The 144,179-nt window shown below is 42.8% G+C and overlaps 1 protein-coding gene across 2 annotated transcripts; it reads right to left on the bottom strand.

The window, feature by feature from the left end:
* Nucleotides 1-44,064: 44,064 nt before the first annotated feature.
* On the bottom strand, nt 44,065-90,950 carry LOC148505529 (NXPE family member 1-like). 2 transcript variants are annotated; one of them, XM_088448087.1, is made up of 7 exons: nt 90,922-90,950; nt 90,058-90,095; nt 74,216-74,321; nt 58,009-58,733; nt 57,842-57,900; nt 47,972-48,190; nt 44,065-46,044 (listed from the first exon to the last, which is right to left on the bottom strand). In XM_088448087.1, exons 3-7 carry the CDS (start codon nt 74,297-74,299, stop codon nt 45,500-45,502), a joined length of 1,632 nt encoding a protein of 543 aa, XP_088304213.1. In that variant the 5' UTR covers nt 74,300-74,321; nt 90,058-90,095; nt 90,922-90,950; the 3' UTR covers nt 44,065-45,499. The 2 variants fall into 2 exon arrangements, with proteins under 2 accessions (XP_088304213.1, XP_088304212.1); XM_088448086.1 differs by lacking the exon at nt 90,058-90,095 and having other exon boundaries at nt 90,922-90,945.
* Between the last annotated feature and the right edge of the window lie 53,229 nt (nt 90,951-144,179).

Here is a 144,179-nt window from a genome sequence, read left to right as displayed (position 1 = left end):
CCAGAAACAGGAAGAAATCAGTGAAATAATTTCACAAATGAATAAAATAAGCTTCTGAAAACTTGTATCAACTTGTGATTTAATGTGAGTGAAGTAACTTATTTTTTGAGCACTGGAACCTTTTTATGTAGAAAAAAAAAGACGCTGAAGTAAAATAACAATTCATGTATATACAGGCATAGAGAAAATAGATTTAAATTAAAGGGAGGACTGCAAGGGACAGGATAAGTAAAAATACACAAAAGTAAGGATACATACATACATATACAATATATTTATCTCTTTCTCTACAGTATGTGCTAAATATCTATATCTGTCTATAATATATATATATATATATATGTTTATATATATATATATATATATATATATATAAAATGTATATGCACACAAAATAAAGGGGGGTTTTAGACTTTGCAATCAAATTTGGTTGGCAAGATTAGGTGCACTGCGGCTGTGCATGACTTGACAGTACAGGATGGGAATGCTGGGCACACTTTCAACACCAAATACATACTGTACTAACCACAATAACACACTTTTGTGTATCTGATTCTGTAAAATCATTCTGCAATATCAAAGTTACAATAAACATGAGTTTTTTCAATTACTGTACATTTTACTGAAAGCGTGAATGCCCACCTATAGCGCCAAGGTGACCTCATTAGGATGGATCTATAATAGCAATTCATTCCTATAACACAGGCACATACCTCTCTCTGATGCATCTACATACAGGTTACAGATAATTATGGTACAGTAGGACTTGGCTGAAAGTCACACTCATTGAAAAAAAAAACAAACCTATGAATAACTGAGTGGAGTGTGGGGCCAATGAGAAGGCAGTCACAGAACTCAGAGGGCGATGTATCAAAGCTTGGAGATGGACGGAGATAAAATACCAACCAATCAGCTTCTAACTGTCATTTTTCAAACAAAGGCTGTAAAATGGCATTTATGAGCTGATTTGTACTTTATCTCTCTCCAAGGTGTGATACATATGAGCCGTATTCAATTAGAGCGGACCCGCAATACTTTTTCGCCTCCCCGGACTTTCCGTCTGCTTCGCCTGTTTTTCAGGCGGAAAAGCATCGCTCGCGTGCCCCACTTTACCCCGTATTCAATTTGAAATTAGGTGAAAACGGGACCCGGCGAAACTTGAACAGGCGTAAAGTATTGTCAGATTTGGGGAAATCAGCCTGACACCCCCCAAATGATGCTCTGACATGGGGGTTAGCTATGATACCCCCCGGTTTGGCTTTTTAAAACAGGCTCAATAGCTGCTAAATAGCGTTTTTTAATAAGTGGTGCAGAATAGTATTCAGGAGGTTTTTTTTGTTGAAAATAACTTATCCCAGCAAATTTGGGGTACTTGAAAATGGGGGTCAGCATATTTAAAAGTTGCTAAATTGAAGTTGAAAAAATTGTGAAAAATCCACCTGCCGCAAGCACCTGCAATCAAAAATACACTTGGGGCATATTTGGGGACCCCCCCCAGAGTCAAGTTAGCTAGTTTTTAACTTTGTACCCCAACATTTTTTTATTATGCCCTATTTTCAAAGTAATTTTTTGGAGTGTTCTTAAGTGTGTTTTTTTTTTTTTTTGACACAGTTTACTTTTGGAGGACTGTCTGAAGGCTGCATGGGGGTTCCTGCAATGTTGCACCCCAAAACCCCAAAACTTTTACCGCCTCCTATTCATAGGCGAAACTTTTTCGCCTATTACAGTACATTGCATTGACTTATTATAATGTAGGTTTGAACCAATAAAGCATAATATGCTGGTGAATAAAGTCTCTAATAAGATTTAGTAGAGAAATAGTAGGGAAATCTTTCATGCAAATCTTTAAATAGCAACTGCAACACAGCTTTTAGCAGACATTTGATGCATGGGTTAGTTTGAAGGTCCCAGCCTATACCCCCCTTCACACAGAAAAGCAAATTCCCGGGTCAAGCATTTGGACTTGATCATTTGCGGATCAACCTGGGTATTTCTTCTGTGGGAAAGGGTCAACCCGGGTCGCAATTCCCTGGACTTTGACCCTGGTAAAAAAAAAACCAGGCTAAAAGTCCCTTGAATTTCGACCTGAGTTGAAGCTTTTACACAGCAGAAGAAACTGTGTTGCTTCGCAAATTACCGGGCCCAAATGCCTGACACAGGAATTTCTCTGTGAATGGGTTATAACTAGTGGATTTTCAGTTGCTACTGCAAGTTAGTAGCCAGCCACAGGGAATTCCTCTGCTGCCTTCATGCAAGACTTGATTAATGAGCTATTCAGCACAAGTCATGAATCATGATACAATGTAGCAGCTCAAAACTCCAACATGTTAGTTTGTAACAGATAGATGGCTGAGTGATTTGTACCTTGTATGCTTCACATATAGGGGTCAATCCTATTCCGTGCGAAGGGTGCGATGTGCCGTTGCAACAGCGTTAACATGCCGGCAACAGACCGGCACATCGCACCCTTCGCAGCCTGACTCGGCCTAATTTGCCAAACTTTGCTCACTGCCCTCCTATTCATAGGCGAAACTGTAATAGGCGAAACTTTTGCCAAACTTTGCTCAATGCCCTATGGGGCTGCAAGCAAAATTTGGCGAACAAGGGCTGCCATAAAGTGCGGCCACTGCCGCGATGACTCGCACTTGGGATAGGATTGACCCCATAGTGCAGATTCCCCAATTAGAATGTCCAGATATATACAGGCTGGAATGCCAAATGTAATTAGGATTTCAGCGATATCTTCAGCATTACCTTTCTGTGCTGTTACTTCTATTATCTGCAGCTCATTAATTCACTGTCCACGCATCCTGCAGTGTAGCCTGGACCAAAGAATCAGCGGCGCTTGTAGAATCTCCGCACAGTGCCTCTGTTTAATATAGTGATAAAGGCTGTCAGCGGGTGTCGGTGATAGCACAGCAGCAGCATTGAATGCCCACAGTTCCTAATGTACTTGCCCACACTGTGGACCTCATTCAGAGTCGGTCGAAGCGGCCGCATGGTCGAACGCCACCGATGTTCGCTATACTGGGCATGCGTAAAGTTCGCAATGCGCGTGCGCAAACTAGCTGCTACGATCAGAAATTTCTCTCTCCTTGAGCACAGCCAGGTCGGTAGTTTGAGTGACAGATTGAGGCGTTTGTGGGTGGTAACAGGGGAAGGTGCTTGAAAACGGGGGAGTGGAGATCAAGACGCAGGCGTGCCTAATTATGCGAACGGCATTTTATGGGTGTGCATACGGTTTATGGGAGTGCATAATTAACAAAGTAGCGCCATGGCACATGTGACATGGGAGGTTTTTACACTGACATGATCGTAGAGCTTAAGAGAGGGTATGGTCAACCTTAAGCCCTACGACCAGTTCCGATGGTTCTCGATGGTCTCGATTAATCCTTATATGCCCAGAGATGACGTGTAATGCGTACGAGAAGGGGGCGTATTTTTTTGTATTCCGGCCGCTTCCTCCCCTTGGTCGGCCAGCTACCGATCCGAACTTAGGGACGCAACTTGCGAGGGAATCATTTACATATCTGGCCCCTTTACCCGTACGACCGTGCGGCCGCTTCGACCGACTCTGAATGAGGTCCTGTGTGTGGGTTTATCAGAGGATGAATCATGGAATTAGGGCCCTGATTCAGAGTCGGACGCTCTGACAGAGCGCTCGCTCTGAATCAGGGCCGTCCCTCTGAATTTTAGAGCGTCCAAAAAGATGGTTGTGATGGTCAAGACCATCGCAACCATCGGGCTTGCGACGAGACCCTTGTGGTAGGGTCTCGTTGCCGCAAGCCCTGGAGTGCTTTCGGCTCTATCAGAGCCGAGAGCACTCCCACTGACATCACTTGTGATGTCAGTGGGGCCGGCCCCAGATGGTAGGCGTTCCCATGGAAACGCCTCCGTCTGGCCAGCCATGCTCCTGGCACGCCCACCAAAGGGGGCGTGCTGTCACTCACCATCGACAGCACGCCCCCTTTGTAGCGAGACCCATAGCGACGGCTTGCCCGTCGCTATCCGGGTCTCGCGCATGCGCACAAAGGTGCCACCTCCGTTGTGCGCATGCGCACTGGCCTAACATCGACCCGCTTGCAAGCGCTCGGCACTCGCGAGCGGGTCTGAATTAGGCCCAAGGTTCAGAATGAATGGTGAGTATCTGGAGAATTAACTATGGCTACTGATGAAAAGAGATACTGAAGGTACAACCGGAATGGCACTGGACTACACCGAATGCTGTGACACCGGAATGGAACTGGAAGGAATACTAAATACTAAATTGCTGGAATGGAACCATATAGCTGGTTTACAGGGATGGATCTGGATAACTGGATCACCAGGATGGAACTGGATAGTTGGATTACCGGGATGTAACCGAATAACTGGATCACCACCGAATAGGCGTTTGAACACTTTGTCACCACAATGTTGCCGGATACTGGAGCCAGGGGTGCAGTGAGATGAAAATCTGCACAGGAGTCGCAGAGTAGGATAGAATATCTCTCTAATGCTTCTACAGCTGGGCTGAAGACAACATTGCACTGGCAAGTACTGTGAGCCTGGAGAATCCTTAGATACCCCATGGGAGAGCAGAGATTGGCTGCAGGAATCATGTGATAGTGGGCAAGAACTCCACTGGCAGTTGGACAGTCAGCTAATCGGGAGAAGATTCACGTGGGACACCAGAGTCAGATGCACAGGTTGGCTACTAGACATCCCCGCAGTGACAGTATACAGGCACCCATGGGTGGGAGCAACAGGACCCGCCACAGCAGCAGAAGAGAAGTGGACCCCCCGGAGACTCCTGAGCCGCCATGACAGCACTTGGAGAGATAAGTGACAGGGTCTTATTCTGAGGTCTGCCACTTGATTTGTGACAAAGGGGCACTGCTTGTGGTGGACACAGATTACTGGCCTCTTGCATGAACAGTCACGGGAAGCTTCAGCTCCTGCAGCCTGACCAAAGGAGCGTCATCAGTTGCAACTATGGGATCACAAATGCAGCAGGTAGGTGTCTGACACCTCCTTCTGCATTTGCACCGGAGATGGATAGATTTGTACAGCCGCTTGTGTGCGGTTGTGCAAATCCGTCCATCTCTTAATCAAGCCCAATGTTTGGGCGAAATCCCCAGCACACATTATTTTTAATTGGTGGTGGTTGAAGAAGAGAACACTACTTTTAATGACAAAGGACTGATTTAGACTCCAATTTGTTTATGATAACATGATTACACTATTTGTTATTAGTGTTTTCTCTCTTTTTTTATGTCCTGAAATTAGTTTGGATTTATCTCATTGGTTATCCAAAACACGTGAGAGCCGAATAGCCAATAAGATGCCATTTTTCACATCCGAATGTAACAAAGTAGAACTGAAATCGCTCATCTCTACCTGAAATCTTAATCAGCTGTGAATAGATACTACACACATACTGCAAGGAAAGGATCTTTCGCTTTATATATAGAAGCAACATATTTACCTATTTTTATATACTTTAGTTTTCTTGTGATGGAGCAGAGTTGTGGCTCTTTTTTGGTGTAAACAGGCTGCTTTGTTGCGCACTGTGTAATACTTAACTTTTAAGCTGCATACACACACAATGATTTAGTAAATGAACGATTTTCGTTCATTTTTTCAAGGGAAAAATTAACGAAAATCGTTTACTAAAATTGTTCATTTACTAAATGTAATGAACGATTTTCTTGAACTACAAACGATTTTTGCATATTCCCTTACTGAAAATTGTTGAGTTGGTCAGTCTGACTAAACTACAAACTACAAACGTGAACGCGCATAAACGATAATCGTTCGTCGTTTTAACTCAGACAGTGAACGATTTTTTCAACAATTGAATGATAAACGATATAGTTATCGATAATCGTTCAAAAAATCGTTGTGAGTGTATGCACCTTTAGTTTCAATAGCATCTCTAATACACTGTGATTGACTTTCTGCTGCATCTGCAATGCGACTAAGAGACAAAATTTAAAGTACGGTACGGTACTCCTCTTGGGGCATCTTAGTCGCATCGGCTGTCTAGCGCCATATGTCGTACAGACAACCAGTAAGTGAGGACACATCTGTAAAATCAGAGTTATCAAAGGACTAAAAACATTATTACCAGGGGCGCCAAGGTGAGGAGGGAAGGTAATAAATATCCAGGCCCGGGTTTGTTGGATGGGCCAGGCCCGGGTTAGCTGCTAAGGGGGACCTTGTACCCTTTGCAGCACTGATGAGGGGGTACAAATGTCCCCCTGTGCATCTGCTGGAAAACAATTTTTACATTTTGGAGGGGGTGTGGCCTCATCTCCTCTGCTTAGGCTGGGCCCATGGCGTTCTCCTGGGCCCTGACTATTACCACATTGTGGCTTGCTTTGTTTCACCCTATACACCAAAGCGATAGTAAACTAAAAAAGTCTTCATATTTTGAGTAGAGATGAGCGGGTCTGGTTCTCAAATATCCAGACCCGCCCAAACTTCACGATCCAGGCCGGGATCCGGATCCGGCTCGGGTTTTCCTGCCTGACTTGGATCCCAAAACGAGGCAAAACGTCATCATGCTGCTGTTGGATTCTCACGAGTTTTGGATTGTATATAAGTCTCTCCACGCTGTGATCGGCGCCATTTGCTTGCTGAGTCATGGGGTGTCAGGCTGTTCTCCACTTTACTTCATCCAAGGGGGGCTGTGTTGTCCAATACAGGGGTATGCTGTGCTGGGCTGTGTTGTCCAATCCAGGCAGGGTGTGCTGTGCTCTGTCCAGTGGGCTGTGTTATTTATCATTCATTGCTAATCCAGGGGTGTTCTGTGCTGTTAATCAAGGAGTGTGCTGTCCAGGGTTGTGCTGTACATCCAGTGTGCTGTCCATCCATGGGCTAACAAAAAAAAAGTAAATAAAAGTATAAAAAAAGGGAAAAAAAATAAGTTAAAAAAGTTACAAATATATGCTATACTACACAGAGTGACACAGTTTATCCAAAGCACTGTGACGCTGCTGGCCATATTGTGAGTAACGCTGTAGGTTCATCATACTGCAGTGTATAATTCTTAAAGTATTGTGAGTAATGCTGTGGGTCAGTAAAACCGCAGTGTAATATTATTCATACAAGTATTGTGACACTGTTGATCAGTAATACCGTACAAGTATTGTGACACTGTAAGTGGTAGCGCAATGTAATATTAATAAAAAATATTGTGACACTGTAAGTGGTAGCACAGTGTATTATTCATAAACATATTGTGACACTGTAAGTGGTAGTGCAGTGTAATATTCATAAAAAATATTGTGACACTGTGTGGTAGTGCAGTGTATTCATAAAAAATATTGTGACACTGTAAGTGGAAACACAATGTATTATATATAAAAAATATTGTGACATTGTAAGGGATAGCGCAGTGTATTCATAAAAAATATTGTGACAATATAAGAGATAGTGCATTCGATTATTCATAAAAATATTGTGACACTGTAAGTGGAACCGCAGTGTATTATTCATAAACATATTGTGACACTGTAAGTGGTAGTGCAGTGTAATATTCATAAAAAATATTGTGACACTGTGTGGTAGCGCAGTGTATTCCTAAAAAATATTGTGACACTGTAAATGGCAGCACAGTGTATTATTCATAAAAAATATTGTGACACTGAAAGTGGTAGCACAGTGTATTCGTATAAAATATTGTGACACTGTAAGTGGTAGTGCTGTGTATTATTCATGAAAACTATTGCGACACTGTAAGTGGTATCATGGTGTATTCATAAAAAATATTGTGACACTGTAAGTGGTAGCGTGGTGCATTCATAAAAAATATTATGACACTGTAAGTGGTAGCGCAGTGTATTCATTAGACATACTGTGACACTAAGTGGTAGCACAGTATATTCATAAAAAATATTGTGACATTGTAAGTGGTAGCGCAGTGTATTATTCAAAAAAAATATTGTGAAACTGTAAGTGGTAACAGTGTAATATTCATAAAAATATTGTGACACTGTAAGTGGTAGCGCAGTGTAGTCATAAAAAATATTGTGACACTGTAAGTGAAAACACAGTGTATTATTCATAAAAATTATTGTGACACTGTAAGAGGTAGAGCAGTGTATTCATAAAAACTATTGTGAGACTGTAAATGGTAGTGCAGAGTATACATAAAAAATATTGTGACACTGTAAGTGGCAGTACAGTGTATTATTCATAAAAATATTGTGACACTGTAAGTGGTAGTGCAGTGTATTATTGATACAAAATATTGTGACACTGTAGGTCATTGATATCGCAGTGTAATATTTGAAATTGGTACAAATTGACATGTGTGCTGTACTCCACTTCATTCATGTTTGTTGATATGGAGAACAATCAGTTGAGAGGACAGCAGGAACCACATACTAGTGCTGGAGCTGCTGCCAGTGCCACCAGTCATGACGATACTAGTCCGTCTACGTCATCTACTAAAGTTGATGCCTAAGGGCATACAGAGATTAAGTCAGGGCATCTAAAGTCATTCAGAAGCAATCTTTTACAGTGGGGAAGATATAATATTGGGAATGTGCCTTTCACCACACAGAGTGGCAAGGAAAGGCTAAGGCCTTGGCCTTTATATATGACTGGTGGTTCTGCCTATTATGATGATGTAAGCCCTTCTCCCTGTAGATGTTTAAGAAAAAATTAAAATCGTTAAGGCACAGGTACCAACTGTGTGCTCAGAAATGTTTGAAATCTCTGAGGAGAATCTAAATGTGTCAGCGGGTGCCATGTGTGAGCCTGAACTTTCCAAAACTGTACTCAAAAAGGAGAATCTTTCCATCACTAGTGCATCCTCTGCAAATGTGGGGATGAGCAGCACAAGTCAACATGCTGACATAAAAAACAAGGATGCTTCTGTGGAAGTACATCAGGATGAGGAGGATATTTATGTAGCTGATGCTAATTAGGATATTGGTGATAAGGATGTTGTTGATGAGGATGTTGTTTGTGTAAATCAAGCCCCAGTGGAAACAGTTATTGCCCATGATAAGAAAAAACCCTTTGCCATGTTAGGGCATAAAACAAAAAAATCTGCTTCTTAAGTGTGGAATCATTTCAAAGCAAATCTGGGCAACAATTGTCAAGCCATCTGTACCCATTGTCATGCCAGAGTAAGTAAAGGTAGGGACATGACCATCTAGTAACCTCATCCCTATTATGTCATCTACAGTGCATCCATCCAAAGTGTTTGCAAAATTCAGAAACTTTGGCTAAAAAAGTAACAACAAGCAGTCCAGCATCAGCTAGCTCCTTTCTCTCTGCTAGATCCAAGCACCTGGCATCTTCACCATCAACACTTTCATCAACAATATCCTCAATCATGATCGGAACTAGTCCTGCTTTCCATTTGATAAGGTTAACTCAGTCCTCCCCTGTCCTGGATTCCTTAAAAGAATCCTTGAGTGCTACGCCTGCTGCTGCTGGGAGTGGATCTTCATCCCAGAAGGGGATCATGAAGACTACTAGTAGTAGTTAAAAAAAATTATTGACTGTTAAACAATCCTTTACAAGGGGGAGCAAGTATGACAGCAGTCACCCAGTTGCACAGCAGATCACTGACTCCATAACATCTATGCTGGTTTTAGATGGGTGTCTAATATCTGCCATTGGTGCAGTGGGTTTTAGACAATTAATTAAGGTCCTGTGTCCCGGCTACCAAATCCCATCTAGGTTGCACTTCACTAATATAGCAATATGCAGTCTGTACAGGGATGTTAAAAAACTTAGAGTTTTCCAAAATGCCGTTGTACCCACTGTCCACTTAACCACAGATATGTGGACAAGTGAAACAGGCCAAATAGAAGATTATATGACTACAACAGTGCAGCATCTAAGAAACAGCAGCTCATTCAAATGCAGGCTACTCTGTGTATCACCAGTTTCACTAAGAGCCATACCGCTGCCAACCTCTTAGAAAAACTCAGGGAAGTCATTGTAAAATGTCTTACCCCAATTGGACTCTCCTCTGGATTTGTGATTTCTGACAATGCCACCAATATTGTGAGAACATTACAGCAGGGTGAATTCCAACATGTTCCATGTTTTGCTGATACAATCAACTTGGTGGTGCAATTTTTTTAAAAAAATGACAGGGCAGTGCAGGAAATGCTTTCTGTGGCCCGCAAAATTTCTGGGCATTTTCGCCATTCAGCAGGTGCATGTAGAAGATAGCAGCACCTGCAAGAAAGTTTGAATTTGCCCTGTCACCAGCTGAAGCAAGAGGTAGTTACAAGGTGGAACTTCACCCTTTATATGTTTCAATGGATGGAGGAACAGCAAAAAGCCATCCAAAGCTACACAATGAGCTATGATATAGAAAGAGGAGAGGGAATGTACCTTACTCAAGTTCAGTCAAAAATACTTTCTGTGTTGTGAAAAGTGCTGAAACCCTTTAAAGTAGTCACCTGTGAAGTGATTTCAGACAGCTTGAGTCAAGTAATTCCCTTGATTAGACTGTTGTAAAAGCAGCTTGAGAAACTGAAGGAGGAGCTGAAGTGAAGCTATTCCGCTAAGTATTCCAGACTTGCAGATCAAGTTCTTTATTCGCTTTGCCTGGATTCAAGCGTTGTCAGGCTCTTACAATCAAATCAATACATTTTGGCGACCATGTGTTACCGCAGTCGGCCTATGGTACACAGATTAACCAATGCTGTGTTGAACAATGCAGCTTGGTTAAGTAATGCACAGGAGGCATGTTGCCTCCTGTGCACTAACATATCTACAAAGGATCGCAATTGCAAAGCTGTCTGAGTGCAGACGGAGATCCTGGCCTCTTTCCTCCCCCCCCAGCGGTGGCGACCCGCCTCCATTTTGGAAACAGAGGCCATCGCCACACCCTCCCCGCTCACAAACACCAGCAGACTGTCAATCACTGACTGTCTGCTGGCAGTCTTTGTGCGGCAGAACGGGTCTGGTGCCTGCGCAGATTCCCGAACATCACTGCTGAATTAGGCCCTGAGAACAGCCAATCAGGGGCTTCACCCATGGTGACCAAGCGGGATGAACAAAGCACCATTGTGGCTATTTGGTCCTTATAGTGTGATGAGAAAGGTACCTTAAAGACAAGCTGCTTCACACACACTGCGGTTAACGAGTGCCGCAACCAGAAGTTACTCTGTGGATGAACTATCATGGGACAAATACTCTTCATTATATTCTGGAGCAGTAGGTAGACATATTTTCCATTTAACACGAATACAGTACCTAGCACTTCTCTAAGCTAATTTATGTCCATTTTCAAAAGCCAATAGAGAAATACAAGATGTCTCAAGCCGTGCAGTGTAATCTTTAAGACACTTCAGCCCACATTTCAATATCGTAATTGAGCTATACAAAAACTCTGGGCCTGATTCAACACGCATCGCTATTGCGATCACAGCTCCGTAATCGCATGGAGATCTGCTGTGAAAATATGCTAATGAATGCAATCGCAAAGCAGTCGCATAGCCAGCATAGAGACGCCCACTATCGCTATGTCACATCCGTAATACCTGGCACTCCGTTTTCTGTGTATATTACTTTAAAATCTCAGCTTGATGGCACCTTTCATTACTATTAGGGCGTGCAGTCTAGAGCCCCTCCCTATATCTATATTTTGTGTATTTATACACACATCTAAAGCCTGAGATTGCTCAAGTCTAGATTTACACCCCTCTCCCCAACTCTACATATATGTTTTTAAGCAGGGAACTAGCATTTGACTGCACCAGGTAACAGGCATAATCCAAAGTAAGTCCTATTTATATTGTTATAATGTCAGTTTATTTGGGGTGAGCGTTTGGGCGTGGGGCCCCCTGAGCTGTTCTAGCTGGACCTCTTCAGGGCATCACCACTTAATACACATATAGTCACTTTGTATATCACTTTTCATGTTTGTTTATGATTCAATTATTTTTCACACATATTTTACCTTTATTACTATGTTATCACTTATTAGCTACTTTTACACACCTGCTACTTTATAACACTTCACTGTCACTCTCTTTTTCATGTGATGCACTGGGGAGGTCTTTGGCTGGGCAGTCTTTCGAGGTGCCCTGCGTCCCAGATGTGAACCCCAGAGTGTTAGGGACCTGCTCAATGAGGTGACCTTGACGATGGTGGGCAGGCCTGTACCATTGGCCACTGATATGTAAACTACCTCTGAAATTATATTTAATTACAAAATACAAAAATACATTTAAATGTGAACAGTAATGATCGCATAGTGCATCTGCAAATCTGTTTTCTGTGTATATTACTTTAAAATCTCAGCATGATGGCACCTTTCATTATTATTAGGGTGTGCAGTCTAGAGCCCCTCCCTATACCTGATAAACCATTGCCCACAATTTTGCAGCCCCAACACATACACACAGACCCATAGGAGGGGAGTGTGAGCGGTGCCATCGCCATGGATGCAGGGCCCTGGGGTGCAGTACCTTCACTGCCCCATGATCCCTGCACCTAAAACGTCACACTGCAGCCAGTAGTACAGCTTCAATGCTGCCTGGAGCTCCAAACCAGTCAACTGTGTTGAACTAATTAATTGATGAGAAAGGTGTTTACAACACAGGTGATTGCAATCATACATTAGGAGGGAAGTCCATGAGCAGAGCATTTGGCACCTGGTTTGATGGTCTGAAGATGGCATGTCTGAGAAGACTAATCAACATGTGCCATATATTTGACTGACACTGAGTGTCAAGGATTTTGTCATATCTCTCAGCACTACTCACAAAACACCCATGTGTCCCTAAAAAATGTTTACTAACACATCTATTCCAGGGTATAAAAATAAAGCTTCTGGTCCTACTTAACTTAATTACAATTATAACTGTTATTAATACTGTGCAATATTAGTAACTCTGCTATCCCTGTATTTAATGAATAACCTTTAAACCCTGTCATACATTGTTTACCATATATGATTGTTTAAATAACTGTACATCTAGTGTGATACAGTGGCGGATCTAGACTCTTCTTTTAGGGGGAGTCCCCTTTCCAGTCCGACTCCCCCCCCTCCACTTAATACCTTGCCAGAGATGGACCTGTAACTGTGAGTTTCTGCACTCAGCATATGCACACACAGATAGCCAGATGCGTGCTTTTTTTTTTTAATTGCGCGCCGAGTGGTTTTTATTCTCGCACCTCCAGAGCAAGCGTGTTTTTTCATATAATCATTAATTTTAGGAAAAATCAGTAGGACTTGCCCTGGCACCCCGGCGGCACCCCCTTCCCCACTTAGAACTAATTAAGAAATTGAAAGTCTCCAATTAGCTTAATTAGTCCTTAAGTACTCACCATCTGCAGCACTGTCTTTATAAGTGTGTATGAGTGACTGTGTGTGTGTGTGTGAGACCCCCGGTGTATGTGTGGCCCCCCCGGAATGGGCGCTGGGAGAACTACATCTGCCAGTGGCTCTTGCCTCTCCCACCATCCCCTGGAGCCACCCAGGAGCCGCCGGGACTCCCAGCAGCCCCCTCTCCAGTAAGAAGAGAGAGAGGAAGCCACCAGGAGCCGTGGAGACCACCGGAGACCCCCGGCCAGGTAGGTGAAGATTTAAAAAATTTTTTTTTACGTGGTGAGGGGTTTTTACTGCTGAAAGCCCAGTGACCGCTATTTTTTTAATTGAATACTGTGGGTATCGGGAGTGCGCATATCCGTGGTATTCCTAAATTGGGCGCAAGGGGTGCAAGGTTTTTTCCACACTAAACCTTGTGCCCGATTGTATATGCCCCTAAGTGTGCCTCTCAGTCCCCTCATGTGCGTTTCTATGTCCCCCATGTGTGTCTCTGCCCCACTACAGTATGTGTGCCTCTCTGTTGCTCAAGTGTGCCTCTCTGTGCCCAATGTGTGCCTCTCTGTCCCTTATTTGTGCTCTGTGTCTCCGTATATGTGCCTCTCTGTCCCCATAATTGTGACTTTATCCCACCATGTGTGCCTCTCTGTCCCCATAATTGTGCCTTTATCCCCCCATGTGTGCCTCTCTGTCCCCATAATTGTGACTTTATCCCACCATGTGTGCCTCTCTGTCCCCATAATTGTGCCTTTATCCCCCCATGTGTGCCTCTCTGTCCCCATAATTGTGCCTTTATCCCCCCATGTGTGTCTCTCTGTTTCCTCATGTGTGTCTCTCTGCCCTCCTTTCTCTCTCTGCCCCCCCTTGATGTGTATGTATCCTATTTTCCCCTCATCCCATTTGTTCCCACTACTTCTTTTCCCTTTTCCATTGAGCATCACAACTTCTCCCAGTGACTTTCCCTTTATCTCCTCTTCACTCCTTTCTTTCCTCCTCTTCTGCTCGATGTGATGGGCAAAACCAGTGCTGGTGACAGCCAATGAGAAGAAATGTAGACAAACAGATACGCAACAGTGTTCAACACCCAATAACTGAACATAAAGGGCAGTTAAGCACAATTTTCTGATTCTTTTAATGAGAATGTTTTTGGGTGGCGGAGCTTCAGTTACATGCAGATTTTGGTTGGGGCACATAGTAAGATATAATAGAAGGAAAACATTATGCAAGATACATTTTCCTAATGGATGACTCACATCGCCGCTATGGGATCCCCCCTGGCCCTGGGGTGCCACAAAGACAATTCCTGAGGATCTAAGGGCACCGTAAAGCGAGAAGGTTTGAGAGTCACTACATTGAACATACATTTTTCAGTTATCTAAAATACTAAAATACTGTTTATAATTGAATACTATGAGTCACATTTTTACAATTTTATAAGGATACGAGATATATAAGAAGGTGTGGTGAGCTGAAATGACTCACTTATGTAGTATATAAAAAGACAGATTAATAAATGTTTTATTAGTACAGTTGTAAAAGCTTCATGCTCTGTATGCCATAGTAAGCCATATACCACCTGAGCAAACTAGACTGCAATCAAATCATAATTATAATAGAGAAATGAGGGTTTAACTGAGGCTGATGTGAAAATAACAAATAACTTGGGAGGATGCCGTGAAGGTCAAATTATCATTTAAAGAGCTCTACAAGACATGTCAGCAGTGATTCATATGATTTCACAATGATATATAAGTGGCATTGTATCTCACTTTAGAGGACATAAGAAGACAGCTATTGTTGTTCTGTAATTGGCGGTGGGTAATGTGTGCACTTAAGGTACTACACTCCCCAACTGTCTGCAACTGAAAAGTAATTTTCTAGTACACATTGTTTTTCACTATAGACCATTTTCCAGGGCTGCAACTAGGGTGTCGCATTCCCCGGGTGCTGGATTTGAGGGGGCATAACAGTTACCAGCTCCAGAGTAGTGCAGAACTACTGTAGCAGCGTTGCAGCCGGTGCATTGTACCAGGGCATGCCGCAATGAAGGGGCCCACAGCCAGCAGCAATAACAGCAGGCAAGCAAGGTACTATAATGAGTCAGACTGACTCATGCCTTGCTACTCTAGGGGACGTAATATTAAGGACATGATTATGTGCACTGACATCACCGATATTTGTACCGAACAAAATACTACATCTAGTTTTTTGTCCCTAAAACCAGGTTGCTTTAATTGTTTGAACTGCCTGAAATGTCACTACATGAATACGGGCAGTACTTTTTGGCACCCACTTAGTGGTAATCCCCTTACTATTATTAAATACAGGCTACGTGTCTCACTAAATTTGTAATATACCTCAAAACTTGACTTAGTTATGTGGGTAAGACTCAGAGAACCAACAGAGAATGGATAGCCACTCACCGTTCTGCCATCAAAGCAGCCCTAGAGAGTGGTCACAGTGACCAGCCGGTTGCTAGGCATTTTCTAAAAATGGGACATGGTCTTTCTACTTTACGTTTTATTCTAATAGATCATATACCAGATTCTATACAGAAGGGTGAAAGGTCTGGTAAGCTCCTACGCTGTGAGTCTGGATGGATACACAGACTGGGAACCCTTTCCCCAAGGGGTTTAAATGAGAGCTTGGGACTTCATTGCTTTGTATAATGACTATTATGAATACCTATTGATCTATATACCTAAATGTCACTATTTAGCGTTGTAAATCGCACAAGAAATAATTGCTTTCCAGACTTTGAGTGTGGTTCCAAAGCACAAAAAGTTATTATTCACATAAAAAGCATTTAGTTACACGCTGTGATCTAAATACAATTAGCGCAAAAGGTTATACATAAACAAGGTACAGTCGATACATACGCAAGCGCACCGGTCCCAGTTACAGTCATCAATCCTGAGGTCTGCGGTCATCCATGAGAATGGCTACTAACTGGGATCGGGACACAGGCTATATACCCTAACAGATCATGATAACAACAATGTAGACAGACAAACATAATTCCATTGGTTCTTGCTCTTGGTCTTTGTAGTACGCTGTAGTTCATAGGACAGTTAACTAGGGGTATATCCCAATTCTCCAGATTACATTGTCTTTCTTTAATTGATTTAAACTAGATAGAGACACTACAATACAGTGTATACATTGTAACCAATAATTCCTATATTTGATAACCATAGAATGCAAGATGCGACTCCCTCACTGATAGATTCAGATATCTGGAAATAAACAGTGTGTCAGTTTAGTACCAAACATGCCATGTCTATCATATTGCATACCATTAATATCAAATACATACATTTTACATCATAATTAATAACTTTAATATAAACCATAATGTGCAGTAACCTTTTATGAGTGTGTGTATATTTATGGTTATATGCGTTGTGTGTCTACATGCAGTGTAAAAAGGTGTGCTGTGTGCAGGGTTTGTGTTACAGCACAAAACATGCACTGTGTGTGTTTCTATTTATAATTGCAACTGTATATATATGTGTGCACACATTGTGGATACCCATGTGATCGTTTAAGTGTATATATACATATATATATATATATATATATATATATATCCCAATATATTATATATATATATACACACACATACATAACGGCAAACAGTAATATTACTTCTGTCTGAACTAAAATAATGACAGACAATGGAGTTTATCCTGTTCACAGGTTGAGCAAGCTTTGGCAAGGAGACTGATAACTTTAACAAAAGGCTTTCCTATGTTTATTCAGAATACAATTGTCAGTCCCTCTTAACCACATCAGCATGGGACACAAGGCCTACAATTTCTAAGATAGATAAAACATCTGACAATTGTTTTCAGATCACATTCAGAACACTCTCTTTGAGCATATCAGTGTCTGTGTTATACTTCAATTGCCACAGACATATTGTTTCTATATGCGAAGTAAACACTCACAGTATTTTTGTGTATTCCAATTACTAGTCCCAGACAAGTCCACAAGACTTGTTTGTCAGCACTAAATATATATAGTCTTTAAATATATTTGTATTCATGATTATGTAAAGACTTTAACAGTGTGCAGTAACACGGCAGATGTACACAATGCTAAAATAGCGCCATGCACAATAATATCATACTGACTACACCAGATGGCGTCGTACAAATATTATTTTTACAATTTAGGTCTCAGCCAACCATCCGGCTTCGACACTATTCTCATCGATTATGATATTATTCTATATTGACTGTTATCTCCTTATTGATTAATAACATATTTGGTCTATCATGTATATTTTGTGGTGTCTGCATACTGTTGTAATGTGTTATGACGTTGTATGTTTATTTATTTCTTGTTTTGTTTTTGTTGCCTTGACAGCATGACTCCCGTACATGACGTCACTTTTCAGCGCCTGACAGGATGTCCGCTGCTCTAGACACACACGGTGATGGTGGTGGTTATTTAAGGTCAATATAGTTTTGTATGTCTTTGTTATCCTGGTGATGAAACGAATAAAGCCTCGAAACGTTGATGTCCTTTAATCAGCTGTGTACTGGTATTTATTGAGCTGAGTTCCGCCGTCTGTTTACCTCATATATATATATACAATCACAGAGGGAAATATGAGAATAGTAAAAAAAACAATGTTTAATAAAATCTGCTCACATACCTCAAAGTTAGAAGTTTCACATGTGATCTGGTAGATCTGTAAACTTAGCCGGACATCTTCCGTACTCAGCGACCAGCCGCACACCGCACTGCCTCTGGACGTAAACAGATGACTGTTCCACAGTCTCACAATTCCTGGCCACGCCCAACTAGTTTCATCAGAGACTTCATCAAGGGGTTTCTGGCTAAGTTTACAGACCTACCAGATCACACGTGAAACTTCTAAGTTTGATATACTGTATGTAAGCAGATTTTATTAAACATTGTGTTTTTTACTATTCTCATGTTTGCGCTTTCCCTCTGTGATTGCATTCTAGTCTGTGTATACCTTCCTCAAGCATAAGGAGGACTGGGATTAAGCAGCAATACAACTTACCAGAAAAGGAAAAAAGTCTGGATTTTACAGGACACCATTGCGCAGAGTGTGGACATTTGTACTGATATACAGTCAGGTCCATAAATATTGGGACATTGACAGAATTTTCATATTTTGGCCTCTATTCACCACAACAATGATTTTGAAATGAAACAAACAAGATGTGCTTTAACTGCAGACTTTCAGATTTAATTTGAGTGTAATTACATCCAAATTGGGTGAACGGTGTAGGAATTACAACAGTTTCAATATGTGCCTCCCACTTTTTAAGGGGCCAAAAGTAATGGGACTATCAACTCAAAAGCTATTTCATGGACAGGTGTGGGCTATTCCCTCGTTATTTCATTATCAATTAAGCAGGTAAAAGGTCTGGAGTTGATTCTAGGTGTGACATTTGCATTTGGAATCAGTTGCTGTCAACTCTCAATATGAGATCCAAAGAGCTGTCACTATCAGTGAAGCAAGCCATCATTAGGCTGAAAAATCAAAACAAACCCATCAGAGAGATAGCAAAAACATTAGGTGTGGCCAAATCAACTGTTTGGAACATTCTTAAAAAGAAAGAACGCACCGGAGAGCTCAGCAACACCAAAAGACCCGGAAGACCATGGAAAGCAACTGTGGTGGATGACAAAAGAATTATTTCCCTGGTGAAGAAAAACCCCTTCACAACAGTTGGCCAAATCAAGAACACTCTCCAGGAGGAAGATGTATATGTGTTAAAGTCAACAATCAAGAGAAGACTTCACAAGACTGAATATAGAGGGTTCACCACAAGATGTAAACCATTGGTGAGCCACAAAAACAGGAAGACCAGATTAGAGTTTGCCAAACAACATCTAAAAAAGCCATTACAGTTCTGGAACAACATCCTATGGACAGATGAGACAAAGATCAACTTGTACCAGAGTGATGGGAAGACAAGAGAAGGAAAGGAACTGCTCATGATCCAAAACATACCACCTCATCAGTGAAGCATGGTGGTGGTAGTGTCATGGCGTGGGCATGTATGGCTGCCAATGGAACTGGTTCCCTTGTATTTATTGCTGATGTGACTGCTGACAAAAGCAGCAGAATGAATTCTGAAGTGTTTCGGGCAATATTATATGCTCATATTCAGTCAAATGCTTCAGAACTCATTGGACGGCGCTTCACAGTGCAGTTGGACAATGACCAGAAGCATACTGCAAAAGCAACCATAGAGTTTCTTAAGGCTAAAAAGTGGAATGTAATGCAATGGCCAAGTCAATCCCCTGACCTGAATCCGATTGAGCATGCATTTCACTTGATGAAGACAAAACTGAAGGGAAAATGCCCCAAGAACAAGCAGGAACTGAAGACATTTGCAGTAGAGGCCTGGCAGAGCATCACCAGGGATGAAACCCAGCGTCTGGTGATGTCTATGCATTCCAGACTTCAGGCTGTAATTGCCTGCAAAGGATTTACAACAAAGTATTAAAAAGTGAAAGTTAGATTTAGGATTGTTTAGTTTGTCCCATTACTTTTGGCCCCTTAAAAAGTGGGAGGCACATATAGAAACCATTGTAATTCCTACACCGTTCACCTGATTTGGATATAATTACCCTCAAATTAAATCTGAAAGTCTGCAGTTAAATCACATCTTGTTTGTTTCATTTCAAAATCATTGTTGTGGTGAATAGAGGCCAAAATATGAAAATTCTGTCAATGTCCCAATATTTATGGACCTGACTGTACATATATATATATATATATATATATATATAGATATAGCGCCTATGCTAATATTATCATGCATTGCTATAAGCATGAATATATTATTGGGAGATTTGCTGAGTACATTATGTATTTTAAAAGATATATTGATGACATCTTTGTTATCTAGAAAGGTTGTGCCAAGTACTTTTATAATATGGTTGGATTTTTGAAAGGTTTGGATCACACAATTTGCTTCACAGCCTCTATAGACAGTGAACCGATTAACTTTTTAGATGTCACAATTTTTTTAAAAAAGCCTATGGTCTGCCGCTGAAACTGCAAGTCTCGTTGCACACAGTAAGTACTCAGGCTGCATATGCCATCTCAGTGGTTAATTTATGCACGCCCATGCAAGAGCATTCAAATGGACAGGCACACTTGCATTTCTCTGACCACTCCCATCACCACCTACAAACGCTCGCAGCCTGTCACTCACTCTGCGATTAAATTTATTCTGCTTGAGTGACCACAAAGTGACCGCAATGCTAACTCATGAATGCGCACTTCACTGCATATGCATGCACAGTACGCACCATCGATCGATCTGCGTACGCTGTTGCAATAGCGATCAATGCTGAATCAGGCCCTCTGTCTTTAAAGTGTTTTTTTTCACCTGGACTATGAACTCTACTTAGGCTTTAGAGACTTTTTTTGTCGATATGAAATGTTTAGGCTTGTATGTGAGAATATATTTCATGTTGTGCTTTGTTATGTTATGCCATGCATGTTTTAATGTAGATTTTATATTAAAAACATTTTTCACATATTACTGTGGAGCTGCAAGTGTTGTTGAACACACAGCCAACTGTTGTTTCAATTTCTATTTTATAATGGTTTTTAAATATATGTGATGTATTTTGAAACTTTTTTCTACACTTTTGTGGACATGAAATCCAAAATCTGCCGAGCAGGCTGACCATATGCACACAACTACTATATCTGGCTTGACAAATTGGTGAATTAATACTTACCGCTCCTGGCAAGCAATAGACAACTATTTTTAATTGCAGTGACTTTTTCTTATAGTGAGATACCTTAAAATATCAGACGACTACATAACATGTTTACTTTGTATAGCAGTACAAGCTTCCTATGTGGATGGACATCGCTGCCCTGAACCACTCTCGAGATGATCCAGGAAAAGCAGACTGTCCAGACTTCAAGCTGAAAGGTAGGTGAGTCAATAATACTTTATTTTTATAAGTATCCTTGGCTCTCCAGTGTAACTACAAAGCACTGCAAATCATACTTGCCTACCTTTGAAAACTAGTTTCACAGAGATTCTCGTTGGTAGTAGAATACTCCACATGCTGTTGGGTGTCATGCTCCACCCAAAGGGCGTGTCTAACTACACATATGGGCGTATATGTGCTTAAATGCTTCTTGCGAGATATTTCTATATAACATTAGTAGCAATATATTTTGGGAAATTTTGCAAGTATTGATACTACCATTGCTGCCTGCAATACTCGATTTCTTGTTTTCAACTATTTGCTGTTATATTTTTTTCTTCTCGCACAGCACAATATACATGATAAATGTGATGCCCATGCAACTACTTTTGAACCTATATTTTGCCTATATACCTTTGGTTTACCACATACGATAAGAAATGACAGACTTATTTTAATGATCATCTCTCAAACAAATGTTTAAACTGTTTGTTTTATTGTCCTTTTTGTGTGTTTGACTAAAGTTTACTAATAAAACATTCTCACCACCAGCCACATCTTACACACTATAGCAACAGCAGCAGACGCTGAGAAAAGAAGACACTGATCTCAGGGCTCAGGCAAGCTGTGTTCTTTCTTGCTGGGGGTTTAACAGGGACTTGCTGAGAGTCGAAAACAGAGGCTGATGAGCCCGGACATCAGTCATAGTGACTACAACAAATCACTGCTCTTGCCCAGAAATTCCTTGGTGGTCCCCTGGCTGCAAAGAATCTAGGTGATTTGATTTAGAAAGTAGGGGAGAGGGAGATTCAAGCTTGACCATCCCATAGGATCTGGGTGGGTAGGCAACTATGAGCAGAAGACAAGATCAAATTGTAGTTTCATAAAGCTAGAAACACATAGGTTACACTGGTATACAGCCAACCACATAATATACATGCAACTATCATCATAGAGATTTGGCCACTTCTCTTGCACTATGGGCTAGTGCTGTTGACTCAAAAATGTGCCAGCCAGCCCCTGGTCATATTCATAGGGCCTGATATAACATTGCCCACAATTTTGCAGCCCCAACACATTCATGCAGAGGGGTGTATGAGTGGTGCCATCACCATGGATGCAGGGCCCTGGGGTGCAGTACCTTCACTGCCCCAGGACCCCTGCACCTGAAACGTCACACTGCAGCCAGTAGTACAGCTTCAGTGCTGCCTAGAGTTCCAAAGCAGTCAACTGTATTGAACTAATTAATTGATGAGAAAGGTGTTTCAACACAGGTGATTGCAATCATACATTAGGAGAGAAGTTCATGAGCAGAGCATTTTGTACTTGGTGGAAGGGGGTCATGTTGGATGGTCTGAAGATGGCATGTCTGAGAAGACTAATCAACATGTGCCATATATTTGACTGACACTGAGTGTCAAGGATTTTGTCATATCTCTCAGCACTACTCACAAAACACCCATGTGTCCCTAAATTTTTTTTACTAACACATCTATTCCAGGGTATAAAAATGAAGCTTCTGGTCCTACTTAACTTAATTACACATGTGCCTCTCTGTACCCTCATGTGTGTCTCTCTTTCCATCCATATGTGCCTCTCTGCCCCTCTATATGTGCCTCTCTTCCCGTCATATGTGCCTCTCTGTCCCCTTCTTTGTGCTTCTCTGTCTCCGCTTGTGTGCCTCTGTCCCACTAAGAGTGCCTCTCTGTCCCCCTTGTGTGCCTCTCTGTCCCCCCATGTGTGCCTCTCTGTTCCCTTCTGTGTGCTTTTCTGTCTTCCCTTGTGAGCCTCTGTCCCACTAAGTGTGCCTCTCTGTCCCCTCATGTGCATTTCTATGTCCCCCATGTGTGTCCAGGGGGGCTCCGCACTGCACACACTGCACCCATATTATTTTAGACTTACCCTTCCGTGGTCCCACGTCGGGTGTCTGCGCTTCTCAGAACACCGGAGAATGGCAGCCGCAGTCATTTTTCCGGTGTTCTGCGCATGTGCAGTAGACTCCGGGCACTAGAGTGTGTCCGGAGTCTACTGAGCATGCACAGAACTCCAGAAAAATGTCCACCACGGCCATTTTCCGGCGTTCCACCCATGCGCAGTAGACTCCGGGCACACTCTAGTGCCCGGAGTCTACTAAGGCACCGGTGGCTGGCTAGCCGTGTCAGTCGGCTGCCGGCCACTGGGGAGAGAGGAGGGGGCCCCGCACAGGGAGTGCACACGGGCCCCCTCCTCTCTTAAGATGCCCCTGCCCACTATAGTATGTGTGCCTCTCTGTTGCTCAAGTGTGCCTCTCTGTGCCCAATGTGTGCCTCTCTGTCCCTTATTTGTGCTGTGTCTCCCTATGTGTGGCTCTTTGTCCCCCTAATTGTGCCTTTATCCCCCCATGTGTGCCTCTCTGTTTCCACATGTGTGTCTCTCTACCCTCCTTTCTGTCTCTCTGCCCCCCCTTGATGTGTATGTATTATATTTTCCCCTCATCCCATGTGTTCCCCCTACTTCTTCTCCCATTTCCATTGAGCATCACAACTTCTCCCAGTCACCTTCCCTTTTTCTCCTCTTCTGTGATAGGCAAAACCAGTGCTGGTGACAGCCAATGAGAAGAAATGGAGACAAACAGATTGTTCAACAGCCCATCACTGAACCTAAAGTGCAGTTAAGCACAATTTTCAATTACGTGCAGATTTTGATTGGGGCACATAGTAAGATATAATAGCAGGAAAACATCATGCAAGAGACATTTTCCTAATGGATGACTCACATCGCCGCTATGGGTTCCCCCTGGCCCTGGGGTGCCACAAAGACAATTCCTGAGGGTCTAAGGGCACCGTAAAGTGAGAAGGTTTGAGAGTCACTACATTAGAAACACATTTTTCAGTTATCTAAAATACTAAAATACTTTTTTTTAATTATTACTATGAGCCACATTTTTACAATTTTATAAGGATACGAGATATATAAGAAGGTGTGGTGAGCTGAAATGACTCACTTATGTAGTATATAAAAAGACAGATTAATAAATGTTTTATTAGTACAGTTGTAAAAGCTTCACACTCTGTATGTCATAGTAAGCCATATACCACCTGAGCAAACTAGACTGCAATCAAATCATAATTATAATAGAGAAATGAGGGTTTAACTGAGGCTGATGTGAAAATAACAAATAACTTGGGAGGATGTCATGAAGGTCAAATTATTATTTAAAGAGCTCTATAAGACATGTCAGCAGTGATTCATATGATTTCACAATGATATATAAGTGGCATTGTATCTCACTTTAGAGGACATAAGAAGACACCCATTGCTGTTCTGTAATTGGTGATGGGTAATGTGTGTACTTAAGGTACTACACTCCCCAACTGTCTGCAATTGAAAAGTAATTTTCTAGTACACATTGTTTTTCAGTATAGACCATTTTACTGCAACTTGGTGGCGCGTGCCCGGGCGCTAGATTTGAGGGGGCGTCACAGTGGCCAGTTCCAGGGTAGTGCAGAACTAGCAGCGTTGCAGCCAGTGCATTGTACCAGGGAATGCCACAATGAAGGGGCCCACAGCCAGCAGCAATAACAGCAAGCAAGCCAGGTACTATAATGAGTCAGACTGACTCATTATAGTACGCTGGTGGCTGCTGCGGGAGAAGATAGGAGGTGGTCTGACCAGAGGAGAGGATGAGGTCCCTGCACTTCCCTCCCATCATCACACTGGTGGCGCCACTTCTCTGAGCTGGTAGGACACCTCACTTCCTGCTTCTGCCACAGCGCCATCGGAAATCTGAGTCCTCAGCATGAAAACCATGGTAACAAGTGGAGAAGAGTCTCCCTGGCCCCTGCACCCTGCCCAGTCCTGCACAACGCAGCCTAGCCCGGCCTCGCATCTGCAAATAGTAAATTAAATCTTTGTGTGTGTGTGTATAGCATAGGCTATATATATATATATATATATATATATATTATATATATATATATATATATATATATATATATATATATAATATTATCATGCATTGCCATGTGCATGAATATATCTTTGGGAGATTTGCTGAGCACATTTTGTATTTTAAAAGATATGATGATGAAATCTTTGTTATCTGGAAAGGTAGTTTTGAGTCCTTTCATAATATGGGTGTTTTTTGAAAGGTTGGAATAACCCAATTCACTTCACAGCCTCTATAGACAGTGAACCGATTAACTTTTTAGATATCAAAATTTTGAAGAAAAAAGCTTATGGTCTAGACTACACTTTGTACAGGAAGTCGACAGACAGGAACACTTTACTTTGGGCTACTATTAATCATCATGATTCTCAAAAATCCAGTTTGTCCATTTCCCAATTTTTGAGAGTTCTGAGGAACAACTCTGACCCAGTAACCGCAGAAATTTAATTGAAGGAGTGCCAGCTTTGAGGAACGTGGGTATAAACTTTCTACAAAAGAAAAGTGCCTCATCAGATGCAGGAATATTGTGTGTCACGCATAGAATGGCACCCAGAAGACAGTAGATTCTAATTAGCCCTGTGATATCAACTTGAAAACTTCACAAAAGGCCATGAAGAATTATTGGCTGATTGTCACATCAAACACAGCCTTTAAGAAGCTACAGAAAAAAACACCCCTTCTGAGTTGTGAGATGCGGACCCAATTTGAAGGACTTCTTTTTGTGGGCTGATATGTATCAGGTACTCCTTCAACACAATGGCTCTCCCAACAGCATGGATGCTTTAAGTGTTTGGAATGTTTGGAATGTATTGCCTGTAGGTCTCTGATTATGGGTAAATATTTTTGGCACCAACTGAGTGGAAAAAAGATCTACCCCACATAAAACAGTCTGTAAGGATAGACAAGATAGTAGATAATAAAAAAAGATCTTCCTTCGCCACCATTTGACATGTCAATTGGATCATATTATCTACTATCTTGTTTATCCTTACAGACTGTTTTATGTGGGGAAGACTGAGGGCTTTCAGAGACTGTATGTCACAGCACCAATTTTCAATTTATTTGGCATATTCTACTGGATATTCGTATAAACCAGTGGCCCTACACTTTTTGAGAGAAAAATATCAAATCTCAACCCTTCGCTATATGCTAATCAATTTGATCCCCCCACTACCAAGAGGCAGTGATTGTGACCTGATTTTGCTTCAACATGAGGCAAAATTGATCCACCATCTAGAGACTTTAGCCCCAAAGGGTCTGAATGAAGTAAATCCCTTGAATATCTTTATCTGAATATTATGCTTCTCTGGGTATTCCTTTTTGGTGATACTTATTTTTTTATAGTGGACATGGCAAATTATTTAATTTACTTTCCAGTTAACAAGTAGGGGCATAGGAAATATTTTGTCCCTTTGTCCTGATTTTCTGACAATGACTGATGATCATTTTGTTTTGCTTTGTCACTTTAAATGTCTGTTTTTAGATGTTTTTAATATTCTGGTGTTTCTTCTTCAGGGTCCATAGGGGATCCACAGAGATACCATGGGGTGTGTGTGGTTGGAGAGGTTGGGCATGAAACAGTTAAGCTTTAGCTCCCAGGATGCATTGGTCCTCCTCCACATATACATCCCCAGCCACAGGCAGATAGTTTTACATTTGGTGCGACAGGATACGGTTGCACCTTTTTAACAAGCTTTTATTTTACTTCAGAGCAAGTAGCACTTGGCGTCCTAATGGACACGTGTTGTTGCTCCATCGACCTCCACCAGCGCCGTAACTGGTGCCAGCGAGGCTTATCTAGCCACTCTACATGGGACCCAGGACTGCATCCGGGCAGTGGAGACCCAGGTAAGGTTATTCCACGCTTGCGGGGAATCACGCGTTGGCAGTACTTACCTCCGGCGGTAGAGACTTGCCGGAGGGCACCGCAGTGGGGCCGACTGGTTCGTCCGCTCCATCACTAGACCACTGGGGCAAGTTAGATCTGGTGCCGGGGAATGTGGTGGCAGCCATTTTTCAAGTGGCCAGTGCACCCGGGGGTTAATGTAGCACAGGGGAGGTAGGCTCTGCCCAGCAGTCCCTCCCCTAGCCCAGATGGTGATCCCTTAAGACTTTCCTGCATCTGAGATCCTCCTCCTCCTCCTCTTCCCCTCCTCCCTATATGAGATGCTCAGTAAACATTATTCAGTGCTCTGCTGAAGCTGCTGGTCTCAGGAGGATTGGGTACAGTCTCCCTGTATACCTCTCCCCAGGGGCCAGGTTATACAGTGCTGAAATCATACCAACCTTGTTTGAAACCAGTGCTTGTGTAGTTGATTCAGAGCCTATTTAAAAATATTTTATATGCATTGTATGTGACTTGTGCTAGCTCTGCTGTTGTGATACACTGTAACTTTCTGACTGTCAGTTATTTTTTTATCACTGCTATTCAAAAGTACTTCACATTTACTTGTACTTGTACATTGCATTGTTAGCTTTACACTTATTGTGTGCTATTTACTACCTATGTCATCTAGAGTGAAGAGTAAACAGGAGGCTGATGCCCCTGTGCTGATTACATGCAAATCCTGTTTTACAGGCTTGTCATTTCAGGATTCCATACAGGATGGTTTGTGTGCTAATTGTTATAAATGTACTCACCAGTCCACATTACCAGCTTCTGTGCAGGAGCCACCTTGGGTGTCCTCCTGATCCCAGGTTATGATGCAGCTAGTATATAATTTATCTCATTTATCAACTCCCATGCCTACTCTGTCGGTACCCCCTTTGCATCCTCAGATGTTTATGCCCACTCAGCTCAGAATATGGCTCAAACGTCTGCCACCTCAGCACAGATGAGAGGCGGACACACCAGTAGTCACCAAAACACATAGGCAAACTGTATCATCCTCTCAGTCTACCCAGCTTTTGGATTCTGATGCGTCATCTGAGGAGGCAGATGATGCACAAGGTTCTCTCTCTGCGTTGCACTCGGGTGTGGAGCACCGTTAATCAACAATGGATGTTAATGTTTTAGTGAGAGCAGTTAAATTAGTCCTGAATATAGAGTATGATGAATCGGCCCCTAAACCTAAACCCTGGTGTTTAAATGTCAGAAGGTGGATAAGGCTGAATTCGCTCATTCAGAACAGCTCACTTATGGAGAATCCTGGGGTACTCCTGGCAAACGGTTCCAGGTCCCTAAAAGACTAGTGTCTTTTTACTCTCTCCCTGCTGGTGAATGTACTAAGTGGGAAGTCCCTTCTGCGGTTGATTTGCATGTGGCACATTTAGTCAGAAGCTCTACGCTGCCTTTACCATCTACATCCTCCCTTAAGGATGCCACAGATAGAAAACTAGAAGCTTGTTTCAAGTCAGTCTACTTGCATTTGCTATCAGACTCTACCAGGGAACAACTGGCATTCATCTCACATATTCAGTAGGCAACCTCTTATTTGGAAGAAGCTGCATTGGATACTTGACTCTTTGCCTTTAAGGCATCTTTAACTTCAGTAGTCGCCCGCCGGGTACTCTGGCTATGGTCCTGGAAGGCGGACATGGGTTCCAAGAGAGCACTCGAATCCTTACCCTTCACTGGAGACAGGCTGTTTGGCGCAAGATTGTGGCTACCACAGCAGCCTCAAAATCTGCCTTTCTGCCATCAGCAGCTGCCCCTAAGCCTAGGCTGTCCTCTTATCAGTGCTTTCACCCCCAGGGTAAGGCTAGAGGGCAGTCTTTTCCCAGGCAGTCTAGTTCGCTCAGGACCACAAAGCCATGAGTCAAGCAATTCTGGTTGGTTAGACACTTGTCTCCAAGCCTGATGACAAACCTTCTGCCTGATGGGGTGGGCCTCCTTCTGGGGGATCCCAGGGTGGGAGGCCAACTTCTTCAGTTTTCTGACTCTTGGCATCAAACAACAACAGATGCCTGGGTCCGAGAAGTGGTCTCTCAGGGGTATGCCTTCACCTTTTTGAGGCATCTTTTCCAGCAATTTAACAGGTCTCCCATCAGACCCTATCAAGGCCCTGGCCCTATATATATATATATTAGAGATGCGTGCTGTACCCTATCCTGATCGCTGTTAAGGTTCCCGGCCTTGCTGAAGACTCTTTATGAGTACACACTGGAGGTTGGGAAGTTTAGGTAAGGCAAAACCAGTCTTTAAAAGGGCTTCCAAATTGCTTTATTTCCTTTCTGGTAGTGAAAAAGACTCTGTGACATGCCTATTTGTACGGTGTCATGAAAATAATCTTCCACCATTCTTTGGATGGTGAACCTATCATATGGAGTCACGGTAGAGGTGTCACTAAGTTTAGGCAATTTTTTTAGATTGGACCAGATGTCACAATGTTGTGTTGACTCCTCTGCATATCCACTGGGTCTTTTGTGAAAGCTGAGTTTTTTCCTAGCAGCTACTGGAAAAACTGAAGGAGGAGATATTGTTGTGTGATATACCACTTGAGCTGATAACTTTCTCACCAGGAGCTCTTTGCATCTCTTAATATCTGGGTCATTTGGAAAGAAACACATGATGTATGACTTAAATCTAGGATCAAGCACAGTCGCCAAAATGTCAAAATGTAGTGATCTGATTTCAAGATATTGGCAACCCTTGGATCCTGATGAAGCAAACAAAGGAATTGATCTACAAGTCTGACATAGTGGAATTGCTTTGTTTAATCTCCTACTTCAGTTTCTCAAGCTGATTTTCCAAAAGCCTAATTAGGGGAATCACCTGACTCAAGCTAGCAGTGTCTGAACTCAGGGATTGAGCACCTTGCACAAGATGGAAAGCATTCTCCACTGCTCTGGATTAAGGAACACTCCCCCTCCTCTCCCAATATCATAGCTTGTTGTATATCTGTGGATGGCATTTTGCTGTTCATCCATCCGCTGAAGCATATAAAGGTGGAATTCTACCTGGTTACCACCACTTGCTTATTTGGTGGCAGGGCATATTCAACTATTCTTGCAGCTGAATGCTGTAGCCAAATGGCAAAAATGTCTTAGTTTTTTGAAGAGGTTGTCAGCATTATGCCTCTTAGTTAAGTTGGTGATACACAGAGTAGCCTGCCCCTGTATGAGATGGTGTTGTTTGTTAGATACTGCTGCTGCTGGCAAAGATGAATCATGCACCCAGTGGGCTGTCACAGTCAAGTAATCTTTATTTTGCCCACTACCGCATTTTGTAGGCCAATAATTAGTTTTTTTTACATCTGGTACAGCCGAGGAATGGCTTTTTGGGTAAAATGGAACTGAGATGCAGTTTGGTTCCGATGACACAGGACCTCAATTAACCCTGTGAAACCCACTGCATTAATGGCAGATATTGGATGCAGGTCTAATACTAGCATAGCTGTGATGGCATCGGTGATCCGTTGTGCGACTGGGTAAGAGATGTTTCCCCTAGCAAAGGATTGTTTCTCAGTCAGTTTTTTTTTAAATAGTAATGTTCTTGGTCCTCTTCTGAGATGAAGATCCATCCCCAGCAGCAGCAGGCATAGCACTGAAGGAATCCTGGTTAGGGGAGGAATCACCTGGCCTTATCAAATTGGATGCAGGTCTACCTCTGATCATTGCTGTGGATATTGAGGATGAAGGTGTTGTCAGTAGAGATTGTAGGTGCTGTGATCTAATTGAACTTGAGAGAAGGGAGCTAGCTCATGCTGGACTGCTTGTTGTTATTTTTTTAGCACCAGTTTCTGATGTTGTCAAAAACTTTTCATGAGCTTGCTGCAAATGACCTAACAGGGAGGAGGTTCCTAGATGGTTAACATCCCTACCTCTACTTACCGTGAATTTACAAACACTACAGATGGCTTTCAAATTGTTGTCAGGATTTGGGTAAAAATAGTTCCACACATAAGAGGTGCATTTGTTGGTCCTACGCCCAGGCATGACAATGGCATTCCTCTTATCATGGCCAAGAGCTGCTTGCACTGGTACCTTTCTTACACAAACAACATCCTCATCCTCAACATCCTCATTAGTGCTGGCATCAGCTACACAAATATCCCCCTCTTTCACTTCCTCTGTGGCACCCTCAATTTCTATGTCATCAGCTATATTTGTGCTGCACATCCCCATATTTGCAGAGGGAACAGAAATGGGGAGAGGAGGATTCTCTGTGAGTACAACAGTTTCAGATAGGTCAGGCTCACACATAGCACTCGTGGACATACTTGGACTCTCCTCAGTGATTTGTGACATTTCTGTTTCTGAATGCACAGTTTGTTCTACTGCCCTAGTGGTTTTCAGTTTTTGTTATACCTCTTCTACACTATGAGTGAAAAGGTATTGTACAGTATCATCATAAGAGGCAGAGGAAGATGCATCACTGACACTTGCAGAACCACCACTCCTAAATAAAGGACAAGGCCTCAGTCTTTCCTTGCCACTGCGTGTGGTGAATTGCATTTTGGTAATTTTATGTTTTTCTGCACCACACTTTCCCTTCATTAGATGTTTTTTTCTTTAGCACTGCATATTGTTTTCTTGATTTTAGATGCCATGACTTAGACCATCTATGCCCTTGAGCATCGACTTAAGTAGATGACATTGAAGAACTAGCTTTGTTCACATCATTGGAGAAACAGAGATTGAAGGGTGGCGCTGCTTGCTATGTCACAGAATAACAGTAATAAGGAGGGTGGATACTTATCCGTAAAAGTAGAACTATTAGTGTCCCTCTTAAGATGATAATTTTCTTTTTTTCTTTTTACCAAAGGCTCCGTAGACACATAGAAAAAAGGGATGTATATGGTGTCAGTGTGATGATATATAAAATGATGGAACACATCAAACTCGCTGGAGAACAATCGTAAAAAGATAGACTGAGGCATACCCCAACTCACTGATTCAGAGGTGGGTGTACTCCTATATCGTTATCTTTATCATCCAATGATAGTGCACATATCCCAAAGCTTCTAGTTATAAACATCCCATAATGGTGTCTTCCATTCCAGGTTATTTAGCATATGGGTATCTTTACCATCCAATAATGGTGCACATGTCCCTTGTGTTACCACTTAACAAGAGATTACGTGAATATAAAGAACAGGCATACCCCAACTCACTGAGTAAGAGATGGGTATATTCTTATAATGGTATCTTTAAATCCAAAGTTCATAGAACCAAATCTGGACACACAGCTAAACTTCCACAAATATGACAAGACAAGATGTGTAGAGGTATCTTTAACCCAAAAATAGAATTTGAGAGCAGAAGGCGTACCGGTACTCACAAAGCTTCTAGTGGTAAACAACCTATAAAGGTATCTTTCATTTCAGGTAATTTAACAGTCTCCCTTGCGTAGGATATATACCATTCCTCCCGCAATCCAAGGATAACGAGTGGTTGTATGAAAATAAATGTAGTTTTAATATAGACAAACGATTACATGAATCCAAATAGGTAAAAAAACATTGTCAAGAGGGATCAGCTGCGTGGTGACAAACTGAAGCAATCTGGGTGCGGAGATAATAGGGTCCGGATCCCGATTATGCAAAAGACTGGATCATAAATATGCAGTTCTCCAACACCTACCTCAAGTGTGTGTACCCACCGCAGCAGTCCCCGTGAGAAGGTCACCTTCCAGCCAACGCGTTTTGAGAATAACTTCTCTTTATCAAGGCATGAAGGTGAGTGTTCAGTCCTCTGTTTATATACATATCCCCATGTGATTTCAAAAATGGCGTCTCTTCTCCTTCCGGTCCGCGCTGTGTATCCCCGTTTGTTTTCCGCTAAGGAAACAACAACAGCCAACCGCTCTTCAATGTCTCCATATCTCTGTCCGCTGATGTGAATACCGAGCCTTCCCATCTGTGCAGTGAGAGGATTCATATCAGGTAACTTCTCAAAAAAAATATACAGGAAGTCGTCATTATATCCCATAGGATTCTCGGGGATGTAGTTTTTCTTAAATAAACGGAGTTTCTTATAACTTGATATCTTTCACAGGCAATGTAAATAGCCTCGATGATTCTATTAAATAAAGTGTAGTGTCAATATGGGTGACAATAAAATATTATAAAACATTAATAAAAATCCATGTCATAATATTGAAGCGTCTGAAATCTTAAATCAACATATATTTAAAATGTGAAGGAATTCAATCTACAGAAGTGATGCAAAATATATTAAGAGACCAATTTTTATAACGATTGTTCTCCAGCGAGTTTGATGTGTTCCATCATTTTATATATCATCACACTGACACCATATACATCCCTTTTTTCTATGTGTCTACGGAGCCTTTGGTAAAAAGAAAAAAAGAAAATTATCATCTTAAGAGGGACACTAATAGTTCTACTTTTACGGATAAGTATCCACCCTCCTTATTACTGTTATTCTGTGACATAGCAAGCAGCGCCATCCTTCAACATTTGCCTAGATCTTTTAGGGAAGATTTTTTTGAAGGGGCTGCAGCTTACTTAGAAGCGCCAACAGTTTATCTGACCATTTGATTTGTTTTGTTCACATCATGACTGGTGGCAGCAGCTGCAGTGACATTATTTGGTTGCGCTTCTCTAAAATTAATGTTATCCATTTTTCAATTTGCAGATCACTGCATGGCTTATATATGCATGTGAACAAAGAGCACTAGGGTAAAGTGCATCAACAGACAAACAATAGAATTTAATTTATTCATTTTTACTATTTTGATGTTGCAGCTCAATTCAAACTGCATGGAGTCACAGCCACTTGTGAGTCTGGACACAGCACAGCACAGCCTATATGCAGCAGAGTACAGCACAGCATACAGCAGCATGCACCCCCTATACACACTGACTAATAGCAGCACAGCCTTGTTACTGAGTCTGGACACAGCACAGCCTATACAGCAGAGTATAGCGCAGCATACAGCAGTGTGCCTGACAAGAAAATGGTGTCCCGTCCATGACGCCTTATATAGAGTCCAAAACACATGAGAATCTGACACCGTGAGGATGACATTTTGTCTTGAAGTAGAATCTGTCAGGCAGGAACACCCAAGCCGCGGCTCTGATTTATTTGGATACCGGAAGTTCGGGTGTGTCTGGATTCCAAGCAATCTGAACCGCTGAACTCTAATATATGTATATACTACTACCAGGGGTCCCTATTCAGAAGCAGGTTGCAGACCTCGCCAGACAGTGGTGAAGTTGGCTCCAGCCAGAAGACCACACTACCGCTCAGATTGTAGAGAAGGTGGTTGTTGACCAGTGTATAAGAACTCTAGGGAGGAATATGCAGCGCTTGGTCATACACGCTGATCCTCAGAATTTAGAGGAATTAATTACAGTATTGTAGAGGTATGAGACCGCAGGATATATGACAAAAATTAAAAAAAAGACACCAGGGAATGGGCGACCCGTGAAGATGGCACCTCATTTGCTTGTGACCCCGACTGTCACCCCTCCTCAAGGAAACACCACTGGAGATGCCAGGGTCATTTGCTATGAGTGCAGAGAGCCAGGTCATATAAGGCCAATGTAAAGTCTTCAGGGCCCTACCTCGGAAAAGGGAGAAGAGTGGAAAAGAACAGCCAGTCCTCTTTGGAGAGGGAACCTCTGTGCAATTATTGTCTGAGAAAAGATATCCGCAACACTTTGCCCGGTTACGGCCAGACAAACATATTGACAGAAATGTCATACCCAATACAGATGTTGCCATAGATGTGCTGGAAACCACCACCCCTCAGGTTCCGAGGGTCTGCTCTAGCTCACCTGGTCCTACAGAAGTTCTGATGGCAGACACCTTGTCAGCAAAACAGCAACAAGGTACAGAAGCCTTAGTTCGCTATAATCAGGGTGTGTTTTCTTCCCCGCCTTGGTGGAACATGACATAAATACAGGTGGAGGAGTGGGCGTAAAGCAGTGACCTGCCCCTCGCTCCATCTCCTCAGCTAGCACAGTTTTTTTTAAATAAACTCTTTTTTTTAAAAAACTTCCCCAAAATGGTCATTCATTTTTTATTATCACATTATCAAATTAATAGCTATTTAAATTATTTAAAGCTATTTAAAAACAACTTACATTTTTGTTAAAAAATTTATATTGAATCAGGTTTAAATAGCTCTTACTTCAATAATTTGATAATAAAAAAAATCAACAATTTTGGGGACTTTTTAAAAAAAATATTAGCCAGTTAAGTGGTTAAAATTGATAAAACAACTAAAATCATGTGAATTGGACCTGTTTTTGATTCTATAGTAATATTAACATTAACAGCATAAATTTCCAGTCATTTCCTGTCAATTTTGACCACTTCTCAGCACCTGAAATCATGAGGGAGAGACTTAAAGTCCAAAATTTGCAAGATCTAGTTTTTAGATCAGAATTCTGAACTTGGCGAGGAGCCCCAAGTCGAGACTTGATCCTACTTGGAACCTTTAAAGTGATCTGGTACAAAGGTGTCAGCGGGTCTAGTAACACCCATTGTGCGCCTCATATCCCCCCACACCCAAAAACACATACGGGGTATTGGATCATGATAAATCCCGCTTGCATCATTCCGGGGGCATACCCAGCATCTCCGGAGATGCTGGGCTTCCCCTGGAGACTAGTGCCTGCACCATCTGCTCCTCCTCTGTCACAGGAGCTGAGTGCTGCAGGATAATGTCACACAGCAGCACCCGGCTCTTGTCACTGTGGAGGAGCCGGCATTTTGGTGTCACCCCCTCCATGGGTGACACAAAGTCTGGAATCCCTGCACCCCCATAATCAAACCGCTCAGCTCTTAGTGCACGCTAGGCAGACCTTTGACCCGACCCGTGGAGTCTGTTCTGGGCCTTACACTGGATGGATTTGGATGAAAATATCAGAGTGGTAAAACTGGATCACAGAAGACAAACTAGGGGGTTGAGGTACCGGTCGGACCACAGAGGGGTGGCAATTGGTCTGTTATGCCTAACTTAATAACTTGATTTAAACCCGAGCAATGCCGGGTACTTCAGCTAGTAGTATATACTTCTGGATTACACCTGGAGAGAACAGTAGAATAAGTACATACCAGCTTTACTTTAGGAGAGAACAGTAGTATATGTGCCTGGTTTACTCAAGGAGAGAGCAGTAGTACTGTATATGTGACTGGTTTACTCCAGGAGATAACAGAAACAGTAGTGGATTACTGCTAGGCAACCCAGGCGGCTGCTTAGGGCCCAGCGGGTCCCAGGGGTCCCACCGGCAGTGCCGAATCATGAAGGGCATTTCTAATTTCCAGCAAACCACAGGAGTCCCGGGCACTGGTAGAATGGGATGGGGCCCGCACCTGCTCCTACAACTGCTGCATTGGCCACATTGTGGGGTTCTGCTACCGCCTGCCGGCACTCACTACTTGGTTGAGTGGACCTGCTCCAAGCTGAGAAACCTCCCCTCCCTTCCCGATGGACCAATTCCCCTCTTCGGTCTGATTGTAATGGGCGCGGAGCCAATTCAACAAGCCCCATCCCCCACACACCCGCAAATCGCGTCATTCTGAAGGGGCAGGGCCTAATAATGCAAGGTGCCCACCACCCATTAGCAACCAGCTGGTGCTTCATAAGTGTAAGTAGTAAGTATTTTTGTGTTTGTATATGTCTGTATGTGTTAGTTTGTATAAATGGGTATGTATGTGTTAGTGTGTATATATGTATGTATATATATATATATATATATATATATATATATATATATATATATTAGGGATGTGCAGGCTCGGATAGGTTCGAGTTTGCACGTGGAGTTCGGATTTTTCCCTCCAAAAAAACGGAACTCAGAAAGAGGCAAAACGTCATCTTACATGGACGAACATCATCATTCCTGGACTTTTGTCCAGGAATGATGATGTTCGTCCATGTAAGATGACGTTTTGCCTCTTTCTGAGTTCCGTTTTTTTGGAGGGAAAAATCCGAACTCCACGTGCAAACTCGAACCTATCCGAGCCTGCACATCCCTAATATATATATATATATATGTCTGTATGTGTTAGTGTGTATACATGTGTATGTACATATCTGTATGTGTTAGTGTGTATGTATGTGTTAGTGTGTATATATATACTTATGTATATGTCTGTTTTAGTATGTACACATGCGTATGTATATGTCTGTATGTGTTAGTGTGTACACATGCGTATGTATATGTCTGTATGTGTTAGTGTATATACATGGGTATTAGGGGTGTGCACCGGCCACTTTTCGTGTTTTGTGTTTTGGTTTTGGATCTGGATCTTTCTTCGTGTTTTGGATCTGGATTGGTTTTGCCAAAACCACCCTTCCGTGTTTTGGGTTCTGGGTTTTGTGTTTTGGATCTATATTTTTTTTTAAAAAAAGCATAAAAACAGCTTAAATCAAAGAATTTGTGGGTTTTTATTCTCCTATTCAATTATTAACCTCAATAACCTTCATTTCCAGTCTATTCTGAACACCTCACACCTCACAATATTGTTTTTATGGCCAAAAGGTTGCACCGAGGTAGCTGGATGACTATGCTAAGTGACACGAGTGGGCGGCACAAACACGTGGCCCATCTAGGAGTGACACTGCAGTGGCAGACAGGATGGCAGTTTGAAAAACTAGGCCCCAAACAGTACATACTGCAAAGAAAAAAAAGAGGTGCAAGATGGAATTGTCCTTGGGCCCTCCCACCCACCCTTATGGTTGTATAAATAGGACATGCACACTTTAACAAACCAATCATTTCAGCGCCAGGGTCTGCCACATGACTGTGGCTGAAATGATTGGTTCGTTTGGGCCCCCACAAAACAAGCTGGCAATTAATGTGTCCCTGCACAAACTGGCTCTACGGAGGCAAGATGTCGTCCTCATCCTCCTCATCCACCGATTCCTTGGATAAAACAGGAGAAAGGGATTTAGGTGTCCCTGGACTGCTTACGGTCTTAGCCAAAGTTTCTGAACTTGACAGTAACTTTTTATGAACGCGCTGCAGGTGCCGTATAAGGGAGGATGTTCCTAGGTGGTTAACGTGCCTACCCCTACTTATTTCACCTTTACATATGGTACACATGGCAAGACAGTTGTTGTCCGGATTTGGATTGAAATATTGCCAGACCAAAGAGGTGGAATGTTTGGTCTTCTGCCCAGGCATGACCGTGATGGGTTTTTTCATCCCACGGACAACAACTGTCTCCCCCGGAGCCTGATTTAAACAAACCACATCACCATCAGAATCCTCCTCGCCAACTTCCTCCTCAGCGCCAGCTACACCAGTATCCTCATCCTGTTGTACTTCAACAGTGACATCTTCAATTTGCATATCAGCAAGTGGACTGTGGGTGCTCCTTTCAGCACTTGCAGGGGGCGTGCAAATGGTGGAAAGAGCCACCTCTTCCCGTCCAGTGCTGGGAAGGTCAGGCATCGCAACCGCCACCACACTTGGACTCTCCTTGGGGATTTGTGATATCTTCTTAGAACGCACAGTTCTTCGCTGTGCTTTTGCCAGCTTAACTCATTTGATTTTTTTTTAGTGGGAGGAGGGCTTCCATTGTCATGTGAAGCTGAACCACTTGTCATGGACATAGGGAAAGACCTTAGCCGTTCCTTGCCACTCCGTGTCATAAATGGCATATTGGCAAGTTTACGTTTCTCTTCAGATGATTTAAATGTTTTTTCAAGGTCATTTTCCTGAACTTTGTCATTTGGGATTGTATATGCCCTCTACTATGACATTGGGCATCGGCCTTGGCAGACGACGTTGATGGCATGTTATCGTCTATGTCATGACTAGTGGCAGCAGCTTCAGCACTAGGAGGAAGTGGTTCTTGATCTTTCCCTATTTTATTTTTATCGGAGACAGTTTGGTCCTCCATTTATGTTATATTGATTTGATATATACTTGCGGCTAAGGCGCACACAAACAGAAAATATTTTTTTATTTTGCTGGAGAGTAGTGCACTTTGTGGGTTACAACACCCTTTAAAAAATGAGCCAGCCGGCCCTTTACTTATGGGACACAGGCGCACGCTTGGCGCTGCTCCTTTGTTGATGCACGTGCAGCTACAGCCCACACAATTCACAAACACAGAAAATATTTTTTTATTTTGTTTGGAGTGCCCTTTATGGGTTACAGCACCCTATAGCGGTCAATCCAGCTGGCCCTTTATGTATGGGACACAGGCACACGCTTGGCACTACTTTGTTGATGCACGTGCGGCTACTGCGCACACAATTCACAAACACAAAAAATATATATTTTTTTATTTTGTTTGGAGTGCCCTTTGGGGGTTACAGCACCCTTTAACGGACAAGCCAGCCGGCCTTTTACTTATGGGACACAGGCGCACGCTTGGCGCTGCTCCTTTGTTGATGCACGTGCAGCCACAGTGCAAACAATTCACAAACACAGACAAAATATATATTTTTTTGCACTTGGGGGGAGCACCCCTGATGGACAGAGCACCCCCTGGATAACACTACAGCACCCCTTTAGGACTGGGACACTGCACAGGACTTTGGAGTGGACACAGCCCCTATGGACAACTGACTGCACAACACAGTCCAGCCAGCCCCTATGGACTTTGAAGTAGTGGACACAGCCCCTATTAACAACAGCAGCACAGCACAGCACAACACTACACTGCACTACACTACACTACACAGCCCAGCCAGCCCTAACTCCCACCCTCCCTCTTCACTGTCCACAGCCGAGTGAGAAAATGGTGCCGACGCGGGTACCTTATATAGGTTCCAAAAGCCGCGAGACCCGGAAGGCGGGATGATGATGTTTTGCCTCGATTTCAGATTCGAGTCAGGCGGGAAAAGTCGAGCCTGACGCGGATCGGCCTCGGATCGGGGGGGCTCGGATTTCAGAAATCCGAACCCGCTCACCCCTAATGTGTATGTATATATCTGTATGTGTTAGTGTGTATATATATATATATATATATGTGTTAGTGTGTATATATGCGTATGTATATGTCTATGTTTTAGTGTGTATATACTATATATGCATATGTATATGTCTGTATGTGTTAGTGTATATACATGTGTATGTATATATATGTATGTGTCAGTGTGTATATATGCATATATACTGTATATGTCTGTACTGCATGTGTTATTGTGTAAATATGTGTATGTATGTATGTATGTGATAGAGTGTATATATGTGTATGTATGTTTGTGTGTATATATGTGTATGTATGCCGGAACCCCGGCATCGGAATCCAGAATGCCGACACAACACCGGCACGGAAAATTCCAACATGACTCGGGATGCCAACATCAGGATCCTGGCAGATGGCATCCCAATCATAAGGATACCGTAGAATGGTGAGTATCAGCCACAGGGGGGACAATTTAGGTTCAGGCACCCTGGGGGTGTTAAGGTTTGGCCACAGGAGGAGGGAGGTTAGGATTAGGCTCCTGGCAGGTGGAGTTAGGTTCAGGCACCACCAGGGTGGTTTAGGGTTAAGCACTAAGGGGGGGGTTAGGCACTAAGTGGGGAGGGTTAGGTTTAGGCACTTACCGGGGGGTTAGAGTGTGGGGTAGGAAGGGTTAGTATTAGGGTAAAGGAAAGGAGGGTTAGTGGGTAAATAGGACAGGGGAACAGTACTCACTGTTCCCCTGTTGGGATTTGAACCTTCGGGATGCCGCTGTCAGTGTACTGACAGACGACATCCCGTCCATCGGTATTTAATACCGATTCCATGTTTTAGTGTGTATGTACATATGTTAGTGTGGATATATGTGTATTTATGTGTTAGTGTGTATATACACTATGTGTTATATATAATATATACATGTTTGTTATATACTGTATATATTATATATGTGTATGTGTGTGTTTAACAAAACACACGCACACATATAAATATATTTTATTAGAGCCCCCCTTCCCCTCAGAAAATCCTGCATTTGCCCCTGCTCTTGTTTAATATTTTTTTCCTTTGAAGTTTGCTCCACAGTACAAAAGAAACAAATTTGCCGTTCACAAATTTGCAAGGAACCTGCATATTGAAAAAATTTACGCCAAGATCAAGTAACAAGAATACCAGCGGCACAGGATTATCGTTTCAAACATACCCTCCACGTTTAACCCCACCTACTGTAAAGGTCCCCATATTGATACTTTCCAGAAGGTGGTCGAAAAGGACATTTCCAAACTACTGGAAAAACCAAGAATCAAACGCAATTTATCAGATGCAGAAGAAAGGGCTAAAAAAAGAACTGAAAGATGACATTTCAATTTTCATCAAACTGGCTGACAAAGCCAAAGGAGTAGTCATAATGAATAAAGATAAGAGTAAACAAGAAGCTGAACACTTACTATCAGATACTGAATTCTATGAACTACTACAAAGCAATCTGACCTCTAAGTTCTCCAAAGAACTGGAAGAAATCTACTTAAATAATTTACTTTGGGCATAATCAATAAAAATTAGTATGATTATATTGTATATTTGAAAGAAACCCCAAAATGTAAACACTCTACATCCTTCCAAAAATTCACAAAGACCTTCACAACCCCCTGGATGCTCAATAATATCTGGTCTCCATTCTATAACAGCAAATCTGTCAAAATATATTGACTTCTTCTTACAGACATATTATCTAAACAAAAGAGTTATCTGAAAGATACTATAAGCATCCTAACAAATTCTGGAAAGTTTCATTTGGAAGGAAAGCTATACTCTCTGCACAAGCAATGCCAAGTCATTATATACATTTATAGCACACGATATAGGTTGTGAATATACCAGACATTACCTTTCGACAATGACAGACATCAGGAACCAACAAATACATTTCATTATGACAACCATTAAATTCATACTTAAACATAATTATTTTAGGTATGAAGGAAGATTCTACTTCCAAAGATGCGAGACAGCGATGGGAACATAAATCGTGCCTAAATATGCTAACTTGTTTGTTTCAAAGTGGGAAGATGATTGTATCTAACAATGTATACAAAGACAATATCATCTGAGTTTGAACCTAAAAAAAACAGTGACCACTGTGCTTGTCTGGGGTTCAGTCTCCTGGCCCAGTGCAGATATGCAGGTTTTGTGGTCTGTATTTACTGTCACCAGGTGTAGCAGATGTATCTACTCCTTGAGTGCCAGTTTCATGGCTAGGTGTTCTACCACAGCGCAAATGGAGGATGCATCCACTTCCAGTATGAAGGTTCAAGAAGTGTCTGGCTGTTTGAGGATAGTGGCCAATGTGAAGGCCTTTTTCAGAGTATTAAAGGCCTGTAAGGCTTCTGGCAGTCATTGTTTGTGGTTACACCCTTTCCTGATGAGGGCCATTATCAGGGCTTCCATCATGGAGTAGTATTCAAAATGAACTGTAGGTAGTAGTTTGAAAAACCCAGGAATTGTTCCACGGCTTTGGCCACTCTGTGATAGCCTGGAGTTTTGCCGGATTGCGAAAGGTAGCGAGGTCTGCTGGAACTGACTCATGTCAAATTTGTAGTATAAGAGGTTCGTAGTCATTTCAGCACCTTTGTAACCAGTTGGTGGTGGGTCATGAGGCAAGACAAAAATATTAAAATGTCATCTAGGTAAACTATGACACACAAGTACAGGCGATCTCGGAATATATTATTCATAAATCCCTGGAAGGCTGCAAGGGTGTTGCAGAGCCCAAAGGTCCTCAACAAGTATTTGAAGTAGTCTATACTAGAACAGAATGCTCTATCCTTCTTCACTACATAGAAGAACCCTGCTCCGTTGTCCTGGATGTAGTCTGCATCGCCTTGATCTCTAGCAATGAGAGTGGGAAAACCCAACCCCACATGGTGGGGACCTTCTAGACACCAGGTAAATCCCACATCCGAGAATTCAGTGGTCTACCTCCAAACACACACACACGTCTCCTGGTCAGCATGGGAAGCATTTGGGAAAACAGTCCCTCTGTACTAAGACCCAATTGACGCAAGGGGTTGTAAGTGCAAACTTTGTCTCAGTCGGCCTGGAAAATAGTAAAAAGTGTGTTTCCATCTAATTCTAAGGAGTATATAACCCTGATTGTGAGATGGGCGGAACTCTGAGCAAGTGGCAAGTTTCTGGTACACAGCGCATGTGCAAATATGAATTTACACATCTTTGCAAATGTCCGTCCTATTCTGAGTTGGATGGAACTTGTATCTGTCTTTCTGTGAAATAGGGTGTTTTGGGGTGGCAACTGGGTGGCGGTAATGCAACCGCACGGAACTGCTATGTTTTGTGACAGTGTCATGGGAGTATATCCTAAGCTTTGTATGATTGTGAGTAATCTGTACGGGGAAGGGAAGACAGTTTTTGATGGATCTCCTGCCCCTAGCATGGCGCTGGTGCAATTGCAGATACTAATGATGATGGCTGCAGCAACTGGTGCAAAATCAGTGGGTGGCATGGGTTTCCGCTTGCAGACACATGAATGCGCTGTATCGAATCTTGCATTAGCATAAGGTAGTAAATCAATCTTCTGTGGCTGCCCGCAACTAGAGCTACTTTGCCTGCAACTCAGAATTCGTTTCAAAGGGTTTTGTACATAATAATTAGACATGTGCGCTGAATCCCATATTTTGATTTTAGATCTGGGTTTTCTTTATTTTAAATTGATAAAAAGTTTTTAAAAACGGCTAAAATCATATTATTTTTGCAATCCAAAACATGAAATTTGGCTCAGGATTCCGAACTGCGAGAAGATCAGAACCACACCTCGGATTTATCCGGCTCTCCATAGGAGAACAGAACCGCGGGCTCGGATCTGTCCAGCTTCACGAAATTGGGGTGGATTCAGATTTCTGTCGGACCGAACAGCACATCTCTAATAATAATAAGATGCAAATAATCTCAAATCTACATTACGTAAAGTGATAGGGTGATAACTGGAGCACAAATTGGTATATTTGCCTTCTTTGCGATTTACAACAATTTTAGAAAATAGGTTTAATAAAAAATGTTCTCCCATCAAGATACAGATTATTTATTATTTATTTATTACAGTTATTTATATAGTGAACACATATTTGGCAGTGCTTTACACAGAAAATGAGGGCATTCACATCAGTCCCTGCCCCAGCAGAGCTTACAATCTATATTCACTACCACATGTACACTCACAAACACACTAGGGATAATTTTTTGCTGGGAGCCAATTACCCTACCAGTATATTTTTGGATTGTAGGAGGAAACCGGAACACCAAGAGGACACCCACACAAGCATGGGGAGAATTATAAACTCCAGAAGGTTTAGATCATGGTGGGAATTGAATCTATGACCTCCGTCACCACCGGTGCTGTCCAGATATGGTCATTTATAGTGTTTGCTTGGTGATGCTTACACATTAGCATATGGCAAGACAATATTCTACTGGATGCATATTTCCAAATATTTTAATTGACCTAGCAGAGAAATGTAACATTTGTTATTAATAAAATATGCAATCAGACATTTCCATGTACAGTACCTCCATACACTTTTATACATTAATTTATTTAATCTATACAGTAGCATAACCCATTTTACAAATTGACTTATTCTTCAGTGCATGTAAACATAGTGGATGCCAATATACATTTAGAAACATCTAAGAGCACATTTAGAAGCCTCTAATAGGAGAGTATCAACACTGTTTATTATATCTGACCTAAAAGTTCAATGTGGGACAGGGGAATGTGGGTTCAAAAGGGGGATGATCACATAGTGGAATAGGGTTGGACGATACCACCACGTAGATATCCATCAGCTGAGTTTCTTATCCATTCTGTTTACTTTCCATGCTGATTAAATAAAAATGTTTATCACATGCATTGAGCAAATAGTGACCACACCCTCAGTGTGTAGCCATCCTTAAGCTGGGTACACACTATGTAATCTGTGTACAGAGTGATGGCACGGCGCGATGGCATGATACATCGTGCCATCTGTACACACGTCATGATGTGGTGTATGATGGCGCATGTGTGGTTCCATGCTGCATTTGCATATTCCCATTGCTTGAACGACCCACGGGCAAGCGCAATCATCTGTACACACTATGTGGTCCACAGGATATATCGTTCCAATCCGTGTCGGAATGATATATCATGCGAGGGATCAAGCACTGGGCTATTGTTGTGTAGACTTATAAGAAGACTATTTTTGGAGATATGGTCATTATCAGTATTGATTTGTTCCTGACCTCATAAAAAAAATAAAGAAAAATAAATAAAAGAGAAAACTAGGATATTCTCTTGAACACACTGAGAGGACAAGCTATCAAGTAGCTTTATACTCTAGAAAATGAACCATTTATTAATTAAAATCGATAAAAACAAGCACCAACATTGTTCTCCTGGAGAAATATTTTTTACATCAGAGCTGCAGTTTTTGCAATGTTCCTCATACCTGAGAGAATCTCAGGGATGGTTCAGTTGCTCTCAGTCTTGACAAACCTGTTCATTAACAAGCAAATGTAAATGTCAGACTCATAATACTTGCAAACGTGGCCCCTGGAGGATGTACAGTCGCTGTGGCTGATGCCACTGTCATGTCCCAAGCATCCACAAAGCCAACGTTGATCCCCTGGAAAACTTCTCTGAACACCAGATACTGAGAATAACCATGGAAGTCACCAATTCTTTCAACAGGGGCACTGGTTTCTCTGGTGTTTTCGGTTTTGATGATGACCTTGGTGTTGGGGCTCCTGAGTAGCAATCGTTCTATAGCGCTACGGATGTTGAGAGCCCGTTTAATGTAAAGTGTAAGGGGAAACTGTCTAAAGTGTTGCCCCATTGTAATAGCGATGATAGTGTCCTTTCCACCACCATAATGGTCAATTTGACGACTTGTATACATGTCCTCCATGAAGTAATAGAACCAGAAACTCTCTAATGGGAACCCATGTCTTTTGTACGAGATATACATATCTTTATTCATGTTCATAGCCTCAAGTGTCTTCTCCCAACTAAGCCATCCACCCTCATGGTGACGGAAATAGTTTGCTACTGTTGGAGACATTTAAAAAAAAAAAAAAAAGACATGCACTCAGTCCAAGCAGTATCAGAAATATCTTATCTGTAACCTCCTTTAGTTTAGACAGATCACTAAGCTAGACAGACTACACATTTATTTATGCCCAATATTAGGCATGCCATAAACAGTGCCAAGATAGACAAAATAAATGCAGATATGAAAATAAAGGGTAGGGAGGGCCCTGTTCTTGAGAGAGTTAACAAACTTATGCGAAAAGGGCACAGGTGAGGTAAAAGGAAGAGGGCACATTGGGGTGGGTAATATAAGAGGCAGTAGGGTAAGCTCTAATAATGAGTTTCTCAGGGAGTGTTTTAAGATGCAAAGGCTGTGGGAACGGATTTTTTAACAGCAAGGGAGGAGTCTTGCAAGAGGGAGTGAGAGGTGGTTACAAGAGGTAAAGTGCAGATCAGAGGGAGATCCTGGCAGATGAGAGGGACAGTATTTTGTTATGAGACTATTGGGCCCATTTATTAAGGATCGCATTTTGCAATGCGATCAGGGCATGCAGTACCGCCCATGATCGCATTGCAAAATGCGATCATACCGGCCGAATGTATGACCCGGCACATGCAGGAAGACGGGCTCCGAAAAGAGCCCGTCCCTGCGATGTGGCCGGAGCGCATAGGACACAGGACACAGCGGCTAACGCTATCTTCAGATAGCGTTAGCTGCTGGGGTCAATATCGGGAATGCTTCGCATTCCCGATATTGATACATTTGGCAGCATCACATCCCCCATAGAAACCTATGGGGGAGGCGGCTGCCGGCGGCAATGGAGGGATCGCAGCAGGTATCGGAGATACCTGCTGCGGTCCCTCCTTCATACATATGGGGGATACTTAGTATTTGAGGTAAACCCCCGAAAACAGGTGTTTTCGGGGAGTTTACCTCAAATGCAGTTTGATAAATGGGCCCCTTAAGATGTAAGAAAATGTGTTGCTGTTAAGGGTTTTGTAGCTGTAGGTGAGTCATTCAGATTAGATTCCAAAGACACATGGAGCCGGTGTTGTGATTGGCTGAGTGGTGCGGTAGATGTGTAGAGGGGAGAGAGGACGGTCAGTCTTGCTGAGGCACTTAGAATGAATTGAAGCAGGGATAGCTGGGTGGAGAGAATGCCAAATAGCAGGAAGATGCAGTAGTCAAGGCAGGAGGAAGTTAAAGAATAGATAAAAGGTCTGATAGTCTCTTTGAAAAGAAAAGGGCACATTATAGAAATGTTTGAATTGTAGAGGCAACAGGACTGGGAGAGAGACTGGATGCGAAGAATAAAAAGAGCCAACTGTGACACAAAAGCAATGGACTTGGAGGACTTGGAAGGATAAGAAAAATGAAATGGAGCGGTTATCAATCCAAACTCAACTGAATTTTCAGTTTTATAACAGATTAGCTTTTAATACAATTTACATTCTATATCAATGTTTCCCAAACTCATTCCTCAAGGAGCACTAACAGTGCATGGTTTCCATTTTTCCTGATTGAAGCTAATTATCTCACGTGTGATTCTGTGAGGAGACCTAGAAAACATGCACTGTTAGTGCTTCCTGAGGAATAAGTTTGGGAAACACTGGTCTATAGCACATGTAATACTGCTATCTGAAAGTGAGTTTGCACTGCTCATACTAATCAGACATGCCTCAGACATTATTGTTTAATTTGCACGAGACTATCAAAACTAATTACTGATTGGTTGCTATGGTTCGCTGCTAACTGTAATGTTAGTAAATAAGCCCTTCTATTTTCAATTATGAGCCATTTTAAGTACTGAGGAGGGACTCCATGCAAAGCCCACCATTTAGTTATGCATTATAGTTCATTATGGTTCTCCTATCCTCACATCTTTATCTCAAATATATTTGGTTCTCAGCTGTTACCAAAAAAGTGACATGGTGTAAAACTTACTTTTGATGCCCTCAGTGAAGTGCATGATAAACTGACGTAATGTTGAGTCTCCGATGAGATAGAGTTTCTTCCCCTGTAGACACTTAGTGAAGTCTTCCCCGGTTGTATACGTCGTCATGTTGCAGTAAACAGGGTTCCAGATATTATTGAGATAGTATCCGCTTGGAAAGGGAGAGCCCATTCCTGTCTGACATTTTTGGTTTTGGATTAATGGAAATTCTAAAGAAGGGACAACACCAGATATGGAATTAAAAAATATCCAAACCATATCAATTAAAAAACAAACAAAGTAAAGCAAGTGCATATTACAATATATAGGGCGTACCTCAAGACTGCTTAAGGAAATGTGGTCAGTGCACTTAAGAAATATTACGATGTGGTTCGAAAAACACTCTTAATATTTTAAGGACCACCATTCAAGTTAAAAAAAAAGGCATTAAGAAAATTATGGGAATTAGATTAGTTGGAAACCTTAAGGGAAAAAAAAGTATAGACAGTAGTCTAGCACAGACAGAAATGAAAACCATATGTGAACTGGAAACCCTACAAATGAAAGGTATGAATAGTGATTTCGATTTAAAATGGTTTCCATAAGGAATTATTTTAAGGGTGCATTGTTTACACAGATATCCTCTTGTCCTCTTTTTAACTTTTAGATCTTAATATTTATAAATTTATCTAAATTTTAAAGATTAAAGGGGGGTATCCACTAGACGATAAAGTTGAACGATTGAACGATAATGATAAAATCGTTCGATAATCGTTCGATAATCGTTTGAACATCGTTTGAACATCGTTTGCAAATCGTGCAGTAATTGTTTCTAACGATGTACTATGCGCGCTCCCGCTGGTCGTTTGATCGTCTCCTCCATCGACTGAACATGCAGGTCAATTTCACTTGATTGCTTACAAATCGTTTACACATCATTTACACATAGTTCACGCTGAACGATCAAACGATGAACCACTATCTGCCCACTATAGCTGAAAGCTCTCAATCACAGATTAAAACAACATAGTTTATTGTTAGATCTTTTGCAAATCGTTTGCAAATCTTTTGCAAATCTTTTGCAAATTGTTCAGAGTGGAAGATCATATTTCAAGGGAAACTTCAAGGGAAAATCGTTAAGAGGTTGGACAGGGATAAAATCGTCTAGTGGATGCCCCCCATTAGTAAAGTATTACATATATGAAATGACCTTCTGAGGTTTATTATTAATTGAATGGGACATTATATGAGGGGATGTAGTCATAATCCCGACTGTCGGATGCCGGCAATCAGAATGCCGGTGCCGGAATCCCGACACCAGTCAGACTGCTGACGCCGGCATCCCGATGGTAAGTACTGCAGGTAGAAGGATGGTTAGGGTTAGGGATAGGCACTAGGGGGAGAGTTAGGCTTAGGCTCTAGGAAGGGAGGTTTAGGGTGGGGAGAGAGGTTAGCTTTAGTCACTAGGGGTGGAGGCTTAGGTGAAGGTTTAGGCAGCGGGGAGGGAGGGGTAGGGGAGGGTTAGGATACTTACCGGGATACAAGTTAGGGGGTTAAATTGAGCCACAAGTCATTTAGCCTAGTACACCTTGAAAAAGGCTCCAAGGAGCAGAAACACATTGTTGAAGTGAGGGAGGAGGACAGCTAATCCAGACCTAGACACTCTTGGTGGATTTCCATTCCCGGGAGGTACCTGGTTTATGTCCTAAGCTTGTATTGGTGTGCATTATACACTTTTAGATCTGGTACGCTGCCTGACTTCTGGATTTTTAATCATAGTTGGTTTATGAATAAACAGTGTTTCATTATTGAAAACTCCTGTCTCCCTTTATATCTATATCTATATATATCTATATATCTATATATATATATCTATATATATATCTATATATATATATATATATATATATATATATAGTCCAAATAGGTCCACACTCTCGTCTTCAATAATAAATTGCTGGGGTGACACACCCACATGGGATCACAATAATCCTCTTCATGCAAAAGTAGAAAAAAAGAGGGGGGTAGCACTCACCAGTCTTCTTAAAAACATTTCTTTATTACATCTCAGTAAAATTTTTTACAGCATTTCAAAATCCGACGTTTCGGTCCTGTGCATGGACCTTGACATGTTTTGAAGAAGACTGGTGAGTGCTACCCGCCCCTTTTTTTCTCCTTTTTTTTTCTACATATATATATATATATATATATATATATATATATATATTGGGGGTGAGCGGGTTCGGATTTCTGAAATCCGAACCCCCCCGAACCCCCCTATCTGAGGCCGATCCGAGTCAGGCTCGACTTTTCCCACCTGACTCGGATCTGAAATCGAGGCAAAACATCATCATCCCGCCTTCCGGGTCTCACGGGTTTTGGATTCTATATAAGGTACCCGCATCTGCGCCATTTTCTCACTCGGCTGTGGACAGTGAAGAGGCAGGGTGGGAGTTAGGGCTGGCTGTGTAGTGTAGTGTAGTGCAGTGTAGTGTTGTGCTGTGCTGTGCTGCTGTTGTCCATAGGGGCTGTGTCCACTCCTCCAAAGTCCATAGGGGCTGGCTGTGCTGTGCTGCTGTTGTCCATAGGGGCTGTGTCCACTCCTCCAAAGTCCATAGGGGCTGGCTGGACTGTGTTGTGCAGTCAGTTGTCCATAGGGGCTGTGTCCACTCCAAAGTCCTGTGTAGTGTCCCAGTCCTAAAGGGGTGCTGTAGGGTGCTCTGTCCATCAGGGGTGCTCCCCCCAAGTGCAAAAAAAATAAATATTTTTTCTGTGTTTGATAATTGTGTGCGCAGTAGCCGCACGTGCATCAACAAAGTAGCGCCAAGCGTGCGCCTGTGTCCCATAAGTAAAAGGCCGGCTGGCTTGTCCGTTAAAGGGTGCTGTAACCCCCAAAGTACACTCCAAACAAAATAAAAAAATATTTTCTGTGTTTGTGAATTGTATGCACTGTGGCTGCACGTGCATCAACAAAGGCGCAGCGCCAAGCGTGCGCCTGTATCCCATAAGTAAAGAGCCGGCTGGCTCATTTCTTAAAGGGTGGTGTAACCCACAATGTGCACTAGTCTCCAACAAAAATAAAAAATAATTTTCTGTGTTTGTGTGCGCCTTAGCCGCACGTATATATCAATATAACATAAATGGAGGACCAAACTTTCTCGGATAAAAATAAAATAGGGAAAGATCAAGAACCACTTCCTCCTAGTGCTGAAGCTGCTGCCACTAGTCATGACATAGACGATAACATGCCATCAACGTCGTCTGCCAAGGCCGATGCCCAATGTCATAGTAGAGGGCACATACAATCCCAAATGACAAAGTTCAGGAAAATGACCTTGAAAAAAACATTTAAATCATCTGAAGAGAAACGTAAACTTGCCAATATGCCATTTACGACACGGAGTGGCAAGGAAAGGCTAAGGTCTTTCCCTATGTTCATGACTAGTGGTTCAGCTTCACATGATGAAGGAAGCCCTCCTCCCACTAAAAAAATCAAACGAGTTAAGCTGGCAAAAGCACAGCGAAGAACTGTGCGTTCTAAGAAGATATCACAAATCCACAAGGAGAGTCCAAGTGTGGTGGCGGTTGCGATGCCTGACCTTCCCAGCACTGGAAGGGAAGAGGTGGCTCTTTCCACCATTTGCACGCCCCCTGCAAGTGCTGAAAGGAGCACCCACAGTCCACTTGCTGATATGCAAATTGAAGATGTCACTGTTGAAGTACAACAGGATGAGGATACTGGTGTAGCTGGCGCTGAGGAGGAAGTTGGCGAGGAGGATTCTGATGGTGATGTGGTTTGTTTAAATCAGGCTCCGGGGGAGACAGTTGTTGTCCGTGGGATGAAAAAGCCCATCACGGTCATGCCTGGGCAGAAGACCAAACATTCCACCTCTTTGGTCTGGCAATATTTCTATCCAAATCCGGACAACAACTGTCTTGCCATATGTACCATATGTAAAGGTGAAATAAGTAGGGGTAGGGACGTTAACCACCTAGGAACATCCTCCCTTATACGTCACCTGCAGCGCGTTCATAAAAAGTTACTGTCAAGTTCAGAAACTTTGGCTAAGACCGTAAGCAGTCCAGGGACACCTAAATCCCTTTTTCCTGTTTTATCCAAGGAATCGGTGGATGAGGAGGATGAGGACGACATCTTGCCTCCGTAGAGCCAGTTTGTGCAGGGACACATTAATTGCCAGCTTGTTTTGTGGGGGCCCAAACGAACCAATCATTTCAGCCACAGTCATGTGGCAGACCCTGGCGCTGAAATGATTGGTTTGTTAAAGTATGCATGTCCTATTTATACAACATAAGGGTGGGTGGGAGGGCCCAAGGACAATTCCATCCTGCACCTCTTTTTTTTCTTTGCAGTATGTACTGTTTGGGGCCTAGTTTTTCAAACTGCCATCCTGTCTGCCACTGCAGTGTCACTCCTAGATGGACCACGTGTTTGTGCCGCCCACTCGTGTCGCTTAGCATAGTCATCCAGCTACCTCGGTGCAACCTTTTGGACATAAAAACACTATTGTGAGGTGTTCAGAATAGACTGGAAATGAGTGGAAATTATTGTTATTGAAGTTAATAATAGCATAGGAGCAGAAAAACCCACAAATTCTGTGATTTTAGCTGTTTTTATGCTTTTTTTAAAAAAAAAATACAGATCCAAAACACAAAACCCAGAACCCAAAACACGGAAGGGTGGTTTTGGCAAAACCAATCCAGATCCAAAACACGAAGAAAGATCCAGATCCAAAACCAAAACACGAAAAGTGGCCGGTGCACACCCCTAATATATATATATCCGGTTGGATGAGTAATCACTACAGGGGAGACTGAGAGGCTCAGAAGTACACAATACTGAAATGGAACTACAGTATGAGACAAAATGTGTGAAGATATGTGAGAGTTTTACAATATCTTTAGGAGACTGAAGGTGCCTACACACTTGGCGATATTTTTTTACGCGATCTGGACGATTCCGAGGCATTGGAACGACAGATCATGTAAAAAATGGCCAAATCGTGAGTCCCCACTCACGATCACAATTCGATGCGCTTCCCCGCTGGTCGCACATCGCATCTTCAGATCTGCCATGCTGTAGGGCAGATTTGCCAATCTGGGACACAATGCACTGGATGCACGATAGATCTTAAGTCAGATTGGACATTTTTTACTCCAAATCGTGTGTAGGACTGCTGGGCGGCTGCCGGGGGAGAGTTCAAGGGAAAACGTACATCGTGAGCACATCGCCAAGTGTGTAGGCACCTTGAGATCTGAGTTTTCCTAAAAAAGAAATCAAGTCCCAGATTTAATGGTACTGTATTCATTGTGTTGGAGAAGAAACGTATATATTATTTTCTAGATAGAACATCTTGTATCCAGTTCCCTGTTTATCCCAATAGAGGTTGCACTGAACCAAACTTTCTTATATATAAAGTATTAGATTGTCACTAATGGGAAATAGTAAAAGTCTGAGCAGAGTTTGTAAGTGCGACCTCTGTTTTATGAATGACTGTTTCATTTTAAAACTAGAAGATGCACAATTTTAACTATGTAATCTGGGGAAAAATACAGTGGAGTTGATATATTAAAGAGCATGGATGGTGTAATGGCTATCATTGCTGCCTCACAACACTGAGGTCTTGAGTTCAATTCCCACCACAACACCAATTGTGTAGAGTTTGTATATTATCACTGTGCTTGCGTGGGTTTCCTCTGGGTACTCCGGTTTCCTCTCACACTCCAATATACTGATAGGTTAATTGGCTCCCAACGAAATATTAACCCTAATGTGTTAATAGGGTTACATAGATTGTAAGCTCAACTGGGGCAGGGACTGAAATATTTTCTGTAAAGGCTATATAAATAACAGGTACTTCTCTCTCTGTTGGAGCACCTTGGGCATCAGTCCTTGATCCACTACTTTTTATGCTGCACCTGCTTTGTAAATTGATATACCAATATGGGCTCCAGATCACTGGTGCGCAGAAGGTACCCAGATTTATCTCCCTAAGGGCTCTATTTACTACAATCTACATATTGAATGCAGATTGTAGTGTGATATTAACAACTGAATTCGCACTGAATTCACAGGGATTTACTACAAATGCCTTGCAGGGACAGAGCTTGCGAGAAAGCTCTATCCCTGCGAATCCCATCCGAACACTAGTCACGGTATTTTCGGAAAAAATACCGTGACAAAGTGCCCGCGCATGCACCAACCGGCCACCGCTGTTACCCCCCCTGGCACTAAGCCCCCTGCGACCCCCCCCTCCCTTAATTATACTTACCTGCATGATCCGGGCCTCTGGTGATGTCCTCCATGCCTCCGGTCAGGTGATCTCCAATACTGCACTGGGACCCGGTCACCTGATGACCGGGCCGCAGTGCAGTATGGGAGACCAGCTGACCAGAGGGAGGACATCACCCGGAGCCCCGATCACTGGTCCATGGAGTCAGGTAAGTAAATTTTTTTTTTTAACTTATTTATTTTTTTATTTTTGCAGTGATCAGCTTGCGGTCTGTTTAGACCACACAGCTGATTACTGGGTCCGACTCCCGGCTCTGCTCTCCCCGTTAGAGCAGAGTAGGAGTCCGGTAACTGGGGGAGACCCTGGATAATGTCATAATGTCACCTCCAGGTGGCGTTATTATCACAGAGCCTCCCCAGGTATTTTTTTCACAATTTATTTTTATTAACTACCAGACAGATCACATTTCCCATTACAATTATGGGAAATGCGATCTGCTTACTAAAAATAATTGATACTTAGGGGTTGGAGTAGAATTTTACGAATTCTACTCAAATTGCCCTGTAATAACTATAGGTGATACTAAAATAATGTGAAAAGGGTGTGAAAACCCATTTAGTCAAAATAATGTTAATAAATAGAGCCCTTACCCTGAACTCACTTCTTATGCCAACTTCACAAACAATCTTACTGGCATCTACTCACTGATGTCTCAAAGACATATATAACATTAAGCAGAGAAGATAATGAAACAGATTATTTTAGCCTGATCTTCTAACCCTTAACTCAGTGGTTCCCAAACTTGGTCCTCAATGTACCTTAACAGTCCAGGTTTTAAGGATATCCATGCTGAAACACAGGTAATTTAATTAGTATCTCAGTCAGTTTGATTATAACATCTGTGCACATGCATGGATATTCTTAACACATGGGGGAGATGTAGTAAGTGCTGGAAAATGATAAATTGGAAAGTGATAATTTACCAGCCGTTCTTGTTGGCTTGTTGTCTCAACCTGAGGAAGGTCTCACAGCAGACTGAAACATCACTGTATGGAATGATGTGAATAAACCTTTCTTTCTTCTATCAAAAGTCCTAGTGAGTGCACTCTTTTTTAATATAATTTCTTTATATTTGTGGAGCCCCCGTGGGGCGAACACTGAGGAGCACCCAAGCCGCTGCACTTATTATGTGCAAGTGCTGACTCTCCTAAGCAGACTATATTTATATATATGCAATGAAAAAGGTGAGAACAAGCGCCATATTGTGTAGTATAATTAGTAAATCTACAGCAGTGGTAGTCCGTTCAGAAAGTGCTTATCTGTAATCAGCAGAAACGTCCAGAGTGTGGATGTCACACCTGTCTCCAACGCGTTACGTCACTTATGCTAGCGTGTGTCTTCATGGTGTATGTTAATTAATGTTTTAATACTATTACACTATGAGTGCATACATTTCCTTTATATGCATGGGATCATTGGATGAACGGACTACCACACACCCAGAAGGGAAGTGGAGGCAAGGGATATTTTTTGGTTATCGTTCTTCCAAGATCTTTGGACAAAGTAAAATCATTACGTCCATGATTTTATATTTTATGTGGTATGCATACTAATTACTCTTCATCTGAATTTAATTCTATTTTATTTAAATAATACACTATGATGCACTTGTTTTTCACCTTTTATCTTACACAATCTTTTTGGGACTCTACAACAACGGTCTCACTGGAGAAACATAAAGCTGTCAACGTGAATAAAGGAGTGTGTAGAGACACTTTATTGGACATTAAGCATTGTAACTGGTGTAGCGCTGTGATTAGTATAAATTTCTTGGAGATATATATATATATATATATATATATACTGTATATATACACATATATATTTATTTTTTTACTTTCATAATTGCTGTGAATTGAAAACATATGTGATCTGGTGAATTTGTACCATTGTTTTAAAACAGCTCTCATAAAGCTAGAATTATGACACCCAAAACGTCTGCTGTTTTCTTCTAGAGCAGGGGTCAGGCAACTTTTTTTTACCTTTTACCCCAAAATATATTTAGATACGCCGTTACCCCCTTGGTTTGAAAGGAAGGAATTCATATAGTAGTGCCCCCATATAATGCCCCTGCAATAGTGCCCCCATATAATGCACCTGTAGTAGTGCCCCCATATAATGCCCCTGTAGTAGTGCCCCCATATAATGCCCCTTTAGTAGTGCCCCATAGTTATGCCCCTGTAGTAGTGCCCCATATAATGCCCCTGTAGTAGTGCCCCATATAGTGCCCCTGTGGTAGTGCCCCCATATATTGCCCCTGTAGTAGTGCCCCCATATAATGCCCCTGTAGTAGTGCCCCCATATAATGCCCCTGTAGTGCCGCTTGTACAAAAAAAAAAAAACTTACCTTAATCCCCGCTCCTGCATCCGCTGCCATCCTTTCCGTCAGGCTACCACCCACCCTTATGTTGTATAAACAGGACATGCACACTTTAACAAAGTGCTTTTTTTTGGAGCACTTTGGGGGTTACACCACCCTTGAATAGACGAGCCAGGCGGCCCTTGACTTATGACACAGGCACACGCTTGGCGCTACTTTGTTGATGTACGTGCGGCTACAGGGCACACAAGTGACAAACACAGAAAAAAAATTGTTTTTTTTTCCGGCACTTTGGGGGTTACACCACCCTTCACTAGATGAGCCAGCCGGCCCTTAACTTATGACACAGGCACACGCTTGGATACTACTTTGTTGATGCATGTGCGGCTACAGCGCACACAAGTCCCAAACACAGATTTTTTTTTTCAGGCACTTTGGGGGATACACTACCCTTTGATAAGCCAGGCGGCCCTTTACTTATGACACAGGCGATCGCTTCTTTGGTGATGCACATGCGGCTAATGCGCACACAAACAGAAAAAAAAATTATTTAATTTTACACTTGGGGGGAGCACCCCTGATGGACAGAGCACCCCCTGGACAACACTACAGCACCCCTTTAGGACTATAGCCTTTATGGGACACTGCACAACACAGCCCAGCCAGCCCCTATGGACTTTGGAGTGGACACAGCCCCTATGGACAATAGCAGCACCAGCACAGCAAACTCCCACCCTCCCTCTTCACTGTCCACAGCTGGAGTGAAAAATGGCGCCGATCCTGGGATCTTTTATAGAATCCAAAATCCGCGAGAATACGACAGCGTGATGATGACATTTTGCCTCAATTTCAGATCCGAGCCAGGCGGGAAAACTCGAACCTGACTCGGATCCGCCTCGGATCGGGGGGGCTCGGGGGTGTTCGGATATCAGAAATCCAAACCCGCTCATCCCTAAATAAAACGTAATAACTTGAAGATACACCCCTGCATCGATTGGGATGAAACCAAAGTGAGGTGGTCCCGTTGGATTCTGGTCAGGTTTTAGGGGGGTTAGGGTCCCGGAGGGACCTCACGTTGGTGTATGCTGGGCAGCATAGCCTGTTCTGAGCCTTCTACTGGGTGGATTTGGATGAAAACTTCCCAGAGTGGTAACATTAGATCCCAGAATCCCTAGAGAGTTGAGATTCACCATCTAATCTATCTCATATCTATCTATAACACAATAAGATAGCACATATGCTCAACTTACTTCCACAATTTGTAACCATTATCTCCACATTTTGGGCAATCTCCACACCAACATTTGACCTTAAAGAAAGGGTAAGAAGCCTGTTATAATTATGTGACAAACAAAATAAGCCAGAACCAAGACATAGTTCTAAACAATATTTCCTTAAATGTTTTCTTTACTTTTACCCTTGGAATAGTTGCCTTTCTCCAGGAGTAAGAAATGATGCGTGGAGATCCACCGCTCTCATGTCTTTTAAACAGTCGCATGGGAGGTTGGGAGGTTTGATACAGTAGAAGACCTCTTCATAAACTTCATCTTTGTACTCACAGACCTCCTCCTTTGTTTTCAGCTGAAAGCTACAGGTAGTGATGACTTCCTTACCAAGGCTTACATATTTCCCCTGGAAACCAATAACACCCAAGCTAGAATGTCTCGATCTCCAGAGAGCTGCGATTCCTTCGCTGGGGTGCCACAACAGAGAAGAGACTTTGGCTTTGCCCGCCCAGTACAAAGGAAAGTGAACATGGTATGACCCATTGTTGAAGTCTTCCACCCTTCCGGACATAGAAGCTCCGAGTTCTGGAGAGAATAATCTTGGCCTAATGAAGTCTCCTCCGTAAGTCTTCCTAAAGCCCAAGTAATCGTACATGTCGAGCTGTACCACAAAGTCCTCTCCAACACAATACTGTTTCCTGGCATTTACTATGAAAGCCTTACTGTTTCTCCCACTTGTGCTTCTGTCAAACTGAGTAAATGTGACATTGGGGATGAGATTTTGCATTTTGTTGAATAAGGCATCAATCTGAGATTGCAGATTGCTCTTTGTTGGTGTCATCACTTTAACCTCCTGAACAGTATTATTTACTTTGACTGGCACAATGCCATCTCCAGGAAAATGTCTCAGAGAATCCTGCAATATAAAAATGCAAGACATTTAGTACATGCAGTTCTTTACCATGAATACAATCACCTTTTATACAATTGCAGCCCTTATGTGATATACTTTCAATACGGCTTAGTAAAACCATGTCCTGCTGTATGTCCCTGACGACGGGAGTGTAGTCCCGAAACGTAGGATTAAAGGACTTTTATCTCAATTACTCAGTCTCACGAGTGCCTCCGTTTATGGATTTTTTCTTTAATATATATATATATATATATATATATATATATATATATATATTTTATTTTTTTTCAGACTAAGAACTATATAAAACCCACTGATTCCGGAATGTACATTAGGGTTGTCATCATGACAGCTGGATTAACTCTATATCAAGTAGTCAATTTAAGTGACTATAAAAGGAATTGCACAGAAGAATCTGTTTTCATAGCCAAGCTAGTGAAATGGGAAAATTTTTTTTAGCGTGTGGTTACGATAATAAAAAAATAAGTGAGGCAATTACATCTATTGCACATATGGATAGGCAGGATCTAAGATATCAATAGGCGTTTATTACTGATTATACAAAGCAATATAAGGATATTGAAAAAATTATGAAAAAGCATTGGAGTCTACTTAAGAAGGAATAGGTATGAAATACCGCCGGTTTGATTCCCGGCAGCAGGGCCGTAACTAGGGTAGTGCGGCCGGTGCCATTGCACAGGGCACCAGAGGTCAGGGGGCGCTGTTTGGGCCTGTCATATTTCTGTTTATTATCATTCTCACTTGTAGCTTCCTCTTATTTCATCCCCAGCATCTCCTGGCCTCCCCTATCTCTTTCCTGGCCCTTCCCCATGAAGCCATTCTCCTTTTTTGGGTGCATTATATCCCTTTGAAAAATGAGGGGGGCGCCAATGCTCTTTCTGGCACAGGGCACCAAAAAGTCAAGTTACGGCTCTGCCCGGCAGCGCCTGGCCGACAAAAGCAGAGTTCCCGGCAGCGGAAATCCGACAGCGCTGAAAATCCCGATCGTTGCTAAGGTAAGTATAAACTAACCTAACCTAACCCCCTAACCCTAACCCTCCTTAGGGGTGCCTATCCCTAACCTCCCCCCCAAGTGCCTAACCCTAATCCCCCCTCTAAGTGACTATCCCTAACCCCTCCCTTCCTCGCTGCATAAACCTAAGTCCCTAGGGGGTGCCTGACCCTAAATCCCCCCCGGGGGTGCCTAATCCAAACTCTCCCTCCCCCTAGCCTAACACTAACCCTCCCGGGGGGGTGTCTAACCCTAAGTCCCCCCCGGGTGCCCTAAACCTAACCCTCCCCCCCTGCGGCTGTCTGCTCACGGTGCCCGGCATCCCTACGATCGGGATGCCGGGCGCCTGTCTCCCGGCGTCGGGGAAATGACAGGCGTCTAGATATAGACACCCGGCATTTCACCCTCGCCGGGATATGACAGTCGGGAAGCCGGCTGTCGGGAAGCGGGCTGTCGGCTGCCGGCTGTCGGTATACCCTTAAGAAAGACCCTGTCAAACAGACCGGTCCACATCTATTGTAAAGCCCCCAATTTAAGGAATAATTTAGTGAGTTGTGCTTTTCCATCTAATGTTAATTAATATGGAATTAAATCCAAAGAATATTATTGATAAGGCCTCTGTCAAGGGTGCCGTAATATTAAAGGTGATGAATCCAATAAAATTGAGATTGTCAATATCAACGACACTATGGTCAATATCAAAGATTTCATTACCTGTAACACTAAAAATTGTATTTATAGCTTCAAATGTTCGTGTAATAAGTTATACAATGGATGAACACCAAGAACTCCAAAAGTGCGCATGGGAGAACATCTTCACAATATATAAAGGTCTTGACACACACATGCACTATCACTCCACTTTAAGGAAGTATATAACTGATCCCATAGTGAGATAGTGGGCTACTATGGTATTAGGGCCATTAAGGGTAATAAGAGATATAAAGATACATCCATTCTTCTGGCTAAGGCCTAGATCACAGGTTCTCACTCGGTCCTCAGGACCCCAAACAGTGCATATTTTGCAGGTCTCCTCACATAATTACTAGTGAAATAGTTAGCTGCACCTGTAGATCTTTTAAAATGTGTCAGTGAGTAATGAATACACCTGTGCACCTGCTGGGTGACCTACAAAAAGTGAACTGTGTGGGGTCCTGAGGACAGAGTTTGAGAACCACTGGCCTAGATGAACAGTATATTTACTTATATACCCTTAAAACCTTGACTCCAAATGGGTTAAGCAAAGATTTCGAGTGAAAGTGGTTTTTGTGATTCTTTTTCAATTTATTGTGCATTATTATTTTGCGTTTTTGTATATTTGTTTCTGCTATTTTATGTTAAACAAGATTTTATTTTTACTTTGTTTCAGACATTTACCAGAAGTTGTTGTCTGGGCACTATGGACACCATGATAAACCTACAAAATTGGTTGCAGCACCCATTCTTCTTTACATCATTTATGCTACTTTTGCTAATTTCAAAATGTTCATACATTTATGGTAACATCTGTATACTTATACATATGTTTGTTAATTATATATGCTTGTTATGGTTTATATATGTTTCTAATGTAATATATATATAAAAACATTGGCTCACACTCGTTCATAGATGGCTATGAACCATTGGCTCTTAGCCATTGATGGTGAAAATAGTCAACATCAGGCAAAAACCATCGATGATTTCAAATAATCGATGGTCGATGGCCGTCCCTAGTTTAGCGCCGGTTCCAGGCAATACAGATAGCTGGAGTTTATGGTGTCCATTCCTCTGTCTTAAACAGCCATTAGGAGCCCACATCATATTCATCTACAGCCCATATACATCAGTAGTAATATTACTACCAGTGACTTCTGGGTTCTGTCGTGGAACACACGTCACTTCCAGTATTGTTCTTGCTCAGTTATTGTTGTTTTATGAAACTGTAGACTTTTAATTGGGATCTAATCTGTCATAGCTTCATTATGTTGGAATTAAGCATTTTTTAACTATTGAAGTACTCATATTTGATGTATTATAGCTTATATAATATTAATTAATTAATGATGTCACAACCTGTCACCATGGGATTGGTAGAGTCTGGTATAATTATAATTTCCTTCACACTCTTCACTTCTTGAAATTCCTGCTTGAACCGAAATGTGTTGACTTGGAGGGAGTGTGACCACCAGAGGTATGTTGAATTAATGCCTATGTTGATTGTCCGTTTTCTTTCAAATAGTGCCTATTCTGGTTTTTATAAGAGAAAACTCCTTTTGTTTTTTGTAAACTGCATTTTTAATCTTACTGTTTTTCCCTTGTCCCAACTGTGTCAATACAAACTCTTATTTACATGATCAAAGTGCACACCATATACCCTGGAAATCTAATATTCCAAAGGGGCAATTTATGAGAATGAGGCATAATTGTACTGGTTTGGATATGTTCTCCACACAAGCCTTTGAACAGAATCGGTATGGACTAAAGCCATATGAATGAATGAAGATCCTGAAAGGGTAAGTATTTAAGCTATCTCTAACCTTTTCCCCCCTCTAACCCTAACCCTCCCTTAGGGGCGCCTAACCCTAACCTCCCCCCTAGTGCCTAACCTTAACCTCCCCCCAGGGGTGCCTAAACCTAACCCCCCCTCCCTGCACCCTAAACCTAACCCTCCCAGGGGGGTGACTAACCCTAACCTCCCCCCGGGAGCCCCTAAACCTAACCCTCTCCCCCGCGACTATCCGCTCCCGACGCCCGACTTACCTTCGTTTGGTATGCCGGGCATCAGGATTTCGGCGTGGAGAGAATGATAGGCGTCTGGATTTCGACACCTATCATTAGTCACATGCCGGGATTTAACAGTCGGGAAGCCGGCCACCGGCTTCCTGCCCGCATACCCTTTAAACTACTGGAATCATTTAAAGGCTGAGAATATCCGGAAAAACTATTAACAGAGACTTATATTATTATTATTATTATTATCCTTTATTTATATGGCGCCACAAGTGTTCTGCAGCGCCTTACAAAGTACATAAACAAATAATTTGACAACTGACTTACAGTACAAAATAGGACAAGGACATGGATAATATACATTGATACATAAGTGACCATAACACCTAGATATGCAACAGAGCGTAAGCAACCAAGTGTTAGGTGCCCTGGAGGGGGGTAAGAAGTAGGCAAAAGTAAAGTAAGGAGAAGCACAAGAGGGTAGAGGCCCTGCTCGTAAGAGCTTACATTCTAAAGGGTAGGGGCAGACAAACAGGTGTGACACAGATGGGTTAAACGGAGGAAGGAGCATGTTGCAGCAAGTTAGGATGGGAGCTGGAAGGCTTTGATGAAGTAGTGGGTCTTGAGAGCCCATTTGAAGGATTGTAAAGAGGAGGAGAGTCTGATAGGGAGAGGGAGAGAGTTCCAAAGGTCGGGAGCAGCACGGGCAAAATCTTGGAGGCGGGAGTGGGAGGAAGAAATCAGTTGGAATGAGAGGCGGTGTGCATTGGTTGATCGAAGGGGGCGGCCAGGAGAGTGGAGGGAGATGAGGTCAGAGATGTAAATGGGAGAGGAATGGGTGAGGGCTTTGTAAGCAAGTGTGAGAATCTTGAATTGGGTTCTAAAAGGGAAGGGGAGCCAGTGGAGGGCTTGTAGGAGAGGGGAGGCAGATGTAGAGCATTTGGAGAGGAAGATGAGTCGAGCAGCAGCATTGAGGACAGACTGGAGAGGTGAGAGATGGGAGTTGGGGAGGCCAGATAGGAGAAGGTTACAGTAGTCCAATCTGGATATGACCAGTGAGTGTATGAGGGTTTTGGTGGCATCCTGGGTGAGAAAGGGTCTAATCTTGGAAATATTTTTGAGATGGAAGCGACAGGACTGTGAGAGGCTCTGGACATGTGATTTGTAGGAGAGGGAGGAGTCCAGGATAACGCCAAGACAGCGCACTTTGGGGCTAGAAGAGATAGTTGTGCCATCAATTGTTAAAGAAATAGTGGGAAGTGAGGTTATGTTGGAGGGTGGAAAAATGATCAGCTCAGTCTTAGACATATTAAGTTTAAGAAATCGCTGGGACATCCAGGAAGAAATAGCAGAAAGACAGTTGGAGATATGAGTGAGGAGAGAGGGGGAGAGGTCAGGGGAGGAAAGGTAGATCTGAGTATCATCAGCATAGAGATGATAATGGAGGTCAAATGAGCTGATGAGTTCACCTAGAGAGGATGTATAGAGGAAGAATGGTAGAGGTCCAAGAACGGAACCTTGGAGAACACCTACTGTAAGAGGCTGTGGTGGGGAAGAGGAGTCATGAGAAGAGACAGAGAAGGACCGGTCTGAGAGGTAGGATGACAGCCAGGAGAGAGCAGTGTCACGTAAACCAAGGGAGTGAAGGATTTGCAGCAGGAGAGGGTGGTCAACAGTGTCGAAGGCAGCAGAGAGGTCAAGGAGAATAAGCAGAGAGTAGTGGCCCTTGGATTTGACAGCAAGGAGGTCATTGCTGACTTTTGTGAGGGCAGTTTCAGTGGATTGGAGAGAACGGAAGCCAGACTGAAAAGGATCAAGGAGGGAGTGAGAGGAAAGAAAGGTGGTAAGGCGTTTGTAAACAACAGGCTCAAGGATCTTGGAGGCAAAAGGGAGGAGAGAGATGGGACGGTAGTTGGAGAGAGTGTTGGGATCAAGGGTAGGTTTTTTAAGAATGGGGGAGACTATCGCATGTTTGAATGCAGAAGGGACAGTGCCAGATGAGAGGGAGAGATTGAGGAGGTGGGCAAGATGGGAACAGGCACAAGGAGAGAGGTAGCGGAGGAGACGTGAAGGGATAGGGTCAAGGGGGGAGGTAGAAAGGGGGGAGGACCGGATGAGAGCCATGACTTCCTGATGCTGGGGATTTGAGGACTGGGAGGAAATGAGGTTTTTGAAATAGGACTGTTTAGATAGGGAAAGGGCAACACTATAGGATGAGAGCTTAAATTTGAAGTGGAGAAAATCTGCCTTAGAGCGTGATCTCCACTGTCACTCGGCAGTTCTTGAACACTTTTGCAGATATCTGGTGCATTTGGAATGCCAGGGTTGTAGTGTGCATCTGCGAGAGTGAGTAGTGATTGCCGGTGCAACAGAGTCCAGAGCAGAAGTAAGGGAGGCATTGTATAGGGAAGCAGCTTGTTCAGGGCAGGAGAGAGAGAGGATAGGTGAGAGAAGAGAGTCAAGCAGGGAAGATAGAGAAACAGCATTGATAGCCTCATGTTCCGCTTAGTGATGGAGGCCTTTGGAGGTAGAGGAGAGGAGGGAGAGAGAGAGGTTAAAAGAGAGAAGGTGATGATCAGAGAGAGGGAATGGGGAGTTGTAAAAATTAGAAATATTACAGCGGTGAGTGAAGACTAAATCAAGTGAGTGCCCACTCACATGTGAGTGTGAGGAGGTCCATTGTGAGAGACCAAATGAAGATGTGAGGGATATCAATTGGAATATTGAAGTCACCAAGGATAATGGAGGGGAGGTCAGAGGAGAGAAAGTGAGGGAGCCAGGAAGCAAAGTTGTCAAGGAACTTAGAGTGAGGGCCAGGGGGACGGTAAATGACAGCTACTCGCAGGTGTACTGGTTGGAAGAGGTGAATAGCATGAACCTCAAATGTAGAGAATGTAAGAGATGGTTCAGAGGGTAGGAGTTGGTAGGAGTAACCTGGGGATAGAAGGACCCCCACACCACCACCATGGCAACCCCTGGGGCGAGGGGTGTGAGAGGCCCCCAGAAGAGAGAGCTGCAGGGGAAGTGGTGTCAGAGGATGAAATCCAGGTTTCAGTAATGGCTAGGAGATGCAAGTTTTTGGAAATGAAAAGGTCATGGGTGGGAACCAGTTTATTACAGACTGATCTGGCATTCCAGAGGGCACAAGATAGAGGAACAGTGTTAATGGGAGAGATGTGAATAAGATTATCAGGGTTGCTGTGACGAGAAGGTGAGATTAATTTGGGTGATCGAAATTAATGTAGTGGAGAGATTGTGCGGGCACCAGTGTTGGGAAGAGAACCTGAAGGAGGTGGGCAGGGAGGGTGTTTAATGAGATGTGGGTGGAGGTGGGGTGGCATGGCATGGAGAGGAGGCTTGGAGGACGGATTAGCGGTGGGGTAGTAGGACCCAGATGGGGTAGAAGAGAACAAATGTGGAGTAATGGGAGAGGAGAGGGAGGAAGGCAGACAGAGGAGGGGAGATAAAGGAAGGAGGCGGTGGAGGAGATAAGGGGGAAATGATAAAGGTGGAAGAAGGGGGCAAAGCAGTGGATCGGGTATACACTGAGTGGAGGAGGAATTGGATGAAAACATGGTCGTGGTGTGGCTGGGTAGAGTTTGGGGAGGCAATGTAGATGTAGGAATAGAGTATATATGTAAAAGAAAGTGCAGGAGATTTGCAGAGAATCAAGTAAAAGTACAGTGGAAGAAGGTGTATTTTTTGTATTGATAAAAGGATATAATTGAGGGAAGGAAAAATGGAGATTTAGCAGAGGTATATAATATAGAGAGGTATATAATATGGACAGATATAAACGTTTGAATAATATTAAAAAACCATACGCCACAACATAAGGGAGAAAGTGAGAATGCCAGCGAACGAGCATTTATATGTAAATTCAATAAATGTGCAAATGAAATTAAAACCATCGTATCTCATAATTATAAGATACTTAAACAGGATAATATATTGTGCGATATACTTCCTGCTAACCATCTGGTCATTTATAGAAAAAATAGGTCACTTAAAATATGGTGAGGTCAGTGTCTCTCAGGATGCGAGCTACTGACTGATGTGCACTGTGACACATCTTTCGGTCATGGCTCGGGTTCAATGAGACTCTGTCACCACCATTATGACAGAAATATAATAGATTTGAATGTCATGTTAGCTATCGCTGGCATATAATTGACTTACAATCACATATGACTTTCAGCTAGCGCTGGTATATATACTTACTATTTATTTCTGATTTGGAGGATTGACAACCCTCATACCAGCTGCTGTTTGACAGCGCACCCTATTAGTTTTGTATTGTACATTCTATAAAAAGATAGGTACATTATATAAAATGATAGGTTGATAACTAGTAGAAGCTGATTGGTTGCTAAGACAACTTTTCCACATTTTAGAAGGCTTGATACATCTCCCCTTTGTTATGTATTATACCTATTCAGCTAGACACCTCCTCAATACAAGTTTCTACGGCTGTTGCATTAGCATATTTTCGCTCATCCACAGCAGCGAAGATCGAAGCTGCGGCAGCAATAGTGTACACTTCTGAATCAGGCCCATAATCAGTATCAGAAGATAAAAATAGCAAACACCAAGAACTAGACAGTATAATAATATTAAGAAGAGCAATTAACTAAAATAACATACAGAACCATAAGAAATGAAAATAAAAATTAGAGATGTGCACAGACCCCCATGTTTTGGTTTTGGCTCTAATTCATCATCGTGTTTTGGTTTTACCTTTTTGATCTGTATTTTTTTAAAAAATGTATAAATAGTTAAAATCACATAATTTGGGCTTATTTTGTTCCTAAAGTATTATTAACCTCAATAACATTAATTTCCAGTCATTTCCAGGCAATTTTGACCACCGCACAACTCACAATATTGTTTTCATCCAGTTTAGGCCAAAAGGTTGCACTAAGCTAGCTGGCTGACTAAGCTAAGCGACAGCAGTGGGCAGCACAAACATGTGGCAGTTCAACTTCAAACATGGCACATCTAGGAAACTGGGTGTCACTGAGTTGAAACTAAGAATATTTTTATTGTTCAAGAACTATATCAGAGGCCTGAGGGAGGTGGAGTATGTATGTAGTGGAAGGCAGGTACAGGAAGGAAGGATTGATATGTAAGTTAATTTAATTTAATCGTTTCATTCCAAACATTTTAATTTATCATTGTGGGCATTGGGAATGATCTTTTTTGCATAGACCAACATTTTTATTTCTTATTATTTCTCTAAGCTATTACTAATCTGCAGCATATTTTTTAACCAAAAAAGAATCCAACTTTAAAAGCCTAGGATTCCTGGCAAGGCTTAATAAGCCAGGAAAATGAACAGCTGCAATGCAGAGCTGCAAATATTCCAAAATGTACCAATCCCCACCAATAAATTAAAAAAATACAGCCCCTACAGCACACCCTTACCCAAATGAAGATAACCAAAATGATTGATTTTGATTAATTCAAATATCCATCCATCAAGGGGACTGTCGTAGGCAGTTCCTACCTCTCACCTCTGGTGTTTCAATCTGGGTTACACCCTGTGCATGGTATGTAGGTGTAACCAGTCTGAAGCTAAGAGTGCCAATGATGACCATCCACTGTCCCCAGTGGAGGTCATCCTGTTTTTGTCTGCACCCATCTGCAGTTCTGACTGTGCGAATGGGTGGCAGACCTGCACAGCAGCAGGGATTTTGCACTACTCCCATGCCACCCACCTCCACACTTAAGTAGAATACTAGAATAAATGATTGATTGCGTGATTAATAGACTGATTAATTGAAATTAAGAGGTGTGAGGCACCAAATTATTTCTGGTTAAATATGTGCTGGAAATTAGTAAAGATTTTAAGTAAGTGGGCGCTATGGTGGATTCTATACTGTAGCTTTGTACGCGGATGATATGCTTCTGTTCTTGGCTGATGCTGATGACCCCCTGCACAATTTGCTGAGTACAGTAAATACTTTTGGACTGAACTTTGGGTTTTGATTATATTAAAAAGGACATGCACAGTTTAACAAACCAAGCACTTGACAGGGACTGCCAAAGTGGAGCACCGGCTTTAGTAGATGACAGTGAAAAATTAGTATAGTCATGAATGGTGGCAGCAGCAGCGCTAGTACTTGGTTGCTGCTCCTTCTGTTCTATCGATTGATCGTCATGATCCATGTCAACTCACTGTGAAGATATTAAGGCAGTGGCCCTGAACCTACTATGAGTTAGTGTTGTATCATGGGCCTGTCTGATGTACACTAAACACACACAAATTTAAACAGAGTTTTTTTTCAAAAAAACCTCCCCACCAACTGCGATGCACTGTGCAGATATCAAGGCAGTGACGCTGAACCTATTGAGTGTTAGTGTTGTTCGAGGAGCCTGCCCTGTCTGAAGTTCACAGTAAACACACAGAAGTTTAAAATAAAATAAAACAAAAACATTTTTTTTCTAGGTTTTTGTAAACAAGTGACCACCAATGACCACCACAAACAGTAGATGGCTTTTTTCTAGATTTTTTTTAAACAAGAGACATCCACATACAGTTCATAGCTTTCTTTTTCTATAGACAGTGTGACACAAAGTGCCCGATTAAGCCTTGAACACAGCTCCCTCCCTGAGTCCACTTTACACAGACACAGAGCCCCTGCATGAATTTGCACTGCTGCTAAGTACTACTAAGGGGATGTAGTCGGCATCTCGGCATGCGGGATGCCGACGGTCTTAATGCCGGCACCGAAATCCCGGCAGTTTGGGATTCCAGCACCAGTTTCCCTACTGTCGGCATCGTGAAGGTAAGTATCGGGGTGCAGGAAAAGGGTAGCGTTAGGTAGCAGGGTTAGGATTAGGCACTAGGGGGAGGGTTAGGATTAGGGTGTGGGGAGATTAAGTTAAGGCACTAAGGGGGAGGTAAGGGTTAAACCCTGGGGAGGGAGGGTTAGGATTAGGGTGTGTGTAGATTAAGTTAAGGCACTAGGGGGGAGGTTAGGGTTAGGCACCGGGGAGGGAGTGTTAGGTTTAGGGTATGGAGAGTGGGAGGTTAGGTTTAGGCACTAGAGGGGGAGGGTTAGGGTTAGGCACTGAGAAAGGTGGGTTAGGGTAGGGGTTAGGGAGGGGGTAGCAAAATAATCAGTGGCTGTTGAGATGCCACTGTCAGTATTCTGATTAGCGGCATCCCGACAGCCGGGATATCATACCAAACCCCTCCTAAGATAACTAACTAAGCTTGCCTTCTTTCTTTCACCAAGAACCATTCCTACACTACCTCCCCCATCGGATCTCCAGCGTGTAATGGGGCCAAACACATGGGAGGGACTTTTATATGCAATCCAAAACATGTGAGATCCGACGCCTCGTTTTGGGATCCGAGTCATATGGGAAGACCCAAGCCGGGATTCGCGTTCAGTTAAATATGTACAATTCGGGTGGGTTCGGTTTTCTGAAAACTGAACCTGCTCTTCTAATATATAAAAATAAGACATCATAATAAAATAAGAATGTAAAATCAATAATAATCTCACTGTGAGGTGTCTAAAAGTGAAACTAAAGCTTTTGGACACCACACAATGAGTCTGTGTACTGGATCATTAAAATGCCCTATGTATTAATAAAAGCAGCACTGCAACGGTTATTAACATGAAAATATCCCCGCTATGTACTAAACTGAAGGAGTCTTTCATATTTTTGGAAGACCCCTCTGGGGGGAATCTGACACTGACCCATGTCAGATCCGGGCTCCTGCAGGAGGCTGCGGGAGAAGGATCATAAGATCCCTCTCCTGCATGATTGTCTTCGTATGATTAAAGAAGTTTACTCCAACTGGGGATGAAGTAAACCTACGGAAGTGCCGATTGTGAGTGGTGACTGGGGGGTGGTTGGGCGAACGCTATCATACCAGTGCGTTTCAACACTGTTGCATGGGCATGCATACTGTAAATTAACCACTGCGATACCATACGCAGCCTAAGGCCTCATAGCGTGCGCTGAAGTGAGCAATTGCTGAGTGAGGTCTGACCTTCCTTAACTGTGTAAAGTATATGGGTCCGATGGTACACGATTGTACCGATGTTTTCACAGTCTTGCTAACCATTACAGATATGCTTGTAGGTGAAGCGGTCGTCCTTATGTACTGCTGCGGCGCCATTGCGATTGCTATGGATTAGCATACTATCGCATTTGAACTGCGTGCGTACTCTATATTGCGATCCGTAGTGAGTCAGGCCCCGTGTTACTTATTCTGGGTACACATTAGGACGACCATCCTTTCTGGTGATTTTTAAGTGCATACTCACCAATCATTGGCCCAATGTGTTGTGCCTGGCGTCACAACTGGGCGGGCATAGATCTGGCCACACACACAGCACGTTGTGCAGATATATCTGCAGATATATTGGGCATCGGCTCTGCTGCACAGCTGACGTGATATGCCTGTGAACAACGTCGTTCAGAGGCATATCGTCTGTACATACTGGCTGATGCACACACAATATATCGGGCTTTCAATTCTCAGTGTTTCAGCCGACACTTCATTTACCGGTGGACTCATCACTTAGAGTATGCGACTGTCTCCTTGACAACTGAATTAGTGCTTTCAGTTATTTTTGATTGAAGTGTCCAAACATCAAACAACAGCAAGAAATGTTGGAAGTATGAAGTGTCTTAAATTACCAGGACCAGATTGTCTGGTTGTCATTTGCCTCAGGAGGGAGCCGGCCACTGATCCCTTAGGTCTGATTACAGATGCCAGATAAGAGACATGGACTGGACTGGTCATACTAGGAAAACTAGATTGGATTTGTTTAAGAAACACATCTCTACACTTAAACAAGGACATCCTAGGAAAAGCCGTTGTTTAGCTTTATACAGGACCCGGAAATCGGTCCATATAATGTAACTTTAGCAACTCCAGTCCAAGCATGAAATATATTATTATTAAAACAATAACTGATATGACCATAAGCCCTAGCAATGGTCAATGCCCTCATATCACCTAACAGTCCCTGGCAATCAGAGGGCCACTGTCACTGTTTAGCTAAACTGGAGAATGGTATTACCTCATGGGTTCCTGACACCTCACTTATTTCCACTGCAGGAAAATGCATTGAATTATCTGAATGATTGCAGTAGTTTATGAAATCAAGTTATCATCTATGGTGTTATGATGATCTAAGGCTCCCCAGCCCAATATTGTCCTATAACATCAGGCACTGAAATACTGTAAAGATCATCTGGCTCCTGAATATATCTGAAAAGAGGTCAAACATTATTACTATTTAATAAATAAATAGGGCCAGATGCAATAGGGTGTGATTGTACAGGCTAAAACCAACTCGCACCTTCTCGCGTTTTTGTGAGCTGGTGCCAGGACTCGCAAATGTAATAGCCTGCAAACTTTTGAGTTTGAGGCTACTACACTATGCAAATCTGTGCGAGTGTAATATGTAACTGTCATTAAAAGGTGCGAGTTATACAAAAGCCTTTACTGATCAGTGAGAAGTATCACTAATATTTTTTTCTAAAAAATTACATGCCCCCCTCCCCCAGAAGCACAAGTAGCCCCGGGGAAAAAATGTGTAGAGGTCCCCTGTATTTTAAGAACCAGCACAGGGCTCAGCTGAGCCGGTCCTGATTGTGGAAATACAGGGGACAAAATGAGTAGGGGTCCCCTGTATTTCTGTATTTTCCATTACCAGCACCAGACTCTCTCTAGTGGGGGAGTAATGACACAGCCGGGTAATCCTTTCACCAGGTCCCCCGGCCAAAGCTTTACCCCTGACCGCTAGTCAGCCCAGGCCAGGGTTCCCTGGGGAGGTGGGGACCCCAATAAAGAGGTCCCCTTCTCCAGGGCACCTCAGGCCTGGGCTGATAGTCCGGGGCTATCCCCGGCATCCCTGGGCAGCGGGTGCCGGGTTGATAGTGTAATAATGTGGTGTAAAAAAATCAACAAACTATACTGTCTTTTGTAGTAGAACTACAGGTCCCAGTAAGTCTCTCTCGCATGCTGGTATTTGGGAAACCACAAGTACCAGCATGCGGGGCATTATGGACCCACTGGTACCTGTAGTTCTACTGCAAAAGAAATATAAAAAAAAATTACAACACTCACACACCGTGACAGTACAAATTTATTTAATAACATCATTGAGACCCCACTCCCGCTACACAATGATGAAATTACCGGCATTGTGCAGCAGGGGGCAGGACCACATTGACATAATTCAGTGTAAATCATCATTAGCTCCCCCCCAGACCGGACACTTGTATAAGTGGGCAGCTGCGGGGTGAAGTGGACCTTGGTGGGGGGATGCAGGGAATTTGGGGGCAACTGGCGGACAGCTAGGAGACTTCCTCACTTTTCTGGTTGGCCGGTAGCGCCATGAGATTTTCGGGAGCCCCCAAGAGAGTAGGTAAGTATACATTAGCCATAGAGGCCAAACAATACTTTTTGGAGGTTGGTACATTTCATACTTTAACAGAAATTTATGGGTGCTGCTTTACTGAATGAGCACAGGTGTTTTCGGATGTATATGGCCCTTTATGTTTTATAAAAGGTAATTTGCACAACCTGGAGACTACCAGCTAACTCCAGCCATGTCCTACAGTAGGTAAATAGAGTGGAACCCCCAGGCACACAACCAACCTGTGATGGCTGGAGCAGTGTCACCCGGGGTGGGGAAGGACATTGTGCGCGCAGCAGGCTGCCGCTAATAAGGGGGTGTGGCCACTCAGACAGGGGGGGTGGCTTCAAAGGCAGGGGGTGTGGTCTGATGGCCCGAAACCCCGTGCCTATTACTTGTGGTAGGATCGGTGGGGGGGGCTGTAGGAGCTACCTGTGTGCAATGCTGGCCAGCTCCCACTGTGTCAGGAGCTGAGTGCTGCACTTAATGCTACAGTGCAACACCCGGCTCCTGACAGTGAGGGGGAGTCTGCACCTTGGTGTCACCCCTCGGTGCGGACGGCAGCCCAATTGTGATGCCACTGGGCTGGAGCCACTATGATATATCGCCAATACAGCATGACTTTTTAGTAGAGAATCGGTGTATGGGCTAGATACTGACACTTGCCTCATTAAAAGATATTCAAAGACTAATTCAACTTTCTATAAATATACGTAGGAATGAAGCCAACACCTCCTTTCCTGAATCATTGATACGTTCCCCTCCTTTTCACCTAAACTCCGGCCTCTTATCAAATAAAGGGCTCAATTCAGACCCGCTCGCTAGATGCGTTCGCACGCTAGATGCGTATGCAAATTTCGGCAAAGGCAGATGCCCACCAGTCTGTCTTAAAACACCCACTTGTGCACGTCATCTCCAGGAAGTGTATGCAGCCATCGGTACATCGAGTACCATCGGCAGCAAACATAGCGCTTGTGGCTGACCATACCCTACCGCAAGCACTGCGAGTGCTTCAGTGTGATATACAACCAGGTGACCTGTACTATGACGCTGCCTCTAAATTATGCACGCCTCTGAAATGGCATTAAGATGCTCAGGCACTCCCCTGTCACCACCCCCAAACGGCTTCTCCTGTCACTCAGTCAGCCGAGCAGTCCATGCGCAGCGAGCGTACGCTTCCCGATCGCGCACAATGGTTCACGCACGCGCACTGCAATGCGTACGCATGCGCAGATAGCAAAGATCGCCCAGTTGCGTGCGAACACTGCTTAGCGAGCGGGTCTGAATCGGGCCCAAAGTCCCTGCATAGGCAGAGCTCCAAAACCAATATTTGATAAGGATGTCTAGAAGTTCCAGCACAAGTCTCTCACCTGTAATATGCCCCGGTGGCTTAGGAAGCTCAGCAGAAACACGATGGTGACTACTAAAATGACTCCGTTCTTTGCTCCAGCCATCGGTTTGTATGTGATGGTCACCCTGTGAAAGAAAGAGGGATTTACCAAGGTGAAGTGATCTTCTATGTAGCATAGAAGCTGTGTCAATAGCATACAAGTGAGAATGGTAATATCTGTATTATGATGACAGCAGGAGTTATTCAGGAGGGAGCAAGAGCCCATACTGGGGAGATTGGAGGATAAAGTGGAGAAGAAGAGGAGTTGCGCAGAGCATCCAATCAGCATCTAACTGTCATTTATACAGCACAGTATTGTTTATACAGCACAGTATTGACAGAAGCTGATTGGTTGCTCTGGGCAATGTCTCTATTTTATCTCTCTCCAAGGCTTGATACATTTCCCCATGTCTCAAATTAAATATCAGACCCAAATAAGTTATTGGCCATCATTAGTCCGTAAGGGAAGTGTGTGTGTGTGTGGGTGTGTGTGTGGTACTCTTCCAGACTCAATTTGCATTGAATCGTATCATCATGACCCTCTCCCCATTCCACTGTAAAATTACAAAAATCATGGCTTTAAACAACAGGGGGTGGAGCCACAATGGCACTAGCACAACACACTGCTCCCCCACCAATCCCCAGCACATGTAGCTTTTTAAAGTTGACAAGTATGACTAGGCTCAGAACCCCTCATACATTTTTTTTTTTTTGTAGAAAGGTCATGTCACATATACGGTATGTACAAAATCTCAGGGGGTCTCTGCACAGGATAAGGTAACTCACCCAAATTCAAATTCAAGAAAAACCTACATTACCCATATTATGGAGACAAAAGTATCCTTAACCGTAACCTGGTTGGTGATGCTCCCCAGGAGAAATAACGAAGTATCTAGAAAAAATATGTTATCCTGTATAGCAGGGTAACCAAAGAAACTCCTTTTTGGGGGCACTCTTATTTGTTAAACTTAATTAGTAATCATAATATATAACTTTTATTAAATATGCATCAAAAAGAGAAAAAACATTTTTAGAAAGACTTTTTTGACATATACACATTTATTATACAGACAATACATGCATTGTGGTATTCCTAAGCAAATATTTAACCACACAAGATTTTAGAGGTAATTGGGATATAGCCTTAGTCAGACCACTTTGTGATTTATTATAATTATCCCATTACGGTTCTTCCCTTGATAATTACGTTGGAAAGAAAAAAGGCGGAATATAAGATATGCTTGTTACATAGATTATCATACATTGATATTCAACAGCACCGTGGCTTAATTAATGTAATTATACAAGCATTATCTGAACCCGGCGTCTGGATGGTTCAACAGTGTGTGCCCTATAATAAGGTGGATCCTATTTGTACCGTTAAGTATCTATTATTCGAATCCACCAAAGAGCACCTAAAAAAAGTTATAACCAATCATATTGCTGTTAACAAGCTGTTAACCATTAGTCTTTATACACAAAGACAATGGACCTCATTCAGACCCGCTCGCAAGCGGGTCGATGGTGAGGGCCTGCGCACGCGCAGCACTCGCAATGCGCGTGCGCAAGCCCTGGAGCGAGTGACAAATGCACTCGCTCCGGGGCTGACTACAAAAGGGGCGGCTGTCGATGTTGATCGACAGCTCACACCGTTTTGTAGGCGGAGTGGGGGGTTGACCGGACAAACGGAGGTGTTCCTGCAGGAATGCCTGCCATTTGTAGGCGGCCCTACTGACATCACCAGTGATGTCAGTAGGGAGCTTCCTGCTCTGTTAGAACAGGAAGCTACCTGGGGCTTGCGGTAGATGAGACCCTACCGCATGGGTCTCTTCGCAAGACCTGATGGTCGCGATGGCTTCGACCATCGCGACCATCACCTAGTCACTCGCTAAAGCTGTTGGTGGTAACCCACATATTAGAGAGCGGCCAGGAGGCCGCCTTTCAAAAGAAAAGTGTCCGCCCTCATTCAGAGCGAGCGCTTGCTTTTTGCGAGCGGCTCTGAATGAGGTCCAATGTGTTTATCCTCTATTTGTTGTTATCACACATGTGTTCACAATATTCACATGTATATGTGTATATACCACCTGTTAGCAAGTTTCAATCGCTTAATTGCTGCTACCAGTGTCTGAGTATCAATATTTGCACAGGCTCTGTGACTTGAACACAATATCCAGCTCCCAACATATGGAGTATGGTGATTCCTAATAATAAAAAACAGCAAATAACACAGCACTGTAGTTTTTATGTGGCCTGATTAAGCACCTTATATTAGACACGTGAGGTATATACACAACATTGAGACACTGCTGCCCATCACATTTGCTGGGCTTGATTCGGGCTATTAAACCACCTCAAAACTTATTATTTAGCACCTAATTGGTGATCAGGAGATGTTAAGCAGAAAAGAAATCATGTAAGCATGTTGTAAATATCACGAATGATTGGAACGGATGATGCTCCCTTCACTGGTAAATCAGTGCCAGTTGTTAAAGTGTTAGGGGTCTATTTACTAAGCAGTGTTAGGAGACAACGTGAAAAGTGATAAGTCTGTGATAAGGTGCCAGCCAATCAGCTCCCAACTGTCATTTTTCAAACCATGCCTGTGAGATGACAGTTGGGAGCTGATTGGCTGGCACCTTATCACTTCCTTATGACTTTTCACTCTGTCTCCTAACACTGCTTAGTACATAGACCCCTTAATCACTGCTAGGGCTGGTGTCCCAGTCTCACGATGTGAAAGAGCACGGGGAAGAGAAAGGGTACCCCTGTGTAGTTGCCACACTGGCCGCTGGGTTTCTCAGACACCGGTCGGGAGATCAGCTGTGCACCGCTGATCCTCCCCCTCTGCTGGACGCGCGTTTTGCCGTTGTGGCTTCCTCAACAAGGGGCCAGGTACCACATCATTCCGAAGATGCTTATTTATAGGCTGCTTACTCGGTGACCTCATCAGAAGCTTCCCCACGTCAGTATCACATGGTGGGAGGATCGAAAGGGTTGTCATTAACCAGGTCAGTCATGTTTAGCCAGAGAGAACGAACTAGGTTGATAATTATCCACTTGTGAGTGGAGACATAGGGAGATGTAACAATGAGTAACAAGTAACAATTAATAAGCAGAAACATAATATAACTTAATATCTAATGTGCCCTGAATTGAAAACTGAAAATAAATAATAAAATATATATACATAGAAATGCGGACAAATCCTTTCATATCCATATAGCTGTGCTACACAGATTCAGTATAGTATGGGAGGATACATAATCACACCTCTCATACTGATTTAATTAACTGGATGTACTAATATGTAAATCATGTTCAGTTTACAGTAACATGGGGACTAAATGTCCACTAGTCAGTGATGGCTACAGATTATATAAAAAAATATGAAAAATAAATAAAATAGATTTAAAAATAATAATAAAGAGAGATGTGCCAAAGAAATGATGATTACATATAAACATGTAATTGATGTATAATCATAAAAGGGGATTCCAGAGTCGAATAATAAGTATGCATGCATGGACCATTCATAAGTTAGGTCATGCTCATTCCATGCTCCCTGAAGTATGTCTCAGATCACCATAATATTGGATATACCAGGAGGATTATAGAGCACATATATATATATATATATTATATATATATTTTGATACACATACATATATATAAAAGGTGGATTGAAGAGCATTTATAGCTATTCTGTCCGTTATGCCACATAATACTCCATTGATCCCCAACAGCTATTAATCCATCTATTAATCCTAATATCAAAACATTTTTGAGAATGTCAGAATTGGAGGGTCAGAATAACCCTAGACACCATTCTTTTGATAATCTGAATGTGGAACAACGTGAACCCCTAAGATCTCTCAGAGATAACCCAGATTTGGTGATCCGTCCTGCGGATAAGATTGGGGCAGTGGTATTGCAGAACTTAAAAGACTATGACAGAGAGGTGAACCGCCAACTTGCCGACACTAGTACCTATTGTATGTGCATTACTAATCCGATGTATAATATCAAATTATTGGTCGACGCATGCATAAGGAGGAGTGTTGAAAGTATTTGGCTTGGTGAGGATTTAGGGGATTTTCTAACGGTAGACCACCCCATGTGCCCTTTCCTATACATTCGGCCTAAAGTACACAAAACCGTCGTTGACCCCCCAGGTAGGCTGATTATATTGGCGGGGCTCCTTGCTTCAGCCATTAGCCCAGTTTATTAATAAGTTATTGCAACCCATTGTTAAAACCACTCCAAGTTATATACGGGATACCTATGATTTCTTGGATAAATTATCAAGTTACAAGGGGAATAATGAGAACATTCTATTGGCTACAATGGATGTAAATTCATTGTACACAATAATTCCACATGATGATGGGATTTCTGCAATTAGGGAAGCACTAGAGGTCCCATTGTATAGGGGCCCCCTATTGAGTATCTATGTGAATTACTCGGACTTGTACTAAAGGAGAATAATTTTTCATACGATGGCAGATATTCTAAACAACGGTCAGGTACAGCGATGGGTTCGAACCTCGTGCCGGCGTATGCTAATATATATATGCACTCGTATGAAACTGTGAATATTATCCCTATTTTTGGTAAAATGATGAAACTATATTGTCGATTTATTGACAATGTCTTTATTATCTGGGATGACACAGAGTTGGAATTTTGGAGGATGGTAGAATTTTTGAATGCTTTACCTAGCCCTGTGAGATTTTCTGCAAAAATCAGTGATTCATCGATAGATTTTTTGGATGTAACAATCTCTAAGAGAGGACATGAGCTACATACAACGTTGTACCGGAAGGATACCGATCACAATACTTTATTATATGCGACTAGTAATCATCCGCCTAAACTTAAAGAGAGTTTGCCCATCTCACAATTTATGCGTGTCCTTAGAATCAATACAGATCTTGATATGGCTGAAGACCAGATTAATGAGATGAAGGAGCGCTTTAAAAGTCGTGGATATGATAAGAAGGCAATTGATAGGTGTCTGGAGAAGGCCAGACAGAGACTTGTACTAAACACTCCCAAGGCAGACATTACTCATGATGGCAGGATGATTTTTACCAGCCAATTTGACAATAAATCACATACAATCTCTAATGCCTATAAATGGAATTGGCCTATTATAGCCACTGATCCAACTTTTAAAAGGGGTTCGAAGCTTCTGCCAATTATGGCATATAGACGTGGTCCAAATCTCAAACAGCTTCTTATGTAAACAAGTAAACAGCCCTCCCAAGTGAGGACTACGTGGCTTCCAGCAGCTAGGCCTGGGTGCTTTAAGTGCACGAACTGTACAACCTGTAGGTCGTTGATTCCAGGTTCCAGCTTTTCACATCCACACAGTGGGATAGCTATACCTATTAAATATAGGTTGCACTGCACAATGGATTTTGTGATTTATTTGATAACTTGTCCATGTGGACTTGCCTATGTTGGCTTGACCACACTGAATTTCCGCGAACGTATGGAAAACCATAGAAGCTCGATCCGGACAGCTTTGAGTACGGGTGTATCCGATAAACCGGTTCCTAAGCACTGGTGGAGTGCTGGTCAACAAATATCAACATTAAGATGTCGATTGATAGATTGGGTCCCACCACCAGTCAGGGGTGGTGACCGTGAATTGGCACTGAGAAGATTAGAGGCCCGGTGGATATTTAAATTGGATACTATTTCACCAAGAGGACTAAATGAATATAATACTTTGCGAGTGTTCCTCTAGAAGCGGATTAATGAATTGATATTTATTATGCTATTTAGGGCAATGAATTATAATTTACACCATCTTCTTCATTACCTCCTCCATTAGAAACTGTTTTTATTAAGTAACTTTTCTGGATATAATTATATTTTTTTTTAAAGTTTTGATATATGTCCTATGACCTTGTGTGATAAAAGTTTAAAACATTTTTTAAAAATGTAAAAAAGATATTTAAATATTTAAAAAAATATATAAATTTTTCTTTGTGGGATAGAGGGATCATAGGGTAAATATAAGAGTATTTGTTATATGTGTTTTATGTGGTATGTCAATTGTTTGTAAACCAAGGGGATGCCAGATTATATGCACTAAAAACATAGGTACTACTATATATAGATTTATAACAATTGGAGTGATGGACTCCTATGGGTGGCTTTAAAAGTATGCTTGGCTATCCGTTTGAAATTTGGGTTAGTGGTCCCGCTTGCGTTCCACATGTTGGCACGCAGGCTGGTTGACAAGGAAGTTGAGCTGTGGTCATAGTATGCGTTCCACGGGGTGGAACGCTATGTGGAAGATTATGATGTGACGCGGCCGGGAGGAAGTGACGTCACTTTCGGGTTGTGCGTTCCAAGCGGTGGAGCGCTCGCGGAGATGGAGCGCGCGCTAGTCTTGATTGTTGGTGCTATATATGGTATCCCTGAGGTAAGGTAAGTCAGACCTCTGGGCCAAGGTTACGCCATTGAAATATCTAAAGGTTGTTGTGATATGCTGCTGGCTTGATAATGGTCCCGATTGGACTGAAACGTCGCTGCTAATTGTATGCTGCTGCTAAGAACCTACTATCTTCACATTACTTTGATGCTGGAATAAACTACCTTAAAAGTCTCCTTGGTGAGTGCGTCCTTCTGGATAACTATATGTTGCCTAACACCCCAGGATGGGATCGTATTGGCTGGAATGCACCCAGATGTTGTGATTGTTATAGATGCGAGTGCGGGACTTGTTTCAATATATATATATATATATATATATATATATATATAGATACATATACATATATATATATATATATATATATATATATATAAAAGGTGGATTGAAGAGCATTTATAGCTATTCTGTCTGTTATACCACATAATACACCATTGATCCCCAACAGCTAGAGACATGGGGGTCTATTTACTAAGCAGTGTTAGGAGACAGAGTGAAAAGTGATAAGAAGGTGATAAGGTGCCAGCCAATCAGCTCCCAACTGTCATTTTTCACACAGCCTGTGAGATGACAGTTGGGAGCTGATTGGCTGGCACCTCATCACTTTTCACTCTGTCTCCTAACACTGCTTAGTAAATAGACCCCCTAGTTATCTAATTTGTACGTGATCTGTCTTCCTTCTACCTATATCTTCTGTCACACACAACAGGGGGATACCGGAGCTAGTAGGGATAGCAGACACCGACACTATGCTCTCCTCTCTTCCATCTTACTTCTACTCTGTACTTAGGGGGTCTCTGTCTCCCTCTGACCCGTTCAATACCATCAGGTAAACGGAGACAGGAGTGAAAGGTCTTCCCCCAATTAAGGGAGAGTACTATTACGAATTTACGTTTATTTTTCTTTCCCCCAGACTATCTAGAGACATATCCTCTATAATCCTCAGTAATATTGCATTGTATACGTGTTATTGCTAAATTATTATGTTACCATCTTTGTATATATTTAACGTGCAACAATTTCAGGGCACTGTTATTACAAAGTATCTTATGTGGCGAGTCATATCACATTGTATACATGCTATTGCTAAACTATTATATGCAACAATTGCAGGGCACTATTTATTACAAAGTATCCCATATCTGCAAACACCATGATTTATAAACCCTTTCATGTCTATGAGGTTTCTATGATAGGGATTATGTACTGAGAGAGGATCATAACTAAGGAGCATAATTGTATAATATATGTTATTTTATATTTGTTTCTCCTTTCTCCTGATAAATTACAAGGGTTAATTGTGAGGGTGTGATTAGTTTGCAGCATTAAAACCACTCCTACGTATGAACTGTGACTTTGGGAATGTTTACTTAACATACAGAAACATTTTTTGGTAATTAAATTATATGTTAATAGACCTTATAATTGGTAATAAGCAACATCACAATCTGATATAGGACAGACTATTTTAGTGGTTCAAATATTTCACTTTATTGTTCAAGGTTTATCTGATGAGACCACATGTGCTTTACAAATGCTGAATTTAAATGTATTGAGCCATTATATTTTTCTCAATTAATTGCAGTTATATATATGCGTATATTGTCTGCATATGTGTTTTGTAAGTATAAAATATTTTTTTAAATATATATAAGTAAAGGTTACATTTTAAACAAAATAAATTCTTCTCATATCATAAGAGTGCACCAACCTAAGGAAAATTCTTTATGTTGAGTCATTTCTTTGTGATTCAACACTATATATACTGTAAGTACTTTGTACTTTTCCTATGGTGCACCACCAGCTATATCGAATTAATAGGGGATAACACCCCATTATAAATGATAAATAACCTGGTTATAAATTACTACAATTAACCACTTAACTGACAATTTTTTTTTTCCAAAAACCGCTCCGAACTTTTCATTTTTTTTTTTATGATTGAATTAGGTCAAGAACATCTTTTTAAAACTATTTCAATGCAATTTTTTTTTAAACACCATATACCATAAAAATTTAAATTTTTATGGTATACTGTAGTTCTGGTCATTGACAGCTGTACCATCGATGGCCGATAGATTCAAACATCGATAGAAACAATCGATTGCTTGACATCGGTTGGGGCTTTACACACACTATGTATATGTATGTATATATATATATATATATATACGCGCATTCATGTATATATACATATACATACATATATACATACTGTATATACACAGAATATGTATATATCCATGTGTATAGATCACACGTGTGTGTAATATATATATATATATATATATATATATATATGGGCCTGATTCAGAGCTGCTCGTAAGCGGCCGCTCATTCATTCCAAGCGATGTTTGCACAACTGCGCATGCGTATGGTTCATAATACGCATGCGCGAACCAGTCTGGGTGGCGGAAAATTGTTTGTTCGCTAGATAGCAAATGCCTGCTATTTTGAGTGACAGAATGAGGCGTATGTGGGTGGTAACAGGGGAAGGTGCTTGAAAACGGGGAGTGGAGATCAGAACGCAGGCGTGCTTAAAGGTCAAAGCGGGCGTTTTATGGGTGTGCATAATTAACAAAGCAACGTCATCGACCACGTCAGTTGGGTGTCTTTTAGCCAAAACTGCTCGCAAGATTGCGGTAGGAAAAACCAACCACAAGACTAGTGAGCAGTTCATACGCTGTTCGATGTACTCGATTAATCTAATAAATAGCGGACATGACGTATGATGCGAGCGGCCAGGGGGCGTATTTTTCAAATAAACGAGCGCATGTTTTGTTCGCTCGTTCAGACATGGAGGCGGCAACAGACCGCAAGGAGCGGACGGTTCATTTGAATAGCCAGCCCCTTTTTCTGAACGAGCGAGCGCTAATAGCGATCAGCTCTGAATCAGGCCCTATATACATACACACACACATTTTATATATATATATATATATATATATACACATACACACACACACATATATATATATATATATATAGTCTGTGTATGTATATATATATATATATATATTATATATATATATATAATATATATACACATACATCTAGGGCTTTGCTGTTTATATATATATATATATATATATATATATATATATATATGGGGTGGGGCTTGCAAAAATGGAGGAGGGAGAGAAGGGGTTGGCTCTTTGGCCAGCGGCTGCTCCCTCTACTATTTGCAGCCACTGGGAAGCTGCTAACAGGGCGGTGGGGTGGAGAGAGAGAGAAGGACAGCGCTGATAGCGCTATCCTACTCTGCCCGGTGGCTGCTCTGCTCTGTCATCAGCTGCTGGGCTGCTGCTCTCCGGAGGTGGGAGAAAAGGACAGCGCTATCAGCGCTGCCTTCTCTGCCCTGTCGGTGGCTGCTCTCCAGAAGAGGAAGGGAGAGACGGACAGCGCTATCAGCGCTGCCTTCTCTGCCCCAGTCAGTAGCCGCCGGGCTGCTGTCGGGGGTGGGTGCACCTTCGTTGGGCTGTCCAATCACTTCTAGCAGTGATCGGCCGTCCCACGGGGAGGGACAGTGTGCAGAGGGACCAGGAGGTTCCTCTGTGATTGGCGGCTGCTAGAAAATTATTTCCCAGCAGCCTCCCACAGAGCTTTCCTGACTGGTCGTATCAGATACGACCATGTCAGGGAAAGCCCAGTCTGGTATGGTCGTATCTAATACAACCATGCCAGGCAAGTGGTTAAAGTGATTAGTTCAGACCCAAATTATATTTTTTCCTGTGCAGATTCAACAAACCCCTCTCCAGTGATAAGGTGCCAGCCAATCAGCTCCCAACTGTCATCTCACAGGCTGTGTTTGAAAAATGACAGTTGGGAGCTGATTGGCTGGCACCTTATCACTTCCTTATCACTTTTCACTCTGTCTCCTAACACTGCTTAGTAACTAGACCCCTAACACTTTAACAACTGGCACTGATTTACCAGTGAAGGGAGCATCATCAGCTCCAATCATTTGCGACATTTACAACATGCTTACATGATTTCTCTTCTGCTTAACATCTCCTGATCACCAATTAGGTGCTAAATAATAAGCTTTGAGGTGGTTTAATAGCCCAAATCAAGCCCAGCAAATGTGATGGGCAGCAGAGTGTCTCAATGTTGTGTATAATTACATTAATTAAGCCAAGGTGCTGTTGAATATCAATGTATGATAATCTATGTAACAAGCATATCTTATATTCCGCCTTTTTTCTTTCCAACGTAATTATCAAGGGAAGAACCGTAATGGGATAATTATTATAAATCACAAAGTGGCCTGACTAAGGCTATATCCCAATTACCTCTAAAATCTTGTGTGGTTAAATATTTGCTTAGGAATACCACAATGCATGTATTGTCTGTATAATAAATGTGTATATGTCAAAAAAGTCTTTAAAATTTTTTTTTTTCTGTTTTAGGTGCATATGTAATAGAAGTTATATTTTATGATTACTAACTAAGTTTAACAAATAAGAGTGCCCCCACAAAGGAATTTCTTTGGTTACCCTGCTATACAGGATAACATATTTTTTCTACACACATACGGTATCACAGGTAACTCTCACAATCTGCGAGCTTCAGGACATACATTTTTCATAGCAATTAAAGCAGTATAATCCTCCAATACTATCACAGTTCACCCTAGTAAGTACAGTGTACAGACTGCCTTATGTGTACTTTGGTGTAAAACCAGTTACTAATGGATATGCACAGACCCCCGTGTTTTAGTTCTAATCATCGTCATGTTTTTTGTTTTGGCAAAATCACCCTCAAGTGTTTTGGTTCGGTTTCGGGTTTGTGTTTACTTTAAAAATTGATAAATAGAGCCATAATCATGTATCTTGGACCTGTTTTTGTTCCTATAGTATTATTAGCATCAATAACATTAATTTCCAGGCAATTTTGACCATCTCACAGCACCTGAAATCACGAGGGAGGGACTTAAATACAATACAAAATACACAAAACCTGGGTTTTAAATCTGAAGGGTCTATGGCCCTCATTCAGAGCCGGACGCAATTAGCGCTCGCTCGTCCTGAAAATAGGGGTGGCTATTCAAATGAACTGTTCGCTGTTTGCGGTCTGTTCATGCCTCTAGGTCTGAACGAGCGAACAAAACTTGCGGTCGTTTTTTTTAAAAATACGCCCCCTGGCCGCTCGCATCCTACGTCATGTCCGCTATTTATTAGATTAATCGAGTACATCGAACAGGGTATGAACTGCTCGCTATTCTTGTGGTCGGTTTTTGCTACCACAATCTTGCGAGCAGTTCTGGCTATAAAATAACCCAGTGACGTAGTTAATGACGCTGCTGTTTTAATTATGCACACCCATAAAACGCCCGTTTTGACCTTTAAGCACGCCTGCGTTCTGATTTCCACTCCCTGTTTTCAAGCACCTTCCCCTGTTACCACCCACATACGCCTCATTCTGTCACTCAAATTAGCAGGCATTCGCTATTTTGCGAGCACATGAATTTTGACCGCACTGACTGGTTCGCGCATGCGTATAACGATCCGTACGCATGTGCAGTTGGGCAAACATCGCTCGGAGCGAACGAGCTGCCGCTTATGAGTGGCTCTGAATCAGGCCCTATGTACTAAGGGCCTGATTCAGACCCGGACGCTATTTGCGGCCGCTCGCTGGCTAAAAGGGGCCGGCTATTTAAATCATGTGCTCGCATTGCATCGCGTAAAGCCGCCCACTAAGTAATAGCGAGCGGCCGCACTATGCGCTCGCACCTGTATAAAGACGCCCCTTTGCCACTCGCAACACACGTCATCTCTGGCAGTTTTAGGATTAATCGGGAACATCGAGAGCCATTGGAGCTGCTCGCAGCGCTTGTGGTAGCCTTTTCCCACCACAACATTGTCAGTAGTTCAGGCTAAAATATAACCCAGTCATGTGTGTAATGACGCTACTTTGCTAATTATGCACACCCATTTAACGCCGTTCTGACGGTCGGGCATGCCTGCATTCGCACATCCACACCCCCGTTTAAAAGCACCTTCCCCTGTTACCACCCACAAACGGCGCTGTCACTCAAAATAGCGGCCCGACTGCGGGCTATGGGCGAGCACTTTGACTGGTTCATGCACGCGCATTGTGAATCATACGCATGCGTAGATTGCGAAAAATCGCTCAATGCGAGCGAGCGCAGCATAGCGTCCGGGTCTGAATCAGGCCCTAAGCCTTTAGAGAGATAAAGTTGGAGGAGATAAAGCATCCACCAATCAGCGGCTAACTGTCAGTTTACAGGCTGTGTTTGAAAATGACAGTTAGGAGCTGATTGGTTGGTACTTTATATCCAGCCACTTTATCTCTCTCCAAGACAATATGAGGCTGCAGTTGCAGAGGCTACCCAAGGTACAGTATGAGTGCCCTAGATACAAAGTGGGCCACGCCTCCTGTGGTATTCTGAGATAGCAGCACTCCTCACTGTGGGTTATGTGGTTAAAGGGGGGGTTTCAGTCAGACTGTCATGGGATTTTGGTCTAGCGCTGTGTGATGAGGGTCAGGAACTGAAGTTACATCTTCCAGCAATGACCAACAAACACCACCAGAGCCTGCTGGGACAGCTTGGAGAATGGGTTCTTGTGCAATGTGAACAGGTCACGCAACAACTTGTCTTCTCTTTTGAACAACCAGAGTTTATATTGGTAAGCCACTTTCAGAAATAGTATGTCTGCGGTAAAAAGACTGTTCTTTCATTCCTAGTTACAGCATTAAAAATGCAGCTTGAAGATCCTTTTGCAGGCTCCCTCCTTCCTCCTTTGATTCCCCTCTACCATCTCCCTGACTCAGATGACATAGGGGTCTATTTACTAAGCAGTGTTATGAGACAGAGTGAAAAGTGATAAGGTGCCAGCCAATCAGCTCCCAACTGTCATTTTTCAAACACAGCCTGTGAGATGACAGTTGGGAGCTGATTGGCTGGCACCTTATCACACACATCACTTTTCACTCTGTCTCATAACACTGCTTAGTAACTAGACCCTTAATTTACTAATCCTATTCTCTCTTCTCTTCCCGGCACCTACCACCCGCTCTCGTGTCTAAAGTATGTTATGGCGCAGTAGATGGGGAGTCAAGTACAGTGACTGACACTGATAATTTGCCAATGGTTTGGGCCCAGTCCTCACACATTAGAGGGTGGGGCTCTGAAGCAGTGAGGGTCCACTGGGAATTTCACTGCAACCCCAGCTGGCCAGTCTATCACTGCAAATTAAGGTCCCTCTGCTATTAGGAGTTCATCCATTGAGCACCAAGCCTCCACACCAATGCCCGCTTTGCACATGAACCACTTGCCCTACCCTAGTAATGCCACTGCCTGGATGACTGCTCTATGGTGGAACCTGCTCTCGTCAGTGTCGCAAATGGTGATGATGTCGGCGTTGCAATGTTGTCATCAGACGAGAGGAGGTGACAGATAAGTGAAGATCAAAAATAAGTGAATAAGGTAAGTTAACTACTGGGCTGGGGCGAGCCCAATATAGACCATGTAGATGAGCAGAGGGCGGGGACCCACAGTAAAGAGCATATAGAGGGAGTAGTGGGGAGAGCAATGAAGAAGGTATAGATGCTGACCAATTGTGTGCAATTCAGAATATATATGTGAGGGGGAGAGCACGTTAAGAATTTACAGATGTAGAGGACAATTTCATTCAAGAAACAAAAACTTATATAACTTGCTTGGGGGGAAAATGCTTATTTTCTGTCATGATTGTGACAGAGACTATATTGGTAGGAAACATTTCATTTGATGATACTATTGCTACTGTTTAATTCTGAAGCTATTTTATATGACTGAGTTTCCCTAAGTTAAATACTATGGACATATTAGGGTTATACGCAGGGGTGGCTTAAGAAGAAAGGGCCCGTGTACAGTCTCCATGCCGCCCCACCCCCTTTTGCCGGTGTAGTTGGTGAATAGACATGCACAAATCTTGAGGAAAATGGCAGCCATGCCATTTTCCTGGTGATTTCTGCAGTGCTGATGCCAAACACAAGGCAAGATGCATGAAACATCACATATTAAAAGTGATGCATCCTGCCACCCATCGTAAGCATAATGGCGTTTACTAACACCTTGGCGAAAATCATAAAGGGCAACTCTCTCCGGTAAGAGATGTCCTTTGCGATAGAAGGATTTCTGGTTTTAGGATCTGGGAGTCCTTCTGCGCATGCACTGCGGGGGTTGCTGGGCGGGATCCGATCGGATCCCTTTCAGGGGGAAATGTGAATAGAAGCTCATATGCTTCTGTTGGAAAATGTCATCTAAAGATGGCGCTGCTCACCACATCCAATGTATCGCATCCCAGAGCACGGTGCCTTTGCGGTATGCAGGCAAACCTCGGAAAAACTGCATTTTACGAAGTGTGACCGTAAAATATGCTTTGATGCATCCCATCCACATAGAGATAACTATAATATATGGGCAGGGGTGTGGGCCCTACTGGACTCGGGGGCCTGTGTGAACTGCACACTGTGGGCCTGATTCATAACCACTCGCAAGCGCTATGTGCTCGCAAGCGGGTCGATGGCCGGGCAGTGCACACGCGCCGCGTGTGCACTGCTGAGCCCCGGAGCGAGTGAGAGATCACTCGCTCCGGGGCTCGCAACAAAACGGGGCGGCTGTCGATGTTGATCGTCAGCTCGCCCCGTTTTGTAGGCAGGGAGGGGGGGTGGCTGGTCAAACGGAGGGAACGCCTGCTGTTTGGGGGCGGCCCTACTGACATCACTCGTGATGTCAGTAGTTGAGCTTCCTGCTCTATTAGAGCAGGAAGCTCACTGGGGCTTGCGGGAACAAGACCCTACAATAAGGGTCTCGTCGCAAGCCCGATGGTCACGATGGTCACGACCATCACCTGGCCATTCGCAAAAGCTGTGGGTGGTCACCCACAGCTTAGCGAGCGGCCTGGAGGCCGTCCCAAAAAAAAAAAACATGCCGCCCAGAATGAGAGCGAGCGCACACAAAGTGTCCAGCTCTGAATCAGGGCCTGTGTGCCTATTATAGATACGCCAATGGCAATGCGAGTGTAATGTTATACACACTGCAAGTTGCAACAACTTTATATAACATTTAATAGAGCTTAATATCACTGTGCTCTGTAATTAAGTGTTGAATGTCTTGTCCGTATCACATATTGAAATCTAAAATATTAAACCAAAGAGATTTGCTTTGTTTTGCTAGGTAACGTGTGTTTACCTAATTGCTGGGTGAACTTATACTGTAAAATAGAATTTTTTTTAACAAAGGTCTAAACGATTCATAAAAGCTCCCTGTCTTGATCCCAGCAAAGGCTAAAACTGGTTCTGCAATGTGCATAGTTTATGGCAAGAAAACAGTTTAACACCATGGTAATAAACAATACTAAAAATTTTACCTTCTATTCAATTGTTATAAGGAACAACACACAGACCACTGTGAAATACAAAGATATAAGTTAACTTGTACTTCTCTGATTTACATTAAATCAATGTTCAAATTCTTTATTGATCCGGGCAAACACTATTGAGCATTGGACCCGCATTACTATAAAACGTCAAGCAGTGATCTTTTTCTCATGGCACTCTATGGTGCATAGTATTGCCACTTTGTGTCTGGCATCATTTTTCATTCTTAAAACCACTTCCAGAAACAGGAAGAAATCAGTGAAATATTTTCACAAATGTATAAAATAAGCTTCTAAAATCTTGTAATTTTAGGTGAGTAATATAACTCATGTTCTGGGCACTGGCACCCATTTATATAGAAAAAAAACACCACATAAATAACTAGACATGTATATACAGGCATGGAGAAAATAGATTAAAATGTACCACAGTAATAGGCAGGACTGCAAGGGACAGGGTACTATAAGTAAAAGTACATGAAAATAAGGATACACATCTATCTATCTATATCTCACTCTCTATATGCAAAATAAAGGGGGGTTTTAAGCTGCACAACCAAATTTGGTTGGCAAGATTAGGTGCACTGCGGCTGTGCATGACTTGACAGTACAGGATGGGAATGCTGGGCACACTTTCAACACTAAATACATACTGTACTAACCACAATAACACACTTTTGTGTATCTGACTCCATAAAATCATTATGCAATATAAAAGTTACAATAAACATGAGTTTTTTTTAATTACTGTACACTTTGCGGAAAGCGTGAATGCCCACCTATCACCGCCAAGGTGACCTCATTAGGATGGATATAATAATAATAACAATTCATTCCTATAACACAGGCACATACCTCTCTCTGATGCATCTACATACAGGTTACAGATAATTATGGTAGCACTTGGCTGAAAGTCACACTCCTTGAAAAAAAACCCTATGAATAACTGGGTGGAGTGTCGGGTCAAAGAGAAGGCAGTCACAGAACTCAGAGGGAGATGTATCAAAGCTTGGAGAAAGATAAGATGCAGAGAGATAAAGGACCCACCAAACAGCTTCTAACTGTCGTTTTTCAAACAAAGCCTGTAAAATGGCAGTTAGGAGCTGGTTGGATAGTACTTTATCTCTCTCCAAGGTGTGATACATTTCCCCCTCAGTCTGACAAATAACAAAACCAAAGGAGGGATTTAGTCCATGCAACCAAATTTGTCAAATGTGTGGATGGCTGTATTGCAGCAGTGATTGTTGTTACATCATACAGGATTGGAGCGTCACACTAAATAATGTTTATATGAACTAAACTAAGAAGAGCTGTATTGCATATGTTAGAGAGCCTACAGTATGTCAAACTTTATTTATATGTTTGCACACATGAAATTGGTGAAAAACAAATATTTATTAAAAATAATAATTCATTAGAATTGGCCTATTGACACGTGGAAAAACAAAATAACCTTTAAAAAAAACTCTAATGAGAATTCTTACCTCCACTCCACATAACTTCTATAACTATATGATTAGATCTAATTAGAAAAAATAAACAAATAAAATGCAGCCACTTAGTTGTGCTATGCGGGGCCCTCGAGAGCAGTACCGGGCCTGGGTACTGTAGGATGGAGGCGTGACCATGCTCCCTACAAAAAAAAACATGCACTACACACTGCACAGGGGCAGATCGAGTGAGGTAGGGGTGCGATAAGTGCAACCGTTCCTCCCACCACCCGCACATTATGCCGGAAAAGGAGACTGCTACTGTTCAGCGTCAGCAGCTTCCCTGGACCCACCACAGCCCAGCACACAGCAACGTGTGCTTGGCTGGGTAGAGAAGTTGCTAGCACTGCTGCTGACAGGTAAGAAGGGGCGGGGCAGCAGACCTGGCCCGGGGGTGTGGACATCACAGTGCTGCACCCAGCTCCCAATCACTGAGGAGGAGCCGGCAGTGCTTGGAGAGTCTTTGAGGGCCGCCCGGTATCTCCGGGAATGCTGGGCACTCTCCCAAAGTGATAAAACCAGGGGTGTGCCATGAGGACACCTCCCTCACAACCAGGCCATATCCCCTTTTCAGATATGCATACCAGGGGGTTTAGTTGCTGCACTGGGTGTCACCAACCCCGGTGCCACCACTGGGCCTGGGTAATAGTATCCACTCCTCTCCTCTCGCCACCCTGGTCCTGCGTTTTATGTTGTGCAAGTCTTCATGGTATACAATCGGGAAACCGGCTGCCTTAATATCGTCAGCCGGCTTCCCGACTGTCATATCCCGGCGAGGGTGAAATGCCGGGCGTCTAGATATAGGGACTTAGGTTTAGGCAGCGGGGAAGGGGAGGGATTAGGATTAGGCACTTGGGGGGGAGGTTAGGGTTAGGCACCCCTAAGGAGGGATATGGTTAGGGAGTTAGGTTAGGTTATTATATACTTCCCTTAGCGACGATCGGGATTTCCAGCGCTGTCGGGCTTCCGCTGCCGGGCTCTGCTCATCTGTCGGCCAGGCGCTGCCGGGAATCATACCGATTCCGTTTTCATAGACCCATTGCATCCATTCAGACCTCGCCTCCATGTTTTAAAGTTTTAAACAATATGTGAGTAGTGATGTCAATACAATCAATACAAAGCAGTACTAGATCTCAGCGTCATAGCTGAGATGTGTATTTTGTACAAGTCATGGTAAACTAAAAACTGCAATACGATCATTAAAATAACAACAACAAAATAGAAATCCAGGACATTTAAAAGTAAAATAAAAACTAGTGATGGTTACAGTATATGATGCTGTACAAGTTACTTTACCCACTTAACTGGCGTAGTCGCATGTGACGCGACTGGAGCCAGAAGTGTTTCATCTGACAAGCTAGCATGACAACTGACCACGTTGCCCCGCTGTGTCCCCTGGCTTTTGCAGAGAAGATGCATTCTGCACGGGTGCAGAACGGATCACCTCTGACTCCCCGGGGCCCCTGGCAGTGATATCTGTGACCGCCGACATCACTGCCGGATTCGCGCCTGAGAATGCCGTGTGAATGGCATTCTGGAGCGCATGTGTCAGGGACCAAAGTGCTATGAGGGGAAATTAGTTCCCCCGAGCACTGGTTGGCTGATCAAGTGCAGAGATCCACTGCAGCAGTGGGGACTGATCATCAGTCTCCCCTGACACATGCTCCACTGAGCTCTGCATGTGGGGGAGGGGGGAATAATGCAAACTTGAGGGGAGGCTGGAGGGGGTATAATGCCCCAATTAAAAAATATAGGGGATGGAGTGATTTTAATGACACTTGTCATTGGTGGAAGAGGGGTGACATGTCCAAAAAAGGTGACCTATTACACTGGGGGGGGGGGGGGTTACACAACTGGGGATATATTACCTCTAGGAGGTAAGGGGATTAATACTAATGAAGAACAATTTACACTGGGGAGTCTATTGACAATTGGGGTGATAAGTAATTTTACAATAGGGTCTCTAAACACGTGGGGATGGGAGTGTGTGCAAAACATAACCTAGGTACTGTATATATTTTTAATAATCAAATATTTTAATAAATGATATATTAAATTATATTAAATTTATGTTTAAACTTTATTAAATAAAAAAACCATGGTTAAAGTGGTTGTCAAGTTGTTCCTAAAAGCTATATATAAGCAATGATTCCTTCAATTAATTGAACAAGACATAAATGGGAATGTAGGTTGCTCCTAGAAACCAATTAACACTCTATAAATATCCACTGTGAAAACACCCTAAGGAAATTACTAGGATGTGTGGGGCGGTACAACAGGTGAAATTACTATCCAGTTTGTCCAGCTTACTGATTATACTGTTCTCTTTGTTGCAGTTTTATTCACATCTAGTCGCCCCATACAAGCCTGGCAGACAGGTCTGTCACTGAGGACCTGATTCTGAGTTGAGAATAAAGGACAAAAGCACAAGCACTGTAATTGTGCATCTGTCTAAAACCATGCAGCACCGCAGGTGGGCAGATGTAACATGTGCAGGCAGAGTTAAGGCCCCCATACATCAGCAATCGATTGTGGCAATTCAGCAATTTGCAATCGATTGTGTATAAAAATCTGCAATGTATGGGCTTCACAGAACGCAGATTGTAACCAATAAGTGATTGGAATTATTAAATCCGATTGTCCAACATGTTGGATTTCACAGATCTATTGGGGCTGTAGATTGCTAGTGTATGACCATGATCAGCAGATATGCAGACCGCTACCAGTAAAATGATGGGCCTTTCAAGATAGTCAGATCTGTGTTTGCTGCAATCGATCTGGAAATCACTGAAAAAGATCTGTAGTGTATGGGCGCAGATTGCTAGATTGGGAAATTTGAAGATCGGGTAATAAATCTTCAAATTGTTTAATTGTGGTTTTCAGATTGCTGATGTATGGGGGCCTTTAGACTAGGGAGGGGTGTGTCCAATCTGACATCTATATTACAATGTAAACAGAAAACTGCCTAGCATTCGTGGGCTACATGCAACTGCAGCCAGTGTTTAACCTACATGCATTGGTACATGATTTGTCTATAAAAAAATGTTACTTGTTCTTTTTTTTAACTTTACTCCCAACTCAGCATCAAGTCCTGAACCATATTTGAAACATGAATTTGCATGATACAGTCATTGTATTCTGGCTCCGGTCGCGTCACATGCGACCACGCCAGTTAAGTGGGTAAAGTAACTTGTACAGCAGCATATAGCCATCAATAGTTTTTTTTATTTTTAAATAAAAAAATATCCTTCTCAGGGACGGGCTGGGCTGAAGGGCGGTGGGAGGGCATATTCCCTTCGGGCTGGTCACATATTGGGCCGGTCATTGTCATGCAGGACAGTTAATCTACTTTAGTGGTTGGCAGGCTGAGTCTGCCTGGCACAAATATGATATGGACGAACGTGCTGGGGCCGCGCTAGTGGAATCCTGCCTAAGTCTGCCTGGCACATATATGATGGTGACACGCTAGCGGGATCCCGGTTGAGCCTGCCTTGCACAAATGGGAGTGGGACACACTAGTGAGATCCTGGCTGGGTTTGCCTGGCACAAATATGATAGGGCCACACTAGTAGAATCCCGGTCAAGTCTGCTTGGCACAAATATGAAGCAGCTGTGAGTGCTGGGGCCCCCTTGCGGGATCACTGCTGAGTATTTCTGGCAAAAATATGATGCGGCCTCGCATACTGGGGCTGCGCTAGTGGGTTCCCCCTTCACAGTTGGCTGCATGCTCCTGTGCACCAGTAAATACAGTATGTGGCCATTTACACAGGGGGTGCAGGCTCACTGTGCCTGCACACTCCCTGACTCCTCACCTGTGTTCCTACCACATCTGTGATGTTACTGTACATGGATCTGACCTGGGCAGCTTCCTCTTTGCCCTGCTATAGTCTAAAAGAAATAAATGGGGTCTATTTACTAAGCAGTGTTAGGAGACACAGTGAAAAGTGATAAGATGCCAGCCAATCAGCTCCCAACTGTCATCTCACAGGCTGTGTTTGAAAAATGACAGTTGGGAGCTGATTGGCTGGCACCTTATCACTTTTCACTCTGTCTCCTAACACTGCTTAGTAAATAACCCCCCTAATCATTGCTGAGCATGTATCTCGCAGTAACTGAGAAATAATATGGTGCCCTTTGCACCTTATTTGGATTTAGCCCCCCAAAACACTTTAGGCGGAGTCCCAAGTCTTATTACCCCCTTTTGCCTCTGTGTTCTATAGGTCTGATTCAAAGTTGTACGCTGTAAGCATTGCTGCTACGTCATTGGATCCAGCTGCGGTGCTAACATACGCTAATGCCGCAGCGGACGTTTTGTGTAAACAGACACCTCTTGCAGGCTTCTGTGATCCGCTGATGCATCCAAGGATGCAGCATTGGATTACCACCGGGCAGGCATTGTCCATCTGAGTATACCTGAGCTTATTCGGTATTCCTGCTGATACTTCGCTGCTGGGGACCAGGAAATCTCTGTGGGAAGACACAGACCCTGCCCTTGGCACTCCCAGAAAACGGGCAAGAAAAATGAAACCACACAGTGCTAATCACTTAGGAGGAACAAGCACAGCTGCAGAGGTATTTGCCCACCTCACTCAATTAAAGCCAAAAGCAATTATACTGTGCTAATGTACCTTTGTTGGGACATTAAATTATGCATATAGTCATAGGCAAACACAGGGGGGGTTTCCATCTGCCTGGAAACCCCCCTCCCCAGCCCACACCATGACCACAATAGAAATAGTAATATAATGAAATTTTACTAGCGCTGCATGTTCTTCTCAGGATCATAAATGCAATAAATAGCACCACCTGTGGATCTTTTAACATGTATCAGCCAGTAATAAATACACCTGTGCACCAATTAGGGGATTTGGAAAACATGCACTGTTATACTGGGCATACACTATACAATTATCTGTCAGATATCTGTCCAATCTGGCTGGTTGAAATGAAAACCTGGTAATGTATGGGAGCAAATGACAATCGACCATTTGCTCACAAAACACTGGAAAGCAGACAAAAATGGTCTTCAGACAAATTGGTTAAAACACACGAATTTAACCAATTTAAACATTTGTTTTTTGTCTGTTTTCCAGTGTTTAAAACCATATGATCGACTGTCATTTGCTCCCATGCATTACCAGGTTTTCATTCCAACCAGCCAGATTGGACAGATAATTGTATAGTGTATGCCCAGCATTAGGGATACACTGCTATAGAGCCCAATATTTACATATATGTCCAGGGCAATGCTAGATTCTGCTGCTGATCCAGACTCCCGGACTTGCTCCCATGCACTGGAATGGTGCCCACATCTAAAATAAAAACATTCAGCTCAGGCAGGAAGGCCATACTGCCGCATTTAATGGCTTATTGTGATCACTTGTCCTGTATATGCTGGAGTTATGACACACAATACACTTTGTATGATGCATATTAAAGCTGGATAAGTGGTAATTATTCCCTCTTCGTGGACTGGCCACACTCATTCTAAAATCAAGCATTTGGAAACCCCCCTCTAGAAATCCTGCATTTGTCACTGATAGTATACAAATTAATTTACTGATTAATCAATTAAATACATAAAAGGCATTTATATATAAATAATCTAAATAATAAAAATACTAAATCGTGCATAAATCACATTGACTAATCTATTTTCTCATTAACAGGTAATTGCATGAACAGACAATTCTTCTAAAGATTATGTTCAGATTCCCAAGTGCATATTCAAATATACAATATACTTCCACTTACAGACCAACTTATTTATTAATTATTATTGCACTATTAAAATAGAGCTGATCAGGCCTTTAAAAATTAATAAAAAAAAGTATAGAAAACATTGGTCCGATATTATATAGCAATAGCAAAAGTTCACCTCTTCTCCTTGATATTCCAGAGATTGTACATACTATTGTAGCCAGTAACCTGGAATCCAGGCTTTACCTTTGTGTACACACAGCTAACAATGTTGCAAACTGTATCTAAGGACTCAGAGCCTGATTCAGAGTTGGGAATAGAGAGAGAGAGATAGCACTTAACTGTGTACCTGGACAAACCATGTTGCAATGCAAGGGGTGTAAATACATAATTTTTTTTTTTTTGCATGTAGGGTAAATACTGGCTGCTTTTACATGTAGCCCACAAATACTGCACAGCTTTATTATTACTCTACAATTTCGATGTCAGTTTGGACACCTCCCTGCCAAATCTAAATCTCTCTGCACATTTTAATCTGCTCCACCTGCAGTGCAGCATGGTTTCACCAAGATGATCAGTTGAGAAAGATATCTCACTCTATTCCCAAGTCTGAATCAGGTCCTCAGTTCACGGGGGATTCCCTCTGACATATGCAGATAATATACTGTATGTAGCAATTTGTCCATCCTATATTTTATGTTGTATAGATATAATTTCAACAAGCCTATAAACCTGTTAGTAGCCAGATTTTTATAGTGTAGATGTCCAGTGCATCGGACTTTCCACTATTCATTTGAGACGGGACTGCTGATTACATCACCTTAACTGATGTGATAGTCATGTGAAGACATGCCGGTAATCGATGTTCCAGTAACCCCTGTGGCCAGTGTCTAATGCTGGGCATACACTATACAATTATCTGTCAGATATCTGTCCAATCTGGCTGGTTGGAATGAAAACCTGGTAATGTATGGGAGCAAATGACATTCAGCCATTTGCTCACAAACACTGGAAAACAGACAAAAATGGTCATTCCGACAAATTGGTTATATCAGATTAATTTATCCTATTTAAACAATCGAGTTGGACCATTTTCCAGTGTTTGGGAACATACAGTATGGTTGAATGTCATTTGCTCCCATACATTACCAGGTTTTCATTCCAACCAGCCAGATTGGACAGATGTCTGACAGATAATTGTATAGTGTATGCCCAGCATTAGGCTCGGTGTGATGTAGCATATTAGTAACCTCTAGCTCAGGCACAGCATGACGCAGAGACGATCCCAGGTACAGCGTGATATAACGTGGTGATACTGACGGCTTATTGTCACTGTGCAACGGCAGTCTTTAATCCTTTTAGCTGTGGCTGGCTATAGGCTTTCACAGCGCAGAGTTCATAATGGGTGATTATACATACGATGGGATCCCCGGTGTCTTTGTACAGAAGAGCAGCAACGCGTTTCAGCCACCACTATAGCCTTTTTCAAGCTGGTTTAAATAGTATAGAGACTCCCACTATTGGTAGATTAGTTAATGGTTTTAACCATTTGGTATCTACAAAATAGATGTTAGCCCAAGAATTTTCAATCTCTCTTTTATATTCTGAGGCCAAATTGATAATCACATATACAGAAAATAAATCATTATATGTGTGTATATATATATATATATATATATATATATATAAAATAGTTCAGTACAAATGTCCACACTCTGCACAACGGTGTCCTGTAAAATACGGACTTTTTTCCTTTTCTGGTAAGATGTATTGCTGCTTAATCCCAGTCCTCCTTATGCTTGAGGAAGGTATACACAGGCTAGAATGCAATCACAGAGGGTAAAGCGCAACATGAGAATAGTAAAAAACACAATGTTTAATAAAATCTGCTCACATACATCAAAGTTAGAAGTTTCACGTGTGATCTGGTGGGTCTGTAAACTTAGCCGGACATCTTCTGTACTCAGCAGGAAGTAGACAGATGACTGTTCCACAGTCTCACAGTTCCTGGCCATGCCCAACTAGTTTCGTCAGAGACTTCATCAAGGGGTGTGGTTTGCAACCTCTACCAGCACTTATTTATACTGGTCTTCTATTATACTTAATTAACCCTGCATTAAGTGGCTCACATCTAATAAACATATCTGGCTTACAATAAAAGCTTTCTATATCAGTCCAGTCTAGTATAATGAGCTCTTATGCAAATATGTAACATATTTTTTAATAATTAGAATACACAGAATATAAAAGAGAGGATAGCACTAAATACATCATTGCAATCATCTATCACATTCAGATGTCTTTCAAATAATCTATTAATTAGCACACTTCACAGAGTATTACATAGCCAAACCTTATAAAATTTCAACCTAAATGGTCTATACCTTAATAAAAAGTTGTATTCATTAACAGCCAGAACAGAGACTTTAGTAATAATCTTAATATATATTAAAATCCTAAAATTAAAAGAAAAAGAAAGAGATCAGAATAGATACTTCATATCATCTACATTTTCATTATATAGCTTGGTCACAGAATCAAGGTTAACCCTTAATAAGCTATCAAAGGGATTTCTGCATGACTAGCCCTGAAGGCTGGGACCCTTGGGTAACAATTGTTGTTGGAAATTTTTTCCCTTTTGCTCTCTTACATGGTCCTGAGCTTTTAGGAGCAGGGTGTGGGAACATGATGTATGTCTCTCTGAACATATGAGGTTAATAGTAATGAGATTCCTATATATATTTGTAAAGAATCAAGGTTGGCATGGGTTAAGTAATATCTATAACAAGGAAGGGTGGAATCTATCTCGTGTCTTGAGCTGTGAAAATAAATTGATCCTGTTAATATGGATACAAAAAGACCTTCTGTGAATCCCTTTGATAGCTTATTATAATGTATTGGACTATTCTGTTTTCAATAGTATGGGGATTTATTCTGCAAATAACCCCTCTCCTACCTACCTATACACTCTAAAACAATTTTCGCTGTTTAGCATTATGAGTTGCACAAGAAATAATTGCTTTCAGACTTTTATTGTGGTTCCAAAGCACAAAAAGTTATTATTCAACATAAAAACAGATAGTTACATGCTGTGATCTAAATACAATTATCGCAAATAAATTATACAGACCCAAGGTACAGTCGTTACATACGCATGCGCTCTGGACCCAGAACCCGGCATCAAAGTAGAAACGTCCGTCAACAGCAAAGCAAGAAGACTAGCATCCAGTTTCAGAGAGCATGCATATATACTCTAGCAGAGATAGGCAATACAATAGAACAGTTTGGCATGATTCCATTGGTTCTTTTTCCTGGTTCTTCTGTTATAGTATAGTTCATAGGTCGATTCGTATGGTCACAATCCAGCCTCCAACAGCCCTTTGTGTCCATTTTCCCTCTGCGTAATAAATCTAAGCTGGTTACATTAGAGTACATTTTAATGTTTAACTCTCTATGGTCCATAGTTTGCAGTCACATGTTGCGATCTCATCACCGATGATACCGAAAATCTGCAAAGACACAGTGGATCAGGACGACACCAAACACAGTCCGCTTACCATGTACTAAACCTTAGATATCAAATAACATTTATTTCACCATATTACTAATACTGAATAAACCTTGAATAATACACTTTAATGTTAGGGAATTTTTTTATAAAAGTGTGCAGTGTGTAAGTATTGGGGTATTGAGAAAAGACGCTAGTTAGCGTTGTGCGACTACGTGTTTGTAGAGTGCACCATGGTACATGTTTTGCAGAGTTGATCATTTTATATGTTTAAGTTACTGTCTGTATTTATATGATGAGGACTTTTAACATCTTTCTATTGCGTGGGAATTGCACGATGCTAAATAATAGCATCACCATATGTACTTATAATGGGCGAGATTCACTAAGATGGAGCTGGGCGGCCAGTCGCAAAATGGCGTCTCATTGCCATTCACAAAATGGCGTCATGCAGATTTAATTTTAAACCAATTCTGTCTCAGCCAATTATCCGGCTTCAACAGTCCACCCTTTGATAGCAAACAACATGCTATCATACTCTGATTTTAAAATTAATTTAGGCTTACATTATGACATATTATTTAATGTTATATTATGGGATGGCAAAGGTGGTTCTTAAACCATCAATAATGTGTCTCTAGGAGGGGACATAAAGCTACCCTTATACGCACACCGCTGATCTTGGGAGATCATGGGAAAGATGTGGGGATGCACCAATCCTATAAAGGAAGTCTTGAGGGGGAATAGGGACTTACATTATATAAGATGTTTTAAAATAACATTTTAATAACACATTTAATGCATGTCTAAATTTTATAAATCATATGATGGTACCTTCTAGTTCAGGGTTGTAATGCAGTCCTACATTTACCTCAGTATTCATATTGTTACTACTGACCACCATCATAATTTCATTCTTTCAGTTTACCTTATCTTTACATTTTCCACATTTCAACACAGTAGGAACACACCTGACACATATGCCAATTACTATGATGACAACCAGTATGAGGATCAGGAGTTTACCTATGCTCGCAATCATTTCCTGGACCCACTCTCCTAGACCTGAGAACCATTTCACTGGGTTCAACCAAGAAACCCATTCCTCTATCTTCTCCTCTACTTCAGCCACTGAAGCATTATGGTTCTTTCGAAATTCCCATTTTAACTGCAGAATTTCATCCATCTTCCGGTCTATCACCTCCTTGGGATCGCTGGTATCGTTTGTAATATATGTGCAACACTTTACACCAAATTGGGTGGCCAAAGTTACACAATACCCTCCAGTGACAGCTGTTAAGTAATTTAATACTAGTCTATGTTGCACGAGTTCTTTCTTGTAAGCTTGCAACACCTTACCTGTGTACCTGAATGTGTCATCATACATCTCGGTGATATTATCTAGTAATTTAGCAAGATCTTGCATATATCTAAAATTTAGTGTACCCCAAGTGATCTTGGTGGGATCCAATGCAACCAAAACTTGAAAACCAGTTGTCTCACTAATTTACTTTGTGGCTTTATGCACGTCACCAGGCATCATATTTCTTTTGTCTCTGTGTTCATACAGTGTGTGGAGATATGGTGATGGTGTGTTTTTATGAATACCAAGCATTTCACCATGTGTAAGGGTCATAACCTCTGGAAGTACTCTTCCCAAATAACACAAACCTTCAGAACTCGGAGAGAGCCACTTATACACTTTCCTTCCACATATAAAATTTACATAATCGGGGAGAACATAAGGAATAGAATGCATCATCATCATCCAACACATTTCCCTCACAAATGATCCTATCTCAGGTTCTCCCATCTGGCTAATACACGTTTCTGGTTGTATAACCCTAGCACAGTACCCTTCTGGTATTCTGCCAGGTTCTCCCATCTGGCTAATACACGTTTCTGGTTGTATAACCCTAGCACAGTACCCTTCTGGTATTTCTTTGGTGTTACTTAGTGTATATTTATACCGGAAGTGTCTTCCACCCGACCTAATTGTGCATAACAGTTCATAATTCATTCATGATTAGCTCTTAGTGAGAAGGTCATCGTCTGGTTATTCCCAGTCACCTCCCAACTTCCTGGTTCATTGGAGTTGGTGATGTTCAAACATAAAAGTGTTTTATCTACCTGGTACTGGTGGAGTTTAGAATCTGGTGATTTGGTGTTAAGAAATTTTCCATCCAGTGTCTTCCCTTTTTGTAATTCTAAAATCTCAGAGAAATTTAATGGAAATGGCACTAATCCTACATTATGCTGTCCTTGGGGCACGTGAGAGCACACCCAACAGTTGTTTTGGTTTAAAACTTTGCCCACCATAGTATGGTAATCCTCTAAAGGATACCCTCCCCAATACTGGTTATACTTAGGTTGGCACTGTTGGATACATCTCTCATTGACTACAGACCCACAGAACTCACACAAACAATAGTCCTCAGACGATAAACCTTCACACTGTCTCTGAGTATCCAGAATAGCTGATCTCTTAACAATTACTGTACTGGGTTTGGTCAGGTACTGCCATTGTGACTGTATTGCTCCTTCTCCTGACTCCACTCCATTGATATCACCATCAGCTCCCCTCTACATCCTCTGGCCCTGATTTTTTTTTGGAGTGGCCTGTTGGCCGCTCGCATAGCTGTGGGTTACCACCCATAGCTATTATGAGCAGCCAGGATGATGGTCGTGATGGTCAAGATCATCGTGACCATCAGGCTTGCGACGAGACCCTTATGGTAGGGTCTTGAGGCCACAAGCCCCAGAGAGCTTCTGGCTCTAATAGAGCCGGAAGCTCTCCCACTGACATCACTGTCAAGCCTGTTCGCATGGGTACGCCTCTGTTTGTAAACCCACCCACACGCCATGCCTCCAAAACGGTGCGAGCTGTTGATCAAACTCTACAGCCACCCCCTTTTGGTGCGAGACCCAGAGCGACGGAAGCACCCGTCGCTAACCGGGTCTCACACATGCGCATGTCGGAGCCGGCTCCGGCGTGCACATGCGCAGTGGCCTAACATCGACCTGCTCACGAGGTCATAGCGCTTACAAGCGGGTCTGAATCAGGCCCTCTGTCCTCTGTCACAGAAACCAGAGATCCCGAAACAACCCAAGATAATGAGGACTCTTGGAGAAAACACAAAGATAACCACAGCAGACCAATCCATTGCTGAAAACAGTGATCCACAAATTTCTTTAGCTCAGGTATCTCACTGTAACCTTTAATCTTCCCGGAACAGACTCGCAATTGACAGGTCTATGTTATCTGCCTCGATTCCACCTTGTCTTTCCACCAGTTGGTTGACCTTCTTACAGTGAGTGGAATGGACCCAGGTATCTCTCTCCACCACCTTCAATTAAGTTGTACTTGTCAGCAACAGCTGATACGGACCTTCCCACCGATCTGTAAAACAACCTGAACGCAAAAAATTTCTGATCATTACAAATTCTCCAGGTTCAACATCATGACAGTTTGTTTCAGGCATATCATGTGACAACAATTTCAGTTTCTGCTGTTGCTGTTTTAACTGTTTACTCATTGTTATAAGATACCTTACAGTTACCTCGTTGTTACTTTTCAAATCTTCCTGTGCACTTATAATCAAATGAGGTTGTCTACCAAATAGTATTTCAAAGGGGGACAGATTGAGAGGGGGTCTAGAAGTTGTCCTGATACTATGAAGGACATGGTAGTGCTTCTGGCCAACCCAGTCCAGTTTCCACCATGATTTTACTTAATTTGTTTTTAATAGTCCCGTTCATCCTCTCCACCTTGGCACTGGCTTGCGGTCGGTTGGGGGTATGAAGTCTACTATTAATACCCATCAACTTACACATGTTTTGGAAGACATCACCTGTGAAATGAGTACCCCTATCACTTTCAATAATTCTAGGGATACTGTATCTGCATACAAACTCCTGAACAATTTTCTTAGCAGTAAACGCAGCAGTATTAGTGGCAGCTGGGTATGCCTCAACCCAATTAGAAAACACATCAGTGCACACTAATACGTACTTGAGATTCCTGCAAGGTGGTAATTGGATGAAATCAATTTGTATTGCCTGAAAAGGTCCGTCGGTCGAAGGAATGTGGAACGGTTCGGTAGGAATTGTTTTCCCAATGTTTTTCCTCAAGCAGGTCAGACAGGACATTGCTCTCTTTTCCGCTTGAGAAGAAAAACCCGGTGCACACCAGTATGTTCTTACCAATTTGCACATACCTTGCTTTCCCAAGTGAGTCAGACTGTGCGCTGCCTCAGCCAGGCTTGGGTAGTATGCTTTGCGAGCCACTGGCTTACCTTGTCCATCTCTCCAGAGTCCAGAGGACTCTTGCCCACATCCCTTGGACTTCCAGACTGCCTTTTCCTGAATGGAACACAAATTTTGCATCTCAATTAATATCAGCATATCATTCGTTTGAAAACTCATCATTTGTTCAGTTGGTATATTCATTTTTAACCCTGCTGCCCATTTTGCAGCTTCGTCTGCCTTGTTGTTGCCCAGTGACACTGGATCATCCTCACATGTATGGGCTTTACACTTAATTACTGCCACTGCCTTAGGCAATTGGATTGCTGGCAGTAGTCCTTTTATATGTCTGGAATGTGCAATTGGTGTGCCTGCTGCTGTCATAAACTTTCTCAGACGCCATAGAGTGCCAAAATCATGTACCACCCTGAAGGCGTACCTAGAATCAGTGTAGATATTAGCAGATTTACCTTTTTCTAACTCACACGCTCTCCTTAATGCCACCAGTTCGCCACTTTGGCCGAGTGTGCTGGTCCTAAAGGTTTGGCTTCTATACCGTCCTCGTCATTTACCACAGCATAACCTGTACATAACTCTCCAGTGTCAGTTTGTCTGTGACAACTCCCATCCGTGTAAAATGTCACATCTACATTTTCTAAAGGTGTATCCCGTATGTCAGGTCTTGCAGTAAAGGTTTGACTCAGATATTCCATACAATCATGTGCATCAATATACCTGCAGAACTCACCTTTCGCCAGTGACTCACCTCTCTCCACCCTTTGTGCATCATGTTGCACTTATGGTAAATACGTAGCTGGGTTTAACATACTGCACCTTTTGATGGTGATGTTTGCAGGTGCTATTAGGGCTAGTTTCCATTTTGTGAACCTAGCTGAGGAGACATGTCTGGCTTGGGCAGAGTTTAGCAAAAGCAGATACAGCATGGGGAGTATAGACAATCATATCATGGCCTAAAACCACATCCACACTCTTACTGACCAATAGAGCAGTTGCTGCTACACTTCTTAAACACGTTGGGAGTGATCTTGCCAGTGTCCAATTGTGCACTGTAGTATGCTATGGGCCTACTGGCATCACCATGTTTTTGTGTGAGGACCCCTGCTGCACAACCATCAGCTTCCGTACAATACAAATCAAAAGGTTTTTCATAATCAGGTATTCCCAATGCAGGTGCTCTTGTCAGACTATCCTTAAGATTAAGGAAAGCCTGCTCTGATTCCTCTGTGTGTATGACATAATCGGATTTTGAGGAAGAGATTAAGTCCTGTAATGGCAAGGCCAAAATAGAAAAGCCTAGGATTTACATTCTGCAGTATCCACACATTCCCAAGAAGGTACGAATTTGCTGTTGGTTCTGCGGCAGTGTCATGGTCTGTATGGCTTGGATTCTGTCATTTGTCAGATGTCGTAACCCCTGGGTTAGGCAATGTCCCAAGTATTTAACCCTGGACTGGCATGGCTGTAGTTTGTCCTTAGCAACCTTGTGTCCTGTTTGCGAGAGATGATGCAATAAAAGTTTAGTATCATTTAGACATGACATAAATGAATCAGAATATAACAATAAATCATCCACATATTGTATTAGAACAGATCCATTGGCAGGTTGAAAAGATTGTAAACAGTCGTGTAAGGCCTGGGAGAAGATACTGGGGCTGTCTATGAAACCCTGGGGCAATCGTGTCCATGTGTATTGTACACCCCTGTATGTAAAAGCGAATAGGTACTGACAGTCAGGATGAAGAGGTACAGAGAAGAAAGCAGAACAGAGATCAATGACAGTGAAATGGGTTGCATTTCGTGGGATGTGCATGAGGATGACAGCTGGATTCGGCATTATAGGGAATTGGCTCTCTACTACCTTATTAACCCCTCTAAGGTCCTGTACCAGCCTATAACCCCTCCCACCACTCTTCTTCACAGGAAAAATGGGACTGTTGGCTACACTCGCTGTACGGACTAAAATTCCCTGTTATAGTAACCGCTCAATTATTGGATAAACCCCTAACTCTACCTCCTGTTTTAATGGGTACTGGGGAATTTTTGGAGCTTGCCTACCGTTTTTTAGATTTACCATTACGGGAGCTACGTTTGCCATCAATCCAGTGTCCTGTCCATCTTTGGTCCAGAGGTACCCCGGTATCTGAGATAACATTTGTTCTACTTGAGATGGATTTTTATTTGAAATAGTAGAGTGAAACATTAACCTTTGGGGAGTGTCCAGTATATCCCTCACCTCGTGTGCAACTCTCTCTGGGATATCCAGAAATATACCATCAGGGGTACAATAAATGACACATCCCATTTTACATAACAAATCCCTTCCCAGTAGGTTAATAGGGGCAGCTGCTGCCAGGAGAAAGGCATGCCTGGTATGCAATGGACCGATAGTAACCTCTGCAGATTTGATTAAAGGATAATGTTGGACTTTACCCGTTATACCCATTGCTGGTACTGTTTCGCTGGTCACCTGTAAATTAGATGGAGATTTTATCACTGATCTGGTTGCCCCTGTGTCTACAAGAAAAGAATGTTTAGTACCAGCTACATCAATTAACATTCCAGATTCTTGTCTAACATCCCCAGTTAACCTGACTGACTGTAGACTACAGGTTTGACCTGACCCCTAGAGCTGACTATCTTCTTCCAGCAAAGCATTCACTGCTGCGACATGAGCAGGTGATGGCTGGAATTGTCCTTTCTGTGGTGGGTGCCCTTTCTGTGGGTATGTCGGTGTTCCCTGGTTTGGCGTTTCCCATTTCCTAGCCTTACAGAACTTCTTATGTGGCCCTCCTGGTTACATCTATAACACCTTCGTAGTTGATGTGTTGTAAAAGGTTGGTGTTGTGTGGATTGGGGAATGATGAAAGATTGTGGTTATGTATAGGGATAGGGGTTTGGAGGTTGTATGGGATGGGTATATTGTGGCTGAGTGTGCATTCCTTCCAGAGCTTGGATGCTAACAGCCATTAGTTTCTCGCTCTGCTTTTCTCTCTTCCTAAAGATGTTTTTATCATGTTCAATTGCAGATTCCCTGAGTGTGTCTACTGTAACTCCCCTCTGCCCAGGAAGTGAGGTCTGAACCCTGGCTTTTAGAGTGTCCCTAAGACCATCCATAAGCACTGTGATTGTCATTTCCCTGTGATGGGTTTTGTCTTTTATATCCTCTATATCTGTGTATTGGGTAATAGTCTGCAGCGCTCTGGTAAAATAATCTGCTGCAGACTCACTCTCTTTCTGCTTAATCGTGAAGATTTTACTCCAGTTAACAATTAATGGGAAAAATACAGCCAATTGGGTGACATTGTGGGTTATATTGTCCTGATTACCTGTATCAGTTATCTCCATCCAATACACAAGCCGTGATAAACTTTTTCACATCAGTATTGTGTTGAAGACATGCCCGTAATACCACTCGCCAATCTTTATTGGATGGCTCATGAGCATTACCTAAATCCTTTACAAATCTCTGGCACTTTGCTAGTTCTTTCCAAGGGTCAGGGAAATCTGTCATTATAGAACATAGTTCTGCTCTTGTCCATGGACAATGCATCGCTACATCCCTTGTGGCCACTACACCATGCGCGTCCGGATTCCCATTGGGGACATTTATTGTCCGGATGGGATGGATGCCTGCCATAATGCTACCTTTGGCCTGATTACCTAGTTGAGGGTTCAGCCTACTGCTACTACGTATGGTATTAGTAATCTCCGCTACTGTTAAAACGGGTGTTAATACTTCCTGTACTGGTGGGGCTACCTCCATTTCTGGTACTAGCAGGGCAGCTACCTGTGCTTGCTCTGGTGGTACATTTAACATTTGTGCAACATGGGAAAGAGTGGACATCACAACAGGTTCATCATCTGCATCATAAACATGTTCCTTATAGTTACTTAGAAGAGGGTACAAAATACTTGTTAAATTTTTATGAGTTTTTAGATTGACTGTACCTTCACCCCATCCGCATAGGGCGGTGGTGGTGCGCGTGAACTACTGACATTACCTTCCGCAATGCTACCTTGCTGTGCGTGCGTGCTATTTTGCGTCATGCACAAGATGCTAGTTTGCGTCGCATGCACACAGCTAAGCCACATATCCCCCTCGTGCTGCCACAACTTCAAACAATCGTTAGACTTTACCCTTTTCTTCAGAGACTTCACTAAACATTTACTGTCTCTGAGATTGTTCAGAACCTCCGAATCAAAGCTACCAATCTTAGGAAAAGGTGTTGTACTTTTCTTGGTCATTTTGACCCATATGTTACAGTACGCTGTAGCGTACGCACCATACTTTTTAAACATAACATACCTGGCCGATCCTAACGGCCCTTCCATCTGCAGCACATCATCAACCATTACTAGAGATTGCCTTGCACCCATCTGGGAAAACGCTTAGCAATTTCTAGAGAATTTCGATTGGTGAACGATTTTCAAAGAGCTACGTTCACTCCCTTCCTCCCTCCTGTTATACACAGCAGACACGTCTGGTGTTACAGTCGGCTTGCACAACGAGGAGCAGACTAATCACCTTTTGTAAATTATTCTACTTGCGGCCGTATTAAACCAAGCTTCAGCCGCTCGCTCCTTCCCGCTATACCCCATTTCACCGCTACTTTATGATCCATGTGTATACACGAGGAGTAAAGTAACCGCCTAGCAAATTATTTTACTTGTGGTGAATTTAACCCAAGCTTCACCAATAACTTCCTACTTTGAGTTTACTCCGACTGGTAGCATCTAGAAGTTCCAATAACCCCTACCCTTGCCAGCAGTTTCACTCCCACGACACCCACTTCACAATCACAATTTATATAACCATGCGGTCCGAATGCATTGCCCAAAGAACCTAACTGATCAATGGAATTTGCGATTAATGGATGCCGGACCAAGAAACCCCTTACTTTCTAGATAACCTAAACCACAATGTACCTGCCTTGTACACAGTAGTTTGTGCTGCCCCGTTGGGCACCTACCGAGTTTACACTGAGGTTTAACAGACAGTAACCTCCACTTTTTTATTCTTAACAGACAGTAGACTTTACAATCACACGTTTCAATTACACACCTTTTCTGCGCAGAAAATAAAACCCTTTTTCCCTTAAAATAGCAGTATAATTCAGTGGTTTCAACAAGCAATCACGCTATACATACAATGACCGTTGAACACGTGGCAGCAATACAGGAAATATACGTATGCTATTGTGTGACTTCCCCTTTTAACACTCACCTTTATCAACAAAGAAAAACAAACTTTTTCCTTCCTTGTCCCAGTGCTCCTTGAACTCACACAATAACGGATAGCGGTCTCTCAGCATCAAGTGGTAGCAGGTTTTCGAAGGTACAATGCGTTCTTTCCTGCATATGGCGCCTCCACCCTTTGCTGAGAGAGCGATATCCATGTGTCACCGTGTAAATTGGTAGCGGTTCTCACTCTACGAGCCCAAATTATGAATACCTAATGATCTATACACTCTAAATGTCGCTATTTAGCGTTATAAGTCGCACAAGAAATAATTGCTTTCCAGACTTTGATTGTGGTCCAAAGCACAAAAAGATATTATTCACCAAAAAGCATATAGTTACATGCTGTGATCTAAATACAATTAGCGCAAACTATACAATCACCAGGTACAGTCGAATACATACGCATGCGCTCTGGATCCAGATTTCCCAGCATCAACTATGAAACCTCCGTCAACAGAAAAGAAAGATGACTAACTATCAGATCCAGAGTGTTTGCTTATGTACCCTTACAGAGATAGGCAATACAATAGAACAAGTTGGCATAATCCCATTGGTTCTTCTTCCTGGTTCTTCTGTTACGATACAGTTCATAGGTCAGTTTATATTGTAATAGTTCAGCCTCCAACAGCTCTTTGTGTCCATTTTCCCACTGAACAACAAGTCTAAACTGGCTAATAAACATTACATTACAGAGTATATTTCAATGCCTATCTCTCTATGGTCCATAATTCGCAGATGCATGTTGCGATTTCCTCGCCGATGGAACCAGAAGTCTGCAAATAAACAGTGGTTTAGAATAGCACCAAACACGGTCTGCTTACCATGTACTAAACCTTACATCTTAAATACAGTCACTTCATAACATTATTAATAATGAATATAACCTTGAATATTAACCTTAATGCTAGGGAATCTTTCTATGTAAGTGTGCAATGTGTAAGTGTAGGGATATTAAGAAGACATGCTAGTTAGCGTTGTGCATCTACCTGCTTGTAGAGTGCACCTTGATACGTGTTTTGCAGGGTTGTTCATATTATATGTTTTAGTGTTCTATTGCGTAGGAGTCGCACGATGCTAAATAATAACATCGCCGTATATACTGACATTATGCGAGATTTGCTAAAATGGCGTTGAGCAGCCATTTGCAAAATGGCGTCATGCAGATTTTGATTTTTAACTGATTCTGTTTTAGCCAATCATCTGGCTTCGACACTTCCTATTTGGCTTTTTGAAATATTATCTACCCATGGGCGATGGTGACTACTGTTGTAATGCAGATATGAATTGCAATCAACATTTTTTGTATATAAGGTTGAGATGATTCTATCATCTACAACTGATAAGGTGACATCCAAAAAATGAATTGATGTGTGACAAAAATGTGAAGTAAAATGTAAATTCATAGTTTTGGTGTTCAAAAATGTAGTGAAATCGGTGACAGAAAATAAATCCAATCCCAAATACAGAAGATATGGTTTATGTACCAGCCATAGAATACCAGACCCACTCCTGCAGGGCCATTCCAGATATATAAATCTTCGAACAAGCCCATATAGATATTAGCAAAGCTTGGAGCGAATATGGTGTCCATGGCCATTCCATGAATCTGTAAGTAGTGGGTAGAGTCAAAAATAAAATTGTGTGTTAAAATAAACCGATTACAATTCAACAGAAATTCTTGATGCTTCTCAGAGGTATTAGTATCTATATCTAATACATTTTTAACTGCCGAGATACCAGCATCATGCGGTACGTTAGTGTAAAGAGCCTGGACGTCCAGGGTCAAAAACCCAAATCCAGGATGAGAGGTCATTTCAATGCCTATCTCTCTATGATCCATAATTCGCAGATGCATGTTGCGATTTCCTCGCCGATGGAACCGGAAGTCTGCAAATAAACAGTGGTTTAGAATAGCACCAAACATGTTCTGCTTACCATGTACTAAAACTTACATCTTAAATACAGTCACTTCATAACATAATTAATAATGAATATAACCTTGAATATTAACCTTAATGCTAGGGAATCTTTCTATGTAAGTGTGCAATGTGTAAGTGTAGGGATATTAAGAAGACATGCTAGTTAGCGTTGTGCATCTACCTGCTTGTAGAGTGCACCTTGATACATGTTTTGCAGGGTTGTTCATATTATATGTTTTAGTGTTCTATTGCGTAGGAGTCGCACGATGCTAAATAATAACATCGCCGTATGTACTGACATTATGCGAGATTTGCTAAAATGGCGTTGAGCAGCCATTTGCAAAATGGCGTCATGCAGATTTTGATTTTTAACTGATTCTGTTTTAGCCAATCATCCGGCTTCGACACTTCCTATTTGGCTTTTTGAAATATTATCTATCCATGGGCGATGGTGACTACTGTTGTAATGCAGATATGAATTGCAATCAACATTTTTTGTATATAAGGTTGAGATGATTCTATCATCTACAACTGATAAGGTGACATCCAAAAAATGAATTGATGTGTGACAAAAATGTGAAGTAAAATGTAAATTCATAGTTTTGGTGTTCAAAAATGTAGTGAAATCGGTGACAGAAAATAAATCCAATCCCAAATACAGAAGATATGGTTTATGTACCAGCCATAGAATACCAGACCCACTCCTGCAGGGCCATTCCAGATATATAAATCTTCGAACAAGCCCATATAGATATTAGCAAAGCTTGGAGCGAATATGGTGTCCATGGCCATTCCATGAATCTGTAAGTAGTGGGTAGAGTCAAAAATAAAATTGTGTGTTAAAATAAACCGATTACAATTCAACAGAAATTCTTGATGCTTCTCAGAGGTATTAGTATCTATATCTAATACATTTTTAACTGCCGAGATACCAGCATCATGCGGTACGTTAGTGTAAAGAGCCTGGACGTCCAGGGTCAAAAACCCAAATCCAGGATGAGAGGTCATTTCAATGCCTATCTCTCTATGATCCATAATTCGCAGATGCATGTTGCGATTTCCTCGCCGATGGAACCGGAAGTCTGCAAATAAACAGTGGTTTAGAATAGCACCAAACACGTTCTGCTTACCATGTACTAAAACTTACATCTTAAATACAGTCACTTCATAACATAATTAATAATGAATATAACCTTGAATATTAACCTTAATGCTAGGGAATCTTTCTATGTATGTGCAATGTGTAAGTGTAGGGATATTAAGAAGAGACGCTAGTTAGCATTGTGTGTCTACCTGCTTGTGGAGTGCACCGTGATACGTGTTTTGCAGGGTTGTTCATATTATATGTTTTAGTGTTCTATTGCGTAGGAGTCACACGATGCTAAATAATAACATCGCTGTATGTACTGACATTATACGAGATTCACTAAAATGGCATTGAGCAGCTATTTGCAAAATGGCGTCATGCAGATTTTGATTTTTAACTGATTCTGTTTCAGCCAATCATCCGGCTTCAACACTTCCTATTTGGCTTTTTGAAATATTATCTATCCATGGGCGATGGTGACTACTGTTGTAATGCAGATATGAATTACAATCAACATTTTTTGTATATAAGGTTGAGATGATTCTGTCATCTACAACTGATAAGGTGACATCCAAAAAATTAATTGATGTGTGACAAAAATGTGAAGTACAACGTAAATTCATAGTTTTGGTGTTCAAAAATGTAGTGAAATTGGTGACAGAAAATAAATCCAATCCCAAATAAAGAAGATATGGTTTATGTACTGGCCATAGAATACCAGACCCGCTCCTGCAGGGCCATTCCAGATATATAAATCTTTGAACAAGCCCATATGGATATTAGCAAAGCTTGGAACGAATCTGATGCCCATGGCCATTCCATGAATCTGTAAGTAGTGGGTAGAGTCAAAAATAAAATTGTGTGTTAAAATAAACCGATTACAATTCAACAGAAATTCTTGATGCTTCTCAGAGATATTAGTATCTATATCTAATACATTTTTAACTGCCGAGATACCAGCATCATGCGGTATGTTAGTGTAAAGAGCCTGGACGTCCAGGGTCAAAAACCCAAATCCAGGATGAGAGGTCATTTCAATGGCTATCTCTCTATGATCCATAATTCGCAGATGCATGTTGCGATTTCCTCGCCGATGGAACCGGAAGTCTGCAAATAAACAGTGGTTTAGAATAACACCAAACACGTTCTGCTTACCATGTACTAAACCTTACATCTTAAATACAGTCACTTCATAACATAATTAATAATGAATATAACCTTGAATATTAACCTTACTACTAGGGAATCTTTCTATGTAAGTGTGCAATGTGTAAGTGTAGGGATATTAAGAAGAGACGCTAGTTAGCGTTGTGTGTCTACCTGTTTGTGGAGTGCACCATGATATGTGTTTTGCAGGGTTGTTCATATTATATGTTTTAGTGTTCTATTGCGTAGGAGTCACACGATGCTAAATAATAACTTCGCTGTATGTACTGACATTATGTGAGATTCGCTAAAATGGCGTTGAGCAGCCATTTGCAAAATGGCATCATGCAGATTTTGATTTTTAACTGATTCTGTTTCAGCCCGTCATCCGGCTTCGACACTTCCTATTTGGCTTTTTGAAATATTATCTATACATGGGCGATGGTGACTACTGTTGTAATGCAGATATGAATTACAATCAACATTTTTTGTATATAAGGTTGAGATGATTCTGTCATCTACAACTGATAAGGTGACATCCAAAAAATGAATTGATGTGTGACAAAAATGTGAAGTAAAATGTAAATTCATAGTTTTGGTGTTCAAAAATGTAGTGAAATTGGTGACAGAAAATAAATCAAATCCCAAATAAAGAAGATATGGTTTATGTACTGGCCATAGAATACCAGACCCGCTCCTGCAGGGCCATTCCAGATATATAAATCTTCGAACAAGCCCATATAGATATTAGCAAAACTTGGAGCAAATCTGGTGCCCATGGCCATTCCATGAATCTGTAAGTAGTGGGTAGAGTCAAAAATAAAATTGTGTGTTAAAATAAACCGATTACAATTCAACAGAAATTCTTGATGCTTCTCAGAGGTATTAGTATCTATATCTAATAAATTTTTAACTGCCAAGATACCAGCATCATGCGGTTTGTTAGTGTAAAGAGCCTGGACGCCCAGGGTCAAAAACCCAAAGCCAGGATGAGAGGTATTTTCTTTCAATTTATCTAAAAATGGGTAGTATCCCGAATATGAGCCTTCTAGGAAACAACATATTTCTGCAAAAAATGATCAACATAAAATGATATAGAGATAGATGATGATAGAATGATAGAGATAGGTGAACCAATTCACAAAATAATAGGACGCCCAGGTGGTAAGATTAAAGATTTGTGAATTTTCAGTACATAATAAAACACCAGCATGGCAGGGTGACAAAAAAATAAGCCAAATTCTTCTCTATTAGTGACCCCTTCACCCAGTGCACATTCTAATAGAGTTCTTATATTTTTTTGAAAAACCTAAGTTGGATCACCAACCATGGAAGATAAAATGTTCTATCTTGAAGCTGTCTCAAGGCTTCCTTGATATATTCTATTTTAATCAGGATGATGACCCCACCGCCCTTATCAGCAGGCTTAATGACAATGAAGTTGTCATCCTGGAGACACTTGAGGGCTAGCCTCTCCCCATGAGATAGATTCATTTTCCCTAAATCCTAATGGGGTTTGAGTTACATAGGTCCTGGAATTCTTCAAAAGTATTCTTAGAAAACAATTGTATAGTTGGATTTTCCTGAGTAAGGGGGTAAAAGTTAGATTTTCTCTTAAATTTAACATACTGCCCGACACTTCCCCCTCTCTGTTGCAGCAGACTGTCAATCAGTCTACGGCTTAAGGGGCACTGCTTGCGATAATGCAGGGCCCATTCTACAAGTTCAAAGTCCCCCTGCATCGGAGTGGTACACAAACCATCTGGTTTTCCCATCTGGTTCTATTTGCACCCTCTTTGTATTATGTATGTCTGCATTTTGAGTGTTTTTCCTTTCTCCACCTTTCTGTCTCCCTGAACCCCTGTTATCATATCTATACCCCACCATCTTCTACCATTTGCCCCAAAATTGACTTCACTCATCTATCCCTTATGCCCTCTCTACCCCTTAATGTCCTCCTCTTCTGTTGAAGAAGAACACACTACTTTTAATGACACAAGGGCTAATATAGACTCCAATTTGTTTATAATGACAGGATTATACTATTTGGGAATATGATTGAATTACCAGCGACTGTTCATATCCCGACCGTGGAAGCCCGACAGGAGGAGATCCCTACGATGGAAGGTAAGTATCTTAACCCTCCTCCCTCTAACCTCCCAGGGGTGCCTATATCTAACCCCCCTTCCTGCACCCTAAATCTAACCATCCCAAGGGGAGTGCCTAACCCTAATCTCTCCCTGGTGGTGCCTAACACTAACCCGCCTCTCCCTCCTAGACTGGGTTAGATCACACCCCCTGATGAAGTTGTTGGTTGATGAAACTAGTTGGGCGTGGTTCTGTGTCTGATGTTGGACGTGGTGTCATCACAAGCTGTGTCCCAGGCTGTTTTTTGCACAAAGAGCTGGATGGGATTGCCACTTTGTACAGCATGGATATCCATCACCCTGGGTGCGATCTGGAAGCATCAGAGGGTTGAGTGTGAGCTGGCCGCTGTTTACTTTTATGTATGTGAGCTTATTACACTTAGTAAAAGTGATTGTTATTCTTTACTCACGTGGATGTGCCTTGTCTTCTTTTTGTTTTATATATAAATATATATATTAGAGATGAGCGTGGCCTGAACTTTGGGATCCGGACCGATATCCGAATGCACCTCGAGGTTACCCGCATGACTCTGATCTCAAAATGAGACAAAACGTCATTGTCCTGCTGTTGGATTCTCACGGGTTTTGAATTATATATAGGTCCCCGTGATCAGCGCCATTTTCACTCCAGCTGTGGAGAGAGAAGCTAGAAGAGGTTTAGTCACTCAGTCACTGTCAGTCACTCAGTGTGTGTGTCCAGTCCGAGTTTTGGCCTGAAGGCTGCTGCTGTGTTGTCCATAAGGGGGCTTAGGCTGCAGTATATGAAAGGGGGCTTCCTTCAGTGAGTGCTGCAGCTGCTGTGTCACTTGTCCTGTCAATTAACCAAGGCTGCCCCTGTGTTGTTGTCCTGTCCATTAGGCTAGGGCTTCAGTCCATAAAGGGGTGCTGAGTTGTCCAGGGGGAGTGCTCCGTAAATTAGGGGTGCTCTTCCCGACTGTAAAAAAAAATAAAAGTACTTTTTTCTTTCTTTTTTTTTGTGTGTGTGTGCATTAGCAACTTAGCTGCGCTATTATTGATTGGTGACCCTGCCGCAGTTTATCATCCACATATTTGTGACACTGCAGGTGGTCTGTCCACACTCGGCTGGGGTGCTTTGTTGTCCATAAAGAAGGGGTGCTGTCTGTGTTGTTCATCAAGGGGCTGCTGCCTCATTCAGTGTGCTCTTCCCCAGTGTAAAATTATTTTTTTTAATTAAATTAATATCAATCAATTGTTTGTGTGCGTTAGCAACTTAGCTGCCCTATTATTGTTTGGTGACACTGCCGGCCAGACCGCAGTTTATTGTCCAGGTACTGTGACACTATAAGTCGTAGCGCAGTGTGTTATTCTTATTCGTAAAAAGTATTGTGACACTGTAAGTGGTAGCGCAGTCTAATATTCAACTTTTCACTTCTTTCCTCAATCGTAAATAAATGATTAGTCTACACGCCAACTACAAGACCACAACAAAGTGCTAAATAACATGCATTATATATAAAACATAATAGCCCGTATTGAATCAGTTTCGCGTACACGATAAAGTTTCAACTGCTGTACTTTTCGCGTATTTTAACTGCGAAAACTTATCACGCGCGTACCTACGATTCACTCTGTTCAATTCCAAAATACACAAATACACAACTCGGCGAATGCAAACCAGGCGAAAAGTGCTGACAGAATTGGGGAAATCAGCCTGACACCCCTTAAAAGATGCACTAACATTGGGGATCAATGTACATGCCCCCGAGTAGCCCTAATAAAGGTACTTAAGGTGTGTTAATTTCTTTTAATTTGCATTTTTGCACAAGTGGTGAAGAATAGCATTAAGCAGAGTTTTTTAGCGAAATGAAGTTGTCCTGTCAAATTTGGGGTACTTGAAAATGGGTGCAAGCATGGTTTAAAGTTGCTTAAGTAAAGTTTAAATTTTTTAAAAAAAACCACACCTGAAGCAAGCACCTGCAATCAAAAAAACACCTCTCCCATACTTGCAGATCCCCAAAAATCTATTTTGCTAGTTTTTAAGTTTGCACCCCCACTTTGCACTTTTTTGCCCCCTTTTTCAAAGTGCTTTTTTGGGGTGTTCCTTTTTTACACAGTTATCTTTTGGGGGGATGTCCCAAGGGTGCTGAGTGGTTTTCCCACCTTTGCACCCCAAAATAGCAATTTTGCACTTTTTTCTCCATCTATTCAGAAGTGTACATGAAAAGTGAATACGGAGATAAGTTTCTGCCTGGTGAAAAGACGAAATTGGTGATACTTTTTCGTGGATTCCGACTTTTCACGGCTAGTTGAATACAGGCCAATTACATCACTGTAAGTGGCAGCGCAGTGTGTTATTCTTTTATTATTCATAAATAAGACTAAGTGGCAGCGTAGTGTGTTATTATTTTCTTATTCATAAGAAAATTGTGACACTGGAAGTGGTGTCGGAGTGTGTTACTCTTATAAATAATCTTTTGACAAAGTGGCAGCGCAGTGTGTTATTCTTTTCTTATTCATAAAAAAATCTTGTGACACTAAGTGGTAGCGCAGTGTGTTATTCTTTTCTTATTCATAAAAAATCTTGTAATACTGTAGGTCATTGATACCGCAGTGTAATATTTAAAATTGGTACAAATTGACATGTGCTGTACCCCACTTCAGTTCATTCATATATGTTGATATGGAGAATGATCAGTTGAGAGGAGAGCAGGAACCACATACTAGTGCTGGAGCTGGTGCCAGTGCCACCAGTCATGACGATACTAGTCCATCTACATCATCTACAGAATCTGATGCCCAAGAGCATACAGGGCTTAAGTCAGTGGTAAAGAAAAAAACATCAAAGGGAAAGTTAGCTGTAGAAAGACATTACATTTGCGATATGCCTTTTACCACATGAAGTGGCAAGGAAAGGCTAAGGCCTTGGCCTTTATTTATGACTGGTGGTTCTGCCTCCAGTGAAGCAGAAGTGAACATGCTGACATAGAAATCGAGGATGCTTCCGTGGAAGTTCACCAGGATAAGCAAGATATTTGTGTAGCTGATGCTAATAAGAATGTTGTTGATGAGGATGTTGTATGTGATACTCAAATTTACCTTTCCACCCCTGAGCTCTCCCCCTCGCTCCTTAACCGTATCTCCAACTGTCGCTCTGCTGTCTCTTCATGGATGTCCCAGCGCTTTCTTAGACTTAACATGTCTAAGACTGAGCTGATCATCTTCCCACCCTCTTCCACAACATCACTTCCCACAATTTCATTATCTATTGATGGCACAACTATCTCCTCTAGCCCCAAAGTACGCTGTCTTGGAGTTATCCTAGACTCCTCCCTCTCCTTTAAACTGCACATTCAGCACCTCTCGCAGTCCTGCCATTTTCACCTAAAAAATATCTCCAGGATTAGACCCTTCCTCACCCAGGATGCCACTAAAACCCTCATCCACTCACTGGTCATATCCAGATTGGACTACTGTAACCTTCTCCTAGCTTGCCTCCCAGTCTCTCACCTCTCTCCACTACAATCTGTTCTCAATGCTGCTGCTCGGCTCATCTTCCCCTCTCCTTCAAGCCCTACACTGGCTCCCCTTCCCCTTCAGATGCCAATTCAAGGTTCTTACATTCGCCTACAAAGCCCTCACCAAATCCTCTCCCGCATACATTTCTGACCTTCTCTCCCTTCACACTCCTGCCCGTCCACTTCGCTCAACTAATGTATGCCGCCTCTCTTGCCAACTGATTACTTCCTCCCACTCCCGCATCCGAGATTTTGCCCGTGCTGCTCCCTACCTTTGGAATGCTCTCCCTCTCCCTATCAGACTCTCCACCTCTCTACAAATCTTCAAATGGGCTCTCAAGACCCACTACTTCATCAAGGCCTTTCAGCACTCATCCTAACCCACCTCATGCTCTTTCCTTCCTATCTTCCCCTTCTGTGTCACGCCTGTCTGTCTGCCCCTCCCCTTAGAATGTAAGCTCTCATGAGCAGGGACCTCTCCCCTCATGTGCTTCTCTTTACATTTTCTTCTACTCTCTACTCCCCATTAGGGCACCTAACACGGGACTGCTAACTCCCGGCAGCTTATTGTGAGTGCTTTAATCACTATTTCAGCAATGTATATAAGTCGTGTCCTTGTCCTGCACTGTAATGTACTGTAAGTTACTTGTTTCTTGTTCACCTATTAGTTCTATGTACTATGTAAGGCGCTGTGGAACACTTGTGGCGCCATATAAATAAAGGATAATAATAATAATAATAATAATAATAATAATAATAATAACAACAGTAGTATATGCTTCTGGGTTACACTTGAAGAGAACAGTAGTATATGCTTCTGGGTTACACTGGAAGAGAACAGTAGTATATGCTTCTGGGTTACACTGGAAGAGAACAGTAGTATATGTTTCTGGGTTACACTGGAAGAGAACAGTAGTGTATGCTTCTGGTTTACACTGGAATAGAACAGTAGTGTATGCTTCTGGGTTACTGTCATGGTTGGAGTCTGAGAATTACCTGACTCAGGTGTTGAAGTGAATTCAGCGGAGACCGGCTTGACTGGAACCATGGGTGAGGTAAATAGCTCTATTTGCGAAAGAATTGTATAGCAGTTAGAACTGCCTTTGGTAATAAATGACAGGAACAGGAAACTTGTAACGTTGGAGTGGAACCAGTAGAAGAGTTGGAGGAACTGGACTGGGACCGGCAGGAAGACTTGCTGAACTGGACAGGATATCAGTAGGTGACTTGGAGGAACCGGACTGGGACTGGATGGAAGATTAGCTGAATAGACTGAAGGAAAGAGTCTTCCAATAATTGCTGAACCTGGAAAAGAAACTATAGACTTGAAACTTAAGTGAACTGGTACTGGATCTCTGGAGAGGAGTAACGAGGTTGAACTTGAAGGATTTGGAACTTGACTCTGGACTGGAATAATGTGGATCAGACTGAAGTACTTGGACTTGGACTCCAGACTGGAGTAATGAGAATTGAACTGGTGAGCTTGGAACTTGACTCCGGACTGGAGTAATGAGAATTGAACTGTGAGCTTGGAACTTGACTCCAGACTGGAGTAATGAGAATTGAACTGTTGAGCTTGGAACTTGACTCCAGACTGGAGTAATGAGAATTGACATGGAATATCACTCCGGACTGGAGTATCATGGAATGGACTTGGAATATCACTCCGGACTGGAGTATCAAGGAATGGACTTGGAATACACTCCTGAATGCAGTATTGTGGAATGGACTTGGAATATCACTCCGGACTGGAGTATTGTGGAATGGACTTGGAATATTACTCCAGACTGGAGTATTGTGGAATGGACTTGGAATATCACTCCGGACTGGAGTATCATGGAATGGACTTGGAATATCACTCCGGAATGGAGTATTGTGGAATGGACTTGGAATATCACTCCGGACTGGAGTATTGTGGAATGGACTTGGAATATCACTCCGGACTGGAGTATTGTTCGCTGTGCTGGGAAGCACTGGTAACAAACAGGGAACTCAGGATCATAAGTCATGCAACAGCAATGGACATTATGCACTGGTCTGTGAACTAGTAGGATTTCTGGATGCTCCAGGTATATTCGTGTAGCAGGGTTACTGATAGAACTAGTCTGGGAACCAGCAGGATTTCCAGATGCACCAGGTATAGCTATCGGCCAGATTGCCAAAAGAACTGATCAGGAACCAGCAGGATTTCCCGACGTGCCAGGTATAGTAATCAGCAGTAGCCTGGAATACACTTGTACATGGACGAAGCACAAACAATACACCATGAGAAGTAACGAGATGTTCAGGCACTGAGTACTATCAGAGGAGGACCTTTATACTCTGGGTCTAGCAGGAAATGGTGGATACAGTCAGGTGGTCTGGCAGTAGCATTCAGAGTAGTGGAGGGCAAACATATCTGCAGCACTGAGAATCAGAACTACACCTGTAATTCCAATCAAGCCTAGCAGTGTTCACAGACAGAGGAGAGCCCAGGTGAATAATCAATGTGGAAAGGAGCTCAGTCCAAATGCAATCATAGAAGTGTTACAGCCAGTATGATTTAGAGCAGATCTCCCAGGCGAATTGCACACACACAGATCCATGGAGCAGCTGGCAAAGGTAAGTCTCAAGGCAAAAGATAAAAACTAGCAAGGGTTGTTTCAGTTACACTGGAAGAGAACAGTAATAGCAGCAAAGAATACTGGGAAAATGGCAGTGGCTATTTTCCCAGTGTTTCACGCATGCGCAGTACTGCTGTACCCAGGAAAATGGCATGGGCACCATTTTCCAAGGAGACCTGTGCGTGCACAGTAGATTTTGGCACTTAGCCATGGCACCACTAGAGAGAGGAGGCAGCCCGCACTGGGTCTGCACAACGGCACCCTTCTCTCTTAAAATACCCCTTAATATTTGCCTTGTTTAGAGAGTAGTATATGCGCCTGGTTCAGACCAGGGGATAAATTTAGTAAAGAGCGGATTTAAAAAAGTGGAGATGTTGCCCATAGCAACCAATCAGACACTAGCTGTAATTTTCTAGAAGGTACTAGATAAATGATAAGTAGAATCTGGTTGGTTGCTGTGGGCAACATCTCCACTTTTGTAAACCCACACTTTAGTAATTATACCCCCAGGAGAGAATAGTAGTATATGTGCCTGGGTTACACCAGGAGAGAACAGTAGTATATGTGCCTGGGTTATACCAGGAGAGAACAGTAGTATATGTGCCTGGGTTACATCAGGAGAGAACAGTAGTATATGTGCCTGGGTTACACCAGGAGAGAATAGTAGTATATGTTCCTGGGTTACTCTGTGGGAAAACAGTAGTATATGTGCCTGAGTTACTCCAAGGGAGAACAGTAATATATATGCCTGGGTTACACCAGAAGAGAATAGTAGTATATGTGCCTTGGTTACACTAGGAGAGAACAGTAGTATAAGTGCCTGGGTTACACCAGAAGAGAACAGTAGTATATGTGCCTGGGTTACACCTGGAGAGAACAGCAGTATATATGCCTGGGTTACACCAGGAGAGAACAGTAGTATATGTGCCTGGGTTACACCAGGAGAGAACAGTAGTATATGTGCCTGGGTTATACCAGGAGAGAAGAGTAGTATATGTGCCTGGGTTACATCAGGAGAGAACAGTAGTATATGTGCCTGGGTTACACCAGGAGAGAATAGTAGTATATGTTCCTGGGTTACTCTGTGGGAAAACAGTAGTATATGTGCCTGAGTTACTCCAAGGGAGAACAGTAATATATATGCCTGGGTTACACCAGAAGAGAACAGTAGTATATGTGCCTTGGTTACACTAGGAGAGAACAGTAGTATATGTGCCTGGGTTACACCAGGAGAGAACAGTAGTGTATGTGCCTGGGTTACACCAGGAGAGAACAGTAGTATATGTGCCTGGGTTACACCAGCAGAGAACAGTAGTATATGTGCCTGGGTTACACCAGCAGAGAACAGTAGTATATGTGCCTGGGTTACACCAGGAGAGAACAGTAGTATATGTGCCTGGGTTACACCAGGAGAGAACAGTAGTATATGTGCCTGGGTTACACCAGGAGAGAACAGTAGTATATGTGCCTGGGTTACACCAGGAGAGAACAGTAGTATATGTGCCTGGGTTACACCTGGAGACAACAGTAGTATATGTGTCTGGGTTACACCAGGAGAGAACAGTAGTATATGTGTCTGGGTGACTCCAGGAGAAAACAGTTTTAAATGTGCCTGTGTTACACCAGGAGAGAACAGTAGTATATGTGCCTGTGTTACACCAGGAGAGAACAGTAGTATATGTGCCTGGGTTACTCCAGGAGAGAACAGTAGTATATGTGCCTGGGTTACTCCAGGAGAGAATAGCAGTATATGTGCCTGGGTTACACCAGGATATAAAAGTAGTATATGTGCCTGGGTTACACCAGGAGAGAACAGTAGTATATGTGTCTGGGTTACACCAGGATATAAAAGTAGTATATGAACCTGGGTTACACCAGGAGAGAACAGTAGTATATGAACCTGGGTTACACCAGGATAGAACAGCAGTATATGTGCCTGGGTTACTCCAAGGGAGAACAGTAGTATATAAGCCTGGGTTACTCCAGGAGAAAACAGTAGTATATGTGCCTGGGTTACACCAGGAGAGAATAGCAGTATATGTGCCTGGGTTACACCAGGAGAGAATAGCAGTATATGTGCCTGGGTTACACCAGGATATAAAAGTAGTATATGTGCCTGGGTTACACCAGGAGAGAACAGTAGTATATGTGCCTGGGTTACACCAGGATATAAAAGTAGTATATGTGCCTGGGTTACACCAGGAGAGAACAGTAGTATATGAACCTGGGTTACACCAGGAGAGAACAGTAGTATATGTGACTGGGTTACACAAGGAGAGAACAGTAGTATATGTGCCTGGGTTACACCAGGAGAGAACAGTAGTATATGTGCCTGGGTTACTCCAGGAGAAAACAGTAGTATATAAGCCTGTGTTACACCAGGAGAGAACAGTAGTATATGTGCCTGGGTTACTCCAAGGGAGAACAGTAGTATATATGCCTGGGTTACACCAGAAGAGAACAGCAGGTTATGTGCCTGGGTTACACCAGGATAGAACAGTAGTATATGTGCCTGGGTTACACCAGGAGAAAACAGTAGTATATGAACCTGGGTTACACCAGGATAGAACAGTAGTATATGTGCCTGGGTTACACCAGGAGAGAACAGTAGTATATGTGCCTGGGTTACTCCAAGGGAGAACAGTAGTATATATGCCTGGGTTACACCAAAAGAGAACAGCAGGTTATGTGCCTGGGTTACACCAGGATAGAACAGTAGTATATGTGCCTGGGTTACACCAGGAGAGAACAGTAGTATATGTGCCTGGGTTACTCCAGGAGAAAACAGTAGTATATAAGCCTGGGTTACACCAGAGAGAACAGTAGTATATGTGCCTGGGTTACACCAGGAGAAAACAGTAGTATATGAACCTGGGTTAGACCAGGAGAGAACAGTAGTATATGTGCCTGGGTTACACCAGGAGAGAACAGTAGTATATGTGCCTGGGTTACACCTGGAGAGAACAGCAGTATACATGCCTGGGTTACACCAGGAGAGAACAGTAGTATATGTGCCTGGGTTACACCAAGAGAGAACAGTAGTATATGTGGCTGGGTGACTCCAGGAGAATACAGTTTTATATGTGCCTGTGTTACACCAGGATAGAACAGTAGTATATGTGCCTGGGTTTCTCTATGGGAGAACAGCAGTATATGTGCCTGGGTTACTCCAAGGTAGAACAGTAGTATATATGACTGGGTTACACCAGAAGAGAACAGCAGGTTATGTGCCTGGGTTACACCAGGATAGAACAGTAGTATATGTGCCTGGGTTACACCAGGAGAGAACAGTAGTATATGTGCCTGGGTTACACCAGGAGAAAACAGAAGTATATGAACCTGGGTTACACCAGGATAGAACAGTAGTATATGTGCCAGGGTTTCTCTATGGGAGAACAGCAGTATATGTGCCTGGGTTACTCCATGGGAGAACAGTAGAATATGTGCCTGGGTTACACCAGGAGAGAAAAGCAGGATATGTGCCTGGGTTACACCAGGATAGAACAGTAGTATATGTGCCTGGGTTACACCAGGAGAGAACAGTAGTATATGTGCCTGGGTTACTCCAGTTGAAAACAGTAGTATATAAGCCTGGGTTACACCAGGAGAGAACAGTAGTATATGTGCCTGGGTTACACCAGGAGAGAACAGTAGTATATGTGCCTGTGTTACACCAGGAGAGAACAGTAGTATATGTGCCTGGGTTACACCGGGAGAGAACAGTAGTATATGTGCCTGGGTTACTCCAAGGGAGAACAGTAGTATATAAGCCTGGGTTACACCTGGAGAGAACAGCAGGATATGTGCCTGGGTTACACCAGGAGAGAACAGTAGTATATGTGCCTGTGTTACACCAGGAGAGAACAGTAGTATATGTGCCTGGGTTACACCGGGAGAGAACAGTAGTATATGTGCCTGGGTTACTCCAAGGGAGAACAGTAGTATATAAGCCTGGGTTACACCTGGAGAGAACAGCAGGATATGTGCCTGGGTTACACCAGGATAGAACAGTAGTATATGTGCCTGGGTTACACCAGGAGAGAACAGTAGTATATGTGCCTGGGTTACTCCAGGAGAAAACAGTAGTATATAAGCCTGGGTTACACCAGGAGAAAACAGTAGTATATGAACCTGGGTTACACCAGGAGAGAACAGTAGTATATGTGCCTGGGTTACACCAGGAGAGAACAGTAGTATATGTGCCTGGGTTACACCAGGAGAGAACAGTAGTATATGTGCCTGGGTTACTCCAGGAGAAAACAGTAGTATATAAGCCTGTGTTACACCAGGAGAGAACAGTAGTATATGTGCCTGGGTTACACCAAGAGAGAACAGTAGTATATGTGCCTGGGTGACTCCAGGAGAAAACAGTTTTATATGTGCCTGTGTTACACCAGGATAGAACAGTAGTATATGTGCCTGGGTTTCTCTATGGGAGAACAGCAGTATATGTGCCTGGGTTACTCCAAGGGAGAACAGTAGTATATATGCCTGGGTTACACAAGAAGAGAACAGCAGGTTATGTGCCTGGGTTACACCAGGATAGAACAGTAGTATATGTGCCTGGGTTACACCAGGAGAGAACAGTAGTATATGTGCCTGGGTTACTCCAGGAGAAAACAGTAGTATATAAGCCTGGGTTACACCAGGAGAGAACAGTAGTATATGTGCCTGGGTTACACCAGGAGAGAACAGTAGTATATGTGCCTGGGTTACTCCAGGAGAAAACAGTAGTATATAAGCCTGGGTTACACCAGGAGAGAACAGCAGTATATGTGCCTGGGTTACACCAGGAGAAAACAGTAGTATATGAACCTGGGTTACACCGGGAGAGAACAGTAGTATATGTGCCTGGGTTACTCCAAGGGAGAACAGTAGTATATAAACCTGGGTTACACCTGGAGAGAACAGCAGGATATGTGCCTGGGTTACACCAGGATAGAACAGTAGTATATGTGCCTGGGTTACACCAGGAGAGAACAGTAGTATATGTGCCTGGGTTACTCCAGGAGAAAACTGTAGTATATAAGCCTCGGTTACACCAGGAGAAAACAGTAGTATATGAACCTGGGTTACACCAGGAGAGAACAGTAGTATATGTGCCTGGGTTACACCAGGAGAGAACAGTACTATATGTGCCTGGGTTACTCCAGGAGAAAACAGTAGTATATAAGCCTGTGTTACACCAGGAGAGAACAGTAGTATATGTGCCTGGGTTACACCAAGAGAGAACAGTAGTATATGTGCCTGGGTGACTCCAGGAGAAAACAGTTTTATATGTGCCTGTGTTACACCAGGATAGAACAGTAGTATATGTGCCTGGGTTTCTCTATGGGAGAACAGCAGTATATGTGCCTGGGTTACTCCAAGGGAGAACAGTAGTATATATGCCTGGGTTACACCAGAAGATAACAGCAGGTTATGTGCCTGGGTTACACCAGGATAGAACAGTAGTATATGTGCCTGGGTTACACCAGGAGAGAACAGTAGTATATGTGCTTGGGTTACTCCAGGAGAAAACAGTAGTATATAAGCCTGGGTTACACCAGGAGAGAACAGTAGTATATGTGCCTGGGTTACACCAGGAGAAAACAGTAGTATATGAACCTGGGTTACACCAGGATAGAACAGTAGTATATGTGCCTGGGTTACACCAGGAGAGAACAGTAGTATATGTGCCTGGGATACACCTGGAGAGAACAGCAGTATATATGCCTGGGTTACACCAGGAGAGAACAGTAGTATATGTGCCTGGGTTACACCAAGAGAGAACAGTAGTATATGTGGCTTGGTGACTCCAGGAGAATACAGTTTTATATGTGCCTGTGTTACACCAGGATAGAACAGTAGTATATGTGCCTGGGTTTCTCTATGGGAGAACAGCAGTATATGTGCCTGGGTTACTCCAAGGTAGAACAGTAGTATATATGACTGGGTTACACCAGAAGAGAACAGCAGGTTATGTGCCTGGGTTACACCAGGATAGAACAGTAGTATATGTTTCTGGGTTACACCAGGAGAGAACAGTAGTATATGTGCCTGGGTTACACCAGGAGAAAACAGTAGTATATGAACCTGGGTTACACCAGGATAGAACAGTAGTATATGTGCATGGGTTTCTCTATGGGAGAACAGCAGTATATGTGCCTGGGTTACTCCAAGGGAGAACAGTAGTATATGTGCCTGGGTTACACAAGGAGAGAACAGCAGGATATGTGCCTGGGTTACACCACGATAGAACAGTAGTATATGTGCCTGGGTTACACAAGGAGAGAACAGCAGGTTATGTGCCTGGGTTACACCAGGAGAGAACAGTAGTACATGTGCCTGGGTTACACCAGGAGAGAACAGTAGTATATGTGCCTGGGTTACTCCAGGAGAAAACAGTAGTATATAAGCCTGGGTTACACCAGGAGAGAACAGTAGTATATGTGCCTGGGTTACACCAGGAGAAAACAGTAGTATATGAACCTGGGTTACACCAGGAGAGAACAGTAGTATATGTGCCTGGGTTACACCAGGAGAGAACAGTAGTATATGTGCCTGGGTTACACCAGGAGAGAACAGTAGTATATGTGCCTGGGTTACTCCAGGGGAAAACAGTAGTATATAAGCCTGTGTTACACCAGGAGAGAACAGTAGTATATGTGCCTGGGTTACACCAAGAGAGAACAGTAGTATATGTGCCTGGGTGACTCCACGAGAAAACAGTTTTATATGTGCCTGTGTTACACCAGGATAGAACAGTAGTATATGTGCCTGGATTTCTCTATGGGAGAACAGCAGTATATGTGCCTGGGTTACTCCAAGGGAGAACAGTAGTATATATGCCTGGGTTACACCAGAAGAGAACAGCAGGTTATGTGCCTGGGTTACACCAGGATAGAACAGTAGTAAATGTGCCTGGGTTACACCAGGAGAGAACAGTAGTATATGTGCCTGGGTTACTCTAGAAGAAAACAGTAGTATATAAGCCTGGGTTACACTAGGAGAGAACAGTAGTATATGTGCCTGGGTTACACCAGGAGAAAACAGTAGTATATGAACCTGGGTTACACCAGGATAGAACAGTAGTATATGTGCCTGGGTTACACCAGGAGAGAACAGTAGTATATGTGCCTGGGTTACTCCAGGAGAAAACAGTAGTATATAAGCCTGGGTTACACCAGGAGAGAACAGTAGTATATGTGCCTGGGTTACACCAGGAGAGAACAGTAGTATATGTGCCTGGGTTACACCAGGAGAAAACAGTAGTATATGAACCTGGGTTACACCAGGAGAGAACAGTAGTATATGTGCCTGGGTTACACCAGGAGAGAACAGTAGTATATGAACCTGGGTTACACCAGGAGAGAACAGTAGTATATGTGCCTGGGTTACACCAGAAGAGAACAGTAGTATATGCGCCTGGGTTACACCAGGGGAGAACAGTAGTATATGTGCCTGGGTTACACCAGGAGAGAACAGTAGTATATGTGCCTGGGTTACACCAGGAGAGAACAGTAGTATATGTGCCTGGGTTACACCAGGAGAGAACAGTAGTATATGTGCCTGGGTTACACCAGGAGAGAACAGTAGTATATGTGCCTGGGTTACACCAGGAGAGAACAGTAGTATATGTGCCTGGGTTACACCAGGAGAGAACAGTATTATATGAACCTGCTGTAACTTCATCTAGTAGAGAATAGTAGTATATACTTCTGGGCTATTCAAAATACAGATAACAAACAAGAAGGAAAAGGATTCTCTCATATGGTGCACAAATTGTATATAAAATATAACTTTTAATAAACCAGCCTGGTTTAGCCTTTAAAATTCTTGCCACTTTAAAAATCACAGACACATTATAAAATTATTTTTGTCTATCTATGTTATCATTCCTCTTAGAGCAACGGAGAGAAAAGAATTATCCCTATATCACTGTTGTCAGAGAGGTTTATTAATTAGCAATGTCTATCATATTAGTAAATAGACAAGTTATCATAGAAGTGTTTATCCCACGTTCATAAACATAATAGTTTAGCTCTTCGGCAAATATATGGCCTGATACCGTACCGATCGCAGCTGGGAATTTGCACGGAACGCAGCTGCAAAAATATGCTAATGCTTGCCAAAGCTCAGCCGGCATTAAGACGCCCACTGCTGCTTTCTCATATCCGTCCAATGTCGCTGTTCTGCATAAACATTGGTACCATCATCGCACATCGGCCACTCCCGTAGCATTTACAACTTGTCTGACCTGTCGCAGACACTGCAAGTCTGTACGCACGCAGTGGGCTCTCATGCTATGTATGCAATCGCAGTGGCTAATTAATGAACGCCTAGGAATCGACGTTCAAATGGACAGACACACCTGCGTTTTTCAGACCCCCCCTCATCACCACCTCCAAATGCTGGCAGCCTGTCACTCACATTGCAATGGATTCCTCTGTGCATCCGTAGTCGCAGTGTGATTGCTGCACACTCATAGTGCGGTTTATACGTATGCCCGATAATAAACAATCGGATGATGTGCATCCGTAATCGCAATTGCGTACACTACTGAATCAGGCCCATAATCTCAATATTTGAGTAAATTAAGTTTATAGCGGTGACACTGGTGTATTAACAGATAATGATAATTACCAAACCAGACAGGTTATCAAATTCAGTTGTCTGACTGTTACCCCTTTTACACCAGAGCAAAAGCCTGGGTTTTTGCTGGGTCTACCTGGGTCGCAGCTCAGTATAAAAGGGTCCCTGAAAAATAACCCGGGTCAAGTGAATCAGCAATCCAACCCAGGTAGCTACCAGGGTTGGACCCAAGATGGACCCGGGTAATGGTGCAGTGTAAACGGTGCAATATGGGTTATCCGACCTGGGGCATGCCTAAAATTAGCTGATTGGTGGCTGTGGAGCAGTCACCTCCCACTTTTTATGACCTCACAGGTTTACCAGGGCAGACCTGAGTTCAGTGTGAACAGGGCTGACCTGGGAGGAACCCAGATCGACGGTGCAATGTAAATGGGGTCTGACCTGGGTCTGACCTGCGTTCCTTCCACCACCCTCCCTCTCCACCCCCAAGCGGCAATTCCTGTCAATCATTTCTACATGGTTCTGCGTGTCAGCTGCGTTCACTTTCTAGATTGCAGCGACCAGTTCGCGCACTGCGGTGCATATGCAGAACACAAACATCGACCGGGTGCTTACATCCACAGACTTTCGATCCAACCTGAATGAGGCCCTGTGTTCCAAATCCTGGGTCAGACCTGGGACTTTGGTGGAAAAGCGGTATAAGAGAGTGATCAGAGAAACCAGTCTCTGGGCCTGATTCAGTAAGGTTCGCTGTTGTGATCGCAATAGCAATTACGCACGCAGTTTTCACTGCGAAGACATGCTAATGATTGCAATCATGTTAGGCTGTCGCAGCCTAACATAAGGATGCCCACTTTACCTTACGCACATCTGTAATACTTTGCAAGACTGCGAAAAACAATCGGTAACATGGAGTAACATCGGAACCTCGCGCACACTTGCACAAGGTCAGACCTAACTCGGGCATTGCTAATCTCATCACACGCAGTGAAAGCCCAAGATGCGTATGGCAATGCAATGGTTAATTTATGCACGCACCTGCAACGGTGTTCAAACGCACTGGCACGTCTGCATTGCGCCAGCCACCCCCCCATCACCTCCCCCAACAGGTACTTCCTGTCAATCACTCTGTGATGGGTCTGCGTAGTCACTGACAATTGTAGTGGAGTCTTCATGCACTGAGTTGCAATGCGCATGCCCAGAACGCAACACTCGGCCGATTGCGTGCATAATCACAGTTACGGTAGTAAATCAGGCCCTCTGTTTCTTACTAATCCGCTAATTGCCTCACCATTTAGACTACTGATGCGTTTTCTTTTAACACTTTGCCAGCTATTGTGTTAAACAGATTAAACCTGGGATATCCTGCAATAATTAACCCATTAAATGCCTCATTTCTATGAACACCAAGGCTTTAAATGTGCAGTCAAACATTATACTAATATAATAAACATAACACGTCTTTGTGTGAAGCTTTAATTACAATGAGCATTGTCAAATGAAATGGTCTGCATTAGGGGTGAGCGGGTTCGGATTTCTAAAATCCGAACCCCCCCGAGCCCCCCCGATCCGAGTCCGATCCGAGTCAGGCTCGACTTTTCCCGCCTGACTCGGATCTGAAATCGAGGCAAAACGTCATCATCCCGCCTTCCGAGTCTCGCGGGTTTTGGATCCTATATAAGGTACCCGCGTCGGCGCCATTTTCTCACTCGGCTGTGGACAGTGAAGAGGGAGGGTGGGAGTTAGGCCTGTGTAGTGTAGTGTAGTGTAGTGCTGCTGTTGTCCACTACTTCAAAGTCCATAGGGGCTGGCTGTGTTGTGCTGTGCTGCTGTTGTTAATAGGGGCTGTGTCCACTACTTCAAAGTCCATAGGGGCTGGCTGGACTGTGATGTGCAGTCAGTTCTCCATAGGGGCTGTGTCCACTCCAAAGTCCTGTGCAGTGTCCCAGTCCTAAAGGGGTGCTGTAGTGTTGTCCAGGGGGTGCTCTGTCCATCAGGGGTGCTCCCCCCAAGTGCTAAAAAAATAATATATTTTCTGTGTTTGTGAATTGTGTGCGCAGTAGCCGCACGTGCATCAACAAAGTAGTGCCAAGCGTGCGCCTGTGTCATAAGTAAAGGGCCGGCTGGCTTGACCGTTAAAGGGTACTGTAACCCCCAAAGTACACTCCAGTCCAAACCAAAAAAATAATTATTTTCTGTGTTTGTGAATTGTGTGCGCAGTAGCCGCACGTGCATCAACAAAGTAGTGCCAAGCGTGCGCCTGTGTCATAAGTAAAGGGCCGGCTGGCTTGACCGTTAAGGGTGCTGTAACCCCCGAAAGTACACTCCAGTCCAAACCAAATAAAAAAATTATTTTCTGTGTTTGTGAATTGTGTGCGCAGTAGCCGCACGTGCATCAACAAAGTAGTGCCAAGCGTGCGCCTGTGTCATAAGTAAAGGGCCGGCTGGCTTGACCGTTAAGGGTGCTGTAACCCCTGAAAGTACACTCCAGTCCAAACCAAAAAAAAAATTATTTTCTGTGTTTGTGAATTGTGTGCGCAGTAGCCGCACGTGCATCAACAAAGTAGTGCCAAGCGTGCGCCTGTTTCATAAGTAAAGGGCCGGCTGGCTTGACCGTTAAAGGGTGCTGTAACCCCCAAAGTACACTCCAGTCCAAACCAAAAAAAAAATTAATTTCTGTGTTTGTGAATTGTGTGCGCAGTAGCCGCACGTGCATCAACAAAGTAGTGCCAAGCGTGCGCCTGTGTCATAAGTAAAGGGCCGGCTGGCTTGACCGTTAAAGGGTGCTGTAACCCCCAAAGTACACTCCAGTCCAAACCAAAAAAAAAATTATTTTCTGTGTTTGTGAATTGTGTGCGCAGTAGCCGCACGTGCATCAACAAAGTAGTGCCAAGCGTGCGCCTGTGTCATAAGTAAAGGGCCGGCTGGCATGACCGTTAAGGGTGCTGTAACCCCCGAAAGTACACTCCAGTCCAAACCAAAAAAAAAATTATTTTCTGTGTTTGTGAATTGTGTGCGCAGTAGCCGCACGTGCATCAACAAAGTAGTGCCAAGCGTGCGCCTGTGTCATAAGTAAAGGGCCGGCTGGCTTGACCGTTAAAGGGTGCTGTAACCCCCAAAGTACACTCCAGTCCAAACCAAAAAATAAATTATTTTCTGTGTTTAGCCGCACGTATATATCAAATCGATATAACATAAATGGAGGACCAAACTTTCTCCGATAAAAATAAAATAGAGAAAGATCAAGAACCACTTCCTCCTAGTGCTGAAGCTGGTGCCACTAGTCATGACATAGACGATAACATGCCATCAACGTTGTCTGCCAAGGCCGATGCCCAATGTCATAGTAGAGGGCACATACAATCCCAAATGGCAAAGTTCAGGAAAATGACCTTGAAAAAGACATTTCAATCAGCTGAAGAGAAACGTAAACTTGCCAATATGCCATTTACGACACGGAGTGGCAAGGAACGGCTAAGGTCGATCCCTAGTATGTTCATGACTAGTGGTTCAGGTTCACATTACGATGGAAGCCCTCCTCCCACTAAAAAAATCAAAAGAGTTAAGCTGGCAAAAGCACAGCGAAGAACTGTGCATTCTAAGAAGATATCACAAATCCCCAAGGAGAGTCCAAGTGTGGTGGTGGTTGCGATGCCTGACCTTCCCAGCACTGGACGGGAAGAGGTGGCTCTTTCCACCATTTGCACGCCCCCTGCAAGTGCTGAAAGGAGCACCCACAGTCCACTTGCTGATATGCAAATTGAAGATGTCACTGTTGAAGTACAACAGGATGAGGATACTGGTGTAGCTGGCGCTGAGGAGGAAGTTGGCGAGGAGGATTCTGATGGTGATGTGGTTTGTTTAAATCAGGCTCCGGGGGAGACAGTTGTTGTCCGTGGGATGAAAAAGCCCATCACGGTCATGCCTGGGCAGAAGACCAAACATTCCACCTCTTTGGTCTGGCAATATTTCTATCCAAATCCGGACAACAACTGTCTTGCCATATGTACCATATGTAAAGGTGAAATAAGTAGGGGTAGGGACGTCAACCACCTAGGAACATCCTCCCTTTTACGGCACCTGCAGCGCGTTCATAAAAAGTTACTGTCAAGTTCAGAAACTTTGGCTAAGACCGTAAGCAGTCCAGGGACACCTAAATCCTGTTGTCCTGTTGTATCCAAGCGCCTGCAAACCACACCGTCAACTCCCTCCTCGTCAATTTCCTCCTTAGTCAGGATCGGAAGTAGTCCTGCAGACCATGTCACTGGCATGACTGACTCTCCTATCCGGGATTCCTCCGGAGGATCCTGCATTGCTACGCCTACTGCTGCCGCTGCTGCTGTTGCTGCTGCTGGGAGTCGTTCATCATCCCAGAGAGGAAGTAGGAACACCACTACTTTTACTAAACAATTGACCCTCCAACAGTCCTTAGCGAAGAGGATGAAGTATGACAGCAGTCATCCTGAAGCAAAACGTATAACTGAGGCCTTGACTGCTATGTTGGTGTTAGACGTGCGTCCGGTATCCGCCATTAGTGCAGTGGGATTTAGACAATTGATGGAGGTAGTGTGTCCCCGGTTCCAAATCTAGATTGTCTAGATTCCACTTCACTAGGCAGGCGATACCGAGACTGTACAGAAACGTCAGAAAAAGTGTCCTCAGTGTCCTGAAAAATGCCATTGTACACAATGTCCACTTAACCACGGACATGTGGACAAGTGGAACAGGGCAGACTAAGGACTATATGACTGTGACAGCCCACTGGGTAGATGTATCACCTTACGCAGCAACAGCAGCAGCGTCACCAGTAGCAGCATCTCAGAAATGCCAGCTCGTTACAAGGCAGGCTACGCTGTGTATCACCGGTTTCAGTAAGAGGCACACCGCCGATAACCTCTTAGAGAAACTGAGGGAAATCATCGCCCAGTGGCTTACCCCACTTAGACTCTCCTGGGGATTTGTGATATCTGACAACGCCACCAATATTGTGCGGGCATTACATCTGGGCAAATTCCAGCACGTCCCATGTTTTGCTCACACAATAAACTTGGTGGTGCAGAATTTTCTGAAAAGCGACAGGGGCGTGCAGGAGACGCTTTGGGTGGCCCGAAAAATTTCTGCCCACTTTCGCCATTCAGCGACTGCGTGCCGAAGACTGGAGCGCCAGCAAACACTCTTGAACCTGCCCCGCCATCACCTGAAGCAAGAGGTTGTGACGCGGTGGAACTCAACCCTCTATATGCTTCAGAGGATGGAGGAGCAGCAAAAGGCCATACAAGCCTATACATCCACCTATGACATAGGCAAAGGAGGGGGTATGCACCTGACTCAAGCGCAGTGGAGAATGATTTCCGTGTTGTGCAAGGTTCTCCAGCCCTTTGATCTTGCCACACGTGAAGTCAGTTCAGACACTGCCAGCTTGAGTCAGGTCATTCCCCTCATCAGGCTTTTGCAGAAGCAGCTGGAGAAAGTGAAGGAGGAGCTAAGACGGAGCGATTCCGCTCGGCATGTGGGACTTGTGGATGAAGCCCTTCATTCGCTTTGCCAGGATTCCAGGGTGGTCAATCTGTTGAAATCAGACCACTACATTTTGGCCACCGTGCTCGATCCTAGGTTTAAAACCTATGTGGTGACTCTCTTTCTGGCCGACACAAGCCTGCAGAGGTGCAAAGACCTGCTGGTGAACACACTGTCAGCTGAAGCGGAACGTGACACGTCAACGGCTCCTTCTTCATTTTCTCCCGCAACTGGGGCTGCCAGGAAAAAGCTTAGGTATCCTAAGCAACCCGCTGGCGGTGATGCAGGTTAGGCAGGACCAAGTTTGGACATCTGGTCCGGACTGAAGGACCTGGCAACAATTTCTGACATGTCTACTGTCACTGCATATGATACTGTCACCATTGACAGAATGGTGGAGGATTACATCGGTGACAGCATCCAAGTAGGCATGTCAGACAGTCCATACCTGTACTGGCAGGAAAAAGAGGCAATTTGGAGGCCCCTGTACAAACTGGCTCTATTTTACCTGAGTTGCCCCCCCTCCAGTGTGTACTCCGAAAGAGTGTTTAGTGCAGCCGGGAACCTTGTCAGCGAAAGGTGTAGGAGGTTGCTTCCACAGAATGTAGAGAAGATGATGTTCATCAAAATGAATTATCAGCTCTTCCAGGGAGACCAGCCTCCAGAAGGTACAGAGGGACCTGTGGTGGTGGATTCAAGTGGGGACGAGTTAATACTTTGTGAGGATGAGGATGTACACACTGAAGAGGGTGAGGAATCGGTGGATGAGGAGGATGAGGATGACATCTTGCCTCCGTAGAGCCAGTTTGTGCAGGGACAGATTAATTGCCAGCTTGTTTTGTGGGGGCCCAAACGAACCAATCATTTCAGCCACAGTTGTGTGGCAGACCCTGGCGCTGAAATGATTGATTTGTTAAAGTGTGCATGTCCTGTTTATACAACATAAGGGTGGGTGGGAGGGCCCAAGGACAATTCCATCTTGCACTTTTTTTTTTTCTTTGCATTATGTACAGTTTGGGGCCTAGTTTTTCTAACTGCCATCCTGTCTGCCACTGCAGTGTCACTCCTAGATGGTTCACGTATTTGTGCCACCCACTCGTGTCTCTTAGCATAGTCATCCAGCTACCTCGGTGCAATCCTTTTGGACATAAAAACACTATTGTGAGGTGTGAGGTGTTCAGAATAGACTGGAAATGAGTGGAAATTAAGGTTATTGAGGTTAATAATAGCATAGGAGCAGAAAAACCTACAAATTCTGTGATTTTAGCTGTTTTTATGCTTTTTTTCAAAAAAATACAGATCCAAAACACAAAACCCAGAACCCAAAACACGGAAGGGTGGTTTTGGCAAAACCAATCCAGATCCAAAACACGAAGAAAGATCCAGATCCAAAACCAAAACACAAAACACGAAAAGTGGCCGATGCACACCCCTAGTCTGCATACAGATTACCAGTAATACATTTGCTCTGTTGCTGAGAATTCTATTGTCATGTTATTAAATATCCTGCTGGACAATATACTGTGCATATTAAATATGTGATGTTCTTATTGCAATGATCAAATAGAGAATGGCTTACACATGAAATACTGTACAACTATTAATATGAAAAATTCATGTGAACATCAACCCAGTTTGAAAATGTGTAATATTGCATGTATGTAGAATAGACTAGTGAACGATAGTAACAAAGATTTGTACATTAATTTATTCCTATCAATAAGGAAAATAATTTGTATAATTATTTTTATTTTAATTGGCAGTGTAGTAAGCGTTTAATATAAATTACATCACCACTGTTTTTTGCTAACACTCCCTAATTATGTAAACTAATAATTTAAGGTAATACTAATACAAAGAAAGAAGTACTCCTATATACAGAGGCACACCTCAAAGCTATTCTAGGTAACTTAAATATAACTTTTATTTAATATATCTCATAAAATCAAAAAGATAACATACGACAACACGTGTTAGCTCAGAAAATTTATTTGCATTTGTCCATAGGTACCTCTGTGTGCACGGAGGACCCCTGCATCATCAGACCATAGCCAACTGGGAACTTACTGCAACAATCCTATCAGGTACTTTATCTCCCCTCCGCTGTTCTCTCACCAGCCGCGGCTCTAACACTGACACCCTGCAATGCACAGCAACAGGGTTCAGCTCTGAACCACGGTAGGCAGCAGAAACAGTTCTTTTGTTCTTTAACTGTGCCGTTACACGGGACTCTCATCCCCAGTCAGATGCAAGGCAAGACTGGGGAAAGCAGATCCCAGTGCATATAAATTAGAGATGTGCGCCAACCCACCGGGTTTTGGTTTTGGATCTGGATCTACCCTGGTTTTGGATCTGAATCTGGTTTTGTATTTTTTTCCTTGGTGTTTTGTTTTTCGGTTTTGGTTTAATATTTTTTCAAAAAAATTATATAACCAGCTAAAACCACATAATTTGGGCCTGTTTTTGTTCCTACAGTATTATTAACCTTAATAACAATGATTTTCAGGCATTTCTAGGCATTTTTAACCACCTCACAGCTCACAATATTGATTTCACAATTTTTCACCAATATAGGCCAAAGGCTGCAGCGAGCTGGCTGGTTAAAGTAAGCAACAGAGCAGTGGCACAAATGCACGGCAGTTTAAAAAAATATAGGACATCTATGAAGCATTGCCACACAGCAGTGGCAGACAGGATGGCAGTTTAATAAACTATAATAATGTCAGTCGGCAATGCAACAAATTGTGACAAATGTAAAGAGGTGCAAGATGGAATTGTCCCTCCCACCCACTCTTATGTGGGATATTAAAAGGACATGCACAGTTTAACAAACCAAGCACTTTAGCCACTAGGATTGACAATTTCGTGGCTAAACTCTTTGGTTTGTTTGGGCCCCCACAAAACATTTTTTGGAAGGACTACCTTCAATTTTTAAGGAGGAGGTTGATGATGAGGGTGTTGGTGGTGAAGATTGAATGTGCTGGTTCAAGCTGCTGGTAGCTAATACTGGACTGCTTGTTATTAATTTACGAATTATAATTTTGTTAAACAAATTGCATGAACTCGCTGCAAATGACGTAACAGGGAGGAGGTGCCTAGATGGTTAACGCCCCTTCCTCTGCTAACTTTGGCTTTACAAATGGAACAGATGCCTTCACAACTGTTGTCAGAATTTAGATTAAAATAATTCCACACCCAAGATGTGGATTTTCTGGCTTTCTTTTTATCATTAGCAAGAAATGCTGCCACTGGTGGCTGATTTACGCAAACCACATCCTAATCATCAACATCAACATTAGTGTCAGATAGGACACAAATTTCCCCCTCATCCTCCTTTTGCACTTCCTCCACACTATCATCCTCATTTTTTATTATTTAACCATCTAATACTAGCACAGCCATCATTGCGTCAGTGATCCACTGTGAAACTGTGTGACAGCTGTTATACTTACTTCCTCTGTCAAAGGACTGTTTAATAGTCAATTGTTTTTTTAACTTACTACTAGTAGTAGCTTTCTTGGTCCCATTCTGGGATGAAGATCCACCCCCAGCAGCAGCAACAGGCATAGCACTCACGGATCCTTCTGAGGAATCACGGATAGGAGTCATGCTTATGAAATTGGATGCAGGACTGCTTCCAATCATGAATGTTGATGATGATGCAGGTGTTGATGGTGGAGAGTGCAGGCAGTTGGATCCAAATAAAAGGGAGCAGCTAGGTGACACTGGACTGATTGTTGTTTGTTTTTTTGACCCAAAAGTTTTAGAATTTGAAATACCCTTTCCAATTTTATGTGCTGCAAGTCATGTAACATAGAGGAGGTTCCAAGATGGTTATGGTCCTTACCTCTACTCACTGTTACTTGGCAATGGTTACAAATGGCTTGGCAATGGTTGTCCGGATTTGGGTTTAAATAATTCCACACATGAGAAGTGGATTTTTTGGTCCTTTGCCCAGGCATGCCAACAATGGGATTTTTCCCACCATGGGCAACAACTATTGCCTGATTTACAGTTTTTACACAAACATCCTCGCCATCAACATCCTCATCATCATCAACATCCTTGTTGTTATCGCCAACTCAATAAATATCCTCCTCATCTTCCTCGTGCAATTCCACAGAAGCATTCTCAATTTCTACGTCAGAAGGCACACAGATGGTGGAAGGAGGATCCTCTCCAAGTACAGTATTACTAGAAAGGTCAGGCTCACACATGACAACAGCGGACACACTTGGACTCTCCTCAGTGATTTGTGATTTCTCAGAGCACACAGTTGGTTCTAGTGTCTTACGCGTCTTAATAATTTTAATTTTTTTTGTATTTCTCCTACAAGCAGAGGGGCTTAATTTATCACTAAAACCACCAGTCAAAAATAATAAAGGCCAAGGTCTCATGCTTTCCTTGCCACTTCATGTAGTGAATGACATATTGCCAATTTTTTTATTTCTCTAAAGCTGACTTAGCATTACATTTCTTTTGCTTTAACAGGGTAAAAGTTGATTTAGCCTGACTTTTTGGCCTGACTTAAGCCCTGGTACATCGGCCTTCATAAATGACATTGACGGCCTTGCATCATCATCATGACTGCTGCCAGCAGCTACAAGACTGGTATGCGGATCCTGCTCTTCGGTCATGTGACTGTCCTCCATACTCACTACGCACACAACCGCACACACAAAAAAAGTTGTTTTTATTTTTTGGGCAGCAGCCCTTGACAGAAAGCAGCACAGCACCCCTGCACAGCTACGCCGATGACAGTGACAGCCAGGTGTGGCTGACATGCATACAAAAAAATTGTTTATTTTGTGGGCAGCGGCCCCTCGACAGACAGTAGCACAACACTCCTGCGCAGCAATGCCGATGACAGTGACATCCAGGTGTGGCTGACAAGCACAAACAAAAGAAAAAAAATATTATTGGGCCAGCAGCCAATTGACAGACAGCAGCACAGCTCCCCTGCGCACCTACGCCGATAACAGGTATGGCTAACACGCCACACAAAAAAATTTGTTTCTTTTTTTAACACTGGGGTGAACCCCTGAAATGAGGCAGCAGCCCCTTAACAGACAGCAGCACAGCACCCCTGCACTGATGACAAGTGTGGCTAAGCTAATACTAATTTTTTAATTTATTTCACACTGGGGGTTGGTGAAGAGCACCCCTGAAGGACACAGCACCCCCTGGACAACACAGCACTACAGACAGCCCCTATGGACAGGACAAGTACAACAGCCAGCCCCTAAGGACAGGACAATGACAGCCAGCCAGCCCCTATGGACAGGACAATGACAGCCAGTCCCTATGGACATGACAACAGACAGCCCCTACGGACAGGACAATGACATCCAGCAAGCCCCTATGGACATGACAACGACAGGCAGCCAGCCCCTATGGACACGACAACAGCCAGCAAGCCCCTCTATAGACAACAACCAGCAAGCCCTTATGGATAACAGTAGACAGCCCCTATGCACAGCGTCAGTATGCAATTAACAATAACAAGTATTAAGTATTAATACTATTAACAGCACAGCTCCCAGCTCCCTCTCTCTTCACTATCCACAGCCTGAATGAAAAATGGCGGCGAATCGCAGGACCTTTATAGAATCCAAAACCCACGAGAATCCGACAGCAGGATGATGATGTTTTGCCTCGTTTTCAGATCCTAGTCAGGCGGGAAAACCCGAGCCGACTCGTATTTGCCTCGGATCCCCGTATTTCGGGTGGGTTCGGTTCTCAGGGAACCAAACCTGCTTATCTCTAATATAAATACACAGCTACTTTATTCATCATCTACACTTTTAAACAAAACTGTACTTTACCTGAGAATACCTACCTCAGTATTAATACAGAACTACATTCCCAGCTGGTAGAGGGACACCTTCTTAAACAGTTAACCATCTGCATATTAAGGATTTATGGTCTGGTTGAAGGTGAATGTTTTTAAATTGTGTGTTTAACACTTTATTCATCTATTCTCACAAATATATTCGCCAATATTTACCCAAGTGGTAAATACAATCACTAATTAATATTGTTAATGAATTTTTCTCACTTTATGTAAATCAAGTGTTTTTCCAGTTATTAAATCACCTTTTTGTTATTGTGATACTTTTTGCTATATTTCCTTTGGTAAACAAGGACATATGCAAATGAATTTTTGGAGCTCATACCTTTTGCCTTATGTTATCTTTTTGATTTTATGAGATATATTAATTAAAGGTTATATTTTAAGTTACCTAGAATAGCTTTGAGATGTGCCTCTGTATATAGGAGTACTTCTCTCTTTGTATTCGTATTACCTTAGGTTTTTGATCCTAGAGTGCACCCTCACTAGAACATCACAGCATAGCAGATAATTGTTCAATAGGAATCGGTATGTTACGCAATGCCGGTGGCTGTTTAGCTGCAGGACCAAATACCGGCAGCGGCAGCCTGGCGGGTCAAAATCCCGACAGCTGAAGGTAAGTGCCCTAACCCTCTCCCCCTTAACTGTAACCCTCCCTTAGGGGTGCCTAACCCATAGCTCCTCCCGTTAGTGCCTAAACCTAACCCCCCTCCCTGCACCCTAAACCTAACTCTTCCGGGGAGTGCCTAACCCCCCCCCCTTAGTGGTGCCTAAGCCTAACCCCTCCTTCCCCTATTCTAACTCTAACCCTCCCGGGGGGGTGCCTTACCCTAAGTGCCCCAGGGGGTCCCTAAACCTAACCCCCCCCCCCCACACACACACACAGCTAGATGCTAAGACATCCGGCATACCTCCGTCCGGTATGTCGGGTGTCTGGATTCCATATTGGGGATAATTATAGGTGTCGAGATTTCGACGCCTATCTATAGTCCCATGTTGGTATGCAAGTGTCGGGATATCCGCGGGCGGGATAGCGGCCGCCGGGATCCTGACTGCATCTTGTTCAATATACATTATCCAATAATTTCCTCAGTGCGTTGTATTAACATCCCTCTTTCCCCCTTTTCCCTAATAAAAAAACTAATAATCTGAGTCAGTACATGGCTCTGCAGGTAATTGTTTAAATAAAATTACAATATATCTACCAATGTTACAATATGTAATAAATGTTATAGAACTACAGTATGTATCCAGTTGCACAAACTTGAAAAATATATACTATGAATATAATGTATATCTATTATACCCATTTTTCACCAAAAACCCAGGTCAGACCCCATTTAACACTGCACCTTCGATCCGGGTTATTCCTGGGTCAGCCCATTCACACTGAACCCGGGTCTGCCCTACTAAACTTGTGAGGTCATAAAAAGTGGGAGGCGACTGCTCCACAGCCACCAATCAGCTAATTTTAGGCATGACCCTGGTCGAGCCATTTACACTGCACCATTACCCAGGTCCATCCCGGGGTCCAACTCTGGTAGCTACCCGGGTTGGATTCCCAGGTTATTTTTCAGGGACCCTTTTT

Source organism: Taudactylus pleione, unplaced genomic scaffold (genome assembly GCF_031769625.1).
Source record: "Taudactylus pleione unplaced genomic scaffold, aTauple2 ptg000451l, whole genome shotgun sequence".
In the NCBI taxonomy this organism is placed as follows: Eukaryota; Metazoa; Chordata; class Amphibia; order Anura; family Myobatrachidae; genus Taudactylus; species Taudactylus pleione.
Note: the sequence above shows the minus strand (reverse complement) of the source record. Positions and strands in the feature narration are given on the sequence as shown.

What these genes read in the sequence shown, in the direction of transcription:
- LOC148505529 (XM_088448087.1), bottom strand. Translation starts at nt 74,299, where the DNA reads ATGGCTGGAGCAAAGAACGGAGTCATTTTAGTAGTCACCATCGTGTTT. An exon ending in AATGGTTACAAATTGTGGAA is followed by an intron (nt 48,191 to 57,841) that starts GTAAGTTGAGCA and finishes TCCCTTCTTTAG; the next exon opens with AATTTCCATTAATCCAAAAC. An exon ending in CTTCACTGAGGGCATCAAAA is followed by an intron (nt 46,045 to 47,971) that starts GTAAGTTTTACA and finishes TGTCTCCAACAG; the next exon opens with TAGCAAACTATTTCCGTCAC.